The 140822-nt window shown below is 43.1% G+C and overlaps 7 protein-coding genes and 1 pseudogene across 18 annotated transcripts; 4 read left to right on the forward strand and 4 right to left on the reverse strand.

Annotated features, from left to right (window-relative positions):
* Window positions 1-6146: 6146 nt before the first annotated feature.
* KLHL33 (kelch like family member 33) lies at window positions 6147-14969 on the reverse strand. Of its 2 annotated transcripts, XM_014844494.3 has the most exons (5): window positions 14225-14969; window positions 9376-10300; window positions 9093-9260; window positions 8437-8985; window positions 6147-7469 (listed from the first exon to the last, which is right to left on the reverse strand). In XM_014844494.3, exons 1-5 carry the CDS (start codon window positions 14967-14969, stop codon window positions 7460-7462), a joined length of 2397 nt encoding a protein of 798 aa, XP_014699980.2. In that variant the 3' UTR covers window positions 6147-7459. The 2 variants fall into 2 exon arrangements, with proteins under 2 accessions (XP_014699980.2, XP_014699981.2); XM_014844495.3 differs by lacking the exon at window positions 6147-7469 and having other exon boundaries at window positions 7509-8985.
* On the forward strand, window positions 14849-30274 carry LOC106833308 (solute carrier family 12 member 3-like). 9 transcript variants are annotated; one of them, XM_070504006.1, is made up of 25 exons: window positions 14849-14986; window positions 15458-15634; window positions 16531-16811; window positions 17259-17334; window positions 17426-17521; window positions 17616-17755; window positions 17921-18037; window positions 18856-18967; window positions 19303-19433; window positions 19513-19597; window positions 19956-20107; window positions 20343-20450; window positions 20964-21087; window positions 21405-21506; window positions 21643-21798; window positions 21961-21986; window positions 22928-23050; window positions 23132-23238; window positions 23420-23502; window positions 24343-24429; window positions 24664-24775; window positions 24922-25008; window positions 25407-25548; window positions 25647-25714; window positions 25829-30274. In XM_070504006.1, the coding sequence occupies exons 3-25, from the start codon at window positions 16554-16556 to the stop codon at window positions 25968-25970; spliced, it is 2634 nt and encodes an 877-aa protein (XP_070360107.1). In that variant the 5' UTR covers window positions 14849-14986; window positions 15458-15634; window positions 16531-16553; the 3' UTR covers window positions 25971-30274. The 9 variants fall into 9 exon arrangements, with proteins under 9 accessions (XP_070360107.1, XP_070360112.1, XP_070360115.1 ...); XM_070504011.1 differs by lacking the exon at window positions 16531-16811 and adding an exon at window positions 16977-17108; XM_070504014.1 differs by lacking the exons at window positions 16531-16811; window positions 17426-17521 and adding an exon at window positions 16977-17108.
* A 142-nt stretch (window positions 30275-30416) lies between these two features.
* On the reverse strand, window positions 30417-39250 carry OSGEP (O-sialoglycoprotein endopeptidase). Its single transcript, XM_014844489.3, has 11 exons — window positions 38813-39250; window positions 37293-37412; window positions 34448-34623; window positions 32478-32573; window positions 32292-32341; window positions 32077-32155; window positions 31462-31527; window positions 31276-31366; window positions 30964-31039; window positions 30775-30873; window positions 30417-30627 (listed from the first exon to the last, which is right to left on the reverse strand). The coding sequence occupies exons 1-11, from the start codon at window positions 38925-38927 to the stop codon at window positions 30588-30590; spliced, it is 1008 nt and encodes a 335-aa protein (XP_014699975.2). The 5' UTR covers window positions 38928-39250; the 3' UTR covers window positions 30417-30587.
* Window positions 39251-39385: 135 nt separating this feature from the next.
* APEX1 (apurinic/apyrimidinic endodeoxyribonuclease 1) lies at window positions 39386-42297 on the forward strand. 2 transcript variants are annotated; one of them, XM_014844487.3, is made up of 5 exons: window positions 39386-39564; window positions 39874-39999; window positions 40212-40399; window positions 41162-41354; window positions 41492-42297. In XM_014844487.3, the coding sequence occupies exons 1-5, from the start codon at window positions 39417-39419 to the stop codon at window positions 42007-42009; spliced, it is 1173 nt and encodes a 390-aa protein (XP_014699973.2). In that variant the 5' UTR covers window positions 39386-39416; the 3' UTR covers window positions 42010-42297. The 2 variants fall into 2 exon arrangements, with proteins under 2 accessions (XP_014699973.2, XP_014699974.3); XM_014844488.3 differs by having other exon boundaries at window positions 39512-39690.
* A 79-nt stretch (window positions 42298-42376) lies between these two features.
* PIP4P1 (phosphatidylinositol-4,5-bisphosphate 4-phosphatase 1) lies at window positions 42377-46446 on the reverse strand. Of its 2 annotated transcripts, none has more exons than XM_014844493.3 (7): window positions 45919-46446; window positions 45406-45596; window positions 44943-45049; window positions 44388-44493; window positions 44136-44188; window positions 43941-44031; window positions 42377-43218 (listed from the first exon to the last, which is right to left on the reverse strand). In XM_014844493.3, the coding sequence occupies exons 1-7, from the start codon at window positions 46058-46060 to the stop codon at window positions 43075-43077; spliced, it is 834 nt and encodes a 277-aa protein (XP_014699979.1). In that variant the 5' UTR covers window positions 46061-46446; the 3' UTR covers window positions 42377-43074. The 2 variants fall into 2 exon arrangements, with proteins under 2 accessions (XP_014699979.1, XP_014699978.1); XM_014844492.3 differs by having other exon boundaries at window positions 45898-46422.
* Window positions 46447-46577: 131 nt separating this feature from the next.
* LOC139044524 (small ribosomal subunit protein uS8 pseudogene) lies at window positions 46578-49369 on the reverse strand (annotated as a pseudogene).
* A 6143-nt stretch (window positions 49370-55512) lies between these two features.
* On the forward strand, window positions 55513-63884 carry LOC106833287 (purine nucleoside phosphorylase-like). Its single transcript, XM_014844490.3, has 6 exons — window positions 55513-56674; window positions 59651-59820; window positions 61667-61770; window positions 61969-62144; window positions 62258-62448; window positions 63234-63884. Exons 1-6 carry the CDS (start codon window positions 56664-56666, stop codon window positions 63449-63451), a joined length of 870 nt encoding a protein of 289 aa, XP_014699976.1. The 5' UTR covers window positions 55513-56663; the 3' UTR covers window positions 63452-63884.
* Window positions 63885-82877: 18993 nt separating this feature from the next.
* On the forward strand, window positions 82878-123340 carry LOC106833283 (purine nucleoside phosphorylase). The gene is made up of 7 exons (XM_044765245.2): window positions 82878-83025; window positions 116291-116646; window positions 119043-119212; window positions 121096-121199; window positions 121399-121574; window positions 121688-121878; window positions 122699-123340. Exons 2-7 carry the CDS (start codon window positions 116636-116638, stop codon window positions 122914-122916), a joined length of 870 nt encoding a protein of 289 aa, XP_044621180.2. The 5' UTR covers window positions 82878-83025; window positions 116291-116635; the 3' UTR covers window positions 122917-123340.
* The last annotated feature ends 17482 nt before the right edge of the window (window positions 123341-140822 follow it).

A 140822-nucleotide genomic window follows, 5' to 3' on the forward strand; every position in this document is an offset into this window, starting at 1 on the left:
GTTCTTAGAGGATGGATCACTTTCTCCTCCATATATGGCCTACACCCCTAACTATTGATCAGCGGCATTGAACTGCAGTGTCCAACTGATGAGTGTAGTGTCCAGACTGATTTCTCTGTGGGGTGAGAAATCAGTCCTTAGAAGCCCCTTTATCAAGGGCCCTACCATCTATTAAAATTGCTCACCTCTTTTAGTCAATTTTTTGGCACACTTTTTGTCCTCCCCAACTTTGATTCAACAAATATCTGTAAAGCACGTATCAAGTTCAAAAGGCAGTGTGTAAAATATATATAGCATACCTTCTTCTCAAGCCTTCATGGTCTCATGAAGGAGACAGACACATGCAGGAGTCACAAAAATACAAGGCATATTATGAGAGGTGCTGTAATCCATTAAGGAATGACGTACAGGGTTATGAAGGGAAGGGACCTTGAGCAGCTTCCTGGAGGGAATAGACTTTGTACTGGGAAGGGCAGGCCTCTGATAAGAAGCTGAGAGGGTGTGAGCCCCTGGGGAACATAAAGGCTGTTGATTTCACTGGACTTTTTTCTCCTTTGTGAATAATTACCTTTAGATTCACAGCTTGTTTTTCTGCTCAGTCTAACCACTGCCAACTTCAAAGCATCGCACAAGTTGCAATATATGGACAAGCACTTACTTAGTAGATCCTGGCATCCCAGAGGAGCTCTTCTGGGCCACCTGATAGCCACAGGAGCCAATCAGCAGGTTACAAGCACTTCAGGACGTTCTTTCTTCTGACCCCTCTGACTCAAAACAACGCTACATTTGGTTCCCTGTACTAACATCCCTTTTTCCCTTCCTTCAAGGGACATTTCCCACTGTGAACCTTCCTTCCCTGACAAGTCTCTCTTACCAGGTATAGTAGATTAAAGTAGGCCACAAATTCTTTGCTTCTCCTCCCATTGAGAAGCGGACTCTGATTTCTTCTTGAATCTGGGCTGATTTAGTGACTTGCTTGACCAGTGTATGTGGCAGAAGTGATATTTTGGGACTTCTAAGCCTAGGCCAAAGGAACCTTGTACCTTCTACCCAGGACTCTTGGAATACTCCCTCTGAGGACCCTGAGCTGCTAAGGAAGTCTAACTACCCTTAGACTGTCACATGGAAAAAGCCACATATAAGTGCTTCAGTTAGCAGTTTCAGTTTAGTTTAGGTTTCTAGCCATCCCCACCAGGGTACCAGATGTGAGCAAAGCTGTCTCGGACCCTCCAAACCAGCCCATCTACCAGCTGCATACAAACAAGTAACTTCCATCGGTAAACATGGAACCGAAGAATCATCTAGCTGAACGCTGCCTAAATTTAAGTGAAACCAGTGACATGTAAAATCATGAGAATTATAGTAAAATGGTTGTTGTTTTAAGTCACTAGGTTTAGGGGAAGTCTTTTATGCGGCGTTAGATAACTGGAATACTAGATCTGCAACCTCTAAGGCTAGTTTATGTCAGATTCCATTGTGGTCATCCTACTCTCCTTAAACCTTTTCAAGCACCTAATTCCTAACACATTGGTACCGTGCAATAGTTCCATGTATGCAATTGCTCACCTTGGGAGGTGAATTAGCTGAGGTAGATGCCAACCTAGGGCCAAACATATGTATGTGGACAAGGACATTCATATCCGTGGAATTGGTTACACTCCTTCATCATTCATTCAACAGATGTTTGTTAATTGGTATCATCAAGTTGATCAACATCCAGACCAACCCTTGGGATGTTTGCAGTAAGGTCACATTTCCCTAATAGCTGTCCAGCTCCAGGGTTAGGGTCAACAAGTACAAGGAAACACTGTGGTGATCTATAAGGTTCAGCACCCCCCTCACCCTTGTGCCCCAGCATTTGGTCTTTGTAATCAGGGAAATGGCCCTGTTTCTCAGCCTACAGAGGTACTGGGAAGAAGTCTTGACACAAGACAATGAACAGATTCAACATATTGTTCCCATGCACTCTTCTGTCTTTTGCATTAAAATGTAATATCAACTTCCATGCCCTTTTGGGACATTTGTTAAAGAGTATTAGCACTAAATAAGCCCTGCTGTCTAAAATTCAGTCAATAGGTAACTTCAGCACTTGCTCCTTTCATATTAGCAAATATATGTTTGAACACACTAAGTGGGCAGAAGCCATTTTTGGTGGCAACATTCCAGATTTGTAGCCACTATAAAAACTTACTCAAATTAACTACAGAAGTTACAATGGCCAGGCACTTCAGCCAACCTCATTATCAGAGCACTAGCCTCTGAGCTCCTTTTCTTAGGCACACTCTGGAGGCTGCTATAAGACCTGCTGAACTTGTGTAGCCATTTAGGTGATGAGGGGCTGGCTTTGTTACTTTAGCTTTTGGCAAATTCATAAAGAGAAAAAGTGAAACCACCTGGTCTATAGGGTAGGCCATACTACAAGCGGAGAACCCTTAGCACTGCCTCTTGTGAGGGCCTTGGAAGGGGAGTTCCTTGCTGTGGACTATTGATGATCCTAGAGGCTCTAAATGGAGCCTGAATAATCCTGCCTACAGCTTGCTAGCCACGTTTTAGCAGTTGGAGACAAATAGCTATTGTCGCTTTCCTAACTGCTCATTCATTTCTCTGTGGATAGTTAGTGCAAAGGGTTCAAATGATTTCCGCAGGTTGAAACAGCTGCTCAGAGACTGAGCTAGGACTAGGACACAAGTCTCTTGATTCCCAGTCCAGTGCTTGGCCACAATAGTACCTGCTCCCATTGACATTTTGTTAACATTATTGCCTACAGAAGGCCGCTGTTAAAATGAACTATTTCCCTTTTCATGAGCACGTTAGAAGAGTGTGTCAGCAGCCCACAAATCTTGGAAGATGGGGCCTGCCTGAGAAGTACAGACTCACATCAAAAAAGTAATCATATTGAAACAGGATCAGGACAGCTGATCTCACGTAGGATTTGAGCACTGCTTCTGAGTGGACAGGGTATTTCGAAGGAAACTTTGGATGTCAAAATAGTGAAGGGACTTGGGGGAACATTTTAATGGCTTGTAGGAATAATGAAACAAAATACAGGAATTAGGATAGTCCCAGGAAGACTGGAATACTTGGCTATAATGTTAGAGTAATCTAAGATGGCGGTGGAGATGGTATAATATAGAATAGTAATTAAATATGCATTCTGGAGTCCAACAGATCTGTGTTTAAATTTTGCTCTGTAATTGATGAGCTGTGTGACCTAGGCTGCAGAATAAGGGAAATAGTCTCATAAATCCTGAATGGAGCAAGTGATGTCCTTGAGTCTGCAGTAAGAATAGATGATGCTGATATGGTAAAGGGGCCAGTCAAGGTCCTCCGTTTGAAAAGTTTCACCTGGTGTATTATACTCAAAACAATCCCTGGCTCCACACATCCTACTAAATGAAACAGATTATTGGATGGAAGAATCCCTTTCTCTGGCTGAGCTTCTTTGAAATTCACAGCGAGGACGTGTTATAGTATTTGGATGTTCGACTCCTCAGAACCATGTCTCTAAGCCTCCAATGCCATTTATCCCCCTTAATTGCTCCCACTTGTAGAGTCCAAGTCTGAGTTTCAAGAATAAAGCCTGCCACTCTATAGAGGTGGATCTATATAGGAGAGGTGGCACAATACAGAAAGCAGGCTCAGAAGTCCTTCTACCTGAGTTTAAATATATGCTCAACATTTACAAACAGTGTGACCTTGGGTGAGTAAATTCACTCCTCTGAGCTTCAGTTTTCTTATCTAAAATGAGGATAATACTAGCACTCACTTTTTATGGGTCATACCTCATTTAAATGAGATAACGTACATAAAGCACTTAGCATACTGCCTGGCGCATAGCAAGCACTTAAAGAACGTTAGCTATAATCTAAAAGAAGCAGTGCTCCCTCTGTTATGAGAGAGTTCACTTTCATCAGTGACAGTGTGCTTGAAATGCATGCACTGGGGTTCACATTGCTCATCTGGTGATGAGTCAAGATGGTGTACGTTTAGAAGAACTTTAGGCCCCTAAATGCCTTGGCGGCAGCTGGAGTCCAAATAAACCCACATCCCTATCTCAGGAGCAATGCCAGGCTGGAGTAGCTGGGGATAAACCCTGTATCCTCCATATGGCATTCATGGTCTCAGGGGCCTGTCACTACAGCACACTGCCCACCTTGTTTGGCATCACCTAGCTCACTGATCTAAAAGGATGGGGCTTGGGAAATTGATTTCCAGACTACTGGGGCACACTTTTCCAAGTGTGCCTAGAGGTCCTTAGAACTATCCCAAACTCTGGGGCTCACAACTGCAATAACATTATTATTTTTTTTTTTTTGAGGAAGATTAGCCCTGAGCTACCATCTGCTGCCAATCCTCCTATTTTTGCTGAGGAAGACTGGCCCTGAGCTAACATCCGTGCCCATCTTCCTCTACTTTATATGTGGGATGCCTGCCACAGCATGGCTTGCCAAGTGGTGCCATGTCTGCACCCGGGATCCGAACTGGCAAACCCTGGGTCACTGAAGTGGAACATGCGAACTTAACCGCTGCATCACCGGGCCGGCCCCTACAATAACATTCTTGGTCCTGATGACAGATGAGTTACTTGGAGACTGCCCTCTTGAAAAACCTTCCTCTTCATTATCCAGATGGTGGCACTTGCCTTGGCTTCCTACACTGTATAAAGAAGGGTTTGAATTACATGATCTCCAAAATCTCTGAATCTGAAAGTCCACGATTCTATTAAACAATCTTTCTGTACAGTTTTTCACTCCTTTGGTTGGACATTGTTGGTTTTACAGCCCAGACTGTCTGTCTGGGTAAATAATGGTGATTGGTTTTGCACCTAGTAGGATTTTCATGTGATTTTTACCCTCCTGTTTTTGTTTTTTTTTTCATTTAAAATGTTTCTGCTATCAATCTCTCAGGTGTCTGGGACATAATCTATATAGTGTATTTGACAGAGAAAATACTGGGAGAAGAGACCAATTAGGTTTCTATTTCAATAGGTCAGAATTACATGATGAGTCAAGAGAAGAAAAAAGATTAGGGGAGAAAAGCGTGAGGTGATTACTAGGGAAAATGATGGTGTCAGCAAAGCATGATGAGTCTGAACTAATGATAGTGGTACATCCAAGTGGACGTGAAAGCTGATGAAAAAAGTCAAACTAGAACCTAGGTGAGTTATTAAGGCTTGAGATAGAGGAGAGGTGAGGAGGAGCATAGAGCAAGATAGAAGAACATGGACAAGCCAGAATTAGGGATAGGAGATAAAGGACCCACATAGGCAATGCGCTTACTGATACTAAAAATTAACCTGTGTGACCAGTCCTCTCCAGTTCCTGAGTCAATCTTGAAAAGATGGGAGCCATAGTAGAAATTCCACCCACACCCACAAAGGAGGTTGAAGGAAGAGTTTGAGGGAAGCTAGGAGGTAAGTGTCTAAAACACCTTGGCTCATTATCTGATTGACCAAAGACAAGAATCCTGGGCCTCTAACACTCACCAAACAGTGGCCTAATTCCTGGATTGCCATGATTGCCTACTCTGTTGGAATGGTTTCTGCCCCAATTCCTGATTCTCACTCCATTCTCCTTCTGGGGTCAAAATACTACTCTGAATCTCAGTCCACTTGGCTAGCGTCCCAACTTGTTTCTTGGCCTATATCAGGCTCCTCCGACTGAAGAATAGACCACTGATTAGTGTTCTGCTTCAAATCAGAGACCTCCTCCTCTCTTCTCACTCCATCTTCAATTTAAAAACTAAATAACAAAAGCTAGAGACTTCTGCAACTAACTACCCCCATCTGCATACTTTTCAACCCTGGGCTGTCAGCTCCACCTGGGTTGGAACCACACCTTCTTGGACACTACGATTAGGCTTTCTGCCACCTCTTTGCATTGGAGAAAGAAGAGAGGGCCCAAGAGAGTGTGCTACCTCTGGAGCCAGGGAAGGAGAAATTTTTAGGGAAAGAGCCAGTTTTCAAGCCAGTCAATTCCTGCAGAAAGATGAAGGAGAATGAAGATGGCCTTAGATCATTTGATTTGATGAGAAGTAGGTCCTGGTGACAATGAGGGAGGGTGATTTCAGTAGTGCAGTGGAGACAGGAGCCAAATTACAGGGGAGTTTGAATGATTTTTATAATAGAGAAAGTCAGACAAGAATGATTCAATCATGGTGAAACCTTTATTTAAGCCTGTCATTGTGTACAAATCACAGTGAACATGTTCATAGGAGTTCACCCTAAAGACTCAATCATCGTAGTTTCTCAATGCCTCCAATTTCCTTCTTCCCTGTCTTCTTCAATCTTTCTTCTCTTTTCTCTTATATATCCTACTTACCCCTCCTCATTTTCAACTATGTTCTTAAACAAAGATACAGAAAAAAAACTTAATACAATATTGAAATCTCAAACAAATACACAAAAACATGTCAAGCACCTCCAGGGCCAAGATGAAGAAAGGTGCAAGGGAGGCTCCTTCATCTCATCTTTAGGAGCATAAGAATCTTAATAAATGATGGTAATAGCAAATTGACCCATACAAAGAACTGGCCTGGGGCTGGCCCCGTGGTTAAGTTCTTGCGCTCTGCTTTGGCGGCCCAGGGTTTTACTGGTTTGAATCCTGGGTGCGGACCTAGCACCGCTCATCAGGCCGTGTTGAGGTGGCGTCCCACGTACCACAACTAGAAGGACCCACAACTAAGAAAAATATATATATATACAACTATGTACTGGGGGGCTTTGGGGAGAAGAAGGAAAAGTGAAAAAATCCTTAAAAAACGAAAATAAAGAACTGGCCCTTCTTTGCCCTGAGCTGCTCAGGGGTCAGAAATGAAACTACCAGATAGGAAAGATTTAGGGGACTTGTGGAGGGAGGGAACAAACAATTGTTAAGTGAAAGCCATTGTCTTCAGAAAGGCCCCAGAGAAGACAGTAGGCTGACAACAGGAGCAGAATTCGCTGAAGAACCTCTGGAATACTGACTTCCTCCTTGCTATGGAGATACAGGGCACTACATGCCCCACTTGCTTCTTTTCTCTGACTGGAATGCCTTCCTTCTGCTCTAACAAGTGAGTTTCCAGGCAGCCTTCAAAATCCAGTTCAAATGGCCCTAATTGATGATGCCTTCCCTAACAGAAGCTTTCCCTAGGCAGAGTTCACTCCTCGATCCTCTGGGCTCTCATACCTCTAAGTCTGATGTATGACGGGTGTGAGGTAAGTGTCCATACCTCTAAGCCCACGGTAAGACTTGTATTTGTTTACAAGTCTGTCTGCTGATCAGGAGCTCTCTGACCTTTGTACCCCTAGTGCCTCATATAGTCCCTGAATAGTAGGTAACTAAAACTGTGAGGGGAAAAAGGAGAAGAGAAAAGAAAGAAGAAAAAAAAAAAAAAAGGAAGAGCAGGATGGAGAAAGGAAGAGCAGGATGGAGGAGGCATCTGATTCAACCTTCCCTGGCCAAGAACAAGGGAAATGGATTCACCATACTCTGGAAGAAAGGGAGAAAACAGATTTTCTGGGTCTTCTCTGCCTCTCACTCTTCTCTCCACCGCTTCCTCCCACAACTTAGGACTTCCCACCACAACTGTCCTGTTTTCACTCCTGATCCCTCAATTCACCCCAAAGAGAAGGAAAGAAGCCAGTCAGGCTTCTGACTTCTTCCACTCTGTTCCCACAAACCTCGTATCATCCCTTTCCTACCATGGGCGCCTTCGTCCTTTGCCTCTGCCCTCCTCATCTTCCCCATGTGCAGTGCTTCCACCTCGTCAGCCTGGCATCTCAGGTCCCTATGCTGTGCCATGTCCAGATGGGAACTTCTGCCTCAGATTGAAAACCAAGAGGCTCTTAGGGACAGCCTGCAGTGTCTGGGCTGAGGAAGTGCTAGACTGGGCCCACGAGTCACGTGAGAAAGAATACTGTCCAGAGGGTTTAGGTGTCCCAGGGATTGGAGAACAGCAAGAAGTGAGTCCTGGCAAAGTGAAGGGCTCAGCAAGTGCAGTCCTTCCCCCTACGTTCCTCAAACTCTTTTGTGGATGGCGTTTCCACCTTTTCCTCCTTGATCCATGGGTCAGAATCATTTTTCTGACTGTCTTCTCATGGCCCCTACACCTTGGTTACTGGAGCTTCTTGACTGTCTTTCCAGCTGGATGCACTTTCCCCACCAAGAGTCATGTCAGGGCCCGTAAACCTCATGGAGTTGCTCCTGGGGCTCCTCTCTTTACCTAAGTATTCAGCTGCATCCTCTCCCCCAGTGCCCTTTCCCCGGGAATTCTGGAGCCACCTTTTTCTCAGTGAAGATCATATATACAAAAGCAGTTTACGAGTTGGAAAGCACTGTGCTAGAATAAAATACTATCATGAATAAAGCCTTCTCTTTTTCTCCCCATAATCTCTGTCCTTCTCTCATGATGTTTCTCAACATTTCCTCCCCCCATCCTCTGCCACTCCCCACTCACCCAGCAGGTTTTGTTTCGTGGCCCGTCGGAACCAAGGCTATGTGCTGCACAGTGGGCAGTGTCAGGATGCAGGCAGGCATCTCAGCCCGAGGCCTTGGCAGAGTTCCCAGGCAGAGCCATCGGCCCAGGCCAGGACAATAAGCATGGATAAGGTGGGAGGGGGCATAAGTACGGTGGCTGTAGCCCCCCAGCACCAGTAGCTCCCCCTGCAGCACAGCACCTGCAGCCCCCACATGGGGGGAGGGTAGGGGTGCCAGGTGAGTCCAGCTATCAGTCCTTAGTTCATAGGCCTCGAAGCTCAGCAGGTCCCCAGTCTCACCTAGCCCACCTGCTACATACAGCCGCCCACCCAGAGCAGCCATGACATGGCCAGCCCGAGGTACCCCCATGGGGCTCAGAAGTGTCCCCGGCTTCTCAAGTTTGGGGTCATAGTGCAGCAATGAGCCCAGGTATTGGCCAGTCCCGCTGCAGCCACCGCTCACGTACAATCGGCCCTCCAAAACTGCAGCTGCATGGGCAAAGCATGGTGCAGGAAGCACAGGTGCCGGCCTAAGGAGAACAGGAACATGATCAGGCAACAATCATCTTCAACTCTCCTTCTCTTCCAAAACCCCTACTCTCTCCCTGAAGCTTAGAAACACCCCTCCCCTGCTCACCTCCAGACATTGAGCTTAGGGTTATAGGTCTCCACAGAGTTCAGGGCAACACCATTGTCTCGTCCACCGAGGGCATAAAGTAGTCCATCCAGCACGACCAGGGGAAACAAGCTCCGAGCCTGGCACAAAGGTGCCTTCTCCTCCCAGTCCCCTTGACTGGGGTCCCACCTGGATACAGCAGGACAAGAGATAGGAAGAGTGACCCTTTGAGTCTGTGGTTGCCTGGGCCAGCAATTTCCCTCAGCTGCCCACCTTGGGGCCTGTCACTCTCAGGGGCCCATACCTGAGAGTTGTAGCCAGGGTGTTGGCGTGGCTGTAGAAATCCTGTCCCCCACACACGTAGAGTTCACTTCCTGCCAGGCTTGCAGCCCCATGCCGGAAGCGCCCTGGGGCAGGCAGGGCAGGCAGCCGCCCCCACTCCACAGTTCGAACCAGTCCCACGCCGCAGCAGAAGGCCCGGGCCCACCACACTCCTCGGGATGGCTGTCTCATGGCCATGTCTGATCTGAGTCCATCCCCACCGATCACTACCAGTGCCTGGTCAGGCTCCCTCCGCCTCTCTTGACCTGGAACTTCAGCCTCCACCATCAGCTGATGCAGCAAGTCTGGGGGCAGGGATGGAGGCAGCCCGGCTGCCCTGACCCTCCGCAGCTCCCTGGTGGACATACGGCCAAAGCGGACACATCGAAGCAGGGCCTTGGCTTCTGACTCCTGGGTCTCAGGGTTGGCAGCTAGCCAACACCGTGCAGCCACAAAGGCCTCAAACTCCTCCTGCACGTGTAGCTCGTCGCTGTCCAGCAGCTCAGCCAGGAAGGCAGCCGGTAAAGAAGGGAAAGTGGGGCACAAAGCCACAGCGGGCATGTGGGTGAGGAGGTAGTGATGGGCTTTCCTCCACAGCCTTTCAAACCCAGGGGCTTCTGCCATGGGGAACAGAGCCAGGCAACGGGCTGGGCTGAGGCCCCGTGCCAAGGCTTTCTGGCACAGGGCCAAGCAGGAAGAGCTCTGGTACTGCAGAGCAGCCTGGGCAGCTCTCAGCAGTCCTGGCCACCTTGCCCGCACAACCCCAGAGTAGGCAAAAGAGACAAGCAGTCGCAGGTCTTGGGCAGAGATGGTGTGCAGAGACACCTCTGTGCCCTGAGATTCCCTCATCCCGCTCAGGAGCATGGCGCCAAAGAACTCGCTGCCACAGGCCAGGGCTGCTCGGTGCACTGCAAGAGGAAGAAGCAGAGGGGAATTCAGAGTGTTGCAAACTGCTAGGCACTAGCCCAACTTCACAACCCCAATTTTGGTCCAACCACCTAAGGCCACAGGCCAAACTGTGGTGTGCATCAGGATACCATGGGGTGCTTGTTCAAATGCAGGTTTCAGGGACCCATGCCCATGATTCTAATTCAGTAGGTCTGGATGGAGACCCTGGGAATTTGTATTTTAACATTTTCAAGTACCCTGTATGATTCTCATGTTAGTTGCCTGAAGACACTTTGATAAACATTGCTTTAGTCTTTTTCATCCAGGTCAATTGGAAAAAGAGTCTTGATGGATCAAGGTGAAAAGATGTTATAGACAGCATTTGCTAAAAGGGGTACAAAATAAACTGCAAAGACTAATGTGCAACTTATATAGGTCTCTCCATATTGTACACAGAATATAGTTCTTTCCTTTACAATGTAAGAGACACTGACATCAGCCATTCTTAGATTTTACTCAGAAAGTGGTAGCATACTTGGGAATGGCTGTGGCCTGACCTCAACTAACTGCCATCTCCTCTTGCCCAAGATTTAATGCTTAAGATTTCCCATGTATTCTAGCTTTTCTCTGCAGACTCTTCTCTTCATCTCAGTATAGTTCATGGAATCATGACATTTTTAGTCGGAAACCTTCAACATTATCTAGTTCAATTGCTTCTTTTAAGATAAAGAAACTGAATCCTAGAGAAAGGAAGTAATCTAGTTTCTCTTCCCATGCAGAGGCTATCCGGGCAGATCTTCATCATCCACTGTCGCTGATGTCAGGCTGCAATGAGCACACTTGTTTATCAGTACCCTGCTCATATGCTTGGTGCTCATGACATGGAAACTGTCCTATTAACAAACGCTGTTAAACAATTAGACCTCATGTGCTTCCTAATGTAACTCGGTTTGAGGTACTTGGCATCAAGTACAGAGAATTCTCACCAAAATACTTAACCTAAATCTTATCAAAGCTTTAGATCTAAATTCAAGTTTATAGGAGATTGAGAGGCTAAAGAAACAAGTTAAACAAAACCATGAGGGAAAACGCATATAAATCTAGAAAACGGAGCATTCTATAGGATAACTAACCTTGTTTCTTCAATAAGTCATAAAAACAGGGAGAGAGAACAATACAAAGGTAGTGGAGGGGCTGGCCACATGGCCGAGTGGTTAAGTTCCTGCGCTCCACTTGGGTGGCCCAGGGTTTCGCTGGTTCGGATTCTGGGCACGGACATGGCACCGCTCATCAGACCATGCTGAGGCGGCATCCTACATAGCACAACCAGAGGCACTCACAACTAGAATATACAACTGTGTGCTGGGGGCTTTGGGGAGGAAGAAGAACACTGGCAACAGTTGTTAGCTGAGGTGCCAATCTTTAAAAAAAAAAAAAGAGTAGAGGAAACTTAAGGGATGTACATCTGAGTACAGCAGAGTCCTTGATTGGCTCCTGTGGTGAGCAAACCAACTCTAAGAGACATTTTTTGAACAAGTTCAATTTTGGAAAATGTCAATGTGGATCAGGAAATACTAAGGAATTATTGTTAACTTCGTTAGATGTGATAAAGGTATGGTAGTTATATGAGAAAATGTCCTCTTTTTTTTTTTTCAAAGATTTTATTTTTTTCCTTTTCTCCCCAAAGCCCCCCGGTACATAGTTGTATATTCTTCATTGTGGGTCCTTCTAGTTGTGGCATGTGGGACGCCACCTCAGCGTGGTTCGATGAGCAGGGCCATGTCCGCACCCAGGACCCGAACCACCGAAACAGTGGGCCACCTGCAGCGGAGCGCGCGAACTTAACCACTCGGCCACGGGGCTAGCCCCAAAAATGCCCTCTTTTAAAGAGACACACACTTTTAAAGAGATGAAACAAATATAGTAAAATGTTAATTGTCAAGTCTGGGTGATGGGTGTTTGGGTGTTCTTAATTTTCTCTGTAGTTTGTTACATGTTTGAAATGCTTTATAATAAAAAGGGGGGGAAATGCTGCTAGAAGTCCTCTCGGGCAGGTCACACAGGGCCAAGCTCCCAGTGAGGCTTATGAACCTCAGGCTGCTTTGACCAGTTGTGGCACATTTGCCTCTCTCAAAGGGCAGGTGATGTCGATGCGGCTTTCTGTTGTCTTTTTAAGCAGTAGATAGTTGCTTGGTGCTTCCCAAGTAGTAGACATCAGAGACAGCTTTCAAATATACATTGCCTGAGAAAATCTTCATTTCTCAAAGAAGGTAAGCCATCTCATCTTCCAGATCATTGATCAACCTATAGCTCAGAGCCAACAGCGAGCAGGCTCACAACCACTTGTATTTCCCATCTTACTCATCATTTTTCCCTAGAATTTTAAGTGACAGGTTCACACCATTAAGTTGGAACATTTCTTAGGGAAATGAAAGCAGTGATATAAGTATGTTTAAATTCCAAACCCCAGTGAGAATTTTATAACTATGAAATTTTAAATTCTCCCTCCATCTAGTGCTATCAGAAATGATAACAAACACTTTAGAGATCTGCTACGGGCTGAATGTTAGTGTCCCCCCCCCCGCCCAAATTCATACTTTGAAGCCCTAATCCCCAATGTGATGGTATTTGTAGGGGGGGCTTTAGGAGGTAATTAGGTGTGAGAGCGGAGCCCTCATGAATGGGATTAGTGCCCTTAAAAGAAGAGACATGAGAGAGATCATCTCTCTCTCCCCCATGTGAGGACAGACTTAAAAGATGGCCCTCTGCAAACCAGGAAGAGGACCCTAACAAGAACCTGACCACACTGGCACCCTGATTTTGGACTTCCAGCCTCCCAAACTGTGAGAAATAAATCTCCACTGTGACACCACCCAGTCTATGGCATTTTTGTTACAGTAGCCCAAGGTGGCCAAGACAGGCTGCTTTTCCTTCTGAGAGTCCCAGATGCACTTTGGGTCCCAGCCATTCCTCTAATGAGCAGTCGCTATGTGACTTTGGACATGTCTTAAAGTCTGATTTCTTGACCAATAAAGTTTAAGAACTGAGCTAGATAATCTCTAAACTAATCTCTTTTAGTGTTAAACATTGTGTGTCTGCATTTCGACTTCATTTGCCAGGTCTTATGTGTCTTTGGTTTGGCTGCATAGGAGGCAATGCATGGCCTCGTGAAAGCAGACTGGGCTAGTGGATGTGGGTTTGTATCCTGGTTCTGACCAGCTAACATCCCTGAGTTTAATGTTCTTTATCTGCACCTAGGGATAATGGTACCTACCTCACTAGTTTTCAGTGAGAATTAAAAGATGTGGCATGTGTAAAAATTCCTGGTAGCTCGTGCCTCATTAAGTGTTGGTAAAATCTGAGTAATATTCAACTTATTAAACCCTCCTTAGCGTTCCTAGTGATGAGTTGAATTAACTTCAAAGTGCTATGGCCTGGTGGCCTTAAGATTCTGGCAAAACAGTAGCGGACCTTGCTCATTAGCGGTAGGACCCATGCCCGCCATGGTGTCAAGTGCACTTAGGTGAAAGAACAACTCTGAGGTTTTTCCACTGTGTTCCTCTGGCTTTTCCTGTGTCCTAAATAGAAGATGTCAAGAAGGGCCTTTGGTTAATCCCTGTTTGAGTCAATCACTTTCTGCTTGTTCAACTGGCATGGACTATATCCTTAACTCCAGCCAGCTGGATGGAAATCCCCCGTTACTGGGCGCAGGAAAAGCGATAGCGTGGAAGGTCAGCCTAATTCTGTCAGTGCGAGGAAAACAACTCAGCCGCGCATGCCCCACTCTCAATGAGTCAGGAGAGACACCAAAGGCTACCCTAGGGAAATTCTGACTGCAGTAGGGATCAAAACCACCATGATAGGGATCAAACCACCGGCTGCTAGCACACACCATTCCGGTAGCACATGCACCTACAGTAATGTAATGCCCCGCAGGCCCTCACCCCGCAGCCGGCAGCCGCCTGCCTCCAGCTCCAGGTCACACCCGACGCCCTCTTGGTATAGGAGCTCGATGCTGCGCAGGTTCTCCCTCAGCTCCTCTGCCTGACTGGGCTGCTTTTCATCTTCCCGGGCGCTTCCAGCCCCCTCGTGTCTCCACTGGGCCGCAGCTTTCACCCGGGGCGCTCCCAGGACCTCGGCGGCGACCAGCACATCCCCCAGCGGGGCGGGGCCCAGCACCCCCTCATAGGCAAAGGTCAGCACGGCCTCCCAGGCCCCGGGGGCCACGTCGAGGCTGAAGGGGGATAGCGGATCTCCGCTGCCCAGCAGCCTGTCTTGGAAGAGGCTGCTAACTGCGGCCAAGATCACCCGATGCACCCCGTACACTCGCCCACCGACTGACACCTCTTCGTCCAGCAACAGCCTCTGCTCTCGCAGCCGCTGTGCCTCCGCGAAAAACTGACTCGGATGCTCCTCGCTGCGCAGCCCCTCGGGCTCCTCCGCGTCTTCTTCGTCCTCATCCTCTTCTTCCTCTAGCGACAAGGCTGGAGAGGGAAGGTTCCCCGCGGCCATGGGCCTGGGGCCAGGCTGTTCCAGAGGAAAGGGGGGCAAACCGGGATCCTCGTCCGGGGAAGGAGGCCAGGACGGGGTTCTCGCGGCGGGCAAAGGGGGGCCAAGGCCGTCTTTCTGGACCGGAAGAGAGACGCTCGCCGGGTCCGAGGGACGATGTGCCGAGCCTGAGACGCTCATGACCCGGGTTGCTGCAGGTGAGGAGAGGAAATAGAGGAGGGGGGTCACAGCTGGACCCACAGAGGCCAGAGGAACCCCTGCCTCCAGCCCAGGGACGTGTTAGTCCCTCTCCCTACTTCACCCCCTCCCCCTCCCCCCACCCCATTCTAAGGTCTAGCAGCTAGGCTATACAGTGCAACTACGGGGTTCACGAGGTGCAGTGAAGAGTGCAAGAAGCATGTGTAAAGATCCGGTACCCGGGGGCGTACCCCTCCCATCTTGCCCCCATCCTAATTGTCACCTTCGTTCCACTTGCCCTCTCACTGGAGCCTGCTCTGCTTTGGACCACGAGGCAGAGGGAACTCACTCCACAGCCGGGTCAGTAGCCTCACCCAGCTAATTATAGCTGGCGCTGGCGGGCTAGGGGCTGTGCTCCGGGTGCCCGAACTCTGACACCTAATCCCTTGGGCCCCGTCCGGAGACGACCTCCTCCCCCCTTCCACCTGTAGGTCATGGTGCTGAGCGAGGCAAATTCGCAGGCCAAGGAGGATGTGGGGATCGGATGGAGGGAGCCAGGCCAGAAAGGCTTCGTTCACCTGACCCGGCTAAAGGGAGCGGGTAAAGAGAGTCCACACTCTGCAGACCCTCAAGAACGTGGGGCGATAGGAGCGACGCCTGTGTTTTGGGTCAGTCCTGGGCTTTGACTGTCCATTTTTCTGTGCACGATAAAGCTGGGACCCTGGAGCGGACAATATAGTACCGACGGGAAACGCAAACGTAACCCGGTTGGGTCCACCTAAGGGCGGAGGCAGGGGGAGGTAAAGGGGCAGGGATCAGGGCTACTGACCCTAGGTGACCCACATCCAGCGTGTAGTTTCCTCCCTGTCCCGAGGTGAGATAGCTAAACCCAAACCTGTGTCTTCAGAAGAGCCTGGAGTTGTCTCTCACCTTGGTCGCTGGGAGGAGGACCAGATAATGGAAAGTGCAGATTATCTCAGCTGCTGAGGGACGAGAGTCCTGGACTGGATGGGCTGGGGGCGCGCAAGCCTTCTCACTGTTTGAGGCAGGACACCAACGGCCACTTCCTCTACCAGGAACAACAGCTTTTATCCTGAGACCCCCTAAATCCGGGCAATCACTTTCCCTGCAGTTCCAGGAAGGAATTTATGGGAAGGGAGCGGCGATACCCTTTCCCTCCCCTCTCCCACGGATGTAGGACAGGCCAAGGACTGCTAGAGGTGGATTCCCTGGCCTGTAAAAAGGCTAGTCCAGGCTGGATAGATTGACTCAACAAGCAGACTTAACCAGGGGGTGAAGCAAGATTGTTCCTCACAGCTCAGGTGAGAGGAGTGGCATCTGGGTAGGGGAGGGGTGAGAAAGTGGCTTGCTCCGCACAGCAGCAGGCCTCTTGCTTTCGGAGCTGTCCCCGTTCTCCATTGGACACTGGGATACCCTCTCCGACCCTGAGTAGCATTTTCGGGGTGAGCCCAACCTGTGGGTGCACTCCCCGAAATGGTTCGACAGAGAGAGGCAGCCTGTGGTTGTCCTGCATAGTGACCAGCCTCTGCACCCGCTCCCCCAGTTTGGACATTTCAGACTCTTCTTATGGCCTCCCAGCAGAGAGACTATAAGGCCAGCACCTTGAGCTTCCACCAGGAAGAGGAGGAACAGCCGTCTGGCAGAGACTCACCTAAGTGCAGCCTCTGCCCTTGCCTCACCTACAAGGACAAGGACACTGGACCAAGCTCTGGGTTCTATGCCAGGTCTATGGTCCTAGGATGGCTCTGCTGCAGCTGCTTGTCTCTGGAGGCTCTGCACAGCAACACCACCGAAAGATGCATGCCCCGCGGTGAACCCCCGAAGGTTGGATAAAACCTGCTATTCTGGGCCATGTCCACCCTCCATTAAAGCCTTGGGTCTGACCTCCCGCCATAGCACCTCCAGGTCTATTAGTGGTCCTTCTGGTTGCTGATAAGGGGGCTGGGGAGGGGTCTTGGCATCTCAGCTGCTCTGTGCTGTCTCTCTCAGCCAGGGAGTAGTGTGGCTTCCACCTCTGCAGAGGAGCCTTGCACCCAGCCACACTCCCAAGATGATTCGGAGAATTCGGGAGCCAGGCCTGGCAAGGCCCCACTATGCTAGGGCTGGGTCATGGGAGTCATGGTAACGGATGGGAGCTCAGGGTTTCCAAAGGATGGGGATCTAGGCTGGGGAGAGTGAACCTCACTCCAGAGGAGAGGAGGGCACAGCTGAGGGAGAGAGGAGGGGGCTGAGGGTAACCTCAGCTCCTTCCTGACCACCCTGCTCCCCTAGATCCGCTGCATGCTCCACATGTGGAGTGTCATCCTCTATCTACGGCTGCCTTGGATCACCGCTCAGGCAGGCATAGGTATGAGCCCAGGACTCTGCCGGCCAGTAGGAAGGGATTCTGGGCACAGCCTGAATAAATTAAAGGAGCCCCATTCCCATGCCCACCGCAGGGCTCACATGGCTCATTATCCTGCTCTCGGCTTCAGTCACTGCTATCACCGGCATGTCTATCTCAGCCATCTCCACCAACAGCAAAGTCAAGGCTGGTGCGTTTGTTGCAACAATGCTCTCTCTCAGGGCTCCCAGTCCTGTAACGAATTGCTGAGACCACAGACTGGCTCCGCTTTCCTCTCCTCTCAGGTAGCAAGTCCTTCCTGATCTCACGCAGCCTGGGTCCAGAGCTTGGCGGTTCCATCGGGATCATCTTCGCTTTTGCCAGCTCGGTAGCTGTGGCTATGCACACAGTGGGCTTCGCGGAGACCCTTTTGGATCTGCTCCGGGTAATGCCCATCCTCTCCCTTGGTGCACCCTCTTTTCAAGTTGGCTGACCACTCAGCCTGCACTTTTTGTGACTCCAGCCTGGGCAAGTCATTTTAAGAATCAAATGGAGGCATCAAATCAGCCAACAGAGTCTCTGTGACCCACCCTGTGTTCTGCCCCTCCAGGACCACAAGGTGCAGCTGCTGAACATAGATCCAGAAAATGAGTTGCAGGTGGTGGGCATGGTGATCGTGACCATCCTTCTGGGCGTGGCACTGGCCAGTGTGGAGTGGGAGTCTAAGGCAGGTGCAGGAGAATCGAGGTGGGGGCGAGAAGGCTGAGGGGGTTGTGGTGAGAGCTGAACAGATCTGGGAAGGGCCAAATGTGGGGAGATGTAGGGGGGTGTGTGTGTGTGTGTACCTGGCAGAGCAGATTTAGAGGGACCCAGACCTGAAGCTAGACAGTTCTCCTGGGAGAATCTCCACATATCAGTTCTTCAAAGGGAAAATAAGGAGAACTCATATTTTTTTGTTTTTTTCCACTTTTTTTTTTGAGGAAGATTAGCCCTGAGCTAACATCTGCTGCCAATCCTCCTCTTTTTGCTGAGGAAGATTGTCCCTGAGCTAACATCTGTGTCTATCTTCCTCTGCTTTATGTGTGGGACGCCTGCCACAGCATGGCTTGACAAGCAGTGCATATGTTCACACCCGGGATCTGGGCCGGCGAACTCCAGCCGCCCAAGCAGAACGTGTGCACTTAACTGCTGCACCACCAGGCTCATTCTGACGATCTGTTGGGCTGAGCACTAGACAAGACTGCTAGATGAGAAATGCCCTTTTTCTTGCTCCCAGATATTTACAATCTTGAGATTCATCCCTCTGGCATGGGAAGGGACACTTTGTAGTTTGAAGCAAGAAGGAAAAGGACACCCATTTCGCCAGACTCTTTTATGGGAAGAGGCTGGTGGGAAAGGGAACTGGAGGCTGAAGAGGAGAGTGAAGACGAGACAAGGAGACTGAGGAATGAGGAGCTGGAGGAGTAATTACTTCTCCTCTTCTACTCACATTTCTCTCTCTCTCTCTCTCTCTCTTTTTTTTTTTTCTCACCCATGGTACTCCAGGCCCAAATTATCTTCTTCTTCTTGATCCTCCTCTCTTTTATCAACTACCTGCTGGGGACACTCCTTCCCACAAACCCCAGCCGACAAGCCACTGGCTTCTTTGGGTACCAAGGTTAGACGGTGAGAAGCTGGCTGAGAAATGTATGAAAGGGAATGAAACCTCAGAATGTTACCTCCCCTTGGAGCAGGGGACCTCATTAGCCCAAACCTCTTCAGAAAAGACCCCTTGACTTCTGATTCTTTATGTCATTTGCAAGTTGAACGTCACACCATTCAGAGTCCTGTAAGTCCCTGGGGTGGCTAGTTTACAAAATTCCCTTATTCTTCCCAGCCTAACCTAAGTCACTAACTCCAAACTGAGTGGAAGGGTAATGACCTTGGATGAATGAAGGGAAGCCAGGAGGTGCTCCTTAAAATCCCATCTTTTCTCTCTGTTCTTTTATGTAGGAAGCATTTTATTGGAAAATATGGTCCCTCAGTGGTGTGGTCCAGAGGGTAGTTTCTTTGGTATGTTTTCCATCTTCTTCTCCTCAGCCACTGGGTTACTCACTGGGACCAATATCTCAGAGGATCTCAAGGTGAGAAACATGTCCAGGCACAGAGCACACTCTGTCTCCCCTTTTCTGTCTCCACTAACGGTTCAACTTTTGTTCCCAGGATCCTGCTACAGCTATCCCCAAAGGAACCCTCCTTGCTATCATGTGGACCACACTCTCCTACCTGGGCATCTCTGCCACCATTGGTAAGGCCCTCTACGCCTGCCTTCTGTGCAGAATGGCCTGGAGCTCTGGTTTCTGCCTCTCTGAGGGGCTAGGGTATAGTGATGAAATGAGCAAGAGGCATTCATCAGTCACATTAAAAGTAGTTTACATGCTGGTAGTGCTGCCCCCCCCCCCCTCGCCGCATCTTCCTTCACCATTTCTCCCCATCCCTCATATCATTAATGAATTTTATGGTGTTCTTTGATTCTCAAATTTGGTGCCCCACTCATGCACACATTTCCATTCCCCTCTTTGGCACTGGTAGTACCTAGATAGTCCTACTGCTTTGGAATGGGGGTCTCTCCCCATGAAGGAGTGTGTCCTCAATCTCATTTTCAGGCTCCTGTATGATTCGAGATGCTTCAGGAAATATGACTGACATGGGTGTGTGGAATGGGAGCTGCCTGAGGCCAGAGTGCCAGTATGGTTGGGATTTCAGCAGTTGTCGAGAACGAGGGTCCTGCCTCTATGGGCTCTCTAATCACTACCAGGTGAGTGAACGAGGTGACGAGTAGGCAGATGAATCTTATCTAGCCCATTGCCTGGCAGGGTGGATGCTCAAAAACAGTAATGACATAAGTGGATTCGTGTCGGTGGGGTAAAACCTTCAAAAATGGAATAAAATTCATATGCCCTGAAAATTCTAGGAAAGCTAGAGGAAAACATGGGTGGAATGCATTGCTTCTGGAATGCACTGATTTCTGCCTCTGCCTGCCCTCTCCTCAGGCCATGAGCATGGTGTCTGCCTTCAGCCCCCTGACGTCTGCTGGAGTCTTCTGTGCCGCACTGTCCTCTGCCCTTTCCTGCTTTGTTTCAGCCCCCAAAGTCTTCCAGGTTAGTTAGCATCTTACCAAGAGGCTTGGGGGAGAAAGGAAAGAATGTAAGCAGACAGGGCCACCTCAAAAATATAATTTTTGGGGGAGGAGCAAAAGAAGGCTCAGTCTCAGCAAACCACGAGTTAGATGGTGACTTAGGGAGATGGAGATGACGGTGTTTGGCTGGTGTTTAAGAGAGGATCCAAGCTCACACAGGAAATTCAGAGAAGAAGATGGAAAACATACCAAAGAAACTACCCTCTGGACCATGCCACTGGGGGATTTGCCTGAAAATCAAGGCAAAATCTGGGGAGGATGTCACTCTTCCATCTGCCTCCTTTCTCTGTTTTTCCCATCCCACATTCTGAGGGTCTCCCGCTACTCCTCTATCGTTTCTTCCTGTTAAGACCCCTAAGCTCCCTCATCTCTTCCCTCTGTGCTCCCCACTCTCTCTCGCCTCTTTAGAGTAGTAGGGGGCTCCTCATTCTCCCTCTCCCTGGGACCCTCCCCCAATGATCATGCTTTCTTATAGTGGCTGTGCCAGGATAAACTGTATCCAGTCATTGGCTTTTTCGGGAAAGGCTATGGCAAGAAGCATGAACCTCTGCGAGGCTATCTGTTCACCTTTCTCATTGCTGTAGGTTTCATCCTTACTGGTGAGTATTTCTCCTCCACCCCCTACATGTGGCTTCATTAATCACCTGTCCCCTCATGCCCTCCACTGCCCTACCTTTGGCTTTTAGGGCCTGACTCTAAAGCTTTTCTATCTCTCTAGTCATGATAGTGGGTGGAAACATCTGCTAACTTGGTGGTGGTGGTGGTGGTGGTGGTGTGTGTGGAAGGTGGAGTGGGGACTAGGGAATAGAGATTGTGGGGAAAGGGAAGCCAGAAGATGATGTCCTTGACTCTTCAGACCTGGATCCCATGGCTCCAGTTTGGAGACTGACCTTCTGACCTTTCATCTCTCCCAAAGGTGATCTGAACACCATTGCTGCCATCATCTCCAACTTTTACCTCTGCTCCTATGCCCTTGTTAACTTCGGCTGTTTCCACGCCTTCCTTAGCCAGTCGCCTGGTTAGTATGGGCAGGTGTTGGGGTCAGGCCCAAGGCTGGGAGGACCTCGAAGGGTTGAAGGAACATCCTTGGGGTGCAAGGGTGGGTGGTAGTGAGGCTTAGATAAGGGATGGGCTGCATTCACTCTCCCCTGCAGGCTGGCGCCCTTCCTTCTGCTGGTATAGTCCCTGGCTCTCCCTTCTGGGCTCTCTGCTCTGCCTGCTCATCATGTTCCTCCTCAACTGGTGGGCAGCACTCATTGCTGTGTTGCTTATCCTTCTGCTGCTGTTCTATGCTTTCCATAAGAAACCTGGTGAGTGAGCGGGCAGGTGGGTAAGGGAATGAGGGAGTGACCTACAGTGAGGCTGACCCCGTAAGAAGCCCAGAACTACCAATAGTAAACCTTGTTTCCTCTCCTTCCTGACAAGTGAGGCCCCACCTCTAATCATTCTGCACCATCCCTTCCTCTGCACAGATGTGAACAGGGGCTCTTCGGTCCAGGTGGGCACCTATCGTATGGCGCTGTCCTACTTAGTGAGCCTGACCAATGTGCAGGACCACGTCAAGAACTTCCGGTGAGGGAGTCTCTAGACCAGAGGTTCAAAACTGGTGGCCTCTGGATTGGATTTTGCCTGCAAATGAGTTTTGTTCAGATTGGACAGCATTTACAATTTTTAAAATTGATTGCCAAAATTTAATATGCATCTGGTAGTCCTGGGCCTTCACACCACATGACATACTTGGCTGGAGTCAAGTAGCTGCTGTCCCATGGGTCAGGGCAGGTGCTCTCCAGTTTGCCACTGTTCCCACTTGGCCTACTTTATTCTTTGATGTTATAAGACTGGTTCTTGCAGGCTTTTGAGTTTGCAATTCCTGCTATAGACATAAAAGGAAACCAGCTTCCTAAAACCTGGAGGCAAAGGAAGGGAACAACATTCTAGTAGGGTAGAGAGAGCAGGGTTCCCTAAGGAGGGGGTACTCCATGGCAGGACAGATGCCACAGGAATCAGGATTCCCAGCTCCCCTCATCATGCTGTGAGATGGAGAAGCCTCTCTAATACTCTTGGTTTCTCCCGAAAATCCCCCAATGGGGAAGATCACTGCTCTGAACATCATCCCTGCCTTCGTCTCCATAGGCCACAGTGCCTAGTGCTAACTGGCCCCCCTAGCCAGCGTCCAGCCTTGGTGGATTTTGTGGGTGCCCTCACCAAGAAAATGAGTCTCATGATCTGTGGGAATGTGGTCTTGGTGAGCGAAGTGGGAATGGCCTCTCGGTGGGAGGGGACTGAGGTTCAAGGCTTTAGGCTAGAGGGAAGAGAAAGGGGAGATCAACAGGTATGTTGATCGGGAGCTCAGAGAACTTGGAGAGCAGTGAGGGGCGGCAGAAGGATGCCTTAAGGAAGGGACAGTCCCTAGTCTACATTTCTGCCTCCCCCTCTTAGGAGCCCCAAGCCATTCAAGAGTCTGAGAATCATGTCAACTGGTTAAATGTCCGGAAGATTCGTTCATTCTATACAGTCATATCTGCCCCCAGGCTACGGTCTGGGGCCCAGAGCCTCATGCAGGTCAGCCTGCCAAACTTCATCACTTGTCACCCCTGCCCAAGGTACTATATTCCCTTCTTTCCTCATTGCCTCTCCTGTTAGGTTGCAGGTTTGGGCCAACTGAAGCCCAATTTGCTGGTTTTGGGATATAAGCAAAATTGGCAGGAGGTGCAGATATCAGCTGTGGAAGACTATGTCGGCATTCTACAGTAAGTGCTGGGAGGAAGGTGAAGATGGGCTTACAGATGGTCAGGAACCAGAGGAGGAGGAAATATCATCATGGTGAAGCCCCCTTCCCTCCAATGACCCAGGAGTACCTGTGTCCCCAAGAAGGGGAGCTCCCCTCTCTTCAGCTCTTGTTCCTAATCTCCTTTTTTTACCCCCATAAAGTGATGCCTTGGACTACAACTATGGTGTCTGCATCTTAAGGATGCCAGGGGGCTTAAGCCCGGCTACCCAACATCAAGCTCAAGGTGAGTCAAAAAAGGTGGGCCTGATTAGGCACACATCTGTGGTGATGGATTGGAATTAGTCTTTGGGTGGTTAACATGATGTAATCTACACAGAATTTGAAATATATTATGATGTACACCTGAAAGTTAAAAAAAAAAAGGGTAAGCCTAAGAAAAGGATAAGGTGTAGGAGGTACAGAAATTGGCTCTCAAAGACAGACACAGGAGGCAAGTCCATTTGTTTAGTTACCAAGGCTTGAGACCGAAGAGAATCAGGGACCAGAATGTGAGCAAAATGAATTTTGCTTAGGAGCTGGGGGAAAGCTTTAAAGATATCTTCTCAATTCAGGTGGCAGAAATGTGGATCACAAGATACAAAGTAGCAGGGTGGATGTGACCAGGAGGGGGTGGCCCAATTCCAGAGCAGGGTTTCTGGCACTACCCCAATTCTGGTAGTACCTCACATCTAACTAGCTTGCACTTGGGGTGTCTGCACTGAATGGGCGGCTTGAGAAAGGATGCAAAAAGACAACATTGTTTTGTGTCATACCCCCCACCTTTCCCAGTAAACCCAAGCTTTTCTGATTCCATAGGAATGGATTCTCAGAAGGGAGAGGAGGCCAATCCTAAAACAGATCCTGTTTTAGGGGAAATAGGGAGTGGGGAAGAGAATAAATAGGCACCCAGTAAAGGGAACAGAAAAGGGTGTGTGGTTAGTCAATGGAGAGAGAAGCCACATGACATTTCTCTGGGATAGCAACAATTTTCTTCTGGGAGGGGAAGGTATGATATTGAATTGGGAGCAATCACTCAGCTGGATAAGGAGTTTGTCTTATTCTTTTCCTCTCTCTTCTTGGGCAGTATCCTTACACCGGCAGCCTCAAACCCTGTTCCAGTCCAGGCAGGGCTGGCGGACAGTGGATGTGTACTGGCTCAGTGACGACGGAGGTAGGGACTCTCTGGCTCCCTAAAAAGCCCCAATTCCTCTCCAAGTTCCAGGGGAGAACAGGAAAGGGAGGATGGGGACATAAACACCAGGGAGGACTTCAGAACAAACTGCATTTACAAAGTACCCAGTGCCCTCCTCCCATTTCGGAGGCCTTCACACTTTGCTCCCTTTCCCAGTTCCCAAGAGAAGGCAGGCAGGGAGGCTGCCCATCTCCTCTCCTCTTATCTTCACAGGGCTGACTATGCTGATCCCCTATCTACTGACACACACACAAAAATGGGCTCGATGTCCTGTGCGAGTTTTTGTGAGCAGCCCCCGTGAGCAGCTAGAGGATAAACACAAAGAGTGAGCACTTCACGAAAACCGAAGGTTATGGCCTAAAGACAGGAAGGGGAGGGGAGGGTATTGGGCCACTTGCTACAGATGGAAGGATAGGAAAGGTGCTGGGAAATGTAGGCAAAATGTCCATTTCCTCTCTTGTCTTGCCCTAGGATACATTCCCTCCTCAGAAGGTTCAGCCTTGGCTTCCAACATGTGACTGTACTACCTGAGCTCACGGGCAAACCTCAAGAGACAAGGTCAGGACCAACCCCCTACCCCATACGCCTCTTCCCTTCCTGTCTTCCTTCTTCACAGCTAAGAACCTAAAGGAGCAAGTGTCAGAAAAGCTATAACTGAACTGAATATTCTGGCAAGAAGAAGGGGAGAGAGGGAGGATGGGCTGAAGTCTGACGAAAGAGGACCGCAGTGAGGAGTTCTGGCTGGGGGGCAAGAGTAGCTGTAGTCTCTACCTACATCTGAATGGGTTTCTGGTTACCATTTTGGAAGAAATCCAAGAGTTTAGGCAACAAAACAAAGAAAAACCGAAGAGTGAAGAAGCCCTATTGTTCCTAAATCCCTGAGCACAGAAATTTCAGGGGACAACAGATACTCTCTGCTTCTTGCTGAATCAATCTGGGGTTTCCTTTCTCTGCAGCCAAAAGGCTTTCGAAGACTTGGTGGCCTTACACTGGTTGCAGAAGCCACCACCAAAGGGGAACCTGGAATCTACCTCTCTCAATACTCCTGCTCCTTCAGGCTACATCTCTGAGCAGGACCTGCAGGCGAACCAAAAGCAGGTATATAGGAACAGGGCCAGCAGTGGGGCAATTGTCCCAGAGTAGGAACTGATAACGGCACCCACCTTGTCCTCTGCTTGTTCTTCCTAACCACGTAGTCGGAGTGGCACATGTGTCTTCATGAAGTCCTACGGCAATATTCCCAGGACGCTGCCCTCATAGTCATGTGAGTCTGGGAGAATTCCAAACTGCAGGGGTGTAGATCCCAGGGGAAGGTCTAGTCTGATGACTAGATAAGCTGAGGAACAGGTTCTATCCCTCACACTGCCTTCCACAACAGGAGCCTACCTCTGATCCCTCGGTCAGCCTGCCCTGGGGCCCTCTACATGACCTGGCTGGAGATGCTGTCCAGGGGCCTCACATCCCCCATTGCCTTCATTCATGGAAAACAGCAGGACTTGCTGACCACGTACTGCCAGTAAGAGACTTAGGAGAGACTGAGCTAGGAGCAGGAGTCCACAATTTAGGACTCAAGGAGCTATGTCTCTTGGCTACATAAACTTTGAGGCTATCCTTGGAAATCCTTAAGCAAGAGCCCAAAGCTCCCTGATGAGAGAACTCCCCTACTAAGCAATATGAACTGGGGCTACAGTGCTAAAGAAGGTCCTCCCTCCAAGATCCATTCCACCCCTTAATATTAATAAAAATTTACAAATGAAAACCTGAGGCTAATGTGTAATCACATACTTGCTGCCCATTTATAAAATTAACTCTCCAAGCTTAAACAAAGAGATCATTCCTGTTCTCAAATATATTCAAGGAGAGGACTTTATCTTCTTTTTTTTTTTTTTTTTTAAGGTTTTATTGTTCCTTTTTTTCCCCAAAGCCTCCCGGTACAGTTGTATAATTTTAGTTGTGGGTCCTTCTAGTTGTGGTATGTGGGATGCCGCCTCAGCATGGCCTGATGAGCAGTGCCATGTCCGAGCCCAGGATCCGAACCAGCAAAACCCTGGGCCACCGAAGCAGAGCATGTGAACTTAACCACTCAGCCGTGGGGCCAGGCCCAGACTTTATCTTCTTTCTATCTTCCATCCCATAGTTTCTGACTTTAAACCTCCATGTCTTCCCACATTTTCAACCCATTTAGGTGTCTATCTTTTATAAATGAAAAGTGTTTATTGCCACTTTCTACTTAGTAAGATGTCAGAAACCTATTCTTTTCCCAAGCTCATATAATTCCAATTATTTTTTGGCCCAAGTCTTACAGTATAGTTCTTTGACTATCTTTTTGGTTTACTTCCCCAGCAACTTATTCATCATTCATCAAACACTAATTGAATGTCTACTATGTGCAAGACTATTCTAAGTACTGGGAGAGGATATGGCAATGAACAAAACATGAGAAAAATCTCCTCCTCGTGTGCAGTTTATATTCCAATGGGAGTGAACACTAATAAATAAAACTATTACATTAGGTGTTAAGTGCAATAAAGAGAAATAAAACAGAGAAAGGGCCTAGAAAGTGCTGGGGGAATGCAATTTTAAGTAGGGTTGTCAGGAAGGCCTCATTAAAGAGAAAAAAAGTTGAACAAAGACTTAAAGACCCTGATGGAGTGAGCTATACCAGAGGGAAGAGCCTTCCAAGGAGAGGGAGTGACAAGTATAAAGACCCTGAGGGGTCGGCACCCCTTCACTGTTTAAGGACAAACAAAAAGGCCAGTGTTGCTAGAGCAGAGTGAACAAGGTGAGTTGCAGAAAATGAGGTCAAAGCAGTAAGTGGGACAGGGTGGGGCGGATCATGGAGAGTCTCACAGACCTTTAAAGAGCTCTAGTGTTCACTCTGATATAGGAAAAAGCAGGATTTTGAGCAGAAGAGTGACATAATCTGGCTTCCATCTTAACACTATTCATTCTGGCTGCTGGGTTGAGAACTGACTATACATGGGCAGTGGTGGAAGCAGAAAGACCAGCTACTGTAATAATCTTGCAAATAGATAATTCTGGCTTGGTCTCGGGTGGCAGTAGTGGAAGTGAGAAGGGACTCTGGATATATTCTGAAGGTAAAGTCAATGTGATTTCATAAATTGGAAGAGATGAAAGAGAGCTGTCAAAGATAATACCGAGGTGCTTTGATATGAACAACTAGAAGGATAGCGTTGTCATGAACTGAAATAGGACTGTAGCAGTAAGCTGGGGAGAAAGTTAAGTTCAATTTTGTATATGTTAAATTTGAGATGCCTATTAGGCATCTAAGTGCAGATGCCAACAGGCAGCTAGTCAGGACAGAAATCCAGGTTGGAGCTGAAAAACTGGGAGTCATCCACACTGAAATGGTTTTAATGTATAAGGCTGGATGGAATCACTGCAGGCATGTGTGTAGAGACACAGTCCAAGGATTGAACTCTAGAGAGTTAATCGGTTGTGGAGATGAGGAGAAACCTGCAAAGGAGACTAAGAAAGAGCAGTCAGTAAGCTAGGAGGCAAACCAGAGAATATGTCCTAAAGCCAAGGAAAGAAAATGTTTCAAAGAGGGAGTGTCAAATGCTACTGATAGCCTATGTAAGATGAAGCAGAACGTGCCATTAGATTTAGGTTTGTGCAAGTCACTGGTGACCGTGGTAAGGACAGTCTTGGTAAAGAAGAACTAGAGGCAACTCTTTTAAGACGTTTTGCTGTAAAATGGAGCAGAAAAATGGGGAACAGCTGGAAGGGGAAATGGGATGGAGAGGTTTATATATTTGTAAGATCAGGAAAATGATAGTATATTTGTGTGCTGATAGGAAGATCCAGGAGAGAAAGGGAAATTCTGACTCTACAGGAAAGAAGGGAGAATCGTTGAGATGTCCTTTAAAAGCTAGAGGATGGGATCTACTGCAAAAGTTTCTGTACAAAAGCATCGACAGTTTGTCTACGGCAGGGTTTCTCAACCTTGACACCAGTAACACTTGAGCTCAGATAATTCTTTGTTGTCAGGGACCGTTCTAAGCTTTCTGTTTTTTAGCATCCCTGGCCTCTACCCAGTAGCACTGCCTCCCAGTTGTGACAACCAAATGCCCTCTGGGGAGCAAAATCAGCCCTGTTGAGAACTATTCATTTATAATAACAAGAAGGAAGCAGAGTGTATGTCTGTAAATCCTGGAAGGTGGTTGGATGTAGTGGTGGGAGCTTATGAACATTTTCTTTTTTTTTTTTTTAAAGATTTTATTCTTTTCCTTTTTCTCCCTAAAGCCCCAAGTACATAGGTGTTTATGCTTCGTTGTGGGTCCTTCTAGTTGTGGCATGTGGGACACCACCTCAGCGTGGTTTGATGAGCAGTGCCATGTCCGCGCCCAGGATTCAAACCAACGAAACACTGGGCCGGGTGCAGCAGAGCGCACAAACTTAACCACTCGGCCACAGGGCCAGCCCCTGAACATTTTCTGATTGTTTCTATTTTCTCATTGAAATAGGAACCAAGTAAGAGTGAGAATGGGGAGAGATGGTGGAGATTTGAGGGGTCAGAAGTTATGAAACAGTTATCAGAAAAGAAGGCAAGTGAAAGGACTAGGGAATATTGCTAGGGAGCATAAAGGACCACTTAAGTTTCTTGGCGATGAATTTAAAGACAAGTCAGCCTGGCTGTTTTTTGCTAGCCCTTTCCGCTGCATGGGTCTAGGCATAAAGTAGGTGAAGAGCTGAGTATGACAAAAGCAAGAGAGGCAAGGGAGATAAGTGTTTGCAATGAAATGCTTGCGACTGGAATTTAGCTGAAGAGGGGAATGAAGACATGTAGGGGATGATGGCAGTGGAAAAGAAGGAAGACCAATGGATTCATTGTAGGTCCTAGTGAGGGGATGAAGTGCTGGATTCAGTGCACTAAAGGGAATGAACTGGAAAGACAGGAGGTAATGGTAGGAGAGTGGAATGTTTGAGACTGGGATATGAAGCAGCTGTAGGTCTAAATTATAACCAAGGGAATGAGTGGGTGAAGTAGGGGCAGACGACAAGATTACCCAAGGAGCAAAGAACTGAAAGACCAGAGTGTTAGAAGGATGATCTACATGGATATTAAAATCATCAGGATCTATGACAGGAGTGGTATTGGCGCAGTATAGTCTAATGACATGTTTCAAAACGGATGTGTTTTAGGGATAAGAGAGAACAGTTTGAAAATAATGAGGAAACTGCCTCCAGGCCCAGTGGTACAATAAGTACGAGAGAAACCACTACCACTAGAGGGGGCAGGAGAAGCAGCGTCCTCAGGGAAAACAAGGGCTCAGAGTAGGAATGTAGAGAGAACATTCAGAGAAGAGGTTGAGGATATAGGGAATTTTGCTAATGACTGGCTATTACTTCAGACAGCAAAGAATTTCAGAAGCTGGAAGAGGGAGGTGGATGGGGACAAAAAAGTGGGTGGAGAGCAATGGTTATTAGAGTGTAAAAGATGAGAGGGGGCAGGTGGTTCAGGCTTCTTGTGGTGACTGACGTAAACAAGATAAGGGCATGATGAGATTAGTTCTGCTAGTTGTGGGTGGGAGGGAGGCTGGGCCCCTGCTCCAACCTGCCAATGCAAGCGTGTGAGGGGTAAGTGTGTGGAGAAGGAACAGTTTTACTCTTGAGCTATCAATTAGTGTGAAATTAGACCTGGCTCCAGGCTATTTTGAGGGAAGTCCTGAGTACCTACTTCAAAGAATTTAAATGAGGTGATGAATGTAAAGCAGTTAGCACAAGGCCTGATACTAAAATATTAGTTATCATATCATAATACCATTATTAAGGGGATGTTAGAATAGTACCTAAGATCAATCTTATCTGCAGAACAGTAGCCCCCAAGGCTACCTGCAGTCGGCCAGGATGCTGCTCTGACCCCTGCCTCTTTATCCAGTCACCTCGTCAACAAGGATTTATCCAGTGCCAACTCTATATTTTTCCTGAACAATACAAGCTGATTACCAACATACAAATCCCAAAATATTTTATTGCTGAGTCATCTTGAGTTCAAATGATGGGAGAGGGGAGTCCACAGCCTTGCTAGGACTCCCATGTCAGGACACAGAGTAAGGCCCAGCGTCCTTGGGCTCCACTTTAGGGCACTATCCACCTCGATCCTGTTAACCTTGTTAGTCTCTCCAGGTCACTTCTACTTCATCTGTCCGATACCTGTGAAATAATAGGAGAAATCTGGTGGACGGCTATCCCTGAGCATCTTCCATCCTTCTCTGCCCTCAGGATTCTGGACCCTCTTCCTTGCTGATTTTTGCCTACCTCCCATATAATCCTATCTAGCCCTTCCACAGGGGTGCTCACCTCTGTGTGATCCCAGAGTCACTGAGCAGGGTCCTGTGTCCAGCCTGAAACATCTCCCAGCCAGCCTGGGCTATCATGGCTCCATTGTCAATGCAGAATCTGGGAAAGAGATATGAAATCTGGGATCTAACAGTGGAAAGTTATAGTAATTGGAGAAAAAAAAAATCAAGAAAGGGAAACGGCCTTTACCTCTCATCTGTGGCAAAAAGCTGGGCTCCACGTTCCTGGCACATTGTCTCCATCATTTCCTGTAGCCTCATATTACCTATGAAGAGGTAGAGGTAGCATTAGCTTAGTTGTAGCCATTTCTCCATGGTCCAGCTGTACACCTCATGTACATTTACTTAGGAAAAGGAAGTGGGGGTCCAGGGGGTAAGGATTGGGAAACAGGACAAGAAAAGAAACTCATAATTTCCCCAAATCCTTAGAGATTTAGAACATCAGGAGGAAGATGCACGTGTCCAGCAATAGGAAAGAAGAGCACTGTTCAATGATACATACACCCCACACCTCCCACGATGAGGGCCTCCTGGGAGCCACAATGTGCCATGGCCCGCTCTGTTATCTCTACCAGCATTGCAAACACAGTTTCCTGTGAGGGACAGACAGGGTGAAAATATCAGAGGGGATCCATTATATAAAAGCTCACCAGCCCCAACTTTCTGTCCTAGCTTTTTAGTCCATTACCTGCAGGGAGAAACACAGATCCTCAGGAGTACACTCGCCTGTGGCCAGCATGCGCTGGGCTGCATCCTGTAATTAAAGGGGAAAACAAAAAGATAAAACAGTGAATAGTGGTTAGGCGATGACATGAGAGTAAACATTAGCGCACTTGGAGGATCACTGTGTTTCACCACAATTCAATTGACCAGCACATCCCATACCACGCTTTGCCCTTCTCCGGCACCAAGCTGTAGAATGGGCAGCATTCATTCAAGATTCATTAATTAGGAATGCCTGCCCTGGCACCCCCCCCACCCCTTACCCTGCTTAGCACTTACCACCAACTGATCCTTTATGTTTGATTATTTTCTCCTCTTTCTTTTTTCTTTTTTTGTTTCTTTATCTGTCTCCCCCTATTAGAACCCAAGCTCCATGTGGGTAGGGATTTTAATTTTGCTCTATGCTGTATCACTATTGCCAGGCACACAGATGTTCAATAAATATTTGCTAAATGACTTTATGTGGCATCTAATATGGGCCAGTACTATGCCATATGCTGGAAATACAATGGTGAGCAAAACAGAAATGCTTCATTAAAAAGCATGGAAGTGCCCATCTCCTCACCTCTCCCACACTCACCTCAATGAAAGACAGGATCCCTGAGAATGAGACGTCCATCCCCTTTACAGTGTATGGCAGCTCAACTAGCTTCTTGCCTCTATATGGGGATGAGTATATGAGGCACTAAGCCTGTAGTCAGCTGTCTGTTCACCCTCCCAAACCTCGTTAATATATATACAGAGAAATCCCTGAAGCCCCACCAGTCAGCCTCTTTCCACCTCGTGTCTCCTTACCGCTTCGCCATCTGTTCAATGTTGTAGCCTGGACTTGGGTCATTGGAAATCTAGCAGAAGGAAAGAGAGGATGAAGTCAGATATCCAGGAAGCACAAGAGGCTAATTTACTACTTTCCCCCTCCATGTCCATGACTTCCCAGAAATTTATCCACATCTTATGTTCTCTGCAGCCTCAATGGCTTACCTTCAGCACTCGAGCAAAACGATCCAGACAATTACCCACAGCAATATCGATGGTTTCCCCAAAGATGCGGTAACGGTGTTCTGAATATGCAATCACCTAAGGGTGATGAGGATGTCCATGAAAGCTCAAGTCTGTAAAGAGGAGCATTTGGCTTTGGGGAAGAACATAGCAGAGGATCAACATGGCCACCAGAGCTTCCAATAAGAAATGGAAAAAAGTACTTTCCCAAACCCTAAATGGGTAATTTTTTATAGTTCTTATCTGAGAAGCCCATATATACCCTGAGGATTCCCAGAGCAGATTCCTAATACACAGAAGATAGTCCAGGTCAGGATAGAAGCAAACTGTCATTTCTTCTTCTTTTTTTTTTAAAGATTTTATTTTTCTTTTTTCTCCCCAAAGCCCCCCGGTACATAGTTGTGTATTTTTAGTTGTGGCTCCTTCTAGTTGTGGCATGTGGGACGCTGCTTCAGCATGGCTTGATGAGCGGTGCCATGTCCGCGCCCAGGATTTGAAGTGGCGAAACCCTGGGCTGCCGAAGTGGAGCGCGTGAACTTAACCACTCAGCCATGGGGCTGGCCCCAACAAACTGTCATTTCAAATACATTGTTTTAGCTTTGAAGTTCCTGATCTATCCTTTAAAAGCAGTCTTGACAGTATGGAATAGGGAACAGGCTTTCTTGCTTGGGGGCAGGGAACCAGAGTCGTCCTAGATTATCCAACCAGGGCAGTGGTATTTGGAAACAAGAGAAGAGGCAGAGTTGAAAAACTCAAAAATCTCATACTTGGTCGGACTAATAGCCCCTTCAACTCAGCACTGGCAATCAACTTACGCTCATCTTCATGTGTGATCAACTTCTGGCACAGAGAATAGTTACCACCCACTGACAGATATGTTCCATACTTCCGACAGTGAGTGCTTCCTAGGGACCAAAAGAAGTCCCCTTCCCCTCTTGGTACTGCTGGGGATTTCCTTCCCTTCTGATATAGTTCTTACTCTGCTGTCAAAGGCTGGCAACAAAAGGGGAAGGAAAAATTCCTGTCCTTCTACTTCTGTTATCTACTCCTCTCTACCTAATCATCTTCCCTGTTTTTTACACCTAAACGGGCTTCAAAAGGGAAGAGGAAAAGAAGAGAGGCCTCTATCACTGCTCTTCCGAGTGAACTCTCGTAAGCCTCTGCCGCAGTTCATCACACGCCAAGTCCCCGCCCTTGTATGTCATCCTTCAGGCCTCAACCAGCTACTTGCCCTCTACCTGCTAAAGCTCCCAATCATTTCCACAGGAATGTGTGCTTCATCTTTAATAACTATTTCACAAGATGAAGTTTTAGAACATAACCCTTTCATAAGCTGGGGACAATGACTATGTCTGATACTAACCTCATCAGGTGTTCTGTAGGAATAGGAGGGCTGGAGTTCTCCAATCCCAACCTAAAAAGGTCTTGTAAGGTATCCCAAACAACTCTGGCTTTGTCTATAAACTTAAAATACCACCTACAATTTACAAAGTGTTTTTTAAAGTTATTTATGTATTCACCCTCTTAGAATAACAATTTCTACATATTTGCTACCAGTAACGTAAAACAAAACATGTAGTTATCCTAAAGAAACAAATCGGATAGTGACCCTTAGTTTTAATTGCTAAGATTCATAGAAGAAATAAGCTTAAAATAATGAAAGTGAAAATCCTTTCACTATTTTGAAGGCTTCAATCCTTACCATTCTTTCCTTTTGTAAATTGGAAATTCCTAATCTTTATAACCACATATATAAAAGTCATCTAATGTTCTGATCATCCTGCCCAAATCTGCAACGTTAGGAACTTTATTGTGAGTTTCCCAGTGCACAACATTTTAGGTTCATTTGAGCCCAACTTCATTCTTGCAGTTCCTGCCACTCAGCCAGAACATGAAAGTTGCTGGTATAGTGCCTTAGAAATTAAGAAGCAATGGTGAAGTACTGTAAATACCTGTGTATTTCCTCCGCTGACATACAGCACAGTTGGGCTGGTGGCTCCAGTAATGAGGCGGCCCATCTCAATGTGGCCTATACAATGGTTCACACCCAGCAATGGCTTATTCCACAGTTGGGCCACAGTACGGGCCACAACAGCCACAGAAGCCAGTGGGGCACCCATGCCGGGTCCTAGGGGGATTGAAATGGGAGTTAGAATCCTATAGAAATTGGGAAAAACAGAGCTGGGGGAAGTAAAGGATGGGAGAGGTGGGTTAGGGGTAGTGGTGGGAGCAAAGGTGAGTTGCAGGCTATTTTGACCTGGCCAAACTCTGGTTACAGGCATATGTCATTTTACTGCACTTTGCAGATACTGCATTTTTTACAAATTGAAGGTTTGTGGCAACCCTGTGTCAAGCAAGTCTACTGGCACCACTTTTCCAATAGCATTTGCTCACTTCATGTGTCTGTGTCACATCTTGGTAATTCTTGCAATATTTCAAACTTTTTCATTATTATTATATTTGTTATAATGATCTGTGATCAGTGATCTTTGATGTTACTATTCTAATTATTTTGGGGCGCCACAAACTGCACCCATATAAGAGGGTGAGCTTAATTAATAAATGTTGTGTGTGTTTGGACTGCTCCACCAACTGGCTATTTCCCCGTCTCTCTCTCCTCGGCCCTCCCTATTCCCTGAGACACAACAATATTGAAATTAGGCCAATTAATAGCCCTACAATGGCCTCTAAGCGTTCAAGTGAAAGGAAGAGTCGCACATCTCTCACTTTAAATCAAAAGCTAGAAATGATTAAGCTTAGTGAGGAAGGCATGTTAAAAGCTGAGATAAGCCAAAGCTAGGCCTCTTGTGCCACACAGTTAGCCAAGTTGTGAATGCAAAGGAAAAGTTCTTAAAGAAAATCAAAAGTGCTACTCTAGTGAACACATGAACAATAAGAAAGCAAAACAGCCTTATTGCTGATATGGAGAAAGTTTTAGTGGTCTGGATAGAAGATCAAACCAGCCACAACACGCCCTTAAGCCAAAGCCTAATCCAGAGCAAGGCCCTACCTCTCTTCAATTCTATGAAGGCAGAGAGAGGTGAGGAAGCTGCAGAAGAAAAGTGTGAAGCTAGCAGAGGTTGAAGGAAAGAAGGCATCTCCATAACATAAAAGTGCAAGGTGAAGCAGCAAGCGCTGATGTAGAAGCTGCAGCAAGTTCTCTAGAAGATCTAGCTAAGACAGTTGATGACGGTGATTACACTAAACAACAGATTCTCCATGTAAATGAAACAGCCTTCTGTTGGAAGTAGATGCCATCTAGGACTTTCATAGCATAGAGAGCAGAAGTCAATGCCTGGCTTCAAAGCTTCAAAGGACAGGCTGACTCTCTTGCTGGAAGCTAATGCAGCTGAGGAATTTAAGTTGAAGCCAAGGCTCATTGAAATTCCAAAAATCCTAGGGTCATTAAGAATTATGCCAAATCTACTCTGCTTGTGCTCTATAAATGGAACAACAAAGCCTGGATGATCCAAAGCCTGGATCACAACACGGTTTACTGGCAATTTTAAGCCTACCGTTGAGACCTACTGCTGAGAAAAAAAAGATTCCTTTCAAAATATTACTGCTCACTGGCAATACACCTATCAGTGCTCTGGTCACCCCAGAGCTCTGTTAGGTTAGAGATGCACGATGAGATTAATGTTATTTTCATGCCTAGTAACACAATATCTGTTCTGCAGCCCAGGGATCAAGGAGTAATTTCAACTCTCAAGTCTTATTAAGAAATATATTTCGTAAGGCTATAGCTGCCATAGATAGTGTCCTCTAATGGATCTGGGCAAAGTAAACTGAAAACCTTCTGGAAAGGATTCACCATTCTAGATGTCATTAAGAACATTAGTGAGTGATGGGAAGAGGTCAAAATATCAACATCAACAGGAGTTTGGAAGAAGTTGATTCCAAACCTCATTGATGACTTTGAGGCATTTAAGACTTCAGTGGAGGAAGTAACTACAGATGTGGTAGAAACAGCAAGAGAACTAGTATTAGAAATAGGGCCTGAAAATGTGACTCAATTGCTCCACTCTCATGATAAAACTGTAACAGAGGAGGAGTTGCTTCTTATGGATCAACAAAGAAAGTGGTTTCTTGAGATAGAATCTACTCCTGCTGAAGACGCTATGATAATTGTTGAAATGACAACAAAGGATTTAGAATATTGGACAGACTTAGTTGATAAAGTAGCAGCAGGGTTCGAGAGGATTGGCTCCAATTCTGAAAGAAGTTCTTCTGTGGGTAAAATGCTATCAAATAGCATTGCATGCGACAGAGAAATCACCTGTGAAAAGAAGTCAATCTCCGCGGCAAACTTCATCGTTGTCTCATCTTAAGAAACTGCCCCTCAGAGAGAAGGGGCAGAACCAGGGAGACCAAGTTGAGCACTTGGCCAGGGCTTGTCTTGGGCCCCAGCCTCCCAGCACCCCCCTCCCTAAAAAAGAAATTGCCCCAGTCACCCTAACCTTCAGCAGCCTCCATGGTCATCAGTCAGCAGTCATCAACACCAAGGCAAGACCCTCCACCAGCAAAGAGATTATGACTCGCTGAAGGTTCAGATGAAGGTTAGCATTTTTTAATTAAGGTACGTACATTGTTTATTTCAGACATAATGCTATTGCACACTTAACAGGCTACAGTACAGTGCAAATATAACTTTCATATGTATTGGGAAATGAAAAAACTTGTATGACTTGCTGTATTGTGATATTAGCTTTATTGCGGTAGTCTGGAACCAAACCCACAATATCTCTGGAGTATGCCAGTATATTCTTCCCCTGTCGACCATGCTCCTAGCCATACCTTTGGTGTAGGCAATGCAATCAATATCCTGGGAAGTTAATCCAGCCTCTGTAAGTGCCTCCTCCAGTAGGTCCAGGATAACAGCTCGGTGGTGCCTGGCAGTATCACCTGGAAGGAATCCTAGGAGATGGACACAGGTCAGAGATCATAGGATTTTTCTACAGCAAAGGTAGGTAGAAGTAAAAAACAGGCATTTGAATAGTGTAGGAAGAGTCCCTTTCACTCTCCTCAAGCACCCTGTCTTCCAGATTTCCAGATATACTTCCAGCCTATTCAACTATGCTGAACAGCTCTCAGAAATGCCCTTCTTCATACCCAACTCCTACTCAGCCTTCAGGACTCAATTCAAGTGATATCTATCTCACGGTCTTCAGTGATCTTCTCTATGACCCTACAGAACCCTGTGCACGATCACATCATTGTATTTAACATATAACCATTACAGCATTACAATTATGTGTGGTTTCCCAAGTTTTAACCAGGAGCATCTCAAAGCACTGGCTATTTTATTTATCTTTGTATTCCTGGTACCAAAATGCCTAGAAGAGTGAGTGCTAAACATACACATGCATTGTTAGTGAGTAACCTGTCACAACACCAACTGTTGACAGAGGCTTTTCAGGTATATGCAAGTCAGTTGCCCTCTCCTATGTATGCAGGTGTTTGGGGGGAAGATAAGCAAGATGTAACATAATAACTTATAAATAACACTTATTAAAAGTTGTAACGTGTCTGGTAGTTTTATGTAATTCTCAAGACCCAATGATGCAGGTACTATATTATTATTTCCATTTTAAGAGTAAAGAACAGAAGTCCAAAAACAAATACTGAACATGAACTCTTCAAGGCCAGCCAGTTCTGTCTGACACCTAAGCTGGGAGTCTAAACTCCTTCTCATTTTAGAATCTTCTTTTTTGAGGAAGATTAACCCTGAGCTAACATCTGCTGCCAATCCTCCTCTTTTTGCTGAGGAAGACTGGCCCTGAGCTCACATCTGTGCCCATCTACCTCTACTTTCTATGTGGGACACCTACCACAGCATGGCTTTTGTCAAGTGGTGCCATGTCTGCACCCTAGATCGGAACCGGCAAACACCCCCCCGCCCTCCGCCACGGAGAAGCAGAACGTGGGCAATTAACCGCTGCGCCACTGGGCCGGCCCCTCATTTTAGAATATTTTGATCGTGTCTGTTATACTACTTATCATATTGTAAAGTTCTGTCTATATGTCAGATCCCACAGCAGGCTCATAACATCTATTTTTGTATCCAGCAGCCAGCTAATTATTAGCACCTACAAGGCACTCAGTAAAAGCTGAAGGAACCCAAAATATCCAGCTCCAAGTGCCTGTGATTCTTCTATCCATCACGTTAATACTGTCACATAATCTCAGAGACTCAGATCAAAAACTCTATGAAGGGATAATGCGCTCCATGCCCTACTTCACTAGTGTTTAGGAAGATGGAAGGTTATGCTTTGCAGAAAAGCGCGCCGCAAACTACAAGGCCTCTACTCACGCACCTGTGCCCGGAGGCGTGACGTAAGTCCGCCGCGGGTTCGCCAGCACCGTGCCATCCCACACCACTCCCACGCCAATCTTGTTGGCGCTGCCTTCAAAACCCAGCACCGCCGGCATGGCCGAGCCTGGGAGAAAATGCCGGCAGGGTTCCTAGCTGCCAACCGAGCCGTGGAGCCCTCACCAGTCCCTGATGGGTTGCTGATTCCGGGGCGCAAAAGAAGAGGACGAGCATACAGCTGTTAGGCAGCAGCGCGCACACGGACAGACGCCAAAGTACTCCGGCGGGTGGCGCGCCCGCTGTCCCCGCCCCCGTGTCACAGCGACCCGTCAAGTCCCCTTCAAGGACCTGTCCTCCTAACTGCCAGGGACGCTGAGCCGGCATCTGCTCCTTACATCCCCATCCGTTCCTCTGCCTCTCTCCCATAGCCCATCCCAGGCTTCTCCATTGATTTTTTCCCCTCTTGCACAGCTCTGGGATCTTCGGTCAGGGCGGCAGAATGAGTCGAGCATCTGGCACACCGATAAACAGCCCGAGCACGAAGGGTTAGGTCCTTCAGTCTCCTGGAGACAGTGGAGAAGGGCGGGAAGGCCGAGCTTCTCCGTCATATGGTGCCAGACAAACCAATCACCAGCATTCCTCCGCCACGCGATACGTACCTCAGATCACGTGACCACCCCAGTTACCCACGTGGGGCCACAACGTGCTGCATTCTTTGTGCTCTGGTGAGGAGGAGCCACGCTGGGACGCGGGCAGGTCAGAAACGGCGTTGCTGTTATTTTGCCCGTCACAGGGGCTTATCTGGACGTCTGATCGGCCAGCCTAAATCGGGACTCTTAATTAAGGCCCTCGATTGGCCAGAGGGCAGATCTCGCGAGGAGGGTACAAAGCACTATGAAATGCTCTAGTCTTGTGGGTGAGGGGCTCAAGGGCCTTTGGTGCACGGAGGCGGGGAAAGGATTCTGAGATAATGTGGTTTGAAAGGCGGGACCTGGTGCTAGGGCGCCCGAGGGAGGAGTCTTTTTCTCGGCCTCAGCTGGTTTCATGATTTCTTTGCGTCTATAGGCAACGCGATAAAAATACTGATTCGGTGGGCGACCTGGAACGGGTGCCGAAGGGCGTTCGTTACAGTGATGCCGAAGCGTGGGAAAAAGGGAGCGGTGGCAGAAGACGGAGAAGGACCCAAGACTGGTAAGAGAATGATATGAGCCCGTCTCCCTAGAGGCTGCGATGGGGTGTTTCTGATTCGTTCGATGAACGGGAAGTAGGACAGACTAAATTCATTTTTGCAGAGTTTGTGAAAAAGTCGCCGAAACTGCAGGCTCTCTGTGGGTCTGTAGTTAACTCTCCATCAGAGTTAGAAACCGCCAAACTTTCATCACTATGTATTATTCATTTTATAGAGCCAGAGGCCAAGAAGAGTAAGACAGGAACAAAGAAAAACGAAAAAGAGGCAGCAGGAGAGGGACCAGTCCTGTATGAGGACCCCCCAGACCAGAAAACCTCACCCAGTGGCAAATCAGCCACACTCAAGATCTGCTCCTGGAATGTGGATGGGCTTAGAGCCTGGATTAAGAAGAAAGGTTTAGATGTGAGTGCAATTCAAGGAAGGGAAGAGACATTCTTTAGTATTGAATGATCTAGGGGTTTAATCACCTTTTCTCATTTTAGTCCCCACCATGTAGGTTTTATTTTTCCCTTGTCAGTAGTTTTCTTGTGGGAGAGGTACAAGGAGGGGCTTCACTATCTCATTCCAGTTATAGTTTTTAAAAAAAATTTTTTTGAGGAAGATTAGCCCTGAGCTAACATCTGTGCCCATCTTCCTCTACTTTATATGTGGGACACCTACCACAGCATGGCTTGCCAGGCGGTGCCATGTCCGCACCCAGGATCCGCACCAGCGAACCCTGGGCTGCTGAAGCGGAACATGCAAACTTAACTGCAGCGCTACCAGGCCAGCCCCCCAGTTATAGTTCTTAAACGTCCATTCCTTCAATTCTCTTGGCATGTTTTAATGTCCTCATCTCTTCTCCAGCATGTTGAAAAAACCTTGTTACTGGACTTGCTCCATTTTATCTCCAGCTTATCCTCCATTTAATTAACTACTGCTTAAAAATCTTAGCTGGCTATCCATTGCTTGTTGGAAAACACATCTCAGTGTTGCTTGTAAGACTCTTCCTATCTCCATCAGTTGCCAGTTACATAATTTATAATTGTTTAAATATTGTGCTGCTAGACTGTTAACTTGTGCACAAGCACTGTGTCTCACCTGTGTATCTCTATTATTTAGAACATAACTTCAGTAAATGTCTGCTGACTTGATAATGCTTTTTCTACCTTTCATTTCACTCAGTGGGTAAAGGAAGAAGCCCCAGATATCCTGTGCCTCCAAGAAACCAAGTGTTCAGAGAACAAACTACCAGCTGAACTTCAAGAGCTGCCTGGACTATCCCATCAGTACTGGTCAGCACCTTCAGACAAGGAAGGGTACAGTGGTGTGGGCCTGCTCTCCCGCCAGTGCCCACTCAAAGTCTCCTATGGCATTGGTGAGACCCTATTGATTCTTAATGCCTGAGCTCTTCCAAACCAATTGCGAATATCACACCCAGCCCCAATTCTTGACTCCTTTATTCTGTTTTCTCTTTTATGCCTCTTTATGCTGATTGTTTCATCATTTCTGTAGGCGAGGAGGAACACGATCAGGAAGGCCGAGTGATTGTGGCTGAATTTGATGCATTTGTGCTGGTAACAGCCTATGTACCTAATGCAGGCCGGGGTCTGGTGCGCTTGGAGTACCGGCAGCGCTGGGACGAAGCCTTTCGCAAGTTCCTGAAGGGCTTGGCTTCCCGCAAGCCCCTTGTGCTATGTGGGGATCTCAATGTGGCTCATGAAGAAATTGACCTTCGCAACCCCAAGGGAAACAAAAAGAATGCTGGCTTCACTCCACAAGAGCGCCAAGGCTTTGGGGAATTGCTGCAGGCTGTGCCACTGGCTGACAGTTTCCGGCACCTCTACCCCAATACAGCCTATGCCTACACCTTTTGGACCTACATGATGAATGCACGCTCCAAAAATGTGGGGTGGCGCCTTGATTACTTTTTGTTGTCTCACTCTCTGTTACCTGCATTGTGTGATAGCAAGATCCGTTCCAAGGCCCTGGGCAGTGACCACTGTCCCATCACCTTATACCTAGCACTGTGACACCTCCCCCACATCAATTCGAGCCTGGGAAATAAGCCCCCCAGACTAGCAGAGTTCTTGCCCGCCTCCCAAACTTCTTTAAAATCTGCACTGTATTTCCTTTCTGAAAATCCTTTAACCAGGCTCCTAGTGACAGACTTAGGTTTCCTTTAAGCCTGAGGTGTTGGGGTTTTTTTTCGGTGAGTTCTCTCTCCCGCTTGCTCTCTTTCTTTTTTTTTTTTACATTAAACAAAAGCTACTGATGACCTCCTTGAACTGTCCATGTGAAAATAAAGAGCCATAGTTTGCTTTGCTGTCTTTGTATTCTACCCCTTTGTGGGGCTACAAATTCTCATCTTTTCGTACATATAAGATTTAACAACTGGAAAAGGATAGTCATAACCTTATTTATTTACAAGCACAGGATGAGTCCCTAACCTCCCCAAGACAGAACAACCCTACCCAGCCCAGTTAAATACTGCAACTGAGGTAAGGTTGGAAGGAGGCATTAAGGGAAACAGAGGACTAGGGGAACGTACCCCACATTAAATAGTTATATACACATCAGTTCCTGTGGTTCTGTACAGAGCAGCAGCTGACCCCACCCCCACAGGACACAGAATTGGGGGGAGAGGAAACTGAGGGTAGAGGCCAGAGCCAGCCCCTGGTGAAGTGCAATAGCAGCAGCAAGGTCCTAAGGGTGCACAAGAGGGAGGGAAACCCCCAGGGCTACCCACCCCCACCCTGCCCTGGAATGTGTAAGGGACAGGAATGGCTCTCAGGGAGCATATAGGAAGGACAAGGCTAGAACCATCTCTTAGGACCCAGGTTTAGGGCCAACACTTCACCTATTTCACCTTAAACAGAGCAACCCTTGGGGGAAAGCAGATGGCCAGCAGTGGTCTTTTCTACCCTTCCAAACCTAGGTGAGGGCCAGGTTCCTTCCTACCTCTCCCCAGGGAAAAGGAAGGCAGCTGCTCGGCTCCCCTTATAGAAGCCCGGGGAGCCTTTTACCATGGCTCCCTTTGTAGTGTCACTGTCCCCACCAGGGAGGGGCCAGGCACAGTCTGTGGGTCGTCACGGGGCTCAGGAGAAGTTCTGGACAGGATGGCTGACCTTCATACAGGCCCAATAGAGGGCCCGGCCCAAACACAGCACAGCCAACAGGATGACAAATGCCCAGGCTGCATAGATGCCTCCATATCGCCGTGCATGCTTCCATGTTCCAAACTGAAGAAGAAGAAAAAGATGGGGTTATTGTTGATCTCATGACTTTCTAGGAGCCCTAGTAACAGAGAACTCAAGCTTCAGTCTGTTCCCTATCCACGTGTAGCCACCTTCAGGGAACTTTTTAAAGGGCCAGTTGTTCAGCTCCCTTCCCCTAGGCAGGGAATAACTCATACAATCCTAGACATTGGTCATTCTTTTTTTTTGTGAGGAAGATTGGCTCTGAACTAACTCCTGTTGCCAATCTTCCTCTTTTTGCTTGAGGAATAGTGTTGGTGAGCTAACATCTGTGCCAATCCTCCACCTTATGTGGGATGCCACCAGTGTGGCCCAACTTGAGCAGTGTTAGCTCTGTGCCCAGGATCTGAACCTGCAAACCTGGAGCCAGCGAAGCAGCCCACGCAAACCTAACCACTCTGCCACCAGGCCGGCCCCTGTCAGATTTTCTTAACGTCTGATAATTGAGCCAGGTTTCCTAATATCAACTCTTCATTTAAGCCACTTCCTCCATTGTCCTCTCCTCTACATAAAGAAAATGGCTGGTTTTTACTCCTATAGTAACACTGAAGACTGTTTATCAGTTACCTCAGCTCATCTGCACATTAAAACAAGACAAAACAAAAAACCTACCCCTCAGTTTCGTTTTTGGGTGGTAGTCATTTCCCAACTCTTAGTCTATGGAGATGAGGCTGAGGAATGAAAGGGGTTTGATCAAGGTTACTCACAGCAAGGCCAGTGGCAGTGACTGCCAAGAATAAGCCAAGCAAGAAGCAGCAGATACATCTCTTTCGTGGATATCTGCGCCCAATAGATGACCTGTGGGGAGGCAAACAGAAACGGATGCTTGTAAGGGTCCTGTAGTTTTCACTCTACATGTTACCCCATTACCAGCTCAACAATGCCACTCTTTAATCACTTACACTTTCCTGCAGTGAGGGCAACGGGCCAAGGTTCGGTCTGTGAACTCTGTCCACTATGGACAAAGAAAAAGGGAGAAAGCAATCAATAGCAGAAGCAGGGTCATCTTCAACAAGAGCCCTGGGGCAGGGGGAGGGTGAGAAATAGGTTCTCATAGAACAGACCTTTTCAGGATTCATTATCATAACTCAGAAATATATTCATGATTACTCCTGGTCCCCCCCACCCCAGGGCTTCCCAATATCCCTCCTTACCAGAAAAGTATTCTTGCAATGTCCACAGATGACCCTGACACCCACAGGTTGTGGTTCTGGACTCAAAGGCCCTGGATGCACAGGCCCAAGATTGATGATTCTTTTGCTGTACAGGAGAAATGGACTATGGTGAAAAAGTTCTTGATCCTAAGGATCCCCACACTATCACTCCTTCACATCCCCTACTCCCTGCCGCTCTCAGTTCTTCTACTTCTCCGTGTATTTAAGATACTCTGCCGCTCAACTCTACCCCAGAGAATCCTTAAAGAAGAGCACTGTTTAAATTTCAGGCCTCTAACTCCCCTTCTACCTCAGGATAATTCACCCAGTCCCCGAGGCTATCAGTTCTCCCGAAGGACACCATTTCATCCCAGTCTTTTTATCGAGAGATGAGAAAGATGGCTATGACATTCTAGAGGCACCACAGTCCTTAGCTTTTTCTCCTTCTAAATAAACACCAGGCTTTCTCACCTTCACATTCTCTATAAGCATTCATTCTTTTTTTAGTTTTCCAATTTTCCCCACTGATGCCCTTCCCCACCTGATGCCTCTTACCAGTAGGGCCGAGGGCAGGCAATCCGCTGGGAAGTCACTTTGCAGATAAGGAGACAGTTACAAGGGCATCGAACATATTTTTTCCCGGGGGGTGCATTCTTGATTGGCTAGAGAAGAATGAGTATCAGTAAGCAAATCTCTACTCCCAATCCATTCCATTTCCTACAAAAACACCTTCTGAGGAGAGAGGTCTTAGCCAGGACAGAGAAATGCAAGAAAGGCAAATAACATAAAACTTGCAAATGAAAACTAGGTTTAAGTATCCAGGACAGGTGTGAAGGTAAGGAATGGTAAACATTAGCTTTGGTGAGTGAATTCTCGGGAAATAGCTGTGTGAAACTCCTGGAGCTGAAACCTGGGTTTCATGAAGAGCACTTGACATCTGAAGGTCAGGGTCTAGAATCAAGGAACCAGAAAGAGGATCCAGGAAACAGGGCCCATTTCATAGATTCGTGTAACTCACAGTGGCTTCATTGCAGACGCCACATTTGACTACATGCTGATGCATCTTGCCTTCCACGTTGATGAGAGACTGGCAGACTCGGCAGGTGATCATGGGGGCACTCCCACTGTCGGGGCTGGTCAGGGGTGAGTAGGGGGGTGGGTCCTCCCCAGGCAACACGGCTGGGTGCCCCTCGGGGAACGGGGGAAATGCTGGAGAGGAAGGTAAAAAGAAGAATCGGCATCACTTGCAGACACCCCCACTGATGTTCCATGGGATCAAGGAACTCCTGGTCCTCAAGCCTTCTGACCAAGCTCGGCGGGCTTCTTACAATCCGGGCTTGGATCAGCTTCCTCAGAACCCCTTTCCGTTCCCAAGCTCTGGTCGCGGTTTCGGAGGGAGGGAAGCCTCACCCGGTCACAGGTGCAATAGCTCCCCACCTGGCGCTTGGGCCCCGCCCCCTCCCCGCCTCTCAGCGTTGCCCCGGAACACCTGGGACCCGCCCCAGCTTACCCTGGGGCGGGGCATGTTTACCGGCTCCGTACGGTGGTGCGGAGGGGGTCAGGCCTCCCCCGGGCCCAGCCCCAGTCCCGCCTGGCCCCACTAATCCGTTGCCGCCGGCGCCACCGTCGATGGGCTCGGAGAGCAGCGGAGATCGCTCTCCATCTGCCGCCATGGCCGCCACTGCCACCTTCCCCTTCGGCCAAGGATCCGGTTCTCTTCGCCGCTGCCGTCGCCGCAACCACCGCCGCCGCCGCTACCGGGTCCCCAGGGCGCCTGCGCGCCGCGCGCCCAGCTCGCCCCGCAACCAGTGGCCTGCCCCGCCCCGCTCCGTCCCACGGCACGTGATAGGTTGTCCCCGCCCCTGCCGGCCTATTATTCGTGGAGATGAACCAATTCCTGGTCCTGTGAAGGCAGCTCTTTTTTGCCATTAGGGAGCATCGCACAACGTCACTGTCACATGACCTTCTGGAGGCCGCTGGGCCCGCAAACACTGCACGTGACGAGAAGTGCTGCGAGCCATTGGAAGCGTGGCCCATCGCGCTACCTCCAGACCAGGAGGTGGGGCGAGGCTGCCTCACCTCCCGGGTCACGTGCTGCAGGAAGCCGAGTTTCTGTTAGGCGCCCAGAAAGGGCTCACACTCATTGCTCCTCATTGGTCCAAAGACAACGCTGAAAGACTTTTCTCCCTCTTTGCGATAATATTTCGTCTCCCATTGGCTGGAGACTTCCCTTCCCTCGTCCTGTGATCCTTGGGGGGCAGCTTTATTGGCCGAAGCTTAGCGCGAGAACCCGGGGGCGTGGTTCAAGAGCCGGCATTGAAAGAGTGCGGGAGCTGGCGTTGTTCTGAGCAGCGGGAGGAGGAACGGTAGGCAGCAGTTAGCCGCTCTACTCAAAGAAATGCTTGTACAAAGTCGAAGTAAAGATGTTCCAGGTGGAAAAGGATTAAAACGTTCAGCTTGTCACCCCAGCCTTTCTCGCTGGAGTCACTTCTGGAATAGGACACAAGACCGGCTTCTCCAGGAAGTTTCGCTGTAGACTACACCCTCCTGTCCACCCCTGATTAAATTAGGAAATTATCTTTTCATGCGTCAGTCTCTACCACTACAAGGAGATCTCATCGTTTTACTCAATTTTATGACCCCCCTAGTCCTAAACACATGTGCATGGTAAGTGTTTTTTGATTGAGTTAACCAGTCCAGTCCAAGGATATTTCAGTTACCTCGTTAGGTGGATGAGACAGTCTGTAGACTTGTCTCATCTTTGCTCCCAGCCACGAGACTGCTAATGGAGGTTATTCCGACAAGTATTGGAAAAGATCTGAAGCAACTCAGACGCATACACCAATCCACCTACCCACTCTCCTGTTCATCCATGTTCATCCAACTCAACCTAACAAGGTGCTCTAATAAATGGGTACCTAGACAGATGAAATGTGTAGGGTTCCCACTGTTAGCAGAAGGGTACTTTTTTCTTTGTTGTTTCAATTTTGTTGGGTGTTTCAGGGTAGAGCAGGGACAGTCAAGGTGAATGGCCCCTCGTTATTGGAAAGACTAATTTAGGAGGATTTGCTTAACTATGTAAGCGTAGGGTGAGTACACTATTATTTTGGGATTAATGGTGGATGATTGAGTAAAATTGAGTCACCTTATAGGGACCTTCTTTGTTTTACAATTTTACTGAAGTAATTTATGTTGGTTAAGCAAGTACAGGATGAGAAGGGCCCTGTTGTCATACGAGAAGGGAGTACTGAGAGGTCAAAGGGAGATGGTTGCAGCTCATGCTCTTGGGAAATAGCTAGTTGCTTCGAAGGCGAACATTTTAGCTCAGTCTATTAAATATAGGGGCTCCGTGACTGAGAATAATGCTGAGATGGCTGGCTTTTCCTGAGGAACCCCTTAGATGAGGGTTCTGTCTTACCGCTTTCCAGAAACTGAAGCAGAATCCTGAGGGTCTATCAGTAACCTCTGAACCCAAACTTTGGGGATAGTGTCCTGCCAGTGCACTATGTGATCTTTACGGAGCCTGAACTATAGCTGAGTTTTCCACATCTCATAGCCAAAATTGTGTCTGCCCTACATCTGGAAGGGAACAAGGAATTGAAAAAACAACTCTGAGGACCATAACCAGTTTATCTAAAAGCCTCTCCACTGAGCTTAACATTGAGGAAAGGGCAGCCCAACTCAAACATTTAATCATTAAGAAACTGCTGTTGGCCTAGCACTTGTGGTTGCTACAGGGGCTGGAGACTTCGCCTGGGTTCTGATTTTTACACACAGCTTTTCCAAACCAGCTTCTTCTCAGAAGCTAGTATCCTTCCACTAGTTAGGGCCCACAGACACTTAAAAAACCAAGGAACCTCTGGGTACAAAGTGGAGAAGGGGCTGTAGCTCTGTTGGGGATAGGCCAGTGTGCTGCTCCTTCTGACGCATGGATGCTCACTTGAGCATTCACTGTTTACACCTTGTTACACATACATTGCAAACCTGTCCTTTTGTGACTCTCCTCACCCTTACTGAAGCCACATTTAATGTTCTTTTTTCCCCCTGTCCGTTGAAGCATTTTATTTGCACATATTTATTACATCCCTAGAAAAAGAATCCCAGGATTTTCCCGCCTATGTGTTTTCACCTTGCTTCTTCATGGGCCATGATGCCACCTGAGGTTGTCATTATAATGACACCACACTGATGGGATGGATGTAAGTTATTTTGCCATTTTTCTAGATCTTTCTGTTGCACATCAAATCTGGGACTGATCACTCCACACTTGTTTAACCTGCCTGTGAGGTTCACAACAGTTTTCCCAGCTCTGTGGTCATCAATGATTTCAAATTTTCCAGGGTAACCATGCTTCATTGTCACAGTTACAAACTGGACATGACTTTGGAGCACAGCCTAATGAGAACCTGGAGTTTGCCTCTCTTCTTGGCATTGTTGATGCTCTTGAGAGCATCAGCCAGGACATTCATGAGCACCATTGTGGCAGCACAGAAAGATGCCAGAAAGAGCTTAATGTTTATTTAAATCTGGTTTTATTTGTATAAAAATGTGGGAGAGATGGAAAGTTGGGTACATTATTGAGGATCCTAGAGGGATGGACGAGTAGAATGGCTTATTTTTTTAGTAGTGTGGGCTCTTGGTGATGTTTTCATTATAGGATCAATATAGGGATGTGTGGCTAGAGAAGTAAATGTTAACTGATAGGGAGAGTGTACTCTCTGACAGCATGCGAGGCACTGGAGGAAGAGATTGATGGAATAATCCCTGAATATGTCCTGTTATAGATCCCTTCTAATGCCAGACTAACCTCCACCCACATGGGTGTGAGACATGGTGAAGGGAAGTATAGTGACTCTCTAAGTGCTTTTGTGATGAGATTGCCTTATAATATTTCCCTATGGGACTTGAGTTCCAAGAGTCTGTTGGAAGAAGCCATTACGTATTCTGCAGATGGACTTATTCATTGACTACCTACAATCTGGGCACACTACTTTAGGATAAATCTAAGATCAATAAATACTATCTCAACGTCAGTGACATTACAGTTTGGTAGTGGTCAGAAGAAACATGCCAGGAAAGCAAGGTAATTTGTGAGAAGGGCCATAAAAGAGACCGTAAATGCAGTGGTTAGATTTGCATGCTCCACTTCAGTGGCCTGGGGTTCCCAGGTTTGGATCATGGGCACGGACCTACATGCCCTACACAGCATCAAGCCATGCAACCCACATACAAAGTGGAGGAAGATTGGCACAGATGATAGCTCAGGGCCAATATTTCTCAAGCAAAAAGAGGAAGATTGGCAACAGATGTTAGCTCAGGGCCAATCTTTCTCACACACAAAAAAGGAGGCCATAAAAACCCTATCAAGGGTTGGCCCTGTGGCTGAGTGGTTAAGTTTGCATGCTCCGCTTCAGTGGCCTGGGGTTCCCTGGTTTGGATCCTGGGTGCAGACCTAGCACTGCTCATCAAGCCGTGCTGTGGCAGCATCCCACACAGAAGAACTAGAATGACCGCCAACCAGGATATACAACTATATACTGGGGCTTTGGGGAGAAAAAAAAAAAAGAGGAAGATTGGCAACAGATGTTAGCTCAGGGCCAATCTTCCTCACAAAGAAAGAAAGAAAGAAGGAAAATGGCTGACACACACACACAAAAAGAAAGGAAATGGAGACCAGCCAGGTGGCGCAGCGCTTAAGTGCACGTTCTGCTTCGGTGGCCCAGGGTTCGCAGGTGCGGATATGGCACTGCTTGGCGAGTCATGCTGTGGCAGACGTCCCACATATCAAGTGGAGGAAGATGGGCACGGATGTTTGCTCATGGCCAGTCTTCCTCAGCAATAAGAGGAAGATTGGCAGCAGATGTTAGCTCAGGGCTAATCTTCCTCAAAAAAATAAGAAAGAAAGGGAGAGAGAGAGAGAGAGAAAGAAAATGGCTGACACTTTCAAAACAAGATGGCCTCACTCACACGTCTGGCAGTTGTATGTGCTGGCATGGCTGGGCTTCTTTATAGCATGGTGGTACTTAGAGCAATGGTCTGAAGAGGGTGAAAGGAGAAGCTGCAAGGTGTCTTTAGGTCTTCATTCCTACCACTCTAGTGGTCATAGCAAGTCATAAGGCCTATACAGATTCAAGGTGAGGGGAAATGGGCTTCAAGTCTTGATGGGAGGAGCTGCAATATATTGTGGCTGTGTTTTCCAAACTACTATAAATGGTAGAATTTCAGCAATCAATACATGTACAAATATTTGTTAAATATCTACTCTTTGTGAAAGACACTCCTTAAGAAACTTAAACTCGGGATAGGGAGAGATAATGTAAAAATACACAGTCTAAAATATCAGCACTAGTAATTTTTAATTACATGGGAAAATATCAATAGTAGAAATTTATGATACAACACATGCTTCCTAACAAATGAATTGAACAGTGTAATACAAGTTCAAGGAAAGAAGAAATCCCTTCTAGTTAGAGCAGCCCGAGAAAACTTTAAAAATACAAAGAAGGATTATTATGTTATTGTATATGGGGATAACTTGGATTTGAGCTTTGTCTTGAGTAGGTCGATTGGCAGAGAAATGCAAAAAGTAATGATAATATATGTGATTTTCTCACAGTTAATAAAGCACTTTTATATTTGTATTCATTTATTTCAAAACCCACTATGAGATGGACAGGGAAGGCAAGACTATCTTTATCTTATAGATATGGAAACTGACGCTCTGTAAATTAGGGTCACTTAAGCTAAGTGAGAGATTGAAATGGGACTAAAAGTCCAGGTTTCCTGACTTACGGTTTAATGCTTTTGCCCTCATATCATCAGCTAGGCAGATTGAAAAAGGCGAAGCACAGAGGTGGCAAAATGCACAGTATTTGGAATAGAGCCCTTTTTATGCTCAATGCCTGGCACACAGAAGTTGCTTGATAAATGGCTATCAATTAATTAATTAACTTAAGCCCCATCTTGAGGTAAGTGTGTACTAAGCAATATTGTCAGCTGCGGTCTCAGGCAGGCTGGATATTCAGCTGGGGCACTCCAGTGTGGCTGGCATCAGTTGTTTATGGCTGGCATTGGTTTTGGTTGGCTGGTGCCCATACTGTACAGGTAAGTCATTTCAATATTACCCCTGGTGCTAGGTAAGTATCTTACTTATGGGGTGGAGTCTTCTCACTTAGATTGAGAAAAATTAGGCTATGGAGGTATATTACTTTGCTAGGACTACCATAACAGAATACCATGGACTGGGTGGCTTGACTTTGTTTTCTCACGGTTCTGGTGGCTTGAAGTCCAAGATCAAGGCGCTGGCAGGCCTATCTTTTGGCTTGCAGATGGCCGCCTTCTCCACTCTGTCCTCACATGGCCTTTTCTCTATGCATACACATCCCTGGTGTCTCTTCCACTTCTTACAAGGACCACAGTCATATTGGATTAGGGTCCCTTATGCCCTCATTTAACCTTAATTATCTCTTTAAAGGCCCTATCTCCAAATACAGTCATGTTTGGGTTAGGAGGTTAGGGTTTCATCACATGAATTTTGAGGGAACAGTCCATAACAGTCCATAATAGGAGGATGTCAAGAAAGACACTGCAAAGACTTGGAAGCATTTTTTCTTCAGGTTCCGACCAGGTGGTAACTGTCTGCGAGGATGGGTAGAGAATGGGGTGGGAAACATCTGCTTGGCTTCTGTGGCCCACAGTGTCCCAATTTGATTTCTCTTTTCCACATGCTCTGTTTCTTCTTTCCCTTCTCCTGAAGTGGTGGTTTACCACCTGTGTGAAAACGGCACAGTCCCTTACTCCATTTCCAGGGGAGAGAATGTTTTTGGTAACACAAGGAGTGAGTTAACCAAGCTGAGGAGTAGTATGGGGGTTGGATGGGTAGAGCACGGTAGGGTCTAGTTTAAGGGATTAATTTCTGTTTGTTACACTAAGCCTTTGCTCCTTTGGGGTTTGTGCATGTCCTTTGCTCTTTTCTTTGGGTTATAATCAGCTTCCCTATCTGAGAGCCAAGGTCTTTGGAATTGAGGGTGTTAGGTTAGTTTTTTTTAATTTCTACTCTGTTCCTGCCTCTGAGTGAGGCACAGACAGGGATATGGGGATCTCACTCTTAGAGAAGAGAAATTAAAGTGATCCCTTTAATTGGTGGTGGGGGTGGGGCACTAAACTAAAATAATATTTTAATTTCAGGAATTGGAGAAAATGGGAGGTCAAAGAATCTGGGTGGTGGTGGGGTAGATGTTTAAAGAGGAGAACATTTATCCTGTGGTCTAGAGAGAATGAGAAATTGCAGTCAAGAGAGCAGGAATAAAATAGGTTTCTTGCCTAAAGAATCCTGAGAAGCTGAGCCTACTTCTTTAAGTGTTGACATTGGGAGTCATTATCCGGAGACATCTCCGCACTCCATAAGGCAATGCTCAGTTCTTTAGAACCTGTCACTTCTGTTCTTCAGTTTCCTTGACCTTGAGTGTGGAAGATGGGTGTGTTACTGAGTATGTGCCTGGACATGGGAGTCCCTCAGAGGATAGCAGAAGGAGTGATAAGAAGATAGAAGAAAGGGTACTTAAGGCAGTAATGAGCTATAATCACTCCAAGATTGATGATTGTTTGATTCCTGACTACAAGAACTCTAAAAGTATAAAATAAAACATAGTTCCAGCTTCTTTTATGTGGATACAGGGTAGCAGTGACTAGAAAAGGTAACAGCAGTGCTGTGGAAAAGAACTTTCTGTGATGATAGAAATGTTTCTATGCTATGCAATATGGTAGCCACCAGCCACATGTGACTATTCAAAAATTGAAATGTGGTTAGTATAACTAAGGAACTGAATTTTTATTTTTATGTCATCGTAATTAATTGTATTAAGTTTAAATAGCCATGTGTGCCTAGTGGCTACTGTTTTGAACATTGCAGAATTAGAGTCTGTGTTGATGGACTGGGTGTACTTCCAGTTTTTCTTCTGATTCAATTCATAGTTAGGTGGGCAGGAGAAATCAAAAAGAAAAAGACACAATAAGGAATAATAATAGCCAACATTTACTGTGTGCTCACTGTAATTCCAGGCACTTATCTAAACACTTAACAGGCATTTTATGTAACCCTTGCAACAGCAGAAAGTACTATTATTGTCACCATTTTATAGGTGAGAAAACTGAGGCATAGTGAGAATTTTACTTACCTGGGATCACTCAGCTGTTAAGTAAGGGGTAGAGATGGAATTGATACACAGGTAGTTTGACTAGGGTCCACTCATTTCCACTACATAAATTCAGGAATGCGGTGACATGGAATGAGTAGGGCCATAGTTTCCAAACTCTGTGCTAAGGTGCAAATTCACAGGGGTACAATGGAATATTTAAAATTTTGAAGGGGAGCACATCAATACTCGACATCCCTTGTGTAGCATGCAAACAACTAGCTCAAGGTAATTCACAGTTTGAACATTACATTGTGCTACATTCTTTTTGATGGCAAAATATCTTTGCAAAGCTGGGTTTTAGGAGGTCCCTTGGGCCTTGGATAAAAAAGTAAGTACTGTGTGAAAATCAGCACGAAACAGGAAATGAGGGTAGCAGTGTTGGATTCCAAGGTTTGAGAAGTTGTGCAGTGTCCCACAGGTGCATACATCCCATTAGTAACTATTTGTGGCTATTTAAGAAAAAAATTAAAAAATACTTTTTCTTTCAATTTGTATGTATTATTTTTTTTCAGATGGTTACTAAGTTAGGAACCAACTACCCCAAAAGCAAAACTGTTAGGTAGTTTTTTAGACCTAGGGGTGCTGTGAAAAAATTGCTGAGATGCTAAGCACATTATAAACTGAGAAACTGGGAACCTCTGGACTAGGATGTTGAAAACAGATCAAAATAATCATAAAGGAATAGAGTATGGGCACTTGCCTTGAAATGACCTAAAGAGATATGATAGACATTTAAGACATTTCATATATTTGACTACTAAGTGTGTGCTGTATACCGGTGTTCACAGGGCAGCAGATACACATGCAGCACCTGAATCCATGCCTTCAGAGGTCAAAAACCTGTGAAGAAAGCATTAAGAGCTGTAAACAAACCAACTTTAGGGGTAGGACTTGACCCAGGGTAGGGTTGGCTGCAACCTGGAGCCTGGGCCCTCTTGTTGGATAGACCACAAGATAAAGATGTGGTTGCAGGAGGCATGCTGATTCTTGTAGGGTAGATCCTCTCTGGGCCATTGATGAATCCAAGATTAAAGAGATAGGAGGTCCAAGTGACTATGCAATGATTATGGTTGCTGAACTTGAATTCAGAATAAAGTATGTCACATAGTTCTGAAGGTTATGTCACCCTGGCCAAGGTGCAGTCTGGTAAACTGCCTTTGCCTGTCACATAATTTCCTTGATGAACAGAATGTTTATATATACATACTGCAGATTCTTCCCCACGTGACACCAGAGAAACACTTCAGAAGGTTAAACATTGTCCCTCAATTTTCCTTTTGTAAATATATTGCAGATCATCTCCTTTTGGTTTACATACACTTACTTTAGGCAGATTCCATTAAAATTAATCGTTTGCATTATTTTAGATATAATCATGTTCTAATCTTGTCTTTTGTGTAAACTAGATTGGATTTGGTTATTTTAAAAAAACCTTTCAACAATCAAATATGGTTAGATATTTCCTTGGGCTGATTTTTTACTTATGAGAGACCTTATCCATCATTTAAAATCGTGCTTTCAATGTTTCAATTGTTCATAGTCTCATTACTAAGATCACTATGATTTACTTTTAGATCACCCTGTTCTTACTTTTGCTAGAATTACTGCATGAATAAGGATAGTAGTAATAATAATAATAATAATCATAATCATAAACCAATAACAATAATGATGACAGAATAAACTGTTCAGGGAGCAGGCCCTGTGGCCAAGTGGTTAAGTTCACGGGCTCCACTGCAGCGGCCCAGGGTTTCACCGGTTTGGATCCTGGGCGCTGACATGGCGCCCCTCTTCAGGCCATGTTGAGGCAGTGTCCCACATGCCACAACTAGAAGAACCCACAACTAAAATATACATCTATGTACCAGGGGGCTTTGGGGAGAACAAGGAAAAATAAAATCTTAAAAAAGGAGAAAAGAATAAACTGTTCATTTGGCACTGGGCTCAGTTCTTTATGTATATTATTTTTTCTTTACATATATTGTCATTACTCCTCTGTCCCTAGCACTAGAACATTGGAGGTACATAGTTGATGCTCAATAAATATTTCTTCCATGACTGAGATAGAAACAGGGTTGGGAAAGAGTGACCTGGGCCATGGTGGTGAGTGAAATGGCAAGCAGCAAAGATGAGGTTTCAGGAGAGTGGAGACAGGTAGAGGATTCCAACAGCCAAGCAAGGGCCAGTGAGTAGTGATTTTATGGGAGGCTGGTTAAACTTGCAAATGTGGAGAGGAAACAGCTGAATTCTTACAAAGATGTTATATTGTGTAGTTCTGTTTCAGGAATTTCCATATTGGGAGGAGTCCTCCGGTTTTCCCAATTGCTTTGGTCCAGTATTGCGTAAATCAAGGGATTGTCTGGCTTTTTCCACGTCATCCCCACTCTATCCCCATCCTTTCTCTGTCGGTGTCCAGGATCCAGGAATTCTTGCCTGTAGAACTTTTCTCTTCACCCCATCTGGACCTGGATTTAGATCCCCCCGATGTGTTCTCCCAAATCCTGTAACCTCCAGGTCAGCAGCGTTGCTTGCTCCGTCGACCCAGTTTCCTTTCTTCAGGAAGCAGCTCAGACACAGTTACACTTATATTCTGGTGTTCCACGATCTAAGGTTTAAAAATTTAAACTTTAAAATCTCTCACGGTTCGCTGTAGACACCCAGGAATGGGGCTGTAGACAGATGGTTCGGGGGTCTCCTGCTGCCGTGTAATCCTCTTCCCGCACAGGCTTCCTTGCCGGAAACCCCGGCCCTGAGGACTGGAATGGATGCAGGGATGAAACGCTTGATGCCCCTCCGGGAGTCGGGTGGGGCTCGAGAAAGGATCCAGCCCCGGGGAGAACTCGGTTTAGGTTTGCAGCCAAGCCTGGGGCGATTGAATCAGAGTGTGTCACCTTGGAGATAGGACTGGCCCGCGTGCTCGGCTGCCATTGGCTGGGGACTTCCGGGCTGGGGATAAGCCAGCGCCGAGCAGACAGCGCGCTAAGTGTGCGGCCCTGACCGGAGGGAGGCGGCAGCTCAGCTCAGCGGAGCAGATCGCGGCGGCGAAGGGCGGGCTTGTTCAGAGAACGTCAGCGGCACCATGGCGACCCAGTGAGGCGGGCACCAGGCCGGGGGAACACTGGCGACCCCTGGGGGGGGGGGGGGGAGGTGGGTAAATGGCTGTCACTGAGACCTGGAAACCCGGCTGTGGGCCCTGAGGGATCCCGGAGAGGGAGCGGGCGCCCTGGAGCTGCAGAGAGCCCTGGCAAGGAGCCCGGGGTCAGGGCCAAAGCGCAGAGCAGTAGGGCGGCCGGCGCGGGCAGGGATGCACGCGGGAATGGAGTCAGGGTGGCGCCAGTGGAGCAGGAAGGGGACAGGTTAGTAGAGTGTAGTGTACTCCGAAAAGAAGCCAGTGTGTTTGTGTGTATGTGTGCGTATGCACGTTGGGGGTGTAAGTCTAGAGAGGGGCATAACCCCCTCCCCCCAATACAGGGCAAAAGTCTTCCCACTGCACGTGCTCTTCACAGATTCCCATTCTAGAGTCCAGGTAAAGCAACAAGGTAGTTTTGGGGCCCATATCTAGAGTTCCTCCTTCAGAGGAGAGATTGCTCAGGTCCCTCGCCAACACCTCCCTTCCCTCCAAATTGGAGGTCCAGGGGCCGGCTCCGTGGCCAAGTGGTTAGGTTCGCGCGCTCCACTGCGTTGGCCCAGGGTTCGGATCCTGGGCGCAGACATGGCATTGCTCGTCAGGCCACGTTGAGGCGGCGTCCCACATCCCGCAACTAGAAGGACCTGCAACTAAGATATACAACTGTGTACAGGAGGGGTTTGGGGAGATAAAACAGAAAAAAAAAATTGGAGGTCCAATTGAGTTGGGGACAGTGTCTCCAAGGAGAGAAGAAAATCCTTATTCCATGAATCAGGCAACATACCCTGCACACTGGCCCTCACTCCCACCTTTGAAAACCTCTTTCTCTGCTTTGGTCCTGGAAATGCCAGTTCAAGTCTCCAGCGTTAGGGATCACAATGGCTGTTGGATGCTCAGGGCTCCAGGTCGTGCTCAGGGCACTGATGGCCAATGAGGAAGTCCTATGGCTGTGGCTAGAAATGCTAGGTGACTATGGCTTCACACTTCCTTCATTTCCTTTGCACCTCTTGAAGATGCTGTTTGGTTCACTTTTTACCATTTCATTGCTTCTCTTCTCCAGCCTCCTGTGGCCCCAGCTCTAGGGCCCCTGCCCTGTGCCTTACTCAGCTACTTCTTTGAGGGAAGCTGGGGTATTGTAGAGTCATCTGGTTTCAAAGGCTCTGCTTTTGAAGAAAAGAATTTCCTCTGGAGGCTTGGTTAGCTGTGTTCATGGGTGTGAGAGAATTGGACTGGAATTGTGAGGAAAATTCTAGTTTGATTCTTGGGATGTATGGGTTCTGGGCAGGTGTTGTCCTTAAGTCTCTGAAGGGCAAAGAATGTTGGTGAAGAGAAGAGAAGATGGGGAAGGCAGGGAGGAGAACAGAGACATGGGGGAAAGTGGCAGAAAGGTTCAAGTGCTGGGGACCTGAACCATGATTTATGGAGTCAAAGATCTTTGGAGCTTGTTAGCAAGTTTTTAATTCATTTCCAAACTGACTCTGTAAGATAGACAGGGCTGATTATATTCCCCTTGGTTTATATCTGAGGAAAGTATTTGAAGCATAAGTTATTTGCCTAAAAAGGCAAAATTGGGACTATAGTCCAAGTCGAGTTGCTTCCCTCTAGACCAGAAATTCCTAAACCTGGTGTTTTTTTTTGTTGTTGTTAGCCCTGAGCTAACATCTGCCAATTCTCCTTGTTTTGCTGAGGAAGACTGGCCCTGAGCTAACATCCGTGCCCATCTTCCTCTACTTTATACGTGGGACTCCTACCACAGTATGGCTTGATGAGCGGTGCCATGTCCGCACCCAGGATCTGAACCAGTGAACCCCGGGACGCCGAAGCAGAATGTGCGCACTTGACCGCTGCGCCACCAGACCGGCCCCTAAACCTGGTTTTTTAATCAGAATTACCTGAGGCACTTTTGTAAATACCGATTCTGGGGTCTCTCCCCAGAATTGTGAATCTGGAGGGGTGGGCCCTACAATTTTTTTCTTTTTTTTGAGGAAGATTAGCCCTCAGCTAACATCCATGCCCCTCTTCCTCTACTTTATGTGGGATGCCTACCACAGCGTGACTTGACAAGCAGTGCGTAGGTCTGCACCTGAGATCCAAATTGGTGAACCCCGGGCCGCTGGAGCAGAACATGTGAACTTAACCACTGCACCACTGGGCTGGCCCCCAGAATCTATTTTTAACAAAGCTGCTGTGAAAAGTTGTGCAGTCGGTTCTACTCCAGTGCTGACAACCATTGTGTGAATGGGGTCTGCTTTTTCGTGGGTTAGCTTGTCTAGTCCAGGCTTGAATTACCCCTGGCAACTCCACTAGGAGTGTTTCTATCACTGTCTTTGTCAATCAAAAAACTGAGCCCTTAAGTATTTGTCTGAGGGGAGAGCTGGAGCGTGAGGGTCCAGAAGGAAATTGGATTCATCCCTTGCCCTCTGGGTAGTTAGTCTTAATTACATTTTGAGTGTCCCGAGTGGGTACTAAGGAGGGTTGCATTGGGTTTGTCACTGCCCTAAGGAAGGTCTTAGTTCCTTTTTGAGTGTACTTCTGGGCCTGCCTCCCGAGGCCCAGCACTTTTACCCTCCTTGATTTGATTATTTCACTGTACTTGTCTGTAGACTTGACGGTCCCTTCCTCTAAATCTTTGTCCTAAGGAGAGATATTAAACCGGCCAGTGGTGGCAGAACTGGGGTTGGGGCTGCTGGTGGAGACAGGAGGGCGTTTCATATCAGACCTTTAGTGAGTCTGATTCAGAAAGAGGAGTGTGTGGGTGGGTGAGCTTAGTGCAGCCTCTCCTGAGAGAGAGGAGCCTCCCCTCTGGGGCAGCTCTTTGACCAGATTCTCTGTCCCCTGCCACCTCGGTACACCTGCCAGCCTTTCTAGACCTATGCTCATTAGTCTGTGACGCTCTTGGGCTGGAAGTGAAACTCACCTTGATTTTCCCTTTCTCCTAGGTTCACATATGAAGATTATCAGACCACCGCACAGTGGCTTCTGTCCCACACCAAGCACCGCCCTCAAGTGGCGGTGATCTGCGGTTCTGGGTTAGGAGGTCTGACTAATCAGTTAACTCAGGCCCAGAGCTTTGACTACAGTGAGATACCAAACTTTCCCCTAAGTACAGGTACTGGCCAGGGGAGGGAGGGTTGGCACTGGGGGATGTTGATGGGATTCTGATGGAAGGGCAATGCTTCCATGCCTGGAGCTGGTTATTCTCTATAGCATTTGACTGGAGACAACTGTTGTGATGGAGGAGAAAAGACCACAGGAATCAGAATGACTTTAGAGGGAAATTTCCCCAGTAGGAATTTCAGAATAGACAGGGTGTGTGTGTGTCATGGTACTATATGATGACCTGTTTCATATGCTTGAATGATTCAGAGCTCCTTAAAGCTCTTCAACACCTCCCTCAACTGCTCCCCCATATACCATGGTCACCACAGACTCACACACACACCTCTTTCTCATTTCTTTCAGTCTGCAGCATTAATGGAAAAAGCAGTGCCTGTAACTGCCCGGGACAAGATCAGGCCATCCCTGCCCTATGTCCTCCTGCCATTCCCACTCTCCTAGCTCTAACTCCAGTCCCAGGATAAGGCAGACACTGGTGCACAGCAGCAAATGGGCAGAATGCCTTGTTCTTGCAAACAGATGCACAGATAATACGTGAACACACAGGACCTGCTTCACACTGACCCTTTGGAGGGGAAAGGAAAGGGGCAGATGCACCCTGTGCACAGTGGAGCTCCGAGGGATCTGAGGAGAGCGTATCCAGCGTCCCAATAGCAGCTAGAAAGCTCTAAGACTAGGGCTTAGAAAAGGACGAGGTGAAATAGGACAAAGATAGTTTATTTGGTTTACTGATTCATTTCTCAGATCACTAACTTCTCTTGGTTTGTTTATAAATTTTTCTGCTTTCTACCTTCCTCTTTTCCCTAGAGAGTTGTGACTTTGCACAGATATTTTTCAAATCCCTGGAGCAAAACTGGTAGACTAGACGGGGGAGGTGGGAATGGGGTTGGAGAAGGAAATATTAAAAAGAGAGAGGGAGAGCAAAGTTTTCTAAGGGAGATAGTAGTGACATTGGCTCCACTCCTATCCCCAGCGAGAAGGGCATTGCACTGAGTGAGAAGCGGATTAATTTTTAAATTTTATCAACCGATTTTTTTGTACTCTCTGTCACCTTTGCTCTAATACTGGTCATTTTTTTTATAAGCTCCTATATCTCTGTGTGTCTGTCAATTCTTCCTCTTGGTTTTGGTGCCTCTCCCAGAACATCCATTCCCTAAGTGATAGGTTGGCTGTGTGCCTTAGAGGAGAAATTCCAGATAAGGGAAATGGTAATTATGGTTATAATATCTGGGTGGGAGTTACCTTTGCACGCCTATCCCCTGCCTGCACCATCCTGGGCATCTGCTCCCACAGGACTGTTTTGTGGGTCTAATGGAGGAGACTTGTATGGATCCAAACTCTGCCCATTTCCCCTTGTTCAGTAGCCTCTTTAGAAAGCTAGAATTTGCCTTGAGTTTTCTTTCAGGAGTAAGGAGACCTACAGTTAGGGTAATAAATAAGAATTTTGAAAATTTTGGAAAAAGAGTTACTGCATTCACTGTATTCCTTATTACCCATTTATTCTAATTTTTAATCCTAGTTTCTTGCAGTATGGCTTTCTCACTCTTTTGAACTTTCTTTAGAAAGCCTTTCCTTCCTTTGATGCATGTTAATGTTGCACATCCTTACCTCCATAGCTCTAATCATAGGATGGACTTATATACTTATTTGTAAATTTATGATTAATTTTTGTCTCCCTTACTTGACTTAAACTTTCTGAAAGCAGAGATGATAACGTCTTCTTTTGCTTCCTTATGCCCTCATGTTGAGCACAATGAGTTGCCTCATAGTAGGTGTTCATGGATATGTGTTGTATGAAAGCATCATCCCATTCGTTTCCCTTTCTTGTTTGTATACAGTGCCAGGTCATGCTGGTCGACTGGTGTTTGGGTTCCTGAACGGCAAAGCCTGTGTGATGATGCAGGGCAGGTTCCACATGAATGAAGGCTACCCGCTCTGGAAGGTGAATCAGGGGCATCAGCCTAGATGAATCTGGAAGAAGGGAGAGAGCCGTCTCTCCTATTCTATTACCTAGCTACCTGGTCTAGGTAATTTTTGGTCCCCTCCTTTCTCTTTCATGTTGTATATCATGCATGTCTGCATGGGTGGGTTGGTGAAATTTTAAAGAACAGTTTATGATCTTTTATCTTTTGCTTCTAAGGTGACCTTCCCAGTGAGGGTTTTCCGTCTTCTGGGTGTGGACACCCTTGTGGTCACCAATGCAGCTGGAGGGCTCAACCCCAAGTTTGAGGTTGGAGATATCATGCTGATCCGCGATCACATCAACCTGCCTGGTTTCTCTGGTCAGAACCCTCTCATAGGGCCCAATGATGAAAGGTATGGATCTTGCTCCTTTATTTATAGATGGATAGGTTGTAAGGACTGGCCTGGGGGTTAGGAGAAATCTCATTGTATTCCATTAATCTGAGATAATCCAACCTGTGCCCTAGGTTTGGAGTTCGTTTCCCTGCCATGTCTGATGCCTACGACCGGGATATGAGACAGAAGGCTCACATTGCCTGGAAACAAATGGGGGAGAAGAGAGAGCTACAGGAAGGCACCTATGTGATGCTGGCAGGCCCCAACTTTGAGACTGTGGCCGAGTGTCGTCTGCTGCAGAAGCTGGGGGCGGATGCTGTTGGTGAGAAGGAGAATGTGGCTCTAGGCTTGAAGAGGGAGGGATCTGGTAGAATAAGGATGGCAAGAATTAGGATATTGTAGAGCTGATGGTGGATTGAGAGAGAATCTGACTTAAAGGAAGATTGAATGAAATTGACTCCTGGAAAGATACTAAGGTAGTGAGGTTTGGTGTGTTGTCCCATCAAACCTCCCCACCCAGCATCGAGGGCTTTAACAGGTGTAATGCTATGACCTATCCATGATTTGATAACTGTTTCTAAGCATTATTCTAACAAATATCATTATAGCTACCCTCTGTACCTTGACTGGAAGATGGAACAGCATCATTAAAAGTGATTTCAAAATTGTCACAGACAGGGTCTGGCCCCATAACCTAGTGGTTAAGTTCTATGCATTTGGCTTCAGTGGTTCAGGTTCGGTTCCCAGGGATGCCCGTACCCCACTCGTTGGCAGCCATGCTGTGGTGGTGACCCACATACAAAATAGGGAAAGATTCGCATGGATGTTCATTCAAGGCAAATCTTCCTCAGGAAAAAAAAAATTGTCACAGACACAGAAATAAAATTGCAATGGTAATATTTATAAGAAAAGTGTAAGGCCCTCTGAGGCCCCACTCCTTTAAACAATACAGAACAAGCTAAGGTCAAGTCTAATTTAGCTGTTTCTTTGGATGTTTTTTGAGATGTTAAATTGTCAGTGAGGTGATGAATAGCTATTAGGCCAAAGGATGAGGAAAAGAGTCACTTGAGGATCCTGAGAGTTGGTGTCCCTCTTTCTCCCCATCAGGCATGAGCACAGTTCCAGAAGTTATAGTTGCCAGGCACTGTGGACTTCGAGTCTTTGGCTTCTCCCTCATCACTAACAAGGTCGTTACGGATTATGAAAGCCTGGAGAAGGCCAATCACGAGGAAGTCCTAGAGGCCGGGAGACAGGCGGCACAGAAACTGGAAAAGTTTGTCTCCATCCTTATGGCTGGCATTCCACAGCCTGGCTGTGCCAATTAACTGGGCCTGGAGTGGTCTGGCCTCTCCCTTATGGGATCCAAGTAGCTGCTACCTGCTTTGGCCATTGCTGGGTTACGTGCCTCTGCCCTTAGGTAGTAGCAGACAAGAAAGGAAGATCCACACATCCTTCACATTACTTCTCTCACCAGACCCTTTCCAGACCCTTTTGGTGCTGGGTCCTCTTTTGCTCCACTGTCTTCTCAGAATAGTTCTTCCCTAAGCCCTGCCACGCATCCGTGCATATATCCAGGATGTGGCTCAGGCTGTTGAACTGGGCACTGTCGCTTCTCTAGCTTTTTGAAATGATGATTTCACATTCCTGGGGTCTCAGTTCTGAGTCCTCTAAAGCACTAGATCCCACACAAGGACCAGCCCAATGTCTCTTGTACTTTTATACTGTCATATTTTGAGAATAAAGAGAAAGATGAAATAACTTCTTCATTTTTGTGCAGTTTGTTATAAGGCTGGGGCACAGGCGGAGACTAGTATGAAGGGCTGTGAGACCACGTCTTGTGTGACTGTCTGCTTCTCAGATAAGTAACTAAGAACTGAGATGAGTTGGTACGTGAATGCAGGAAAGAGGAAGGAAAGGCAAGAAATGAGAGATAAAGATGTTGAAAGATGGTGAGGATGGAAGGGCTAGCTTCTGGCACATGAGGCCACTTCCCTCCGACCAGTTTCCTCTCTTGCTTGCCTTCTATTGTTTCATCCCCTGTCTGCCTTCTCCTGAATATCAGACTCAGTTCAGTGATCTTGAAACCAAGGACAAAAGAGTTCAAGTTTCCCTGGATTAGGATGTAACTGTGCCTGTACCCCCAAGGTTAACATGGGACACAAACTAACCAAAGTTTCTGAGCTCGCCTTGAGAACAGCAGGAGGCCTGCTGTTAAGACACTAGCTTGCTGCCAGCCCTCTGCCTTACTTAAGCCTCACAGAGGAGCACTGAGAAGCTAAAATGAGCAGTTGTAAGCTTCACACCTCATAGCCTAAAGATCCACCACAGGCAACACATAGAAACCCCCGACTTTGCACAGGCAGCCCATGAAGAAAGACGAAAGACAGTTGCCCCTGCGCAGAGGACTCTTAGTACTTCACCTCCCAAGGCCAAATGCTCCCCTCCCCATCTTATTCTCACAATATGCTTTGGAAAAATGCTTTGAGCTGCACATGGGCAAGCTAATCTCTAACTGGTAGAAGGAATAGCTTGTTAGCAGAAAATTTATGTCCTCTGCCCAAACTGTTCCTTCTGTCCCAGATAAGGAAGGCACTGAGGTCTTTTCTTAGATTCCTCAGGAATGTTGCGTTCAGGAGATCTGCTATGGTGAGGCACCCAACATTCTGTGGTCATCCAATGCCTGACGTTTCTGAGCCTCCTCTCCAATCTCATTTGCTTTATATAAGTCATTTCCAAATCAGTTCCCTTTAAGATGGGTTTTTTTTAGGATGATAGTCCGCCGTCTTCTGATTTGCTAGTTTATCTCTTATTAAATTTCTTTCTCTACCATCGCCTGCTTGACCTTTTATCTTGGGGAGTATAGATTGAGCCCTTGCTCAGTATCAATCTCAACTTCTGTTCATAGTCGCCACTTCCTTGTTAAACCCTTACTGTATTTCCTCTTGATTTCCTTCTCTCCGCTACTCAACCTGTCACCAGCCATGGACTCTCACCCATTTCCCTTGTCTTGCCTAAAGTCTAACCTTTTTTTGTGTTTGACCTAATTCTCTTGTCTTGTTGAAAGGTACAGATGTTCCTTTGATGGCTTTGCTGGTCTTGAGCTTATTGGTTTCAGCTTAGTTCCAGGAAGAACCTGTAAGCTACAGCCACCCTGGACCCATCTGCTCTGAAGTGGGCCCAGACCAGTCCAGACCACAACCACAAGAATGAAACCTGTGCTGACAGGCAGACAGTTGTACTGAAATAACCTGCCCTTATTAACAGCCTAAATTCTCCTCCTCTAGTTGGGGCAAAGCAGCCATTTTTAGATGATGTGATGTATATAAAAGTATGATTTAAAACCATACGTGTGCAAACCTATGCCTAGCCCTACGTGTGATGATGAAACTTCCCCTTTGAATATTCATTCTTACCCTAAATAAAGGTACCCACCTCCCCATGCTAGTGGAGCTGTAGCTTTGTGAAATTATTCCCTATGGTTTTCATTTTCTTTGCTGCAGGCCGCAATAAAATTTCTGCTTTATGTGGCAACTACTTCTGGTGTAGTTTGATTGACTCACCAAGAAGGGGACTCACATTTGCTCCAGTATAAAATTGGCAACCCACAAGGGACCTCTATCCCTCTAAGGCTCTCTTCTTCCAACCACCCAGTTTATGCTACTGGAGGTTGAGGGATGAGTCTCACAGGGAGGGACTTTCTTCTTGGTGTTGGTGCTGCTGGTTTGATGTTACTTCCCCAATGGGAGACCCAGTGGCCACATTGAGCATTTTGTTTGGAAGATCTCTTGATGGATGTAAGTGGGGCCAACCCCACAGCACAACGATAAGTTGTTTCTTTAAGTTGTCTCACAAAGTAAGTCTGCCTGAACCTTGAGTTTAAGGCTGCCCTAGCCTTAGGTTTGAGTCCCAACATTCGTTAATGGGAGCTTGGCTTTGGGGTTCAGATCCCTGTCTGGAGGTAGCCTGGCACAGGGAAGTAAGTCGCATTTGGTTGGAAGGATTGCATGACCTGGCCACTTCAGAAGATCTAATGCTTGACTCTGGCAAATGGGAGCAATCCCTGTTTACTAGTCATTGGGCAGTGAAGGCTTGAGGCCCATTTGAGTTTGTCACTGCTGGGGCTTGATGAACTTCTGAGGGCCCTTTTGTGTTTGTAATGAAAGTGACAAGGGGTGGGTTTGAATCCTCCCCAGAGCCAGTGTGTGTGTATGCTTGTGTTGTGTCTGTGACAGAAGGAGCTGATCCCCTGTGGTTGGGGTTAATTCTCTCAGAAGTTACAGAGTCTGTCTCTGAGTCTTGTCTTGCAATTGTGGTGAAAGACAGGGTCGGGTCCCTGCAGGCTGAGATTTGAATGTTTGTGACCTGTGCTTGCTGGTCAGGGCCGCCCAACAGAAGCTTTGCCTTAGAGTGACAGAGACTTTATCATGGTTTCTTTCTCCATTTCCTTAACAAACTGGGTCTAGGCCCCTCAGATCTCTCTCTCTCTTCCTCAGTTTCTTTACCAGCAGTCATTGAGGAAAGCTCAACACTTCCCTCTTCTTTCCTTCACATTTTCTGCTAGAGGATTTCCATTGACCTCTCCCAGATTTCCTCCTACAATCCTCCTGAGGTCATTTAGTCTCTTTAATCATCCATCTTTGGGAGGTTGCTTTTGCTTTTGGTGATGAAAGAAGCCGGGTTCAACACTTTAAAAGATGTTTTTGGTAAGTAACAGAACTCATGCACGGCACTGCCAAGGTACTTGGCTTCTGAGCACGTGGTCTGATTTTTCTGTAGTGGATATTGGATCTGTCGGTTTTTCCTTTCTGTCCTCACACTAACCTTTTTCAACAGGACTGGCCGGAAAAGATGGACTTTATGTAAAATAATTACATCTCTTTTGCCTAATTATATTTTAAATTATATTTTGGGGATTATGAGAGCATATAAATTCACCTTTCAGACAATGTTAATTAAACATGCTAAAAGAGATTTCAGTTTAATATGTCCCAAATGGGACAATTTCAGTTTACCCAAACTGGTCTATTTATGTATTTAATTGGAAAAAAAAATTGGCTACAAAAAAATTAAATAACCAATGGCAAGCCTATTTTAATTTTTGAGGCTTCTAAACAAGGTCAGAAATCCCATACTGCCTCTTTAAGAAAAAATAATTAAATAAGCAAACACGCTAGTGAAACGAAACCAAGTCTGCTGCTCCTCCTTCCTCTCTTGCTGAGCCCGCCAACTTCAACTTCACCAAAATTCCAGATCTAAAATTAAACAAGTGAAAATAAGTCAACTTTAAAATTGTGATGGCCATTTTTGGCAACTGTTGTTTCAGATACATCCACCTTAAGGGTCACCCTTGGGAAAAAAAGAAGAGGATTCAAAACCTCTCACAATGGAATGCATTCTTTGATTAGTATACAGAAGCTTCTAAAAGAGAAAATGACTTTAAAAACAACTATAAAAAGCACCTTACGGCAAAAAGAAAAGAAAAAATATCTTTAATAAAAATCATCAGCCATCTAAACAGGTCCCAATTTGGATCCAGATTCTTTTGAGTTTTGTCCCTAAAACATGGTCCAATTTTAAAGGTTTCAGTTTGTATTTGTCTACATGTCTATGTTTGTGAGTTGGGATAATATAATTTCTATAGAGAGCTCCACTTAACTGACTTAAAATAAGCACTTATATAAATTATTTCTAAATGTAATAAAAACTAGCCCAGATGTCTTTCAAGTTAGCATGATGTAACATGATCTTTGGTAAATAAAACTTGCTTAAGTTTGCTGGTTTAATTAAAATAGACCTGTTCTCACAATTATCAACATTGGACATGATATAAACATACAGCCTTTATAAGTCAAATAAACTCATATTATCTCCATTACAAAATTGTCAGCAAGAACAATAACTTAAAATATTAGCTGATTGTGTCTGATGTCTCATAAAGTTTTTATAGACAATTTAAATAATTGTTTGAAACAGGTAAACTAAATAGATAAATAAAAAAAGGTAAAAGGTTTTGGGAGAACTTTTTAACAAGAATTACGTATTCAGGGGCTGGCCCTGTGGCTGAGTGGTTAAGTTCGCGCTCTCCGCTGCAGGCAGCCCAGTGTTTCGTCTGTTTGAATCCTGGGCGTGGACATGGCACTGCTCATTGAACCACGCTGAGGCAGCGTCCCACATGCCACAACTAGAAGGACCCACAACGAAGAATATACAACTATGTACCGGGGGGCTTTGGGGAGAAAAAGGAAAAAATAAAAAAATCTTAAAAAAAAAAAGAATTATGTATTCAGATGTATGTACTTAAAACAACTTAAAGTGATGGCTAACTGCCTGAGTGTCACATAAAAAAATAGTATCAAATGCTTGTGTATTTTATGACTCCATTTATATAACATTTATATAAGACAGAAAACTTTAGTAGTGATTGCCAGGGGTTAGGATGGTGGGGATAGGGTTACAGGTATGACTATAAAGAAATACCCTGGTCTGCTGAAGTGGAGTGTGTGAACTTAACCACTACACCACAGGGCCAGCACCCCTAAAACATTTTTTGAAATGGCTTTGTTATCTGGTTTTAAGTAACCAAATTTCCTTGCAAGTTGCATTATTCTTATTATGAACCTTCATAAATTTTCACATTTGAAAATTATCAGATTTAAATTAACCACAGCCATCTTAACGCTCTGTCACCTATAGGTAGTTTTTGGTTTACTCTAATGCTTGCCTGAAGGCTCTGCTATAAACTACAGGCCAGAATTGTGTCTTCAATAAAAAAGGATAGTCTCAGAGCCTCGTAAAAAAGACTGTACCAAATACTTCCAGCTACTGATGCTTTACAGCATAGATTCCTTTTTTTTTTAGGACTGGCACCTGAGCTAACAACTGTTGCCAATCTTCGGGGTTTTTTTTGCTTTTTCTCCCCAAATCTCCCCAGTACATAGTTGTATATTTTAGTTGTGGGTCCTTCTAGTTGTGGCATGTGGGATGCCGCCTCAACATGGCCTGATGTGCGGTGCCATGTCCGTGCCCAGGATCCGAACAGGTGAAACCCTGGGCCGCTGAAGCGGAGCGCACGAAATTAACCACTCGACCATGGGGCCGGCCCCTACAGCATAGATTTTAAGTACAGGCTTTTGAGTTACCATCACTTAGACAACTTTCATACCAAACCAGGGGACTGAGTCAAGAGTTCCAGAACTCTTTTTAGTCAAAAATCAGACAGCTTCATGAGACTGCTAACTCAAGATCCACCAGAGCAAGAATCAGTTGTATTAAATGAACTGATAAGGGAAATTTGTGGTTATTCATTTGGAATATTGTTTTAATGTCCTACTTTATTTAGATGTTATTTAGATATCCTATTCTGAATATATAAAGAAGGCTTTTTTCTTTCTTCTTATACTCCCTTTACTTCTTATACTCCCATAACAAATCACTAGGTTCTGCTTTGTTAAACTGAAATAAACATTTTTAAATGATATCTGATTCTCACTGACCCACACATTCAGCCAAGAATTCAGAAACTCTTACCAAGTCCCCTATTTTTCGTGGCAGTAAGTTATTTGCATAGGTTGAGTAAGAGTTTGTTCTCCTTTTTACCAGAATATTATGGAAAAATCAGTTATGCAACCAAGGACTTTCCCAGAATGTCATTTTTGAGAAGGATGTTCATTTAATCCCATATGATGAACTAATGCCTGCCAAGTCCTCTCAGGAAACCTGCCTAGGACCTGGCTTACAGGGTCCCACCTTTGCCAGAGGTGGGGAACATCACCTCCTGGCAGGCCAGGAAATTTAGGAAATTGTTGGGTCCTTGAGAAGAAAGCAATTCACCCAAATTTATAGGTACTTGGGTGAAATCTGGTGGAAAGAGTTTCTTTGGCTTGGTTTTTCTAAACTCAAGATAGCAAATAAAAAGTCTTTTAAAAGCCCAACCTGAGGTTCCTTAAGGAAATTTCCAAAAAGAAGTTAATTTTGTGGCCTTGTCAATAATATATGGCCCTAGACATACAAAACAAACTTAAGGAGGTCTGTACAATAAATTAAAACTCACATGAGACAGAATAACAGGAGAAAATTAAAGAAAGCTTAATAACACGTATACATGGGAGAAACTCAGAAAAACTGGTAACTCAACAAAATGGCAGAGCTGCCAGCTTAAATATTGTCTTCAGCTGAAGACCAAGGAAGGTGTTGGGGGTAGTGGTTTGAGACTTCAAAGGGGGAAAAGCAATTCATATGGAAATGGAAAAGTAAATGTTTGGTAAACAGAACTTTGATAAGAATGGGCTTAGCAACGACCCTCCCATTGTAGCAATACCCACAATTATCTATGGTGATGGCTTGTCCTGGGGAGAGGCCTTTTATCTTAAATTTCTTTTAGGCAGTTAGGGGAAAGGTCAACTGTTTCTTTCAGAGTCTTTTGTTCTTAAAAACAATCAAGTCGGGGCGGCCTGGTGGCGCAGCAGTTAAGTTTGCATGTTCCGCTTCTCTGCGGCCCGGGGTTCGAAGGTTTGGATCCGGGTGCGGGTGTTGACATGGCACCGATTAGCAAAAAGCCATGCTGTGGTAGGCATCCCACATATAAAGTAGAGGAAGATAGGCATGGATGTTAGCTCAGGGCTAATCTTCCTCAAAAAAAAAAAAATTAAGGCAAGGCAAAGAGACACATTTTGTGGGGCCAATTCTGTTTTTTAAAAAAGATTGGCACCTGAGCTAACAACTGTTGCCAGTCTTCTTGAGTCTCATGATAGTTGTCAAAACACAGACATTTCATCAAGTCAGGCTTTCTTCCCTGAGCCTATCATGGTCATCTGTATCAACACGAATAATGTTTATTAATCATGTACTTTGTATAGAACATTGTCCTAAAACCATGATACAAATTCGTAATAAGACAAAGTGCTTGCAGTCTAGGCGGAGACAGGTTATATCCAACAGAAAAAGAAAAATGAGACTGACTTAGTTGTGCCCTCGATGCCTCGATGCTAAGTGCTGATGATAACATGTGCTGAAGAACTTCTGAGAAGAGAACCAACGCAGGGGATGGGGAGTGGAAAAAGTACTCGGAGACTTGAGGTGGGCCTTAGAGGGAAGATAGGTGGAGGATGTGGCAGAAGGCATCGCATGCAGGCAAATTCTGGAATGTTCAATCATTTAATAGATTGAACTGGTTAAATTGTAGAAGTCATGAATGCGAGCAGTGGGAGATAAGGTGGAGAGGGCCTAGATTGTTTAGGGCTCTGATCCCAGGCTGTGGAGTAAGAACCTTATTTGCAAGGCAAGATTGGGCACCCATGGAAGCCTTCTTAACTAAGGACTGACAGGTAAAAATCACACTCTAGTATTTTGATGGATTGAAGCCTAACTAGAACCAGGGAGGCTTGTTTTGATGTAGAATTACTTTCACCCCAAATTAGCTGTAAAGAATAGCATCATCGGTGGTAAGTATTTAATTCTTACTGAGGTTGAGGTCTTTTGTGGTGTTTAAAAGGATATGTTGTTATAGGGGCTGGCCTGGTGGCGCAGTGGTTAAGTTCCCATGTTTGCTTCGGTGGCCCGGGGTTTTGCGGTTGGGATCCCGGGTGCGGACCTATGCGCTGCCTGTCAAGCCATGCTGTGACAGGTGTCCCACATATAAAGTAGAGGAAGATGATCACGGATGTTGGCTCAGGGCCAATCTTCTTCCTCAAAAAACAACAACAATAATAAAACAGAAAAAGAATGTGCTGTTATAAAATAAAATGTAAAGGCGAGGGTGCAAGTAATTTAGAAATGAAAATACACACTTAAGTCAAGTTAGCAGTTTTCTCTTTTTTTAGGTTGAAATTTTGAATAGATGATATAATCACATAGTTAAAAAATTAAGCAACATAAAATGTATATGGTGAAAAGTTTCACCTCCATCCTTTCCTCCATCTGCCCTTCCTTCCCCACTCTACCGGTAACCACTATTGATGACACAAAATAACAAATAACCCTTCGATCGATAAGAGAGATAAGGTGTTTTTCCTTGAGCCAGAGTGAGGATTATAACCCAGGAAGGCCTTTTCCAGAAAGGGAGAAAGTGTTCCGGAGAAGCCTGATTTCCAGGACAGTCATACTTTTTTAGAATAAAGAATTATACATTAAACATGCCCAGGATGCATATTCACCAAAATTTCAAAGAGGTATTCAGTGGCAAATTAGCAAGTCAACATGACCCTGATGTTGGGAAAGGAAACTTATTTTAAGAGCACTAATGAGGGTGTTACCCAAAGGGCCTTACCAGTCGGGCATTACTGGCTTTGCAGAAGGGGAAGTATGCATTCTTATTTTAATAGTTAACGCAGATGTACAACCTATGTTTGATAGGCCATATAAGGCTTTTTTTTTTTGGTTCAAGCCAAATCAGTTTTGAGTCAGAACAGTTACCCCATATACCCCAATATGTGAAAATCTCATCACCACTTATTAGTTTCTTGTGCCTTTTTCCAGGATCTATGCAAATAAAATAAATACAAGTAGATATTCTTATTTTTCTCCTCTTATTATACACAGAAGTTAGCCTACTATTGCACTGTTCTGCATCTTGCTATTTTGTTTTATCTTAATATATCTTGGAGATCTTTTCACATCAATAAATTACTGTTTTTTCTTGATCAGTTAGGTCAATCCTGTCAAGAATACATGTTTCTCACTTCAAATTTTTTAGAAGCAAAGGAAGAATATGGTCTTTATTTTTTTTAGCCATTTCCCAGTCCATTTGTTGATTACTAATAGGATCAGAGATAAAGAGATAATGCCACCTGATGCCTTTTTAAAATAAGAAGGAGGAAAATAGAACTGTTCATTCTGTGCTGTGCCTTCTGTGTAAATTTGATTTAGCTTAGATTTGCAGACTTCTTCCTCGTAAATAGGCCTCTTCTTTCCATAATTACTTTTAGTTTCTAAGGGACATCTTTAGAGCAAACACTTGCTGTCTGCCTGGTTTTCCTATTTTTGTAAATGCAGATTTTAATAAAAATGGAAAATTTCATGTCTTCAATCTTTTTGCCAGATTTTAATTTGGGCGTAAGTTAGATTTGATATTGTTTGGGATTAATGCGCCTTTGTTCTTTTGTTTTTACGTCAAAGAACCCCCACCCTTCCATTTGCTTTCACTTTCACTTCCAGCCTGAGTTGGTTCATTTTAGGACTCTGACTTTATTCCACTTGCCGATCTCCCTTTTTTTCTTGTTCTCTCTCTTCTGTCAAGAGATGTTCACATATTGAGGTATGCGTAGTAAATATTCAGCTTCAAAACTGGTTCTGCTTGAACTGAAGAAGCCTGACGTACGGCCTATCAAACACACAGTGTACATCTGCTTTAACCACTAAAGTAGAGAATACACTCTCAAGATAAAAATACCTAGTTCCTCTTTGGTAACACATTATGGTAACACCCTATTGGTAAGGAACCTACCGTTCCCTTTCCCGGAGTCAGGTCATGTTTACCCACTATTTGCAACCAAATGCCTCTTTGAAACTTTGAAAATGTATCCTGGGTGTGTTTAATGCATGTTCCTTGTTCTAAAACGATATAAGACTCTCCTGAAAACCAGGTTTCTCTGGAACACCCTCTAAGGCCTTCCCAGGTTATAATCCTCACTCTTGCTCAAGTAAAACTCATCTTATTTGTCTTATCTATAGAACGGTCATTGGTTATTATGTGTCAACACCAGAGGCTACCGTTTTGAACACTGCAGGATTAGAGTCGGTGTTGATGGGCTGGGTGTACCTCTAGTTTGTCTTCTGATCCAATTCATGGTTAGGTGGGCCTGGAGAAATCAAAAAGAAGAAGAGACAACAGGGAATAATAATGGCCAACATTTACTGTATGTACTTACTATAATTCCAGGCACTTATCTAATACTTAACAGGTGTTTTATATAATTCTTGCAGCAGCAGTAAGTACTATTATTGTCACCATTTTACAGGTGAGAAAACTGAGGCATAGTGAGAATTTTACTTGCGTGGGATCACACAGCTGGTAAGTAAGGGGTGGAGACGGAATTGATACACAGGTAGTTTCATTAAAGAGTCCCTTCATTTACACTACATAAATTCAGGAATGAGGTGACATGCAGTAAGTCAGGCCATAGTTTCCAAACTCTGCACTATGGTGAAAATTCACAGGGCCACCATGGGATATTTTAAAATTTTAAGGGGAACACAGCAGTATTTGACCTCCCTTGTATACCATGCAAACTACTAGCTCAAGGTAATTCTCAATTGGAACATTAGATTGTGCTACATTTCTTTCCATGCCAAAATATCTTTGCAAAGCTTTGTTTTACTAGGTCCCTCAGATAAAAGAATAAGTACTGTGTGAAAATCAGCACAGAACAAGAATTGAGGGTAGCAGTGTTGGATTCCAAAGTTTGAGAAGTTGTGCAGTGCCCCATAGGTACATATATCCCATTAATGACTATTTGTGGCTATTTCAGAAAAAACTTAAAAATATTTTTTCTTTCAATTTGTGTGTACTATTTTTTTCAAATGCTTAATAAGTTGTTAGGAAACAACTACTTTAAAAGAAAAGTTGTTAGGTATTTCTTTTGACCTAGGGGTGCTGTGAAAAAATTGCCAAGATATTAAGTGCACTATAAACCAAGAAATTGGGACCCTCTGGAATGGAATGTTGAAAACAGACCAAAATGGTCATAAAGGAATACAGGATGGGGATTTGCCTTGAGATGACCTAAAGAGATAATAGACATTTAAAACATTTCATATATTTGACCACTAAGTGTGTGCTGTATAGCAATGTTCACAGTGCAGCAGACACACACATGTAACACCTGAACCCATACCCTTCAAAGATCAAAAATCTGTGAGGAAAGCAGTAAGAGATATAAACAAATCAACTTTAGGAACAAGACAGGACCCAGGGTAAGGTTGGATGCAACCTGGAGCCTGGGCCCTCTTGTTGGATAGACAAAAAGATAAGATGTGGTCTCTATCATTGGGAAGATGGTGGCATAGAACTTTGAACTCACCTTCTCCCAAGGACAGAACAAATTTACAACTACTTTTGGAATAATTACCTCTAAGAGAGAACCATAAACTGGATAAAAAGAACCTCCACAGCAAGAGACTGCATTGACTGAGGTGGAAAAGGCAGAAATACCTTTCTATTGAGGAAAAAATGTCACATTCTAGCCAAGATGTGTCACAGATGCGAGCAATCAAGGTATGAAGCTTTCCCTGGAGGAGCAGGAGATCTGAGTAAGAGAGCTTTGCCATAATAAGCAGCTTTTGAACTCAGTACAACTGGGATGAATGTAGTAATATCTGGCTTTGCTTGCTATTGACAAGAACAGGGAATACCTCCAGAAAAGCTATCAAAGATAAGAGAAAGAAAAGTCTGCTCTTAAGGAGCCCATGCACAAATTCACCCATTTCAGATAGCAACACAAAAATCACCAGAAAGAAAGGTGCACAGTCCCTTGGTGAAAAGAGACTCACTTGATAGGCTCTGGGCACATCTCAGGAAGGCAGGAGGTGGCTGGGACCACCCCCCAGGGATTGAGACGTTGGTGGCAGCCATTATTGTGACCTAGTACAGGTGGGCTGACACAGACACTGGCAGAGGCCATTGGAGTTCTTCCTCTGGCCTGTTAGCCCAGGGGTTTGCCTCACTCAGGAGAGCATGGATTTAATCCAGCTCAGCCAAGGCAGGCAGCCCACCCTAGGTATGGGCCCCACCACCAGCAAGCCCTCAGGCAACTTGTGGGCAATTGTTGGTGACGCATGTGAGGGCTCTGCAGCAGAGTGAATGGGTCTGTTTCAGTGGGGTGGGACATGGGCATGGGGTAGGACTGCATTGACCGGCAACATGGGCCTGTGGATGGTGGGACTTGTCAGCTGCAGTAGACTTGTGCCTCTCAAACAGCCATACAGGGGATCTGCTCCAACTTCCAATGCCTGAAACAACTGTGTGCTGCTATGCCTTGGGCTGGCCCCACCCTGCTGTACTACTGAGAGAGCTGACAACATCAAGCACATTAACATCCATATTATAGGTGTCCCAGAAGGAGAAGAGAGAGACAAAGGGGCAGAGAATATATTCGAAGCACTAATAGCTAAAACTTTCCTAACCTAAGGAAGTAAACAGACATCCAGGTATAGGAAGCACAAAGGGCATAAACCAAGACAAACTCAAAGAGGCCCACACCAAGGCACATTATAATTAAAATGTCAAGAACTAAAGACAATTAGTGAATCCTAAAGCTGCAAGAGAATAGCAACAAGTTACATACAAAGGAAACCCCTTAAGGCTATTATCTGACTTCTCAGCATTAACCCTATAGGCTAGAAGGGACTGGCAGAATATATTTAAAGTGCTGAAAGGAAAAAATCTACAGCTAAGAATACTCTACTCTGCAAGTTTATCATTCAGAATGGAAGGAGAGATAAAGACTTTTCCAGACAAGCACAAATTAAAGGAGTTTATCACCAATAAACCAGCCTTACAAGAGATGTTAAAGGGGTTTATTTAAATGGAAAAGAGAATACCACAAATAGAAGTAAGAAAATCATCAAAAAAAAAAAATCACTGAAAGGCAAATATACAGTAAAGATAGTAGATCAACCACCCATGAAGCTAATATGAAGGCCAAAAGATAAAATAACTAAAATTATCTATTTCCAAGATAAGAGGTTAATGGATACACATACACAAAAAAGAGGTTAAATATGATATCAAAACATAAAACATGGAAGGAGGAGAGTAAAAGACTAGAGTTTTTTAGCAAGAGGTCACACTTAAGAGACCATCAACTTAATATAGATTGCCGTTTACATGCTTTATTATCTATGGACCTCATGATAATGACAAAGAAGAAACCTATAATAAATACACAAAAAATTGAGAGAAAGGAAAGCAAATGTAAAACTAAAGAAAGCCATCAAACCACAAGGGAAGAGAGCAAGAGAAGAAGAAAGGAAGAGAGAAGAACTACTAAAACACCCAGGAAAAAAGTTACAGAATGGCAATGAATACATACTTATCAGTAGCTACTTTAAATGTCAATGGACTAACTTCTCCAATCAAAAGACATAGGGTGGCTGAATGGATAAAAAACAAGACCCATATAAATTCTGTATACAAAAGACACACTTCAGATCTAAAGACACTCAAAAACTGAAAGTGAAGAGATGGAAAAAGATATTCCATGCAAATGAAAATGAAAAGAAAGCTGGGGTAGCAATACTTATATCAGACAAAATACACTTTAAAACAAAAAGTGTGACAAGAGACAAGGAAAGTCACTACATAATGATAAAGGGAACAATCCAATAAGAGGATAACACTTGTCAATATCTATGCACCCAGTATAGTAGCACCTAAATATATAAAGCAATTATTAATAGACATGAAAGGAGAAACAGACACTAACACAAAAACAGTAGAGACTTTAGCACTCCACTTACATCAATGGGTAGATCATTCAAACAGAAGATCAAAAAGGAAACACTGGCTTTAAATTACACAGTAGACCAGATGGACATAGTACATATATACAGAATACTCCACCCCAAAACTGCAGAATACACATTATTTTCCAATGCACATGGCACATTCTCAAGGATAGATCACATATTAGGCCACAAAACAAGGCTCAATAAATTTAAGATGACTGAAATAGTACCAAGCATCTATTCTGACCACAATGGTATGAAACTAGAAATCAACTACAGGAATAAAACTGGAAAAGCCACAAATATGTGTAGATTAGACAAAATGCTACTGAACAACTATTGGGCCAATGAAGAAAATAAAGGAGAAATAAAAAAATATCTGGAGACAAATGAAAATGAAAATATGACATGCGAAAATTTGTGGGATAGAGCAAAGCGGTTCTAAGAGAGAAGTTTATAGCAATACAGCCCTACTTCAACAAACAAGAAAAACCTCAAATAATGAATCTAACAGTGCACCTAAAGGAACTGGAAGAAGAACAAACAAGTTCCAAATCAGTATAAGGAGGGAAATAGTAAAAATCAGAGCAGAAATACACGAAATAGAGACTTTAAAAAAAAAGAAAGAAAAAAATAAATGAAACTAAGAGGGGGTTCTTTGAAAAGAGAAATATAATTGGCAAACCTTTATCTAGACTCATTAAGAAAAGAAAAGAGATAGTTCAAATAAATAAAATCAGACACAAAAGAGGAGAAATTACAAAGGACATCTCATACAAAAAATTGTAAGAGAATACTATGAAAAATTATATGCCAGCACATTGGATAATCTAGAAGAAATGGATAAATTCTTAGAATCATACAACCTTCCAAAACTGAATCAAGAGGAAATACAGAATTTGAATAGACAAATCACCAGTAAGGAGATAGAAACAGTAATCAAAAACCTTCTAAAAAATAAAAGTCCAAGACCAGATGGTTTCCCTGGTGAATGCTACCAAACATTCAAAGAACATTTAATACCTCAAACTCTTTCTCAAACTCTTCCAAAAAATCGAAGAGGAGGGGAAGCTTCCTACTTCATTCTAGGATGCCAACATCACCCTGATACCAAAACCAGACATGGACAAAACAAAAAAAGAAAATTACAGGCCAATATCACTGATGAACTTCGATGCAAAAATCCTCAACAAAATAATAGCAAATCAAATACAATACACTAAAAATATCATACACCATGATCAATTGGGATTTATTCCAGGGATGGTTCAATATCTGCAAATCAATCAACATGACACACTACAGTAAAAATGGCATGATCATCTCAATAGATGCAGAGAAAGCATTTGACAAGATTCAGGATACACTTATGTTAAAAACTCCAATAAAATGGGTATAGCAGGAAAGCACCTCAACATGATATAGGCCATATATCACAAACCCACAGATAATATCACACTCAATGGAGAAAGACTGAAATCTATCCGTTTAAGAACAGGAATCAGAGAAGCATGCCCACTCTCACCACTCTCATTTAACATAGTATTGGAAGTCCTAGCCAGAGCAGTCAGGCAAGGAAAAGAAGTAAAAGGGATTGAAATTGGAAAGGAAGAAGTGAAATTGTCACTATTTGCAGATGACATGGTTTTGTATGTGGAAAATCTTATGGAATCCACCAAAAAGCTTTTAGAAATAATAAATGAATACAGTAAAGTTGCAGGGTACAAAAATCAGTTGGATTTCTACACACTAACAACGAAGTAGCCGAAAGAGAAATTAAGAATATAATCCCAATTACAATTGCAACAAAAATAATAAAATATATGGGAATAAACTTAACCAAAAAGGTGAAAAATCTATACACTGAAAACTATAAAACATCGTTGAAAGAAACTGAAGAAAACACAAAGGAATGGAAAGATATTCTGTGTTCTTAGATTAGAAGAATTAACGTAGTTAAAATGTCCATACTTCCTGAAGCAAACTATAGATTCAATTCAATCCCTATGAAAGTTCCAACAATATTTTTCACACAAATAGAACGAAGAATCCTAAAATTTATATGGAACCACAAAAGACCCAGAATAGCCAAAGGAATCCCAAGAAAAAAGAACACAGCTGGAGGTATCACACTCCCTGATTTCAAAATATAGTACAAAGCTATACTAATCAAAACAGCATGGTACTGGCACAAAAACAGACACACACATCAATGGAACAGAATCCAGAGCCCAGAAAGAAACCTACACATCTACAAAGAGCTAATTTTCAAAAAGGGATCCAAGAACATACAATAGAGAAAGGAAAGTATCTGCAATAAATGGTGTTGGGAAAACAGGACAGCCACAAGCAAAAGAATGAAAGTAGACTAATATACCATACATAAAAATTAACTCAATATGGATTAAACACTTGAATGTAAGACCTGAAACTATAGAACTCCTAGAAGAAATTATAGACAGTACATTCTTTGACGTTGGTCTTAGCAGCATATTTTCAAGTACCATGTCTGACCAGGCAAGGAAAACAATAGAAAAAATAAACAAATGGGACTACATCAAACTAGAAAGCTTCTGCACAGCAAAGGAAACCATCAACAAAACGAAAAGAAAACCTAACAATTGGGAGAAGATATTTGCTAACCATATATCTGATAAGGGGTTAGTATCCAAAATATATGAAGAACTCATACATCTCAACAACAAAAAAAACTAAGAACCCAGTAAAAAAATGGCCAAAAGAGCTGAACAGATACTTTTCCAAAGAAGATATACAGATGGCCAACAGGCACAGGAAAAAATGTTCAACATCACTAATTATTACAGAAATGCAAATCAAAACTACAATGAGAGATAACCTCACACCTGTCAGAATGGTTATAATTAACAAGGCAGGAAATAACAAATGTTGGAGAGGCTGTCAAGAAAATGGAACTCATACACTGCTGGTCTGAATGAAAACTGGTAGAATCACTATGTAAAACAGTATGGAGATTCCTCAAAAAATTAAGAATAGAACTAACAAATGATCCAGATATTCCACTGCTGAATATTTATGCAAAGAATATGAAAACACAAATGTGTAAAGATATATGCACCCCAATGTTCATTGCAGCATTATTCACAATAGCCAAGAGTTGGAAACAACCTAAGTGCCCACCAAGGGACGAGTGGATAAAGAAACGGTGGTATATATACACGATGGAATACTACTCAGCCATAAAAAATGATGAAATCTTGCCACTTGTGACAACATGTATTGACCTTGAGGGTATTATACTAGGTGAAATAAGTCAGAGGGAGGAAGTCAAATACCATATGATCTCACTCAGAAGTAGAAGATAGTAAGAACAGGCACCACAAACAAACACATAGAGACAGAGGTTACACTGATGGTTACCAGAGGAGAAAGGGGAAAGGGACAAGGGTAAAAGGGGTGAAGGGGCACACGTGTGTGGCGATGGATCGTAATTATTCTTTGGGTGGTGAACATGATGAACTCTACACAGAAATTGAAATATGATGTACACCTGAAATTTATATAATGTTGTAAACCAATGTTACCTCAACAAAAAATAAATAAAATTAAAGGACATTTACCAAAATGAAAGATGTGGTCTCAGGAGGCCTGCTGCGTAGACTCCTCTATGGGTCACTGGTGAATCCGAGATTAAAGAGATTGGGGATTCAAGTGATTATGTGGAAGGCTGGTTGCTGAATCTGAATTCAGAATAAAGTATGTCATGTAGTTCTGAAGGTTATGTTACCCTGGCCAAGGTGTAGTGTGGTAAATTGCCCTTGCCTGTCACATAATTTCTTTAGTGACCAGAATATTTATATATACATACTGCAGATTCTCTCCACACGACACCAGAGAAACACTACAGAAGATTAAACATTGCCCCCCCATATTCCCTTTGAAAATATTTCGTAGATCATCTCCTTTGGGTTTACATGCACTTACTTTAGATAGATTCCATTAAAATTACTTGTTTGCACTTTTTAGGATATAATCATGTTCTAATCTTGTCTTTTCTGTCAACTGGATTGGATTTGGAGTGTTTAAAAAAGCCTTTCAGCAATCAAACATGGGTAGATACTTCCTTGTGCTGATTTTTACTTATTACTGATCTTATCCATCATTTAAAAGCATGCTTTCATTGTTTCAATTGTTCGTAGCCTCATTACTAAGATCACTAAGATTTATTTTTAGATCACCCTGTTGTTACTTTTGCTAAAATTAGCAGATGAATAAGGATAGTAATAATAATAATGTCAATAATAACAATAATGATGTCAAAATAAAGTGTTCATTTGGCACTGGGCTCAGTTCTTTACGTATATTATTCTTTCCTTTACATATATTGTCGTTACTCCTCTGTCCCTAGCACTAGAACATTGCAGGGACACAGTTGATGCTCAATAAATATTTCTCCCATGACTGAGATAGAAACAGGGTTGGGAAAGAGTGACCTGGGCCATGGTGGTGGGTGAAATGGCAAACAGCAAAGATGAGGTTTCAGGAGAGTGGAGACAGGTAGAGGATTCCAATAGCTAAGCACGGGCCAGTGAGTAGCGATTTCATGTGAGGCTGGTTAAACTTGCAAAAGTGGAGAGAGGAGATAATTGAATTCTTACAAAGACCTTATATTGTGTAGTTCTGTTTCAGGAATTTCCCTCTGGGGAGGAGTCCTTCTCCGGTTTTCCGAATTGCTTTGATCCAGTATTGTGTATATCAAGGGATTGTCTGCCTCTTTCGGTGTCATCCCCACTCCATCCCCATCCGTTCTCTGTCAGTTTCCAGGATCCAAGAACTCTTGCCTGTAGAACTTTGCTTTTCTCGCCATCTGGGTCTGGATTTAAACCCCGATATGTTCTCCCAAATCCTGTAACCTCCAGGTCAGCAGTGTTGCTTGCTGGGTCGACCCTGTTTCCTTTCTTTAGGAAGCAGCTCAGACACAGGCTCAGTTTTATTCTAGGGTTGCACGATATAAGGTTTCAAATTTTCTACTTTCAAATCTTTCACGGGAACGGGGTTGGAGACAGATGGTTCGGGGGGGGGGGTCTCCTCCTGGCTTCTTAGCCCTCTTCTGTCATAGGCTTCCCTACCGGAAACCCTGGCCTGAGGACTGGAATGGGTGCAGATATGAAATACTTGATGCCCCCTTGGGGGCAGGAGGGGGCGCGAGAAAGGATCCAGGCCCGGGAAGAACTCGGTTTAGGTTTGCAGCCAAGCCTGGGGCGATTGAAACAGTGTGTGTCACCTTGGAGATAGGACTGGCCTGCGTGCTCGGCTGCCATTGGCTGGGGGCCTCCGGGCTGGGGATAAGCCAGCGCCGAGGGGACAGCGCGCTAAGCGTGCGGCCCTGACAGGCGGCGGCAGCTCAGCTCAGCGGAGCAGATCGCGGCAGCGAAGGGCGGGCTTGTCTAGAGAACGTCGGCGGTTCCATGGAAACCCAGTGAGGCGGGCACCAGGCCGGGGGAACCCTGGCGGCCCCTGGGGAGGGGAAATGGCTGTCACCAATACCTGGAAACCCGGCTGTGGGCCCTGAGGGAGCCGGGAAAGGGAGAGGGCGCCCTGGAGCTGCTGAGAGGCCTAGCAATGAACCCGGGGTCAGGGTCAAGGCTCAGAGCAGTGGGGCAGCCGGCGCAGGCAGGGACGAACGCGGGAATGGAGCCAGGGTGGCGCCAGTGGAGCACGAAGGGGACAGGTTGGTAGAGTGTAGTGTACTCCGAAAAGAAGCCAGTGTGTTTTTGTGTGAGTTGGGGGTGTAAGTCTAGAGGGGGGCATACCCCCATCCCCCAATATAGGGCGAAAATCTTCCCACTGCACGTGCTCTTCACAGATTCCCATTCTAGAGACCAGGTAAAGCCACGAGGTAGTTTTGGGGCCCAAATCTAGAGTTCCTCCTTCAGAGGAGAGATTGCTCAGGTCCCTTGCCAACACCTCCCTTCCCGCCAAATTGGAGGTCCAATTGAGTTGGGGACAGAGTCTCCAAGGAGAGAAGGAAACCCTTATTCCATGACCCCGGCACCAGACCCTGCCCACTTGCCCGACTCCCCTCTTACCTTTGAAAACCTTTTTCTCTGCTTTGGTCCCGGAAATGCCACTCCAAGTCTCTAGTGTTAGGCATCGCAATGGCTTTTGGATGCTCAGGGCCCCAGGTTGTCCTCAGGGCACTAATGGCCAATGAAGAAGTCCTATGGCTGTGGCTAGAAATGCTAGGTGACTATGGCTTCACACTTCCTTCATTTCCTTTGCACCTCTTGGGGATGCTGTTTGATTTACTTCTTACCATTTGGTGATTTCTCTTCTCCATCGTCCTGTGGTCCCGGCTCTGTTTTTCCTGCCCCTGTCCCTTACTCAGCTACTTCTGAGGGAAGCCTGGTGTATTGTGGACTGATTTGGTTTCAAAGGCTCTGCTTTTGAAGGAAAGAATTTCCTCTGGAGGCTTGGTTAGCTGTGTTCATGGGTGTGAGAGAATTGGACTGGAATTGTGAGAAAAATTCTAGATAGATTCTTGGGATGTATGGGTTCTGGATGAGTGTATGTCCTTAGGTCTCTGAAAGGCAAAGACCCTTGGTGAAGAGAAGAGAAGATGGGAGACGGCAGGGAGAAGAATAGAGACAAGGGGGAAAATGGGAGCAGCTTCAAGTGCTGGGGGCCTGAACCAATGATTTATGGAGTCATGGATCATCGGAGCTTGTTAGCAAGTTTTTAATTCATTTTCAAATTGAACCTCTAAGATAGGCGGTATTGATTACATTCCCTTTGTTTATAGCTGAGGAAAGTATTTGAAGCATGAGTTATTTGCCTAAAAAGACAAAATTGGGACTCAAGTCCAAGTTGAGCTCTCCTTACCTCTAGACCAGAAATTCCTAAACCTAGTTTTTGAATCAGAATTAACTGAGGCACTTTTGTAAAAAATACAGATTCTGGAGTCTTTCTCCAGAATTATGAATCCGGAGGGGTGGGCTCCAGAATCCATTTTTAACAAGCTGCTGTGAGAAATCTGTGCAGTTGGTTCTGCTCCAGTGCTGAAAACCAGAGTGTGAATGGAATCTGCTTTTTTGTGGGGTAGCTTGTCTTGTCCAGGCTTGAATTACCCCTGGCAATTCCATATGACAGGGCTCTGTGTGTGTCTGGGGATCCCGGAAAGAAGGGTCCAATTGAACTGACATGTAGACCACCACTAGGAGTGTTCCTATCGCTCTCTTTGTCAATCAAAAAATTTAGCCCTTAGTATTTGTCTGAGGGACGAGCTAGAGGGTGTCAGTCCAGAAGGAAATTGGATTTATTCCTTCCCCTCAGGTTAGTTAGTCTTAATTACGTTTTGAGTGTTCTGAGCAGGCAGGTATGGTACTAAGAAGGGTGGTAGTAGGAAGGTCTTAGTCCCTTTCTGAGTGTACTCCTGGGCCTGCCTCCTCAGGCCCTGCACTTTTGTTGCTGTTGAGTTCATAATAGTTTACATCATTGTAAAATTTCAGTTGTACATATTTACCTATCTATCACCATATGAGTGCTCCCCTTCACCCCCTGTTCCCTCCCCCAGGCCCATTCCCCTGGTAACCATTGAACTGTTTTCTTTGTCCATGTGTTTTTTTATCTTCCACATATGAGTGAAATCATATGATGTGTTTCTCTCTCAGTCTGACATATTTCGCTTAACATAATACCCTCCAGGTCCATCCATGTTGTTGTGAATAGGACGATTTTGTCTTTTTTATGGCTGAGTAGTATTCCATTCTATATATATATGTGCCACAACTTCTTTATTCAGTCATTGGTCAGTGGGTACTTGGGTTGCTTCCATGTTTTTGCTATTGTGAATGGTGCTACAATGAACATAGGGGTTCATAAGTCTCTTTGGATTATTGATTTCAAGTTCTTTGGATAGATACCCAGTAGTGGGAAACTTAGGTCATGTGGTATTTCTATTTTTAATTTCCATATTCTTTTCCATAGTGGCTGCACCAGATTGTATTCCTGCCAGCAGTGAATGAGGGTCCCCTTTTCTCCACAACGTCCCCAACCTTTTGTTTGTTTGTTTGTTTTAGTGATTATAGCCATCTTATCAGGTGTAAGGTGATATCTTAGTATAGTTTTGATTTACATTTCCCTGAGGATTACTGATGTTGAACATGTTTCCATGTGCCTATTGGCCATCTTTAGATCTTCTTTTGAAAAATGTGTGTTCATATCCTCTGCCCATTTTTTGATCAAGCTGGGTTTTTTTTGTTGTTCAGTTCTGTGAGTTCCTTATATATTATGGAGATTGTCACCTTGTCGGATATATGATTTGCAAATATTTTTTCCCACTTGGTGGGTTCTTTTTGTTTTGATTCTAGTTTCCTTTGCCTTGCTGAAGGTATTTAGTCTGATGAAGTTCCACTTGTTTATTTTTTCCTTTGTTTCCCTTGTCTGAGAAGACATTGTATTTGAAAAGATCCTTTTAAGAGTGATGCCAAAGAATGTGCTACCTATATTTTCTTCCAGAAGTTTTATGGTTTCAAGTCTTACCTTCAAGTCTTTGATCTGTTTTGAGTTTATTTTTGTGCATGGTGTGAGATAATGGTGTGCTTTCATTCTTCTGCATGTGGCTGTCCAATTTTCCCAACACCACTTATTGAAGAGACTATCTTTTCTCCATTGTATGTTCTTAGCACCTTTGTGGAAGATTAGCTGTCTGTAGTGTGTGGTTTATTTCTGGACTTTCAATTCTGTTCCATTGATCTGTGTGTATGTTTTTCTACCAGCACCATGCTGTTTTGATTACTATGGTTTTGTAGTACATTTTGAAGTCTGGGATTGCGATGCCTACAGCTTTGTTCTTTTTTCTCAGGATTTCTTTAGCTATTCTGGGTCTTTAGTTGCCCTATACGAATTTTAGAATTCTTTGCCCTATTTCTGTGAATAGTGTCATTGGGATTCTGATTGGGATTGCATTAAATCTGTAGATTGCTTTGGTAGTATGGACATTTTAATTATCTTTATTCTTCTGATCCATGTGCATTTAACATCCTTCCATTTCTTTATGTCGTCATTGATTTCTTCCAATGATGTCTTATAGTTTTCATTGTATAAGTCCTTCACCTCCTTGGTTACATTTATTCCAGATATTTTGTTCTTTTTGTTGTGATTGTAAATGGAATTGTATTCGTGAGTTCTCTTCCTGTTGGTTCCTTATTAGAGTATAGAAATACAACTGAGTTTTGCAAGTTGATTTTGTACCTGCAACTTTACTGTGGTTGTTGATTATTTCTGATGGTTTTCCAATTGATTCTTTAGGGTTTTCTACATATAAGACCATATTGTCAGCAAACAGCAAGAATTTCACTTCTTCATTTCCTATTTGCATTCATTTTTTATTCTTTCTATTGCCTAATTTCTTTGGCCAAAACCTCCAGCACAATATTAAATAAGAATGGTGATAGTGGGTACCCTTGACTTGTTCCTGTTCTCAGAGGGAAGGTGTTCAGTTTTTCCCCATTGAATATGATGTTGGCTGTGGGTTTGTCATATACGGCCTTTATTATGTTGAGGTAATTTCCTTCTATCCTCATTTTGTTAAGAGATTTTTTTTTTTATCATAAATGGCCATTGGATCTTATCAAATGCTTTCTCTGCATCTATTGAGACGATCATGTGGTTCTTTTTTTTTTTATTGAGTTAATGATAGGTTACAAGCTTGTGAAATTTCAGTTGTACATTAATGTTTGTCAGTCATGTTGTAGGTGCACCACTTCACCCTTTGTGTCCACCCCCCACCCCACCTTTCCCCTGGTATCCACTAAACTGTTCTCTTAGTCCACATTTTTGAATTCCTCATATGAGTGGAGTCATACACAGATTATTCTTCTCTAGCTGGCTTATTTCACTTAACATAATTCCCTCAAGGTCCATCCATGTTATTGCAATTGGAATGATTTTGTTCTGTTTTGCAGCTGAGTAGTATTCCATTGTATAAATGTACCACATCTTCTTTATCCATTCATCTGTTGTTGGGCACTTAGGTTGCTTCCATGTCTTGGCTATTGTAAATAATGCTGCAATGAACATTGGGGTACACAGGACTTTTGGGATTGCTGACTTCAAGCTCTTTGGATAGATAACCAGTAGCGGGATGGCTGGATCATATGGTAGTTCTATTTTTAATTTTTTGAGGAATCTCCATACTGTTTTCCATAGTGGCTGCACCAGTTTGCATTCCCACCAGCACTGTATGAGGGTTCCTTTTTCTCCACAACCTCTCCAACATTTGTTACTATTAGTTTTAGACATTTTTGTCATTCTAATGGGTGTAAGGTGATATCTTAGTGTAGTTTTGATTTACATTTCCGTGATGATCAGTGATGATGAGCATCTTTTCATGTGCCTATTGGCCATCCGTATGTCTTCTTTGGAGAAATGTCTGTTCATGTTTCCAGCCCATTTTTTGATTGGGTTGTTTGATTTTTTGTTGTTGAGTTGTGAGAGTTCTTTATATATTATGGATATTAAGCCTTTGTCAGATATATGACTTGCAAATATTTTTTCCCGGTTAGTGGGCTGTTTTTTTGTTTCAATACTGTTTTCATTTGCCTTGTAGAGGCTCTTTAGTCTGACGAAGTCCCATTTGTTTATTCTTTCTATTGTTTCCCTTCTCTGAGAAGACATGGTGTCCGAAAAGATCCTTTTAATACTGATGTCAAAGAGTGTACTGCCTACGTTTTCTTCCAGAAGCCTTATGGTTTCAGGTCTCACCTTTAGGTCTTTGATCCATTTTGAGTTTATTTTGGTGAATGGTGAAAAAGAATCGTCAATTTTCATTCTTTTACATGTGGCTTTCCAGTTTTCCCAGCACCATTTGTTGAAAAGACTTCCTTTTCTCCATTGTATGCCCTCAGCTCCTTTGTCAAAGATAAGCTGTCCATAGATGTGTGGTTTTATTTCTGGGCTTTCAATTCTGTTCCATTGATCTGTGCACCTGTTTTTGTACCAGTACCATGCTGTTTTGATTACTGTAGCTTTGTAATATGTTTTGAAGTCAGGGATTGTGATGCCTCCCATTTTGTTCTTTTTTCTCAGGATTGCTTTAGAAATTCGGGGTCTTTTGTTGCCCCATATGAATTTTAGGATTCTTTGTTCTAATTCTGTAAAGAATGTCATTGGGATTCTGATTGGGATGGCGTTGAATCTGTAGATTGCTTTAGGTAGAACGGACATTTTAACTATGTTTATTCTTCCAATCCATGTACATGGAATGTCTTTCCATCTCCTTATGTCATCATCCAATTCTCTCAGAAAGGCCTTGTAACTTTCATTATGTAGGTCCTTCACTTCCTTATCTAAATTTACCCTGAGGTATTTTATTCTTTTTGTTGCGATCGTGAATGGTATTGTGTTCTTGAGTTCTTTTTCTGTTAGTTCGTTATTAGAATATAGAAATGCTACTGATTTATGCAAATTGATTTTGTACCCTGCAACTTTGCTGTAGTTGTTGATTACTTCTAAGAGTTTTCCAATGGATTCTTTGGGGTTTTCTACATATAAGATCATGTCGTCTGCAAACAGCAAGAGTTTCACTTCTTCCCTCCCTGTTTGGATTCCTTTTATTCCTTTTTCTTGCCTGATTGCTCTGGCCAGGACCTCCAGTACTATGTTAAATAAGCATGATGTAAAGTGATCGCTAGTAAATAAAACTTGTTTAAGTTTGTTGGTTTAATTGAAACAGACATGTCCTCAGAGATATCAACATTGGATATGATGTAAACATACAGCCTTTATAAGTCAAATAAACTCTTATTATCTCTGTTAGAAAATTTGTTGGTAAAAATAATAACTTAAAATAGCTGATTTGGTCTGATGTCTCATGAAGTTTTTATAGACAATCTAAATAATTGTTGGAAACAGGTAAACTAAATAGATACGAAAAAGATAAATCACAAAAAGTAAAAGTTTTGGGGAGAACTGTTTAAAAATAATTATGTATTCTGACATATGTACTTAAAACACTTCAAGTAATGGCTAACTGCTTGGTGTCACAGAAGGAAATCATGTTAAATGGTCATGTCCTGTATGACTCTATTTACATAACATTTATATAACGTGGAAAACATAATAGCAGTTGCCAGTGGTTAGGATGATGGCGATAGGGATACAAGTCTGACTGTAAACAGAAACCACAGCGGGGATCTTTGTGGTGATGAAATAGTTCTGTATCTTGATTGCAGTGGTGGTTACATGAATCTACTAGAAATAAAATGACACAGAACTACATAGACACACACACACACAGCACTCTACTAATGTCAATGTACTATAATTAAGTACAATGTAACCACTGGGGAAAACCAGGTGAAGGGTACATGGTGTGGGCCCTCAGTGTATTGTCTTTGTGAATTCCTATACACCAATAAATATTTCAAAATAAAGACCTTTGTTAAAAGTGTTAATTCTCATTACAGAAGTTTTGCATAATGGTATAGAGAAACACATACAAGACCCTCATTGAGACTGTTATTTACATTTTGGTACATATCCTTGAGGTGTTCTCCCACCCCATCCAACCCTGTGTTGATGTTAAGTTCAACATGTCCATGAAAATGACAAGTAGAGATGTCAAATGGCAGCTGAATATAGTGAATAGGCGTTTAGAGTTCAGAAGAGTCTGAGCTGGAGATCTAAATTTGGGAGACATCAACGTATGATTAGGTATGTGAGTCATGAGGCTGGATGAGAGTTTTTAGTTTACTCTAATGCTTGCCTGAAGGCTCTGCCTTAAATTATAGGCCAGAATTTGTGTCTTCAATAAAGAAGGACAGTCTCAGAACCTCGTAAAACAGACTGTACCAGAAACTTCCAGCTATTGACACTTTCCATCACTTAGGCAACTTTCGTACCAAACAGGAGGACGGAGTCAAGATTTACACAACTCTTTTTAGTCAAAAAACAGACAGCTTCATTGGACTGTTAACTCAAGATCCACCAGAACAAGAATTAGTTGTGTAGGACAAATGAACTGGCAAGGGAATTCTGTGGTTATTTATTTGGAATATTGTTTTAATGTTCTATCTTAGTGTTGATGTTGTTTGAATGCCCAATTCTGAATATTTAAAGAAGGCTTTTTATTTCTTCTTAAAGTTGCTATAATCCATAACAAATTACTAGATTCTGCTTTTTTAATTTATTTTATTTATTTATTTATTTATTTTAAAGATTGGCACCTGGGCTAACAACTGTCGCCAATCTTTTTTTTTTTTTCTGCTTTGTCTCCCCAAACCCCCCCTGTACACAGTTATATATCTTAGCTGCAGGTCCCTCTAGTTGTGGGATGTGGGACGCCGCCTCAACGTGGCCTGATGAGTGGTGCCATGTCTGCGCCCAGGAACCAAACCCTGGGCCGCTGCAGCGGAGCGCATGAACTTCACCACTCGGCCATGGAGCTGGCCCCAGATTCTGCTTTTTTAAACTGAAATAAACCTTTATAGGTGATATCTGATTCTCACTGACCCACACACTCAGTCAAGAATTCAGAAATTCTTACCAAGCCCCCTTACTTTTCATGGCAGTATATTACTTGCTTAGGTTCAGTAAGAGTTTGTCTCCCTTTTTACCAGGATATAATGGAAAAAATGTTTATCTAACCAAAGCTTGGCACAGAATGTCATTTTTGAGAATGATGCTCCTTTAATCCCGTATGATGGACTAATGCCTGCATGTATTCTCAGGACACTTGCCTAGGACCTGGCTTACAGGGTCCAAGCTTTGCAGGAGGTGGGAAACATCACCTCCTGGCAGGCCAGGAAATTTAGGAAATTATGGGGTGCTTGGGAAGAAAGCAATTCACCCAAATCTGTAGGTACTTAGGTGAAATCTGTGGAAAGAGTTTCTTTGGCTTGGTTTTTCTAAACTCAAGATAGCAAATTAAAGAGGCTTTTAAAAGCCCAACCTGAGGTTCCTTAAGGAAACTTCCAGGTAGAAGTTAATTTTGTGGGCTTGTCAATAATATATGGCTCTAGACATATAAAACCAAATTAAGGAGGCCTGTACAATAAATTAACACTCTTGTGGCACCTGTATACATTATCAGGCCAAACCAACAATATTGTTTTTCTGCTTCTTTTCTTTCCCATTGAATTGAAAGTTTCTTCTCCTAGCTCTTTTCTTATCCTCTGTGCCTAGCACAGTGTGTGGCATAAAGAAGGAAGTCAAGATTATTTATTAGAAGAATAAATACCAAATTATGAAATTGTATTTGCCACTGATTTCAACTGTGAGGCAGTGATGGAATGCAAGGGAGGGTGAGTGAGGGGCTGAACTCACCAAGCTGGGTCTCCTCTGCCCAACTCCCAGCTTTAACTGGGGAGAGAGGGAGAAGTCATTAAAAATAAACTCAGAATTAGCTTTAAAAATATTCTAGGAATAAATGAACACACAAGTAAGAATAGTAAACAGTGAGGAGAGATGAAACAAGATGGGCAAAATGTTGATTGTTGAAGTAGCATGCGGTGGCCACATGGGGATTCATTATACTCTTCTCTTTACTTAGGGCAAGTTTGAAATTTCCCATAAGAAAAAGGTTTTTTAAAAATGACCTTAAAGGAGAAGGCAATTTTAAAAGGAATTCTGAAGGCTTTGTGAGGAAGGAAGAGACAGATAAGCAAGTCAGTCAGTTTTGTTGTTTTGTTTTTGGGTTTTGGCACCCAGTAGTAAAAACCACACTCTGACCCACATCTGTGTTCCTCTGTTGACTGCCCAGTTCTGGGAAAGGATGTGCAAAACAGCAGAGTTTCCTGGAATACTGAACCTAGAGAGGGACGTGGTCAACTGTCATTATTTCAGCCCTGAGTCCTGGCAAGCTTCACTCTAGACACTGGTCCTTTGGCTGAGCCATTTCAGGTCTGATGCTGGGCGGCGGCCAGATACTGTCATGAGCAGAATGGGAATGGAACGCTCTAAGGGCTGAGGAGGAGGCAGGAGAGGGGTGTGCGTGTGTGGAGGGAATCAGTGCTGGAGACCCTAGGAAGGGGGAAGCACTGTGCCCTGCATTCATCATTCCCTCCCCCAGCAGTGATTCTGGAGGGAATGAGGAGAAGAGGAGTCAGCCTGGCCCTGGGAGTGAGGAAGCAGGAGCGAGAAGGGGCATTGCTCATTTGCCTTGGAGTACAAATGTTCCTTCAGACCACCTTCGGGTCTCTGTGGCTGCAGACAGGGCCAAGCTTATTGGTAAACACAGGATAAAAGTCACCTAATGACATGTGATTCTTGAAGTTTCTTTCCAATACACTCTTAAGAACTTCTCTCATGCTAGCTGGTCACAGTGTGTAAGACTCCACTGTTGGAGAGACATTCCTTTAACATTTATCATTTTTTCCTGCCTTTTTTTTTAATGAAATTATTCCTGAAACAGTTGACATATTTAATTGGGCTTGTAGTCAATATCAATTTAATGTGATTGCCTCTGAAAGGTGAGAAAAAATAAAAGCCAGCATTTATAATAAGTGCCACAGAATTAAGTACTTTATTTACATTATGTCATTTAACACAGTGAGGTGGTTGATGCTATAGTGCAGCCCCATTTTATAAATGGGCAAGCAAAGCATTAGGAACCTTCAGTAAAATATCTAAGATCGTCCAGCTAGTAAATGACAGAGTCAGCATTTGAACTCAGAGTTGTCTGACTGGAAATCCATGTTCTTGGAAGTTCCATTGTGGACAGAATTCTTGGCAATCCCTGAGGTCATAAGGGTACTAGACACTAGGAGTGAGAAGGAGAGAACACTGGGAAAGAAATGCGTGTGTGTGTGTTTGCTGGAGTGGAAGATGCCTATTTGTAAAATGGTTGATAGGTAATGGTCACATGACTCTTTTAGAATGGTCACAAAGCCTGAAACAGCGAACTTTACAGAGAAAGGCCTTCAAACAATTGTTACTATGTGTATTTCAACTTGAGGTAGTGGTCAAACCAGTTATAGTGGAACAACGTTTAATTCAATTGGCAAGAAGTCTCTGAAGTTAGAAGATAAACTAGCTAAACTCGTGGGCTGTAATCTTTCAGTTAGCAAGGACACTTTTCATTATTCCCTGCCCCCTTGGGTCCCTGTAAGCTACATTTGTTAGGTTACAGTTATCTCTCTTGCTTAGACTGAGATAACAAAGTCATCCAGAAAGGTCAGACGATGCGCTCAGGAAGGGCTTCAGGAGGTGGAGGCAGCACCTTTACCCCAGCACATTGGATCCCGTCCTCAGCTCACAGGCCCACACTTGATTCTGTCTGTGCATCTGGAGTTTTTCAGTCTCACGGGACTGACTCATACAAACCAGTCCCAAAATGACACTATAAACAAGAGCTACATTGAACACTATGTGCAGTGGGAAATACCCCTGCCCCACACAGTCTCTCTCTCACTTAAGTGGGAGACCAAACCATGAAGAGATGTTTGCTTAGTGAGCAGGCATGGGAGTAGTGTTGAGATTCATTCCGGCAGGGTGGGTGGGGGGAGACATTCCTGACTGGGATTTAAGGGCTGAGCCAGCATCATAGCCCTGAGCAGTGCTGGCTACAAGGAAGCAATTCCAAAATTTAGAATTTCCCTTTCTAATCTCCAAGCTCCCCCATCTCCTTCTTAAAGTATATTATTAGGCTTGTTGGTTTGTATTCTTTTATACTCCACCTTGTTCCAAGATAGGAGTAAAGATATCCTGCAAAACTATCTGCAATAAATGATAACCCAAATCAAATTTAGTTAAGAGAAAAGAGGCAGGACACAGTTTGATTGGTTGGACTTTAGTTGTGAGGATGCTAAAATCAATATACTTCCCTAAACCTGCATTTTCGTCCCCAAAGCTGGAGTGTGTCGGTTCTTGGCGCCTTCCCCCATTGATAGATTATGAGTTTGGGTAGATTAGGAGTTTGATTTCACAAATGGTGGCTACTATTTACCAAAGGCTGATCTTAGCTGAGTAAATCCTCAGATGGTACCAAAAATTTCAAGTTTTGAGGAAATTTTGCTGTTATACTCATGAATCACCACAATTTAATTAATTTAATTTTCCTATTTGTATTAATTTTTAAAAAATTTACCAAGAAGAGTTTTTGATGAGAATGAGATGACCACAGTTTCCACAGTGGATTGATATAATTCCAATAAACTTAGTTTTAGTTAGTATGTTATAGGTTTATTTAGAGTAAATTTGTGGTTTTCATGAAGATTTCTACAATGTTAAAATTAGCTCACAGACCTCCATTTTTACATTCTTCCATATAAGAAAAATCTTGAAAGGACAGTCAACAAGTGCATCAACAAAAAAAGCCTACGTCAAGAAAGTAGACATAGGTGCCCCTCCAAAGCCAGTATTTTCCCTGAACAGAGAATCAGCCCACGGGAGAATAACTAAGCTAGCCTTTAAGCTAAAGGAGCCCACTTTTCTTTCATGAAACTGTGTCTGGTGCTCTCACCACGTCGTTGTCAGGACAACCAGTGATCCAAGGAGCAGAGGCTTTTTCCATGTGAAGCCCAGACACCCTGGTAAGGTGACCAGATGAAGAAGCCAGCCCCATGGGCATGATGCTCCTAAATGGCAGGTTACAGAGCCAAGAACAGAAGCCTCTCACCAAGGAGAAATTTTGCCTTTTCTGTACTTTCTTGAGACCAGAGACCAGGTTCACTTGGGTCAGCAGACCCTGGTGCAGAAGCTAGCACAGAACAGGCATACAGCAAGGTTTGGTGGAGGAGAGAGCAAAGGAGGGAAGGAGAGAAAGGGGAAGGAGGATGGGATCTCCCAGAGCAACGGTCTAGCCCACAGCCTGGAGGAGAGCAACGGAGATGAGCAAGAGGAAAGGAAGAGTAGGGGCTTTGAGAGAGAGATGCCCTTCTGACAGCTTCCAGGTTCCCATGCTCAGAGTCTCTCTTACCTTCCCCAGTATGTGGTTACTCTCGCCTAGCTGGCCAGAGACATGATTGAAGTTCTGCCTTCAAAGATGACAGCTGGGGAAATAAGAAAAAGGAAAGCACTTAGAGTCTGTAGTAAGACATCTTGATAAGTAAGACATATGCAGACCTCACTGAATTAACATTGATCAGCTTAGCTGAGATAACGGTAATGTTGTTTTATTGGTGAATGTCCCTATTCTTAGAGATGCATGCTCATATGTTTAAAAGTGACTGACATGATGTGTGCAACAGCTTACTTCCAAATGGCTCAGGGAGAAAAAGGAAGTATGTATGGCAAAATATTAACAAATGACAAATTAGGCAGAAGGTATACTAGTTCATTAACTACTCTTTCTTTTTTCAAAAAAATGATTTTATTTTTCCTTTTTCTCCCCAAAGTGCCCCCGGTACATAGTTGTATATTTTTAGTTGTGGGTCCCTCTAGTTGTGGCATGTGGCATGCCACCTCAGCCTGATCTGACCAGCGGTGCCATGTCCATGCCCAGGATCCGAACTGGCAAAACCCTGGGCCACTGAAGTGGAGCGTGTGAACTTAACCACTTGGCCACGGGTTCAGCCTCTAACCACTCTTTCTTTGCTTTTACAGGTTTGAAGATTTTTGAAGTAAATAGTTGGGGACAAAGTGGACATTAATAATTTCTAAAAAATATATCAAATCCACAGAAAGTACACCAAACTCATAACAGTGCTCATCTTGGACAAGGAGATATAAGGGTTCTTTTTTTTCATTTATTTTGTACCTTTTATTGTCCAATTCTTCTACATTGATATGTATTGCTTTTGTAATCATATAAGATTTTTATTTAAATTTTAAATACACATGTATCTGTGTATATATTGTTAAGGCCACAGCAAGGATTATTCCTTCTGTCCCTGTGGCCTCTCTCACTGCACCAAACAGCCTCGAGCCCCTGTCCCAGCAAAGCAAGGCCCCTACAAACCCCATTTCTCAGCAAATGCACTCATGCATATCACTAGCCCCATAACCCTCTTCCCCACAAATACTTTCCTCATAAACTACTGGCCTCATGTTACCGAAACTAAAGTGGGTTCACTCCTGGCGAGTGAAATCAGACTCTACACCGAAAGTAGTTGTCTCACAAAGTAAAGTGTATTTGCAGCAAATAGGAGACCATGAGGAATCATTTCCAAAGCCATGGCACCCCCGAACAAAGGGAAACATGGACATTTATTTTGGACAGAGAATGAACATTCAAAAAGGAGAGGTGGGATTCTCTTGTGTTGGCTCAGTTGGAAAACACGCCTCCACATGCATTGCAGGTTATGGTAATGAGGCCTAAGCTCTTCCTGGAGAGATCTTAGTATTAAAAATAAGGCAAAGAAATCAAAACTACACTAAGATATCACCTTACACCTGTTAGAATGGCAAAAATAATGAAAATAAAAAGTAACAAATGTTGGAGAGGTTGTGGAGAAAAAGGAACCCTCATACACTGCTGGTGGGAATGCAAACTGGTGCAGCCACTATGAAAAACAGTATGGAGATTTCTCAAAAATTAAAAATAGAAATACCATATGACCCAGCCATCCCATTACTGGGTATCTATCCAAAGAACTTGAAATCAGCAATTCCAAAAGTCCCATAAACCCCTATGTTCATTGCAGCATTATTTACAATAGCCAAGACATGGAAGCAACCTAAGTGCCCATCAGCTGATGATTGGATAAAGAAGATATGGTGTATATATACAATGGAATACTACTCAGCCATAAAAGGATAAAATCATCCCATTCACAACAATATGGATGGACCTGGAGGATATTATGTTAAGTGAAATAAGCCAGATAGAGAAAGACAACCTCTGTATGACTCCACTCATATGCGTAAGTTAAACATGAGGACAATGAGCATAGATTAGTGGTTACCAGGGGAAAGCGGGGTGGGGGGGGGTAGGGGGTGGGCACAAAGAGTGAAGTGGTGCACCTACAACATGACTGATAAACAATAATGTACAACTGAAATTTCAGAAAGTTGTAAACTATCATAATCTCAATAAAAAGTAAAAATAAAATATGACAATATATTTGACCTCAAGTAATCAAAGAAATAAAAATTATGAAAACCAAAAAAAAAAAAAATAAGACAAAAGTCTTAGTTGTCATAACTCTGCTAGTGAGGCTTGATCTGGTTCAGGGTTGTTGGTGATTGTGTCTCCTTAACATGACAAAAGGAAAAAAGAACAATTTGGAAAAACAATCAAGATATCCAAATCCACCCTTGAGGTCCTCAGGGTAACTTGTCGGTGACACACACAAAACATACTCCCTCTAAACAGCTCTCCTGGAACAAATGGCTTCCTTCACCACTGACTGCACCTCTGTGCAAGGCTTCCACCCACGAACCACTCCTTCCCCAAGGTTCCTGGTAACCCTTTCTCCACCTATCCTCTCTGTCACCCCCCAATCCCCTGAGGAATTCCTCCTGCTCTGCTGCTGAGGATTTCTCAATTGCTGAGCTAAGAGGTTGCTCTTCCCTGCCTGAGGAAGCAGTGAATTGCTTCCACTTGTGTCTGGGATCAGTCACAGCTCCCTACTCTTCCTAACTTAGCCCCTCAACTCCTTACCTCCCACCCTGCAGTGGGTCAAGCAGAAACGGACAGGCATGGATACATGATTATTGTAACACGAAAGTACAGTGTAACACCCCACCATCCTTCCATATAACTAGAGTGTTGGAGAAGTGTACTATTGTTATTCAGGCTTTTGCAAACAAGTCCTAAGTGACTTGATTTGAATAGAATTTTAGAGGTTGTAAGGTCAAAGATTTCCCTCCAAAACTTTGCCAAATACTCATCTGGCCCTTGCGTCAATACGTTAAGAATGTAAATCACCAATTTCCTTTTTGTGGAGCTCTTCACAAATTGAGTGGAATCAGACTCCTTGTTCTAGTCTGAACGCTCCAAAGTTGCACAGAACAAATATGATTTTTCTTGTACTTGGACAAACCTTTTAAAATGATAGAAGACAGTTCCTCACCTCCCTGTTTCATCCCCAATTTGCCACCAAGCTTTACTCCCCTTGGACCTTTCCTAATCAGCCTAAACGTGTGATGAATTCCACATATTACCCACCCACGTCATGGTAGGATTAAAAAATGTGGCGACAAAAGTCCTGAATCTGAGTCCTGCCTTAGCCATTCATTTGCTGTGTGATGGTGGAAAAGTCAGGTGATCTTTCTCTAAGCCTCTCTTTTCTCATCTGAAGAATAAAGATGAGAATAATATGAATGACACTTAGTCAATGGTCTCTATAAATATCAAAACTCAAAAGGACAAAGAATATAACATCTTCTGTAGGCGGTAAAGCACTGTGTACACATTACACGCTGTGATATTCACATTAAAGGTCCAATCACAGCAGGAGTGTCTTCCTCTCTCCATCATAGATTAGGTCCTTCACTACTTGGCACTTTTGGTAAAATTTGGCCACACACTTTAGGATTCAGCATCAATGGTTCTTTTGGAATGATTATGGTGATGATTACTCCAGGGGAATCAGTATATTTATAATAAGAATGGTCCAGCTTCATTCTCTTATTTTTAAAAATGGTTCAACATAGTTGCTACAACCTCCCTCTGTACTGGCCTTTCCTCCACACTCAATCAGCATTATAACAGCTTCCTTCCAGATTTCAAAGCCTGGCCACATTATCCAAGTATGTCCCAAAGTCTGGAGCCTTTGGGGTCTCTAAGCTGGATTTTAGCACTCAGGTTCTGGGGAGGAAAGGCTGCCTTCTCTCTAATATCTTTGCAGAGGATGTAACAGTGTCCTTACCCTGCAGGGACCACCTTGTAGAACTCTTTCTCTGCTGCCCTCTTATGCGCAGGTGTTCAGTCAAAGCCAAGCTCCCAATGAGGCCTCATTTCCTTTCATTATCAAGGGACCCTACTGGATGGCACAGTTGTAACTGTAGTATAAGCAAGTCACAGAGTACCCTATCAGTAATCAATTAAAGGTGCCATTGAACTCCCAGACAATAGTACAAACCATTTTGTCTCCTCTCTCATTTCATACCCAAGTCCCAGTTGGGTTCTTTCCATTTCAAGATGTCTCCCATCATTAAAAAAATTAAAAAAAATTTTTAAGCCCCTTCCCTTGACCCCACATCCTTCCTCCAGCCATCACTCCCCTATATAGCAAAATTTCTCAAAGGAGTTGTTTGTACATGCGGTCTCTACTTTCTCATCTCTCATTCTTTCTGGTGTTATCCTTGTTGCTCCACTGAGACTAATTTTCACGGTCAGCAGTGACCTTGACACTTGCTTTCCAACCTCCTACTTCCTGATTTTCCACCTACCTCACTGAGAGGTCATTCTCAAACTCCTTTGCTAGATCCTTCCCCTCAGCCTGATTTCGGTCCCCAGATGGTATCATCCAGATCATTTGTTTTAAAGCCATCTATATGCTAATGACTTCCAAATTTATACATCTAGCTTAAACTTCCTCTCTCTGATTCCAGACTCATTTATCCAACTGCATACTCCACATGTCCACCTGGAGGTCTAATCTTGCCAAACTTAACAGCTGTAAAAGAAGACTCTTCATTACCTGCCGAAACTGCTCCTCCCTTAAGAGTCTCATCTGAGTAAATGGCAACTCCATTCATTGAATATGTCAGGCCAAAAACTTAGGAATGATTCTTGGTTCATCTTTTTCTTATACCCTGTTTCTGATATATCAGCAAGTCGTTCCTGCTCTATCTTCTTAAATATCTCCAGAATCTGATCTCTTTACCACCCATATCACCACTGATGCAAACCAAAACCTACTTTTAGTCTGGTCCTCCACAGTGGTCTGCTATCTGATCTCCCTACCACCATTTTTGCTCTATATGATTGATTTTCTACAAAGCAGGCAGTGAGGTGGTTTTTTGTTTTGTTTTTTTAAGATGAATTAGTTACAAGTCCTTTCAGTAGCCTTTTTTCATGCTCAAAATAAAACCCAAACTTCTTCCCGTGGTCTACTCCATCTATCCATATCTCTGACCTTACCTCCCACAACGATTCTTGTTGTTCACTCTAATAACAGTGGCCTTCTTGCTGTTGCTAAATTGCTCAATTTCCTGAGAACCTTTATGTGTTGTTCACTCTAATAACAGTGGCCTTCTTGCTGTTGCTAAATTGCTCAATTTCCTGAGAACCTTTATGCCAGCTGTACCTTCTGTTTGAACACCTCCCTTAATCATTGCATCCCTCATTTATTCAAGTCTCGATTCCAGTGCCAAGTCCTCAGAAAGACTTTCTGTGTACTAACTTATTTAAAATCTCTTGTGCCTTCATTACCTTTTTTTTTTCAAATAGCTTTTCTGAAATGTATTTTACATATTATAAAATTCACCCATTTCAGAGCCAGTCCTGATGGCCTAATGGTTAAAGATTGATGCTCTCCACTTTGTTGGCCAGGGTTTGGTTCCCAGTCGCAGAACCATACCACTGTTTGTCAGTAGTCATGCTGTGGCAGTGCCTCACGTAGAAGAAATAGAAGGACTTGCAACTAGAATATACAATTGTGCACTTATTCTTCGGGGAGGGAAAAAAGAGGAAGATTGGCAATAGATGTTAGCTCAGGGAGAGTCTTTCCCACCAAAAAAAAAAATTCACCCATTTCAGGTATACACTTCAATGATTTTTGCTAACTTCACTCAGTGTTCAACCGTCACCATGCAGTTTTGGAATATTTTCACTCTCCAAATAAGATCCTTTATGCCCATTTACATTGATGTCCTTTTCCACCCTGAGCCCCAGGAAACCACTACCCTACTTTCTATCTCCATAAGTTTGTCTTTTCTGGACATTTCATATAAATGGAATCAAAGGATACATGTTCTTTTGTATCTGGATCATTTTACTCAGCATGTTTTGGAGGTTCATGCATGATGTAAGATGTGTCAGTAGTCTGTTCCATTTTAGTCTGAATAGTATTCCATTCTAAGGACACACATTTTGTCTATCCATCCACCAGTTGTTTCCCATTAGGGGCTATTTTGAGTAGTGTTACTGTGAACATTTGCGTGTAAGTTTTTGTGTGGAAATCTTTTCATTTCCCTTGGGTGGACATCTAGAAGTAGAATTGCTGGGTCATATGGTCATTTTATGCTCAACTTTTTGAGAAACTGCCAAACTGTTCATCCAAAGTGGTTACATCATTTTACATTCCCACCAGCAATGTGTGAGGGTTCTTGTTTCTCTGTATACTTGTCAACATTTGTTAACATCTATCTTATCTATTATAGACATTCTAGTGAGTATGAAATGGTATCTCATTGTAGTTTTAACTTGCCTTTCTTTCCTCCGTTACTATTCATCCCCTTTCTTTGATTACTTTTTGTTAACAGTTATCATTATCTTAGCTATTTATACGTTTCTATTTATTTGTAGTCTGACTCCTCAGTTTAATGTCAGTTCCGTGAAGTCAGGAACACTGTTTTGTCCTTCTCTGTGTCCTCAATCCCTGGAACATTTGTTGAGTAAATGAAGAAACATACCTTCCTCATGAGTTCATATTTCTCAATGCTCAGCAACCTGGAAAGACACACCTGATGAGTGTCCTCCCTGGGATGTTGAAATGCGTCAAATTTCCCCAAGGTTTTATGGGCAGGCAAGAGTTAGAAGGGGATAATTTTGGTTTTTCCCAAAAAACCACACACACATACACATATATGCTGACATTTCTATCTACAGCTTAATACATCTGATTATCAAAAGGACAAAGTTCAAAATAAATGCAGAAAAAATAGACAAACCTCAATATAATACAGGGTTGTCAGGTAAATGTTATAGTTATCTGAGTGCCCACTATGTTGAAAAATGTTAATACAAGGAAAAGATTGATGACAAAACCTGACTCAGACAGCACTTGAATAAATCAAACAGGGTTATTTATTCAAAGGGCACAGAATAAAGTCAGCTCTATGAGAGAGATGAACAAATTTTCCAATTCAGATAGAAGCACAAATGTCTTGATTCCAACACCTTCATCAGAAGGGTGCATTGTTCCTGAAAACTCTAAGTTAGGGTCATATTAGACTTTATGGAAATATAAGAGTATCTCTCAGTCCAGTCTAGTTGTACTCAACAGCAAGTGTGAATATGTTCAGAGCCCCTCCTTGGGCAGATGCACCTCACCTGTTTAAGGGTCACACAACACACAACACTCCTGCCAGGTGCAGTTTGGTTCTCTAAGGTGTCTCTCTCAAACTCTCCAGCCTAGTCCATTCTGGTCAGAGAACACTCCTGAACTCAGTATTGTGGAATCATAACTGAGATCAATTTCCTAGGTTTTTGGGAGTCCTGCTAACAGGACTTAGGCCCACCATAGAGCTATCCTGAAGTGAAAAGTTGGTGAGTTGAAATATTTTAGAAGCTGGACAACCTCAAAGAATGGCAGATTGGGTGACATAGCATCATGGCGGCATGAGATGCTCCCTTTGTCTCTCCCCCTCAATTTACAACTAGTAAAACATCCATAACTCAACAAAGGCTCCTTTACCCAACAGACCAGGACAAGTAGAGATCCACACATCAGTACATTAGAAAGTGGGTGGATTGGAAAACAAAGACGTGAGATTAGGGAACAGCAGAGGCTGTGCCCATGATACAGCCCCTGGCTGCAGCCACTGAAGCCATAGCCCCAGGGTACCCAGAGCAACAACAGAGGAGATGAATAACACACAGGCCTTCAAGTCGCAGTGGTAGCTGCAGCCACAGAGAACCAAGTAGCAGCAATGGTGGGGCCGAGATCCCAGTCCCACCAGCCATAGTGCCACCTGTGACTCCAGGCCCCACACTACTGGTGGTGATGTCCATAAATCCAACAACCCAAATGGGGCAGAGGTTCCCATGACCCTAAACCCCCTCAGCTCCCCAACACATGGCAGAACCTGTAACACAGACAAAGTGATATAATCAAAAGTGTATACACCCAATTTTGGGAAAAGTACACTTTATTGGTACAAATGTGGTTACAATTAGAAAAGTGACTGTATACAATAACATCCTTGTATGTAATATATCTGCTGAATGAGCAGAATGAGCCACCCAGCTAGTTTTTCTGCCAAATACATGTTTTCCTTTTTAATTTGTTAACAATTTTAGCGTGTTATGTAATTCTCAATGAATAAACCAGAGAATTAATTTCTAAATGAAGTAATTAATACTTTAAAATGCTATACTTTAAGTTTTCAGAGCGTGAGGTTTTATATCAGTGTAAGATGAGCCTGAGTTAGGAGTCAGATGTTCAGATCCTGGTCCTTGGCCTGACAATGACAGTTTGGTTTGACCTAGGGCACCACTTAGCTCACTGAGCCTCAGTTCTTTCACCTCTAAAGTGAGAATATTAACCTTCCCCTGTCAATATCATAAGATTATTATCAGAATTAAAATAGGTAAGTAAGGTACATGAATATTCTTTTAAACAGAAAAGCACCAGCCAAATGCAGGCTGTCATTATTCTAATGGGCTTGTTTAATGTGTCATAATATAACTGAAATTGTCTTCTAAGGTGTTATGCCAAACACAGTGGAAATAAGTGAAATTTGCTTTCTTTCTCAAACTGATTGGTAGGTTTGGAATGTAAACTGAATATGATTGTACAGAGACTTTGAAAAGAAGAAATATTAACTTTTGGGAAAAATGCAACAAACAAATTCTAGAGCTGAAGAACTCAATAAATGAGATGAAGAATGCATTAGAAAGCATTAGGAAAAGAGCAGACCAGATGATAGAGAAAATTAGTGAGGTCAAAGACAGAAATGTAAGAATGATTCAGGTAGAAGAGGAGAGAATATTAAGATTTTTAAAAAATTAAGTAATTCTGTGAGAGCTTTCCAACTCCATTAGGAAAGGCAACATAAGGATAATGGATTTCCCAGAAGGAGAAAAGTGAAAGAAGTGAGCAGAGAGTATACTTAAATAAATAATAGCTGAGAACTTCCCAAACCTGGGGAAGGAACTGGACATAGAAATCCACCAAGTTAGTAGAACAACAAATTATCTCAATGCAAAAAGATCTTCTCCAACACATGTTATATGAAAACTGTCAAACATCAGGATAAAGAAAGAATTTTAAAGGCAGCCAGGGGCAAAAACACAGTAACATACAAAGGACACCCCTTAGGTTACTAGCAGATTTCTCAGAAGAAAATCTACAGGCCAGGAGAGAGTGGAATGGCATACCCAAAATAGTGAAAGATAAAAACTGTCAGCCAAGAATACACTATCCAGTAAAGTTGTCCTTCAGGTATGAAGGAGAGATAACGGCTTTCCCAGACAAAAAAAAGGTGAAAGAGTTTATCACCACTAGACCTGACTTACAGGAAATGCTGAAAGGAGTCCTTCTACCTGAAGTCAAAAGACAAAAGTATGCAAAACTTTGAGTAACGTTATAAACAGACATACAGAATCAGAATGTTGTGACTCTATTATCAGAATAGGTTGTTAAAAACTTGATTATACCTTAAACGTTAAAGGGGAGAAAAGTTTTAAAAATAATTATAACTACTTTAAATTAGTAATGAAATTGCAATAAAAACAGGAATATTTGTGACAAAAAAGCCATAAATGGAGAAGAGAAAAAAATGGCACCTGTATAGGAAAATGAGAATAAGATACCATCAACAGAAATAGATCTATCTCATCATGAGGTGTTTTATATAAACTTCATGGTAACCACAAAACAGAAAGCTAGCACAGACATGAAACATATAAAAAGATGAAACTGAGAAAAATAGCACAGAAAAGCATCAAACTGGAAAGGCAGGCAGAAATACAAAGAAAAAGAAAAAATGGAAATATAGAACAACCACAAAACAAAAGATAAAACAGCAGTTATTAAGCTCTCATATATCAATAGTCACCCTAAATGTAAATGGATTGAATTCACCAATCAAAAGACACAGAGGCACTGGATGGATTAAAAACAAGACCCAACTACATCCTGCCTCCAAGAGACCCATCTCAGCTCTAAGAGAAACATAGGCTCTGAGTGAGGGGATGGAAGACAATACTACAAGCAAATGGCAGCCAAAAGAAAGCAAATGTAGCCATGCTTATGTCAAAACAAATTGTCCTCCACCTGAAAAAGGTAACCAGAGACAGAAAGACATTATATAATGATAAACAGGACAATCTTTTCTGAAGATATAACCTTTATTAATATGTATGCACCTAACATAGGAGCACCAAAATATATGAAGCAATTATTACCAGATCTAAAGGGAGAAATGGACAGCAATATAGTAATAGTGGGGTACTCTAACACCCCACTTACATCAGTGGATACACCATCAGACAGAAAGTCAACAAGGAATCATCAGCCTTAAATGAAATATGGGACCAGATGGACTTAATAAATACTTAAAGACCATTGCATTCAAAGCCAGCAGAATACACATTTTTCTCAAGTGCACATGGAACGTTGTCAAGCACAGACCATATGTTGGCACACAAAACAAGTGTCAATAAATTTAAGAGATTGAAATCATATCAAACATCTTTTCTGATCACAATGGTATGAAACTACAAGTCAAATACAAGAAGAAAGCTGGAAAAATGACAAATATGTGGAGACTAACACCATGCTATTGAACAATTATTGCATCAATGAAGAAATCAAAGGAAAAATGAAAAAATACCTGAAGATAAATGAAAATATGATATACCAAATTATATGGGATGCAGCAAAAGTGGTACTAAGAGTGAAGTGTATAGCAATACAAGCCTACATCAAGAAACAAGAGAAATCTCAAAAATCTATCTTTACACCTAAAAGAACCAGTAAAAGAAGAACAAATGAAGCCCAAAGTCAGTAGAAGGAAAGAAATCATAAAAGTCAGAGTGGAAACAAATGAAATGGAGACTAAAAAGACAATAGAAAAGATGAATGAAACTAAGAGATGCTTCTTTGAAAAGATAAAATTGACAAACCTTTGAGCTAGACTCACTAAGAAAAAGAAAGAGAAGGCTCAAATAAATAAAATCAGCAACAAAACAGAAGTTACACACACTACCCTCTTGGCCCCTTTGTCTTTTGAGGAAGACTTGTGTTGGACGAGCTTCTAATAGTGGTGACATTTCAATTATTAGTAGTACAAAGTGGAAGAGGAATTTTGTACAGAAAGTTTAGAAAAGTCTTTCAAATTATCCTTTGTTTGGTAAATGACCTACTTAACTGAGCCAAGCACTAAGAAAAAGCATCCTGGAATGGCCCTCTCACCCTTCTTTCATCAGTTCTTTGTACCTCCATCCAGCTCTAAAACTCTACCTGGACCTGTAGGCAATTATGCTAGCATCTGCCATTTGTCTCTGAGACAGCTGGTTTAGAGGGAAGTAGTGTGTATCCTTTAGACATAATCACAACTATAACTTGTTCATCTAATGAGATGACTTATAGACATTTCTATTTAATCGAGTTATTAAATATCTCTGTATAACAGTCTCAGCTCAGAAAATGTTAAAGTGAGAATATAAAAATAGTCATTTCTCTCAAGGGCCTTACAGTCTTAAGAGGTACATTTGTAAAGCCATGAAGTGTTCACATAAGGTGGTATAAAATAGGTACAAGTCACATGTGATGGAGTCCAAAGGATGGACGGATTGCATACACTGGACCCTGAGGATTGGGTGTTTAGGGAAAGTTTCATAGGAAACTCTGACTTAGTCTCAAAGGATGGAGGGGAGGGAGATTTCACACCAGGGTGTGCCAAAGCACAGAGCTGTGAAAAGTACTAGGCATGCTTATGCGTCATTGTTACAACAGGTGTGACTAGACCAGAGGACATGAAGGGCTCTAGTGAGATGTGAGCAAACGGGTATTTGGAGGTTAGAAGAGGGCCGCATCTAGCACCTGGCTTTCTTACCCTTGATCTGCCCTTTGATGAGATGAATCAGGATCCGGAATGGTGCCACCTGAGAAATATGTCCCAGAGAGACTTGAGTGGAATATTGAAGAGCATTCTAGCTTTATAGATTTACTAAACGGGTTTACCCATTTATCCTGTAGACGGTGTGGTGTATTTCATGATAGAATACTAGATTCAAGAAGAAGGTTGTGAATTTGATGTCTTTATTCAAGAATCTAATTCCTTAGTTTTAAGTTAAATTACAAAAAGTAGAACTCACCTGCTTTATTCAAGTGTATATTACTATATTCATGTTAAGGCATTAAATGTACTCCCATCCTGACAGAAAATAAAATTGTGTATTCTTTATAGTCCAAACTAGGAGGTATGACAATTAAGTAGCTGCAGGCAAGTAATAGCCATTTAATAATAAATATTAATTTAATAATAAGTAATTAGAATGAATTCTAAATTCACTAGAATTCTAGGTTCGATGCTGTATGGATTGGAGAGAGAAAACGTGAACACAGAAAATGTCTGCAATTTCTTTTTTTAGGACAGCTTTATTGAGATATCATTCACATACAATAAAATTCACCCATTTAAAGTATATAATTCAATGGTTTTTAGTATACTCACAAATAAGTGCAATTATAACCACAATCAATTTCCAAATATTTTCATCACCTCAAAAGGAAACCTGGTACATTTTAGCTATCATTCTGCCCATCCGCCCACATCCCCAGCCCCAAGCAACCACTCATCTTCTTTCTGCTCCACAGATTGAATTAGTTTGGACTTCATATGGATGGAATCCCATATGGAATCATGTGGACTTTGTGACTGGCTTCTTTTACTCAGCATAGTGTTTTCAAGGTTCATCCAACTTCTAGCGTGTTTCAGTACTTCACTCCTTTTTATAACCAAATAATATTCCATTGTATGCGTATACCACAATTTGTTTATCAAGTGTCTTCAATTTCAAAGTGCCAACCAACCCAGCCCACTGAATGACTCAGTGCAGGTGAATGAAAGAATAAAAGCAAAAAGTCACAGGAGACAGTTCTGGAAGGGCCACCTACAGAAGGGCAGTTCTTGAAAAAAACTGGTGGTGAGACTATTCCTCTCCAGAGGGGCCTGTAGAATGCCTGAAAAATGGATTGATTTTCTTGAGTCTCACGATAGGTGTCAAAACACACACATTTCATCAAGTCAGCCCTTCTTCCCTGAGCCTATCATGGTCATCTGTATGAACATGAATAATGTTTATTAATCATGTACTTTGTATAGAACATTGTCCTAAAACCATGATATGTTGGTAATGAGACAAAGTGCTTGCAGTCTAGATGGAGACAGGAAATATGCATAAAAAAAGAAAAATGGGGCTGAGTTAGTTGTGCCCTCTATGCTTACTTCTGGTCTTTTCAAATGTTCTATTGTCTTGGTTTAGAAAAATAGTTTTGAAAAAGCACTATAATATGTAATGTGTGAAAAGTAGCATATGCTAAGTGCTGATGATAACATGTGCTGCAGACCTTCCGAGAAGAGAACCAACGCAGGGGATGGGGAGTGGGAAAAGGACTGGGAGACTTGAGTTGGGCCTTAGAGGGAAGATAGGTGGAAGATGTGGCAGAAAGCACCACATGCAGGCATATTCAGGAATGTTTAATCATTTAACAGACTGAACTGGTTAAATTGAAGAAGTCATGAATGGGAGCAGTGGGAGATAAGGTGGAGAGGGGCTAGATTGCTTAGGGCTCTGATCCCAGGCTGAGGAGTAAGAACCTTATTTTCTAGGCAAGATGGGCAGCCATATTTAACTAAGCTTTTTAACTAAGGACTGACAGGTGAAAATCACACTGCAGTATTTTGATGGATTGAAGCCTAAGTAGAAACAGGGAGGTTTGTTTTGATGGTAGAATTACCTTCATGCCAAATTAGCTGTAAAGAACAGCATCATTGGTGGTGTTAAATATTTAATTTTTAATCAGGTTGAGGTCTTTTGTGGTATTTAAAAGAATATGCTGTTATAGAATAAAATGTAAAGGTAAAGGTGCAAGTAATTTAGACATAAAAATATACATTGTCAAGTTAGCAGTTTTCTCTTTTTCCGGTTAAAATTTTGAATAGGTGATATAATCACATAGTTTAAAAATTAAATGACATAAAATGTATACGGTGAAATGTTTCACTTCCATTCTGTCTTCCATCTGCCCTTCCTTCTGCACTCCACTGGTAACCACTGTCAACAATGCAAAATAACCAATAACCGTGCTATTTATAGGAGAGATATGGTGAATTGTACTTGAGCCAACCCAAGGATTATAATCCAGAAAGGCCTTTTCCAGAAAGGAAGAAACATTCTGGAGAAGCTGGATTTTCAGTACTGTCTTGTACCATTTTAGAACAAAGAATCATACATTGAACACACCCGGGATACATATTCAACAAAATTTCAAAGAGGTATTTAGTTGCAAATTAGCAAGTCAACTTGACCCTGATGTTTGGAAAGGAAACTTATTTTAGGAGTACTAATGGGGGTGTTACAGATAGGGTGTTACCAATAGGGCATTTTTGGCTCTGTAGGAGGGAAAGTGCACATTCTTAGTTTAATGGTTAAAGCAGATGTACAATGTATGTTTGATAGGCCATAAATCAGGCTTTCTTTTTTTTTAGTTCAAGTCAAATCAGTTTTGAATCAGAATAGTTACCCAGTATATCCCAGTATGTGAGAATCTCGTCACCACTTATTAGTTTCTTGTGGCTTCTTCCAGGATTTCTACAAATATAAATAAATACAAATACATACTCTTATTTTTCTCCTCTTCTTTTCACAGAAGTTAGCCTGCAATTGTACTCTTCTGCATCTTGCTATTTTATTTTATCTTAATGTATCTTGGAGATCTTTTCACATCAGTAAATTAGTATTTTTTTCTTGATGAGTTAGGTCAGTGCTGTCAAGGATACATATCTCTCACCTCAAATTTTTTAGAAACAAAGGAAGAATATGGTCTTAATTTTTAAATTTTTTTAGCCATTTCCCAGTGTGTTTGTTGATTACTAATAGGAATGGAGCCAAAGAGATAATGCCACCTGATGCCTTTTTAAAATAAGAAGAAGGATGAGAATAGAACTGTTCATTCTGTGCTGTGCCTTCTGTGTAAATTTGATTTAGCTTAGATTTGCAGGCTTTTTCCTTGTAAATAGGCCTCTTTTTTCCATAATTACTTTTGGTTTCTAAGGGACATCTTTAGAGCAAACACTGGCTATCTGCCTGGTTTTCCTGTTTTTGTAAAGGTGGATTTTAATAAAAATGGAAAATTTCCTGTCTTCAATCTCTTTGCCAGATTGTTAGTTTGGGCATAAATTAGATTTGGTGTTGTTTGGGATTAATCTGCCTTTGTTCTCTTGTTTTTGGTCAGAGCCCCCACCCTTCCATTTGCTTTCACTTTCACTTCCATTCTGAGTTGGTTCATTTTAGGAATCTGACTTTATCCCACTTGCAAATCTCTCTTTTTTTCTCATTCTCTTTCTTTTCTGTCAAGAGATGTTCACACATTGAGGTATATGAGGTAACTATTCGGGTTCAAAACTGGTTCAGCTTGAACTAAAGAAGCCTGACTTATGGCCTATCAAACACACATTGTATGTCTGCTTTAACCATTTTAGTAGAGAATGCACTCTCAAGATAATAATGCATACCTCCCCTATTGGTAACCTCCTATTGGTAATGACGCTATTAGTCTCTTTGTTGAAGTGAGGGTCATGATAACCTGCTAATTTGCAACTAAATACCTCTTTGAACCTTTGAAAATGTATCCTGGGTTTGTTTACTGTATGTTCTTTGTTCTAAAAAGACATAAGACTGTACTGAAAACCATGCTTCTCCGGAACTCTTTCTAAGGCCTTCCTGTACATAATCCTCACTCTGGCTCAAGTAAAACTCACCTTATTTTTCTTATCTATAGAATAGTTATTGGTTGTTATGCGTTGAACCAGTGGCTACATTTTGAACACTGCAGGATTAGAGCTGGTGTTGATTGGCTGGGTGCACCTCTAGTTAGTAGATATATACAGAACATTCCATCCAAAACCTGCAGAATACACATTCTTTTCCAATACACATGGAACATTCTCCAGGATATATCACACATTAGGCCACAAAACAAGTCTCAGTAAATTTAAGATGACTGAAATAGTACCAAATATCTTTTCTGACTACAATGGTATGAAAGCAGAAATCAGCTATAGGAATAAAACCAGAAAAGCCAAAAATATGTGGAGATTCAACAAATCCTACTGAACAACTATTGAGTCAAAAGAAATCAAAGGAGAAATCAAAAAATACCTGGAGACAAATGAAAATGAAAATATGAAATGTCAAAATTTATGGGATACAGCAAAGCAGTTCTAAGAGTGAAGTCTACAGCAATACAATTCTACCTTAACACAAAAGAAAAATCTGAAATAAACTATGTAATAGTGCACCTAAAGAAACTAGAAGAAGAACAAACCAGTAGAAGGAAGGAAATAATAAAAATCAGAGTTTAAATAAATCAAGTAGAGACTAAAAAAAAAAAGAAAAAAATCAATGAAACTAAGGTCTGGTTATTTAAAAAGATAAATAAACTTGACAAACCTTTAGCTAGACTCACCAAAAAAAAAAAAAAAAAAAAAGAGAGAGAGAGAGAGAAGGCTCAAATAAATAAAATCAGAAAAGAAAGAGGAACAATTAAAACAGACATCTCAGAAATACAAAAGATTATAAGACAATACCATGAATAACAATATGCTCACAAATTGGATAATCTAGAGGAAATGATAAATTCTTAGAATCGTACAACCTTCCAAGGCTGAATCAAGAAGAAATAGAGAATTTATATCGACCAATCACCAGTAAGGAGATAGAAGCAGAAATAAAAAACCTCCCCCAACATAAAAGTCTAGGACCAGATGATTTCCCTGGTGAATTCCACCAGACATTCAAAGAAGACTTAATACGTATCTTTCTCAAACTTCCAAAAAATTGTAGAGGAGGGGAAGCTTCCTAACTCATTCTAGGAGGGCAACACTACCCCGATACCAAAACCAGACAAGGATAACAACAAAAAAAGAAAATTACAGGCCAATATCACTGATAAACATTGATGCAAAAATCCTCAAGAAAATACTAGCAAATTGAATATAATACATTACAAGGTCATACAGCATGATCAAGTGGTATTTATTTCAGGAACACAGGGATGGTTCAACATCTGCAAATCAATCAATGTGATACACCACAGTAACAAAATGAAGACTAAAAATCACATGATCAATAAACATAGAGAAAGCATTTGAAAAGAAACAGTATCCATTTATGACAAAAACTCTGAATAAAATGGGTGCAGAAGGAAAGTACCTCAACATAATGAAAGCCATATATGACAAACCCATAGCTAATGTCATACTCAACAGAGTAAAACTGAAAGCTATCCTTTTAAGAACAGGAACCAGCCAAGGATGTCCATTCTTGCCACTCTTATTTAACATAGTATTGGAAGTCCTAGCCTGAGCAATCAGGCAAGAAAAAGAAATAAAACAGATCCAAATTGGAAAGGAAGAAGTGAAACTGTCACTATTTACAAATGATATGACTTTATGTATCAAAAATCCTAAAGAACGCACCAAAAACTTGTTAAAAATAATAAATGAATACAGTAAAGTTGCAGAATACAAAGTCAACATACAAAAATCAGTGAAGTATCAGAAAGAGAAATTAAGAATACAATGGCATTTACAATTGCAACAAAAGAAATAAAATACCTAGGAATAAACTTAACCAAAGAGGTGAAAGACCTGTACACTGAAAACTATAAAACGTTGTTGAAAGAAATTGAAGAAGACAGAAAGAAATGGAAAGATATTCTGGATCTTGGATTGGAAGAATTAACATAGTTAAGATGTCCATACTTCCCAAAGCAATCTACAGACTCAATGCAATCCTATGAAAAGTCCAATGACATTTTTAGCAGAAATAGAACAAAGAATCCTAAACTTTATGTGGAATGACAAAAGACCCTGAATAGCTGAAGGAATCCTGAGAAAAAAGAACAGAGCTGGAGGTATTACACTGCCTGATTTCAAAATATACTACAAAGCTATAGTAACCAACACAGCATGGTACTGGCACAACAACAGACACACAGATCAATGGAACAAAATCGAGAGCCCAGAAATAAACCACACATCTATGAAGAGCTAATTTTCGACAAGGGAGCCAAAAACATATAATGGAGAAAGGAAAGTCTCTTCAATAAATGGTGTTGGGAAAATTGGACAGCCACATGCAAAAGAATGAAAGTGGACCATTGTCTTATACCATACACAAAAGTTAACTCAAAATGGATTAAAGACTTGACTGTAAGACCTGAAACCATAAAAGTCCTAGAAGAAAGGATAGACAGTATACTTTTTGACATTGGTCTTAGGAGTATATTTTCAAGTACCATGTCTGACCTGGCAAGGGAATCAATAGAAAAAGTAAACAAATGGGACTACATCAAACTAAAAATCTTCTGCACAGCAAAGGAAACCATCAACAAAACGAAAAGCGAACATAACCATTGGGAGAAGATATTTGCAAACCATATATCTGATAAAGAGTTAATATCCAAAATATGTAAAGAACTCATACATCTCAACAACAAAAAACCAAACAACCAAATTAAAAAATGGGCAAAAGAGCTGAACAGACATTTCTTGAAAGAAGATATACAGATGGCCAACAGGCACATGAAAAGATGTTCAACACCACTAATTATTAGGGAAATGCAAATCAAAACTACCGTGAGATATCACCTCACACCTGTCAGAATGGTTATAATTAAAATGACAAGAAATATCAAGTGTTGGAGAGGTTGTTGAGAAACTGGAACTCTCATACACTGTTGATGGGAATGCAAACTGGTACAGCCAATATAGAAAACAGTATGGCGATTCCTCAAAAAATTAAGAGTAGAAGTATCATATGATCCAGACATTCCACTGCTAGATATGTATCTAAAGAACAGGAAAACACAATTGTGTAAAGATATATGTATCCCTATGTTCATTGAGGCATTATTCACAATAGCCAAGATTTGGAAACAACCTAAGGGACCATCAAGGTATGAATGGATAAAGAAAATGGAATATACACAATGGAATACTACTAAGCCATTAAAAAGGATGAAACCTTGCCATTTGTGACAACATAGATGGACCCTGAGGGTATTATGGTAAGTGAAACAAGTTAGATGGAGAAAGTCAAAAACTGTATATCTCATGCTGAAATAGAAGATGAAAACAACAACAAAATACATAGAGACAGAGATTACATTGATGGTTATCAAAGGAGAAAGGGGGCGGGAGGACGGTAAAAGGAGTGGATGGGCACCTGTGTATGGTGATGGATGGTAATTAGCCTTTGGGTAGAGAAGGTTTTGTACTCTACACGGAAACTGAAGTATAATAATGCACATCTGAAATTTATATAATGTTATAAACTACTGTTCCCTAAATGAATGAATGAATGAATAAGTAAATAAATAAATAAAAGAAAAGAACATTTACCAAAAAAAACAAGATGTGTTCTCAGGAGGTGTAGTCTGGTAAACTGCCCTTGCCTGTCACATATACATATATACCTACTGCAGATTCTCTCCACATGACACCAGAGAAACACTACAGAAGATTAAACATTGCCCCCCAATTTTCCCATTGTAAGTATTTTGTAGATCATCTCCTTTTGGTTTACATACACTTACTTTAGATAGATTTTATTAATCAAGTCTGCACATTTTAAGATAGTCACGTTCTAACCTTGTCTTTTTTTGTCAACTGGATTGGATTTGGGGTGTTTGAAAAAACCTCTCAGCAATCAAATATGAATAGAAATTTCCTTGGGCTGACTTTTACTTATGACTGATCTTATCCATCATTTAAAATCATGCTTTCAATGTTTCAAGTGTTCATAGTCTCATTACTAAGATCTCTAAGATTTACTTTCAGATCATCCTGTTGTTACTTTTGCTAAAATTACTGGATTAATAAGGACAATAATAATGATAACAAACCAATAATAACAATGGTGATGACAAACTGTGCATTTGGACTGGGCTCAGTTCTTTATAATATATTATGTTTCTCTTTAAATATATTGTCGTTACTTCTCTGTCCCTAGCTCTAGAACAGTTCAGGCACAAAGTTGATGCTCAATAAATATTTCTTCCATGACTGAGATAGAAACAGGGCTGGGAAAGAGTGACCTGGGCCATGGTGGTGGGTGAAATGGCAAGCAGCAAAGATGAGGTTTCAGGAGAGTGGAGACAGGTAGAGGATTCCAACAGCTAAGCACGGGCCAGTGAGTAGTGATTTCATGTGAGGCTGGTTAAACTTGCAAAAGTGGAGAGAGGAAATAATTGAATTCTTGCAAAGACGTTATATTGTGTAGTTCTGTTTCGGGAATTTCCATCTTGGGAGGAGTCCTCCAGTGTTCTGAATCGCTTCCATCCAGTATTGCGTAATTGAAGGGATTGTCTGCCTCTTTCCAGGTCATCCCTACTCCGTCCCCAACCTTTCTCTGTCGGTGTCGATGTCCAGGATCCAGGAATTCTTGCCTGTGGAACTTTTCTCTTCTCCCCATTCAGGCCTGGATTTAGACCCCCAATATGTTCTCCCAAATCCTGTAACCTCCACATCAGCAGTGTTGTTTGCTCGGTCGACCCTGTTTCCTTGTTCAGGAAGCAGCTCAGATTCAGGCTACTCAGTTTTATTCTGAGGTTGCATGATCTAAAGTTTCAAATTTTCTTTCCAATGTCTCACGGTTCGCTGTAGACACACCTGGGAGTGGGGTTGTAGACAGATGGTTCAAGGGTCTCCTGCCGCCTTCTAACCCTCTTCCCGAATAGGCTTCCTTGCCGGAAACCTCGGCCCTGAGGACTGGAATGGGTGCAGGGATGAAATGCACTCCTCCAGGAGTCGGGTGGGGAGCCAGACAAGATCCAGCTCCGGGAAGAACTCGGATTAAGTTTGCAGCTAAGCCTGGGGCGATTGAATCAGAGTGTGTCACCGTGGAGAGAGGACTGGCCCGCGTGCTGGGCTGCCATTGGCTCGGGACTTCCGGGCTGGGGATATAAGTCAGCGCGGAGCAGACAGCGCGCTGAGTGCAGCCCTGACCGGCGGCGGCAGCTCAGCTCAGCCGAGCAGATTGCGGCGGAGAAGGGCGGGCTTGTTCAGAGAACGTCTGCAGCACCATGGAGACCGGGTGAGGCGGGCACCAGGCCCGGGGAGCCCTGGCGGCCCCTGGGGAGGGGAAATGGCTGTCACTGAGCCCTGGAAACTCGGCTGTGGGCCGTGAGAGAGCCGGGAGAGGGAGCGGGCTCCCCGGAGCTGCAGAGAGCCCTGGCAAGAAGCCCGGGGTGAGGGTCAAGTCTCAGAGCAGTGGGGCGGCCGGCGCGGGCGGGGACGCACGCGGGAATGGAGTCAGGGTGGCGCCAGTGGAGCAGGAAGGGGACAGGTTAGTAGAGTGTAGTGTACTCGGAAAAGGAGCCAGTGTGTTTGTGTGTGTGTGTGCGCGCGCACATTGGGGGTGTAAGTCTAGAGGGGGGCATACCTCCTCTCCCGAGTACAGGGCAAAAGTCTTCCCACTGCACGTGCTCTTCACAGATTCCCATTCTAGAGTCCAGGTAAAGAAACGAGGTAGTTTTGGGGCCCATATCTAGAGTTCCTCCTTCAGAGGAGAGATTGCTCAGGTCCCTCGCCAACACCTCCCTTCCCTCCAAATTGGAGGTCCAATAGAGTTGGGGACGGTGTCTCCAAGGAGATAATGAAACCCTTATTCCGTGAACCGGGCTCCAGGTCCTGCCCACTGGCCCTCACTCCTACCTTTGAAAACCTTTTTCTCTGCTTTGGTCCTGGAAATCCCAGTCCAAGTCTCCAGCGTTAGGGATCGCAATGGCTTTTGGATGCTCAGGGATCCAGGTCGTGCTCAGGGCACTGATGGCCAATGAGGAAGTCCTATGGCTGTGACTAGAAATGCTAGGTGGCCAGAGCTTCACACTTCCTTCATTTCCTTTGTACCTCTTGGGGATGCTCTTTGATTCACTTCTTACCATTTCATTGTTTCTCTTCTCCATCCTCCTGTGGTCCCCGCTCTGTTTTTCCTGCCCCGTCCCTTACTCAGCTACTTCTCTGAGGGAAGCCCCGTGTATTGTGGAGTGATCTGGTTTCAAAGGCTCTGCTTTTGAAGGAAAGAATTTCCTCTGGAGGCTTGGTTAGCTGTGTTCATGGGTGTGAGAGAATTGGACTGGAATTGTGAGAAAAATTCTAGATTGACTCTTGGGATGTATGGGTTCTGGATGAGTGTATGTCCTTAGGTCTCTGAAAGCCAAAGAACCTTGGTGAAGAGAAGATGGGGGAAGGCAGAGAGGAGAACAGAGACATGGGGGAAAGTGGGAGCAGCTGCAAATGCTGGGGACCTGAACCAATGATTTATGGAGTCATGGATCATTGGAACTTGTTATCAAGTTTTTAATTCATTTTCAAACTGAGCCTCTAAGATAGGTGGGGCTGATTACATTTGTTTGTTTTATCTCTGAGGAAAGTATTCGAAGCACAAGTTTTGCTTGTCTAAAAAGGCAAAATTGGGACTAAAGTCTAAGTTGATTGTTGCTTCCCTTCCGACCAGAAATTTCTAAACCTGGTTTGTGAAACAGAAGTACCTGAGACACTTTTGTAAAAAATACAGATTCTGGGGTCCTTCCCCAGAATTATATCTGGAGGGGTGGGCTCCAGAATCTATTCTTAACAAGCTACTGTGAGAAATTTATGCAGTCGGTTCTGCTCCAGCGCTGGCAACCGGAGTATGAACGGGGTCTTCTTTTCTGTGGGGTAGCTTGTCTAGTCCGGGCTTGAATTATCCCTGGCAATTCCATATGACAGGGCTCTGTGTGGGTCTGGGGATCCCGGAAACAAGGGTCCAATTGAACTGAAATGTAGACCACCACTAGGAGTGTTCCTATTGCTCTCTTTGTCAATCAAAAAATTTAGCCCTTAGTATTTTTCTGAAGGAGGATCTGGAGGGTGTCAGTCCAGAAGGAAATTGGATTCATGCCCTGCCCTCAGGGTAGTTAGTCTTAATTACATTTGGAGCATCCTGAGTGGGTACTAAGGAGGGGTGCATTGGGTTTGTCACTGCCCTAAGGAAGATCTTAGTTCCTTTTTGAGTGTACTTCTGGGCCGGCCTCCTGAGGCCCAGCACTTTTACCCTCCTTGATTTGATTATTTCGCTGTACTTGTCTGTAGGCTAGATGGTCCTTCCTCTAAATCTTTGTCACAAGAGAGAGGTTAAACCTTGCAGTGGTGGCAGAACTGGAGTTGGGGCTGCTGGTAGAGACATAGGCATCATTAATGTGCTAGGAATGAGGGGAGTGTTTCATGTCAGACCTGTAGTGAGTCTGATTCAGAAAGAGGAGAGGGTGGGTGAGTTTAATGTGGCCCCTCCTGAGAGAGAGGAGCCTCCCCTCTGGGGCAGCTCTTTGACCAGATTCTCTGTCCCCTGTCACCTGGGTACACCTGCCAGTCTTTGTGCGCTGAGGGTCATTAGTCTGTGATGTGCTTGGGATGGGAGCGAAACTCACCTTGATTTTCCCTTTCTCCTAGGTTCACATATGAAGATTATCAGACCACCGCACAGTGGCTTCTGTCCCACACCAAGCACCGCCCTCAAGTGGCGGTGATCTGCGGTTCTGGGTTGGGAGGTCTGACTAATCAGTTAACTCAGGCCCAGAGCTTTGACTACAGTGAGATACCAAACTTTCCCCGAAGTACAGGTACTGGTCAGGGGAGGGAGGGATGGGACTGAGGGATGTTGATGGGATTCTGATGGGAGGGCGATGCTTCCATGCCTGGAGCTGGTTATCCTCTATAGCATTTGACTGGAGACAACTGTTGTGACAGAGGAGAAAAGACCCCCAGGAATCAGAATGACTTTAGAAGGAAATGTCCCCAGTAGGAATTTCAGAATAGACAGGGCGTGTGTGTGTCATGGTACTATATGATGACCTGTTTCATATGCTTGAATGATTCAGAGCTCCTTAATGCTCTTCAACACCTCCCTCAACTGCTCCCCCATATACCATGGTCACCACAGACTCACACACACACCCCTTTCTCATTTCTTTCAGTCTGCAGCATTAATGGAAAAAACAGTGCTGTAACTTCCCAGGACAAGATCAGGCCATCCCTGTCCTATGTCCTCCTGCCATTCCCGATCTCCCAGCTCTAACTCCAGTCCTAGGATAAGGCAGACACTGGTGCACAGCAGCAAATGGGCAGACTGCCATGTTCCTGCAGACAAATGCACCGATAATACGTGAATACACAGGACCTGCTTCCCACTGACCCTTTGCAGGGGAAAGGGGCAGATGTCCCCTGTGCACAGTGGTGCTCCAAGGGATCTGAGGAGAGCATATCCAGCATCCCAACAGCAGCCAGAAAGCTCTAAGACTAGGGCTTGGAAAAGGGCCAGGTGAAATAGGGACAAAGATAGTGTGTTTGCTTTACTGATTAATTTCTTAGATCACTAATTTCTCTTGGTTCCTTCAAAAATTTCCTGGCTTTCTACTTTCCTCTTTTCCCTGCAGAGCTGTGACGTTTCACAGATATTTTTCAAATCCTTTGGAGCAACTAGGAGACTAGAGTGGGGAGGTGGGAATAGGGTTGGAGAAGGAAATATTAAAAAGAGAGAGGGAGGGCAGAATTTTCTAAGGAAGATAGTAGTGGCATTGGCACTACCTGTCACTCCTACCCCCAGCGAGAAGGGCATTGCACTTAGTGGTATGTGGACTAACTTTTAAATTTTATGAACCTATTTTTTTTTGTATTCCACTTTAGCTTTCTAATCTCTGTCACTTCTGCTCTATTACTGATAATTTTTTAATAAGCTGCTATATCTCTGTTTGTCCGTGAACTCTTCCTCTTGCTTTTGATGTGTCTCCCAGAACCTCCATTCCCTAAGGGATAGGGTGGCCATGTCCATTAGAGGAGAAATGCCAGATAAGGGTATGGTAATGATGGCTATGATGTCTGGGTGGGAGTTACCTTTGCACTCCCGTCCCCTGCCTGCCCCATCCTGGGCATCTGCTCCCACAGGACTGTTATGTGGGTCTAATGGAGGAGACTTGTGTGGATCCAAGCTCTGCCCATTTCCCTTTGTTCAGTAGCCTCTTTAGAAAGCTAGGATATGCCTTGAGTTCCCTTTCAGGAGCGAGGAGGCATATAGTTAGGGTAATAAATAAGAATATACATTTTGAGAATTTTGAAAATTTTGGAAAAGAGTTCTATAATTACTGCCTCCACTGTTTCATTATTACCCATTTATTCTACTTTTACCTCCTATTCTCTTGCAGTATGACCTTCTCCTTCTTAGAAATTTCTTTAAAAAGCCTTTCCTTCCTTTGAAGTATGTTTATACTGAACATCATACCTCCATAGCTTTAATCTCAAGATGGACTTATATACTTAATTGTAAAATTATGATTAATTTCTGCCTCCCCCACTCAACTTAAACTTCTGAAAGCAGAGATGATAACATCTTCTTTTGCTTCATTATGACCTCATGTTGAGCACAATGAGTAGCCTCGTAGTAGGTGCTCGTGGATATGTGTTGTGTGAAACATCATCCCATTCGTTTCCCTTTCTTGTTTGTATACAGTGCCAGGTCATGCTGGTCGACTGGTGTTTGGGTTCCTGAATGGCAAAGCCTGTGTGATGATGCAGGGCAGGTTCCACATGTATGAAGGCTACCCGCTCTGGAAGGTGAATCAGGGGCATCAGCCTAGATGAATCTGGAAGAAGGGAGAGAGCCATCTCTGCTATTCTATTACCTAGCTACCTGGTCTAGGTAGATTTTTGCTCCCCTTCTTTCTCTTTCATGATGTATATCATGCATGTCCACGTGGGTTGGTTGGTGAAATTTTAAAGAACAGTTTGTGATCATTTATCTTTTGCTTCTAAGGTGACCTTCCCCGTGAGGGTTTTCCGTCTTCTGGGTGTGGACACCCTACTGGTCACCAATGCAGCTGGAGGGCTCAACCCCAAGTTTGAGGTTGGAGATATCATGTTGATCCGCGATCACATCAACCTGCCTGGTTTCTCTGGTCAAAACCCTCTCATAGGTCCCAATGATGAAAGGTATGGATCTTGTTCCTTTATTTATAGATGGATAGATTGTAAGGACTGGCCTGGGGGTTAGGAGAAAGCTCATTGTATCCTATTCATCTGAAATAATACAACCTGTGCCCTAGGTTTGGAGTTCGTTTCCCTGCCATGTCTGATGCCTACGACCGGGATATGAGGCAGAAGGCTCACACTGCCTGGAAACAAATGGGGGAGAAGAGAGAGCTACAGGAAGGCACCTATGTGATGCTGGCAGGCCCCAACTTTGAGACTGTGGCCGAGTGTCGTCTGCTGCAGAAGCTGGGGGCGGATGCTGTTGGTGAGAAGGGGAATGTGGCTCTAGGCTTGAAGAGGGAGGGATCTGGTAAAATAAGGATGGCAAGAAGTAGGAGATTGTAGAGCTGATGGTGGATTGAGAGAGGATCTGACTTAAAGGAAGACTGAATGAAATTGACTTCTGGAAAGGTACTAAGGTAGTGAGGTTTGGTGTGTTGTCCCATCAAACCTCCCCACCCAGCATTGAGGGCTTTAACAGGTGTAATGCTATGACCTATCCATGATTTGATAAGTGTTTCTAAGGATTATTCTAACAAAGATCATTACAGTCACCCTCTGTACCTTGCCTGGAAGACAGAACTGTATTATTAAAAGTGACTTCAAAATTGCCACACACAGGGGCCTGCCCCATGGTATAGTAGTTACATTCAGCTCACTCTGCTTTAGTTGCCCAGGTTCCGTTCCTAGGCATGCAAAATAGAGAATGACTGGCATGGATGTTAGTTCAGGGCAAATCTTCCTCAAGCATAAAAGAGGAAGATTGGCAATAGATGTTAGCTCAGGGTGAATCTTCCTCAGCACAAAAAAAAGAAAAAAGAAAGAAAGAAAAGAATTGCCACAGAAGGATAGAGAAATAACGTATTGCAATGGTAATATTATAAGAAAAGTGTAAGGCCCTCTGAGGCCCCACTCCTTTAAGCAGTACAGAACACCCTAAGCTCAACTCTAATTTAGCTGCTTCTTTGCATGTTTTTTGACGTGTTAAATTGTCAATGAGGTAATGAGTAGCGGTTAGGCCAAAGAGTGAGGAAAAGAATCACTTGAGGCTCCTGACAGTTCATACTGCCTTTTCTCCCCATCAGGCATGAGCACAGTTCCAGAAGTTATAGTTGCAAGGCACTGTGGACTTCGAGTCTTTGGCTTCTCCCTCATCACTAACAAGGTCGTTACGGATTATGAAAGCCTGGAGAAGGCCAATCACGAGGAAGTCCTAGAGGCCGGGAGACAGGCGGCACAGAAACTGGAAAAGTTTGTCTCCATCCTTATGGGGGGCATTCCACAGTCTGGCTGTGCCAGTTAAGCAGGCCTGGAGTGGTCTGGCCTCTCCCTTATGGGATCCAAGTAGCTCCTACCTGCTTTGACACTTGCTGGGTTACATGCCTCTGCCCTTAGGTAGTAGCAGACAAGAAAGGAAGAGCCACATCCTTCACGTTCCCCACTCCTCTCACCAGACACTTTTGGTACTCTATCCTCATTTGCTCCACTGTCTTCTCAGAATACTTCTTCCCCAAGCCCTGCCACACATCCATGCATATACCCAGGATGTGGCTTAGGCCATTGAACTTGGCACAGTAGCTACTCTAGCTTTTTGAGATGATGCTCTCACATTCCTGGGGCCTCAGTTCTGAGTCCCCTAAAGCACTAGATCCCACACAAGGACCAGCCCAATGTCTCTTGTACTTTTATACTGTCATATTTTGAGAATAAAGAGAAAGATGAAATGACTTCTTCATTTTTGTGCAGTCTGTTATAAGGCTGAGACACAGGTGGAGACTCGTATGAAAGGCTGTGAGACCACGTCTTGTGTGACTGCCTCCTTCTCAGATAAGTAGCTAGAACTGAAATGTGGTATGTGAATGCAGGAAAGAGGAAGGAAAGGCAAAGTGACAACACATGAATATGTTTGAATAGATGAGGATGGAAGGGCTAGCTTCTGGCACATGAGGCCACTTCCCTCAGACCAGTCTGCTTCTGTCCCTTGCCTATAGCACTTGTCTGGCATGCTGTGGTGGCAACCCACATATAAAGTAGAGAAAGATTGGCACAGATGTTAGCTCAGGGTTTATCTTCAAGCAAAAAGATGAGGAAGATTGGCAACAGATGTTGGCTCAGTGCTAATCTTACCCCCCCCCCGAAAAAATGTAAATTAGACAATGAGATAAATCATACAAATATTGAAAAAGGAATCAAAAAGGGAAGAATCACAAGACTCACCCTAGCATATTGAAAACCTTCAGATGGGTCTCAGAAAGAAAAATGGAATTTATGAAACAGACATGAATTCAGTTATAACAAGTGGACATGAATTAAGTTATAGCAAAGCTTTTAATAAAACACTGCCTAAGGTTGGGTGGGCTAAAGGGACCCCATACTGCTCTTGCTCTTCCAACCTTAAAGGACCTCAAACAGGCCCATTCTATTCACCCTAGTTTGAAAACATTTTAAAAAACCAGAAGGTAGAAATCACGAGAAACGTAATGAACAATTACTTGGGCAATGATAAGTCTGCTAAGGTGAATAAGATTATAAAGATTAAAGTGTTTAAACTAATATTATATGAAGAGGTCGTGTCAACTTTGCGTGAATGTTTCTTGGAAATGGTTGTTATGTCTGGCTGGGAATACTTCCCCTACACAGTAGTATAATATCGAAACTTGTTAATGGAACCCTAATGGGAGTTTTGATTAGAGGTATTTATGAGTTGCTAAGATTAAGATAAAACCTTGAAAAAAATTAGTATGTTTAAATAGACTATATGAAATGATTGCATCTTTTTTGCCTGATTGTATTATAGATTATGCTATGGAGATAAACATTGTGTCTCACATTTCCTCTGCCTGATACTATAACAGCACATAAATCCACCCTCCAGGCAACAATAACTAAACACACTAAAGGAGAGCTTACTTTAAAATGGCCAAAATGGGACCATTTCAGTTTACTCAAACTGATATATTTGCATATGCAATTGGAAAAAGCTGGCTGTAAAATTAACCAATCAGAAGCCTATGTTAATCTTTTGAGATTCTAAAGGAAATCAGGAATACTTTACTGCCTTTTTAAGAGAAAATAATTAAGTAATTAACATGCCAGATTAGGGGACGTCAGTGGCCTTGCTAGCAAAACGAAACCAAATCTGCTGCTCCTCTCTCACTGAGCTTCCGTACTTCAACTCCCTTGAAATTCCTGATCTAAAATTAAGCAAGTAAAAATGGGTAAACTTTTGAGACAATATGAAATTCTAATTGTCATTCTGGGGAACCTGTTTCAGATGAGCTGACCTTAAGGGGACACCCTTAAAAGAGGATTGAAAACCTCTCACCTGCTTAATATGCAGAAACTTCTAAAAGACAAAAGGATCCTTACAGCAAAAACAAAAGAATCTTTAGTAACAAAAACTTTTGCCATCTGAGCAGGTCCATCTGCCAAGGAGAAATTTGGATTCGTGTTCTTTTGAGTTGTACTTGAGACCTGGATAAAATTTTGAAGATCTCTGTTTATGTCTATCTGTCTCCGTATATATTTGTCTGTCTCCAGATGATATAATTTCTAAGGATCTCTATTTAATGGGCTTGAAGTTGATGCTTATATAAATTATTGCAAAATGCAATAGAAACTAACCCAGATATCTTTCAAGTTAACATGATATAAAATAATCTTTGATAAATAAAAGCTTGTTTAAGTTTGTTGGTTTTGTTAAACATTTTTCAGAGTTATCAACATTGGTTATGATACAAACATGTTATCTCTTACAAAATTTGGCAGTGAAAATAACTTAGAATAATAGCTTATTTTGTCTGATGTCTCATCAGGGCTTTGTAGGCAATCTAAATATAATTATTTGGAATGAGTAAATTAAATAGATGTGTTATGGTGTATGTACTTAAAACAAGTTAAGATGCTGGCTAACTGATTTAATGTCACCTAAAGTTTTTGTGAGTAATGAAGCTTAATTCTTGGGAACAAATGATTTAGATAGAGGAAATGGGTAAGAGTTTTTGGGTGCAACAATTATGTTTTCTGGCCTGTATACTTGAAAAACAGCTTCCAAAATCTTTTTGGTAGGTTAAAACTTTGGAGTTTGGCTAAGTTAAATTATCTGATGAAATTTATTGAGTATCTAGGTCATTTCCACATAAGATAAAATATTAGAAATTGATTACTGGGCATAGATTGTCTGCCTTTGGTTTCTCATCTCAGAGAAACTGAAAGATGCTTAAGTTTTTAATAAACATATTTTGTGCCATGCTAGGGACTTTTCTGTGAGAAAACACATATATTTCTAGAAAGTCTGTACCCATGGAAAGTAAAATGTATCTTTTCAGTAAAGAAGGTATAGAGAATAGAGGTACTTTTGTTTGTTTTGTTAAAAGATGATAAATTTGTCCTAAAGTACTAGGAAAGGATAAAGAAAAGAAGGCATGGGACAAATTCTGAATATAAAAGCATATGACAGAAGTTTTGTGGAAGTAAAACCCTGAGGATTTTTGTGTATGGTCAAGTTGGCTAAGATTAAAATTTCAATTAAATGAATGAGTTTCAATATCAAACATAAACTGGTGCAAAATTAGACTTTGGCTCACTCTCTCTTAAAAAGGATAATTCTCTTGAACTTTTGGTCTGTTCTGGATAAAGAAATTATAAAAAGTTTTCCCTTATTTTTGAGTAAGTTTACCTAAAAGACAATCTATGTTTTGTTAAAATAAGGTCCTATGTTCAAAAGGGCTGAAATCTCTCTATTAAGGGTTTTTTCTTTTTTTGACTGTTGTAACTCTCTGCTTGCCTTTGACTACTTCTGTTGTCACTTTGGTTAAATGAATAACTAAGCATTGTTTCCTCTTTGACCAAGTGTTTTAAAACTTTTTTTATTTTTGATGAACTTCTCCCCAAAATTAGTCTTTATTTTGACTTAAAAAGGGAAGCTTTAGGAATTTCCAATGAGCCCAGGGACTTCTCAAGAATTTGTTCTCTCTTTCTATAAAGGGGAAGATATTAAACCAATTAAACTATTTGGTATGTTACATAACATGGACAGCATTGTCAAATAAGTGGTGATAAACCTTCTTAGGTTATATTGTGTGGGTAAATGTTATTAATATGTGTTTAAGAAAAATTATATAACATTCCTAAAATTCTGATCTGTCCTGTTTATCAGTGATAATTCTGGCTATTATCTCAAAGTGTTATATGTCACATCTTTGTCAATTGCCATTTTTTAATGCTTTGTTATTTGCAGAGAGCTGTTGTTTTATTCTGATATTTTAGCAGATGTGTTTCATCTTTGGAGAGATTCATGAAAAGGACTCTGACACTTGCTCTAGGATACAAGTTTCTGATAAACTTTCAGAATATGAAACTGAGTTAGACAAGAAATTAAAGAACTGTAATGGAGAAACTGATGGTCTCATGAAACTGCTAATAGAAGATGAAGAGTTGATATAACAGGAGTAAATAAACTGATAAGGATAATTATAATTTTTATGACTTTTAGTTTGAAATATTGCTGATTTTAAAAAATGTTTTGTTTTTCCTGATTTAAGGAAAATTTTTCTCTTTTTTCTTAAGGAACTATGACTTATAGCAATTTGTAAGCAGAACTAAGGCATTTATCTTTTTCCAGAATTTAGAAACTCTTGATGAGTGAGTATTCTTAATAGCAATATAGATGTTTGCATAAGTTCAGTAAGAATCTGTTCTTATAAAAGGCTACAATTGGAAATACTGGTTATATTACCAAGGCTTTGACTGGACTGTTATATTTGAGAAAAACATACGTCAACTCAGACATGACCATACAGCTTTTGAGAAACAAAGGTTAACTTTATGAAATAAAGTCACTTGGAAATATTGGACTGGTACCTTGCTTACAGTGTTTCCAACACCTTACCAGATGAGTAAAGAAGATCTCTTCCCTAGGAGGTACAAGGAGCCTCAGGATATTTTGGGGAACCTCAAGAGAGGAAAGGAATTCACCCAAATCTGTAGGTATTGCAGACAGAGTCTGATGACAAGTCCTTGGCTTGGCTTTCCTGGCCTCAAGAGGCCTTTAAAATTCAATCTTGAGATTCCTTATAAAAAGGTCCAGCAAAGCAGATTTAAAAGAGCCTATATGACAGTTGCTATTCTTTCTGTGGTAAAAATGAGAGTGATTTAGAGAGAAAAATTATGTTTGAATAGAAACTATAGTACACATTTGTGGATGTTGGATTTTGGTTCTATTATTTGTCTTTGATGTTTTTCTTTTCTATCTGTAAACTGCACTGGATCCTGAATCCTTCTAGTTTCCTTAAATACTTGTTACAGATCTCCAAATTAATATTTTCATTTTTTTTCCTTCCTTTTCATCTGGAATCATTGAGAACTGAGACCACTCTTTTTCCTGAAGCCTTGCACAATGAAATTGGAAAACTGGAAGTAAACTTAAGACAGCACCATGATAGTCCATGTTTGGACAATCTTCATGCCTGTTGCTGCGTAAGCCACTTAAAAGGTTTACCTGAATGCCTGATGATGTCATCAGAGACATTTTGAACTGCAGGGGATCCTTCAACATAGACATCTAGAGATCTTCTCAACTGAATGTCCCCTGGACTCAAAATTTAGGTTATAATTTGTTCCAATCATTAACCTTGCTTTTCTTTTTGTTTTTCTAGAAAAGCTTCTTATCAAATACCTGGTTACTTGCTTACACAATATAGGCTTAACTTTGGGAGACCCTTCCTATTATCTAGAGATGACCAAAGAGACCTGGAGGGAACCTGAAACAAGGAACTAGGCACTAGATGTTCCTCTGCACCATCTTTGTTGTGGAGATTAGGTCCTCTTAAAATCCTGGAAGCACAAGATGAGTCCTTACAAGAAACACCACAAGGAATGGGAACCATGCAATAGAAGTACATCACAACCTGGATCACCAAAACCTTGTCTGGCTTTAGCTCTAGACATTGACTCTTCTGACTGGACAAATGAACCCCTGACCAACCACAAGTTGCTATCTAGAAGGTGGTCTTCTGAAGATAAGCAATGAATAACTCCCAGGTTCTTACCTTACTTGTTGGACTATTAGACAGAAACTACTTGGCTACATCAGATTTCACCTGAGATTCCAGGCCCTAACCTTGATTGGTTTACAGACACTTCTACTGGGACTAAGGTCCATTATGGAGGGGATACTAAACTTTGGGCTGTCTATTTTGCTAATATGTGTGGTCATCTATGTAATTGTAAAGTGTAGACTTATATGTTGTTCCAAAGCCATTGATCAGAGTACTGAAATATTAGTCATGCAAAGCATGTCTCGCTCTCCTCATCTGGTACCTCAAAATATTTACAGTAAAAGTAAAGCAGTTTCATTCCTCTAAGCTTGATCTTCACCCATTCACAGTAGGAAGCAACTAGAGCAGTCTTCACCCCCATTCCCCAAGATTGAGGAATGATCATAAAACAGTGGGGGTTAAAACCTAGGATGAAAGAGTTAAAGTTTTCCCGGATTAGGATGAAACCATGCCTGTACCCACAAGGTTAACAGGGGAAACAAAGTAACCAAAGTTTCTGAGCTTGCCTTGCAGAACAGCAGGAGGACTTCTGATAAGACAGTAGCTTGCTGACAGCCCTCCACCTGACTAAGCATAATGCAGGAGCATTGACAAGCTAAAAAGACTGATTGTAAGCTTCACACATCAAAGACTAAGATCCACCACACACAACACATAGAACACCCCTGACTTTGCACAGGCAGCCCATGAAGAAATATGAAAGACAGTTGCCCCTGTACAGAGGGCTCTTGGAACTTCAGCCCCCATGGCCACATGCTGCCCCTCCCTGTCTTATTCTGCAATATACTTTGGAAGAATGCTTAGAACTGCATGTAGTTAAGCTAATCTGCAACTGGTAGAAAGAATTACTTGCTAGCAGAAAATTTACGTCCTCTGCCCAGACTCTTCATTCTTTCCCAGATAAGGAAGGAACTGAGGTTTTCTTAGATTCCTCAGCAATGTTGCATTCAACAGATCTTCTGTGGAGAGGCACTCAACTTTCTGTTGTCATCCATCACCTGACATTTCTGAGCCACACTTCCCAACCCCATTTGCCTTATATAAGTCATTTCCAAATCAGTTCCTTTTAAAATTTTTTTTTTTTTTTTTTTTTTTTAGGATGATAGGCTGCCATCTTCCAATTTGCTAGCTTATCACTTATTAAGTTCTTTCTCTACCACCGCCTGCTTGGCCTTTTATCTAGGGTGAGCAGATCGAGCTCTTGCTGGGTATCAACCTCAGCTTCTTTTCATAGCTGCCACTTCCTTGTTAAGCCCTCAGTATATTTCCTCTTGATTTCCTTCTCTCCACTCCTCAACCTCTCACAGCCATAGACTCTAACCCTCTTCTTTTGTCTTGCCTAAACCATAACCTTTTTTTGTGTTTGACCTAATTCTCTCGTCTTGTTGAAAGGTACAGATGTTTCTTTCTCTAATGACTTTGGGGGTCTTGAGCTTATGTGGTTTCATCTATGTTCCAAGAAGAAGCTCTAAGCAACAACCACCATGGGCCTATCTGCTCTGAACTGGTCCAGACCTTCACCACAAGAATGACAACTCTGCAGACAGAGAATTGTACTAAAGTAACTGTCTTCATTAACATCCTAAATTCTCTTCTGGGATGGGCAAAGTAGCTATTTGTAGTTCATGCTATGTATATAAAAGCATCATTTCAAACCACGCATGTGCAAACTTATGCCACCTCTACATGTGATGATGAAACTTCCTATTTGTATATTCTTTCCCTGGCCCAAATAAAGGCACCTACATCCATGTGCTAGGCGAGCAATACCTTTGTGAAATTATTCCCAGTGGGCTCTATTTTCTTTGTTGCAAGTCAAAAATAAAATTTCTGCTTTGTGTGACAACTATTTCTGGTATAGTTTGATTAACTTACCAAGAAGGGGACTCAGGTCTGGTCTGGTAACAAATTGGTGACCCTGGTGGGACCTCTGTCCCTCTGAGGCTATATTCTTCCAGCTGTCTGGTTTACAGTACTGGAGGTTGAGGGGTCAGCCTCACAGGCAGGGTGATGCTTTCTTCTTAGTGTTTGTGCTGCCAATTTGACATTGCTTCCCCATTGGGAGACCCAGTGGCTACACTGAGCATATTGCTCCGAGGATCTCTTGATGGAGGTAAGTGGTGCAATCCCCACAGGATAACTATAAGTTATTTCTCTACATTGTCTCACTAACCAGGCTGCCTGATCCTTGGGTTTAAGATTGCTTTAGCCTTGGGTTCAAGTCCCAACATTCGCTTGTGGAACCTGGGTTTTGAGTTCAGATCCCCATCTGGAGGCAGCCTGGCTCACGGGAGTGAGAGTTCATGTTTGGTTGGAAGGATTGCATGACCTGGCTACTCTCGAAGAGCTGATGTTTGGCTCTGGCAAATGGGAGCAGTCCTTGCTGACTAGTTATTGGGCAGTGAAGGCTTGAGGCCCATTTGAGTTTGTCACTGCTGGGGCTTGATGACCTTCTGAGGGCCCTTTTGTGTTTGTGTTTCTAAAGAGGCAAGGGGTGGGTTTGAGTCCCCCTGCCCTGGGAGCCACTGAGTCTTTATGTTTGTGTAGTGTCTGTGACAGAAGGAACTCATCCCCTGTGGCTGGGGTTAATTCTCTCAGAAGTTACAGAGTCCATCTCTCAGTCTTGTTTTGTAATTGTGGAAAAAGGCAGGGTTCGGTCCCTGCAGGCTGAGTTCAGAATATTTGTGACCTGTGTGGGTGCCGGTCAGGGACGCCCAACAGAAGCTTTGCCTTAAAGTGACAGAATATTTATCGTGGTTTCTTTCTCTATATCCTTAACAAACTGGCTCTAGGTCTCTCAGATCTCTCCCTGTGCCTCAGTTTCTTTACCAGCAGTCATTGGGAAGAACTCAATGCCCTCCTGTTCTTCTTTCCCTCACACTTTCTGCTAGAGAATTTCCATTGACCTCTCCCAGATTTCCTCCTAAAATCTGCCTGGAGTAATTTAGTCTCCTTAGTCATCCACCCTCAGGAGGTAGCTTTTGCTTTTGGTGGTGAAAGAAACTAGGTTTGGCACATGAAAAGACGTCTTTGGTAACTGACAGAACTCATGCATGGCAGTGCCAAGGTACTTGCCATCTGAGTGCTTGGTCTGATTTTCCTTTAGTGGATTTTGGATGTGTCAGTTCTTTGTTTTTGTCCTTGTGCTAACCTTTTTTTAACAAGACTGGCTAGAAATGATGGACTTTCTGTAAAATGATTACATCTCTTTTGCCTAATTAGGGATTATGAGAGCATATAAATCCACCCTTCAGACAGTGTTAATTAAACATGCTAAAAGAGATTTCACTTTAAAATTGTCCAAATGGGACAATTTCAGTTTACCCAAACTGACCTATTTACACATGTAGTTGGAAAAAAAGCGAGCTATAAAACAAATTAAACAATGAATGAGAAGACTATTTTAGCTTTTGAGGCCTCTAATCAAGGTCGGAAATCCCATACTACCTCTTTAAGAAAAAATAATTAAATAAGCCAACATGCCAGGAAAACGAAACCAAGTCTGCTGTTCCTCCCTCCTCTCTTACTGAGCTCACCAACTTCAACTTCTCCCAAATTCCAGACCTAAAATTAAACAAGTGAAAATAAGTAAACTTTTAAAATATCTTACAATGGCAGTGGCCATTTTGGGGAACTGTTGTTTCAGATACGTTCACCTTCAGGGTCACCCTTGGGAAAAAAAGAAGAGGATTCAAAATCTCTCACAGTGGAATGCATTCTTTGATTAATATGAGGAAGCTTCTAAAAGATAACATGACTTTAAAAACAGCTATAAAAAGGATCCTTACAGCAAAATGCAGAGAAAAAAAAATCTTGAATGAGAATCTTTAGCCATCTAAACAGGTCCCAATTTGGATCCAGATTCTTTTAAGTTTTGTGCCTACAACATGGCCAAAATTTTAAAGATTTTTCTTTGTGTTTGTCTACATGTCATTGTATGTGTGTCTGGATGATATAATTTTAAAAGAGATTTCTATTTAATGAATTTAAGAGCTTATACAAATTTTTTTTTCAGTGTAGTGAAAACTAGCCCAGATGTCTTTCAAGTTAGCATGATGTAAAGTGACGTCTGGTAAATAAAACTTGTTTAAGTTTGTTGGTTTAATTAAAACAGACATGTCCTCAGAGATATCAACATTGGATATGATGTAGACATACAGCCTTTATAAGTCAAATAAACTCGTATTATCTCCGTTAGAAAATTTGTCAGCAAGAATAATAACTTAAAATAGTAGCTGATTTGGTCTGATGTCTCATGAAGTTTTTATAGACAATCTAAATAATTATTGGAAATAGGTAAACTAAATAGATATAAAAAATGATAAATCACAAAAGGTAAATGTTTTGGGGAGAACTTTTTAAGAATAGTTATGTATTCTGATGTATGTACCTAAAACAACTTCAAGTAACAGCTAACTGCTTTAGTGTCACAGAAAAAAATAACGTTAAATGGTCATGTCCTGTATGACTCCATTTACATAACATTTGTATAACGTGGAAAACATAATAGCGGTTGCCAGTGGTTAGGATGATGGCGATAGGGATACAAGTCTGACTGTAAAGAGAAACCACAGGGGGGATCTTTGTGGTGTTGAAATAGTTCTGTATCTTGATTGCAGTGGTGGTTACATGAATCTACTAGAAATAAAATGACACAGAACTACACAGACACACACACACACACACTATACCAATGTCAATGTACTATAGTTAAGTACAATGTAACCACTGGGGGAAGCCGGGTGAAGGGTACATGGTGTGGGTCCTCAGTGTATTGTCTTTGAAAATTCCTATGCATCAATAAATTTCAAAATAAAGAAGTTTTCTTAAAGTGTTAATTCTCATTACAGAAGTTTTGCATAATGGTATAGAGAAACACATATAAGACCCTCACTGAGACTGTTATTTACATTTTGGTGCATATCCTTGAGGTGTTCTCCCACCCCATCCAACCCTGTGTTGATATTAAGTTCAACATGTCCATGAAAATGACAAGTTGAGATGTCAGCTGAATATAGTGAAGAGACATATAGAGTTCAAAAGAGTCTGAGCTGGAGATCTAAATTTGGGGGATATCAGCATATGACTAGGCATGTAAGTCATGAGACTGGATGAGAGTGACTGTCAAGAGCAGGTTGATTTTTGCTTTGTTTTATTTTTAGAAGAGAAAAATTCCCCACTTGTTTATTGATTAAAAAAAGACCAAGTAGAGGAAAAACTGATAATACAGGAGAGAAAGGAGGGAATTGTTAGAGCAATGATTTTGAGTGCTCAGACTCTAGGGGTGGATTGCCTGAGTTTACATGTGTAAATGTGTTATTTTATCTATAAATTACACTTCAAGATGGTAAACAGCATGCTTGCTGTAGATGGTTGGATCTGGTGATGTGGTTGAGAACCACTGGTTTAAAAGAATCAGTAATGGAGAACAGCCCAGTGGTGTAGTGGTTAAGTTTGGTGTGTTCTACTTTGGTGGCCTGGGTTCATAGGTTCAGATTCTGGGCGCAGACCTACACCACTCATCAAGCCATGCTGTGGCAGTGACCCACATACAAAGAATAGAGGAAGATGGGCACAGATATTAGCTCAGGGCCACTCTTCCTCACACACACACACACAAAGTAATAGTCAGGGGCCTTGCTACACTGCACACACAGGACCCTTCCCTTCATTCTGCAGCTGTGGCTGCTACTGCCTAATTACAGTTGACTGGATATAAGAATCCAGGTCAGCCTTGGGCTGGAGGCTCCTCAGCTATGAAGAGTTTCTTAAGACGGGAGACATGGAAAGAAAAGAGGGGAAAGCATGCTGAATAGCGTTTTACTAGTAAGGTATCCAACTCTGCTGTGGGGCACAAATAAGGCATTAGATTAGCTTTTTTTCAAGAGTTTTTGTCACTCACATGCCCACCAGATACACTAAAGTCCAAGGTGGGAGCAGTAGAGGGAGGCATTTTTCCAGAGAGAGATGTGTTATTCAAGATGTTCCAACGCTTTAACATGGTCTTCCATTAGGATCCCAGAGTTCTCAGTGGTGTGCAGAGTATAGCATCAGTTTACCCACCAAAGACAAAGGGATCTGGCCTACTAAGGATATTTGGCAAACATCTTGGTAGTGAATGCTTCCTTATGATATTGCGTGGAGTAATTCTTCTTGCAGAAACAGTTCTGATGTCTCTGCTCTGCTCAAGAGTGGCCAGCCAAGGGTGAGTAGAAACTGAAACTTAACCCCTAATCTGCTCAACAAACTGTACAAAATGGCACAGGGTTGACTTCATCCAGAGGACGGGATTTTCTTCCAATCCACACAAAGGTGTAGTTTAGGCCATCTGGGGACCTAAATAGATGGCTTTACATTTTAGTTCATTTCACATAAATGACCTCACATAACCCTTACAGCTTCTCCAACAAATAAGAAGAACTATAACTATTATTTCTGTTTTACAATAAAATCAAGGCCTCAGGATAAGTGTCTTGTGTAAGGCTGCATAGGTCCTGGGTGCAGAACAGGAATGCGACCTTGGTCTACAGACTCCCATCCTCTGTTCCTTCTCTCTGCCTTGCCCCTGATAGTCTGTTCCAGTTGACGTCAATTCTCATGGATCTAGAGAAGAATTGGTTACCATCAATGCCCAAAACAATCTTGCACATATAAGATGGATATTTTTAGGTATTATTAAGATTCATAAAAACTCATATTTGTAAAATGAACTCTCATAAACCTGCTCACAATCCATAGAAACGGACCCTTTTCACCTCTGTGAGATCTTGGACTCTTAGAATCCTTTCATCCCCTCTCTAATCACTGCAGTTCCCTAATCTGGGTCCTTACCTGTTCAGGCTCTGCACAGCCCCGGCTCCACTTGGCAGATGACCCTCTGGGGGAGTTATCACACTATGTCTTGTTCTTTCTCACTGAGTGATTTTGGCAGCTTCTGTAATGTTGGAGGAGTTTTGTTAATAACATAAGATTAGTAAAACAGACCACAACCACCCGACTCTGGTACAACAGGAACTTCCAGAACCAACAAAGTCTACAGAAGCTGCTCCCAAAGATTACCTGTAGCCCACGGATCCCTCTTGCCAAGTTCTCTTCTTCTCACAGCCTACACTTCTGCTAGGAAAGATGCCAGCTCACTGACCTTCTGGTTGTGTTCTCTATAAAAATTATGTTCATTCATTGATATCAAGCAGCATAAGTAACATTCACTGACTTCTTTGAAATAGGCTTAAAAATTATCTTTAGAGACATTCTGTGTAAAGACTTTTTTGAAATGGCTTTATTATCTGGTTTTAAACAACCAGATTTCCTTGTAAGTTGCATTATTATTTTTTATGAATCTACATAAATTTTCACATTTGAAAATTATCAGATATAAGGTAATCACAGGCATTTTACGGCTCTGTCACTGGCAGGTAGTTTTTAGTTTACTCTAATGCTTGCCTGAAGGCTCTGCCTTAAATTATAGGCCAGAATTTGTGTCTTCAATAAAGGACAGTCTCAGAACCTCGTAAAACAGACTGTACCAGAAACTTCCAGCTATTGACACTTTCCATCACTTAGACAACTTTCACCAAACCGGAGGACTGAGTCAAGATTTACACAACTCTTTTTAGTCAAAAAGCAGACAGCTTCATGAGACTGCTAACTCAAGATCCACCAGAACAAGAATTAGTTGTGTAGGACAAATGAACTGATAAGGGAAATTTGTGGTTATTTATTTGGAATATTGGTTTATTGTTCTACCTTAGTGTTGATGCTGTTTTAATGTCCTATTCTTAATATTTAAAGAAGGCTTTTTTCTTTCTTCTTAAATTCACTTTAATCCATTATTTTCAAGTTAAAATAAACATTTATAGGTGATACCTGATTCTCACTGACCCACACACACAGTCAAGAATTTAGAAACTCTTACCAAGTCCCCTTACTTTTCATGGCAGTATGTTATTTGCATAGGTTCAGTGAGTTTGTTCTCCTTTTAACCAGGATGTAATGGAAAAATCAGTTATGCAACGAAGGCCTTTCCCAGAATGTCATTTTTGAGAATGATGCTCCTTTAATCCCTTATGATGAACTAATGCCTGCAAAGTCCTCTCAGGACACTTGCCTAGGACCTGGCTTACAGGGTCCAAGCTTTGCAGGAGGTGGGAAACATCACCTCCTGGCAGGCCAGGAAATTTAGGAAATTATGGGGTGCTTGGGAAGAAAGCAATTTACCCAAATCTGTACGTACTTGGGTGAAATCTGTGGAAAGAGTTTCTTTGGCTTGGTTTTTCTAAACTCAAGAAAGCAATTTAAAGAGGCTTTTAAAAGCCCAAGCTGGGGTTCCTTAAGTAAACTTCCACGAAGAAGTTAATTTTGTGGGCTTGTCAATAATATATGGCTCTAGTCATACAAAACCAAATTAAGGAGGCCTGTACAATAAATTAACACTCTTGTGGCACCTGTATAAATTATCAGGCCAAATCGACAGTATTGTTTTTCTGCGTTTTGTCTTTCCCACTGAACTGAGAATTTCTTCTCCTAGCGCTTTTCTTATCCTCAGTGCCTAGCCCAGTGCATGGCATAAAAAAGTAGTCAGGATTATTTACTGGAAGAATAAATACCGAGTTATGAAATTGTATTTGCACCTCATTTCCTCTGTGAGGCAGTGATAGAGAGCTTGGGAGGCAGGGGGAGGGGCTGAACTCACCAAGCTGGGTCTCCTCTGCCCAACTCCCAGCTTTAACTGGGGAGAGAGAGAGAATTCTTAAAAATAAACTCAGAATTAGCTTTAAAAATATTCTAGGAATAAATGAACACACAAGTAAAAATAATAAACAGTGAGGAGAGATGAAACAAGATGGGCAAAACGTTGATGATTGTTGAAGTTGCATGCGGTGGCCACATGGGGATTCATTATACTCTTCTCTGTACTTAGGGCAAGTTTGAAATTTCCCATAAGAAAAAGGTTTTTTAAAAATGACCTTAAAGGAGAAGGCAATTTTAAAAGGAATTCTGAAGGCTTTGTGAGGAAGGAAGAGACAGATAAGCAAGTCAGTCAGTTTTGTTGTTTTGTTTTTGGGTTTTGGCACCCAGTAGTAAAAACCACACTCTGACCCACATCTGTGTTCCTCTGCTGACCACCCAGTTCTGGGAGAGGATGTGCAAAACAGCAGAGATTCCAGAAATACTGAACCTAGAGAGGGACGTGGTCAACTGTCATTATTTCAGCCCTGAGTCCTGGCAAGCTTCACTCTAGACACTGGTCCTTTGGCTGAGCCATTTCAGGTCTGATGCTGGGCGGCGGCCAGATACTGTCATGAGCAGAATGGGAATGGAACGCTCTAAGGGCTGAGGAGGAGGCAGGAGAGGGGTGTGCGTGTGTGGAGGGAATCAGTGCTGGAGACCCTAGGAAGGGGGAAGCACTGTGCCCTGCATTCATCATTCCCTCCCCCAGCAGTGATTCTGGAGGGAATGAGGAGAAGAGGAGTCAGCCTGGCCCTGGGAGTGAGGAAGCAGGAGCGAGAAGGGGCATTGCTCATTTGCCTTGGAGTACAAACGTTCCTTCAGACCACCTTCGGGTCTCTGTGGCTGCAGACAGGGCCAAGCTTATTGGTAAACACAGGATAAAAGACACCTAATGATGTGTGATTCTTGAGGTTTCTTTCCAATACACTCTAAGAACTTCTCTCCCACTAGCTGGTCACAGTGTGTAAGACTCCACTGTTGGAGAGACATTTCTTTAACATTCATCATCTTTCCCTGACTTTTTTTTTTTAAATGAAATTATCCCTGAAAGGGCTGACATATTTAATTGGGCTTGTAGTCAATATCAATTTAGTGTGATTGTGCCTGGAAAATGCAAAAAAATAAAAGGTAGCATTTATAAAGTCCTGACTGAGTGCCGCAGAGTTTTGTTAGGTACTTTATTTACATTGTGTCATCTAACACTGTGAGGTGGCTAATACTATATTACAGCTCTATTTTATAAATTTGGAAGCAGAGTATTAGGAACATTCAGTAAAATATCCAAGATCATCCAGCTATTAATTGACAGAGTCAGCATTTGAATTCTGATCTGTGTGACTGGAAATCTATGTTCCTGGAAGTTCCCGTGTGGACAGGAAAAAGTATGGAGATAGACTGTTAGGTCACTTGGGGGTTCTTGGCAATCCCTGAGGTTGTAACGGTACTAGACACTAGGACTGAGAAGGAGATTACACTGGGAAAGACATAGGGGTGTGTGTGTGTCTGTCTGTCTGTGTCTGCTGGAGTGGGAGATGACCACTTGTGAAATGGTTGATAGGTAATAGTAACACGACTCTTTTAGAACAGCCACAAAGTGCTGAAATAGCAAACCTCACAGAGAAAGACTTTCAAACAATTGTCACTATGTAGTATTTCAACGTGAGGTAGTGGTCAAACAAATTTTAGTGGAACCACATTTAATTCAATTGGCAAAAAGACTCTGAAGTTAAAAGAACAGAAACCAGCTAAACTAGTGGCTTCTAATCTTCCAATACCCTAGGAGACTGTTTATTATTCTCAGTCCCACTGGGTCCCTGTAGGTTACATTTGTTAGGTTACAGTTATCTCTCTTGCTTAGACTGAGATAACAAAGTCATCCAAAAGGTCAGATGATTGCTCAGGAAGGGCTTCAGGAGGTGGAGGCAGCACCGATACCCCAGCACATTGGATCCCGTCCTCAGCTCACAGGCCCACACTTGATTCTGTCTGTGCATCTGGAGTTTTTCAGTCTCACGGGACTGACTCATACAAACCAATTCCCAAATAACACATAAACAAGAGCTACATTGAACACTATGTGCAGTGGGAAATACCCCTGCCCCACACAGTCTCTCCCTCACTTAAATGGGAGACCAAACCATGAAGAGATGTTTGCTTAGTGAGCAGGGGTGGGAGTAGTGCTGAGATTCATTCAGGCAGGATGGGTGTGGGGAGACATTCCTGACCGGGATTTAAGGACTGAGCCAGCATCTTCCCCCTGAGCAGTGCTGGCTCACAAGGAAGCAATTCCAAAATTTAGAATTTCCCTTTCTAATCTCCAAGCTTCCCCATCTCCTTCTCAAAATATATTATCAGGCTTTTTGGTTTGTATTCTTTTATATTCTACCTTGTTCTAAGATAGGAGTAAAGGTATCGTGTAAAATTATCTGCAATAAATGATAACCCAAATCAAATTTAGTTAAGAGAAAAGAGGCAGGACACAGTTTGATTGGTTGGACTTTAGTTGTGAGGATGCTAAAATCAATATACTTCCCTAAACCTGCATTTTCGTCCCCAAAGCTGGAGTCTGTGGGTTCTTGGTGCCTCCTCCCATTGATGGCTTATGAGTTTGGGTTAGATTAGGAGTTTGATTTCACAAATGGTGGCTACTATTTACCAAAGGCTGATCTGAGCTGAGTAAATCCTCAGATGGTACCAAAAATTTCAAGTTTTGAGGAAATTTTGCTGTTATTCTCGTGAATCATCACAATTTAATTAATTTAATTTTCACATTTGTATTAATTTTTTTAAAAATTTACCAAGAAGAGTTTTTGATAAGAATGAGATAAGCAGGGTTTCCACAGTGGATTGATATAGTTCAAATAAACTTAGTTTAGTTAGCATGTTATAGTCTTAGTTAGAGTAAATTTGTGGTTTTCATGAAGATTTCTGAAATGTTGAAAATAGCTCACAGACCTCCATTTTTACATACTTCCATATAAGAAAAATATTGAAAGGACAGTCAACAACTGTATCAAAAAAAAAAAAAGGCTAGGTTGGGAAAGTAGACCTTGGTGCCCCTCAATTAGGAAATCCGATATTTTCCCTGCACAGAGAATCAGCCCACGGGAGAATAACTAAGCTAACGTTTCAGCTAATGGGGCTTACTTTTCTTTCATGAAATTGTGTCTAGTGCTCTCGTCAGGAAATGGTCAGGGCAACTAGTGATCCAAAGAGCAGAGGCTTTTTCCATGTGAAGCCCAGTCACCCTGGTAAGGCAACCAGATGGGCAAGCCAGTCCCACGGACGTGATGCCCCTAAATGGCTGGTTACAGAACCAAGGACAGAAACCTCTCACCAAGGAGAAACTCTGCCTTTTCTGTACTTTCCTGAGACCAGAGACCAAGTTCATTTGGGTCAGCAGACCCTGGTGCAGAAGCTA

This window comes from Equus asinus, chromosome 2 (assembly GCF_041296235.1).
Source record: "Equus asinus isolate D_3611 breed Donkey chromosome 2, EquAss-T2T_v2, whole genome shotgun sequence".
Lineage (NCBI taxonomy): Eukaryota > Metazoa > Chordata > Mammalia > Perissodactyla > Equidae > Equus > Equus asinus.

What these genes read in the sequence shown, in the direction of transcription:
- KLHL33 (XM_014844494.3), bottom strand. Translation starts at nt 14,969, where the DNA reads ATGAGCGTCTCAGGCTCGGCACATCGTCCCTCGGACCCGGCGAGCGTC. An exon ending in AGGCGGCTGCCGGCTGCGGG is followed by an intron (nt 10,301 to 14,224) that starts GTGAGGGCCTGC and finishes TTCCTCTTGCAG; the next exon opens with TGCACCGAGCAGCCCTGGCC. An exon ending in ACCCTGGCTACAACTCTCAG is followed by an intron (nt 9,261 to 9,375) that starts GTATGGGCCCCT and finishes TGCTGTATCCAG; the next exon opens with GTGGGACCCCAGTCAAGGGG.
- LOC106833308 (XM_070504006.1), top strand. Translation starts at nt 16,554, where the DNA reads ATGGCCTCCCAGCAGAGAGACTATAAGGCCAGCACCTTGAGCTTCCAC. An exon ending in GGGCCCAGAGCCTCATGCAG is followed by an intron (nt 23,051 to 23,131) that starts GTCAGCCTGCCA and finishes CTCTCCTGTTAG; the next exon opens with GTTGCAGGTTTGGGCCAACT. An exon ending in GACGCTGCCCTCATAGTCAT is followed by an intron (nt 25,715 to 25,828) that starts GTGAGTCTGGGA and finishes CTTCCACAACAG; the next exon opens with GAGCCTACCTCTGATCCCTC.
- OSGEP (XM_014844489.3), bottom strand. Translation starts at nt 38,927, where the DNA reads ATGCCGGCGGTGCTGGGTTTTGAAGGCAGCGCCAACAAGATTGGCGTG. An exon ending in CGTCACGCCTCCGGGCACAG is followed by an intron (nt 37,413 to 38,812) that starts GTGCGTGAGTAG and finishes TCCATCTCCTAG; the next exon opens with GATTCCTTCCAGGTGATACT. An exon ending in ATTGAACAGATGGCGAAGCG is followed by an intron (nt 32,156 to 32,291) that starts GTAAGGAGACAC and finishes ATCCCCATATAG; the next exon opens with AGGCAAGAAGCTAGTTGAGC.
- APEX1 (XM_014844487.3), top strand. Translation starts at nt 39,417, where the DNA reads ATGGTGCCAGACAAACCAATCACCAGCATTCCTCCGCCACGCGATACG. An exon ending in CCACGCTGGGACGCGGGCAG is followed by an intron (nt 39,565 to 39,873) that starts GTCAGAAACGGC and finishes TTGCGTCTATAG; the next exon opens with GCAACGCGATAAAAATACTG. An exon ending in CAAAGTCTCCTATGGCATTG is followed by an intron (nt 41,355 to 41,491) that starts GTGAGACCCTAT and finishes TCATTTCTGTAG; the next exon opens with GCGAGGAGGAACACGATCAG.
- PIP4P1 (XM_014844492.3), bottom strand. Translation starts at nt 46,060, where the DNA reads ATGGCGGCAGATGGAGAGCGATCTCCGCTGCTCTCCGAGCCCATCGAC. An exon ending in GCGTCTGCAATGAAGCCACT is followed by an intron (nt 45,050 to 45,405) that starts GTGAGTTACACG and finishes ATTCTTCTCTAG; the next exon opens with CCAATCAAGAATGCACCCCC. An exon ending in TGCCCTCACTGCAGGAAAGT is followed by an intron (nt 44,032 to 44,135) that starts GTAAGTGATTAA and finishes GCCTCCCCACAG; the next exon opens with GTCATCTATTGGGCGCAGAT.
- LOC106833287 (XM_014844490.3), top strand. An exon ending in AAGGCTACCCGCTCTGGAAG is followed by an intron (nt 61,771 to 61,968) that starts GTGAATCAGGGG and finishes TTTGCTTCTAAG; the next exon opens with GTGACCTTCCCAGTGAGGGT. An exon ending in GCTGGGGGCGGATGCTGTTG is followed by an intron (nt 62,449 to 63,233) that starts GTGAGAAGGAGA and finishes TCTCCCCATCAG; the next exon opens with GCATGAGCACAGTTCCAGAA.
- LOC106833283 (XM_044765245.2), top strand. An exon ending in AAGGCTACCCGCTCTGGAAG is followed by an intron (nt 121,200 to 121,398) that starts GTGAATCAGGGG and finishes TTTGCTTCTAAG; the next exon opens with GTGACCTTCCCCGTGAGGGT. An exon ending in ATAGGTCCCAATGATGAAAG is followed by an intron (nt 121,575 to 121,687) that starts GTATGGATCTTG and finishes CCTGTGCCCTAG; the next exon opens with GTTTGGAGTTCGTTTCCCTG.